The sequence below is a fragment of the Dendrobates tinctorius genome, unplaced genomic scaffold (assembly GCF_039654945.1).
Source record: "Dendrobates tinctorius isolate UK_male_01 unplaced genomic scaffold, ASM3965494v1 ptg000261l, whole genome shotgun sequence".
Lineage (NCBI taxonomy): Eukaryota > Metazoa > Chordata > Amphibia > Anura > Dendrobatidae > Dendrobates > Dendrobates tinctorius.
In genome coordinates, this window is record NW_027361928.1 from 1476483 (window position 1) to 1620661 (window position 144179).

The 144179-nt window shown below is 54.3% G+C and overlaps 2 protein-coding genes across 6 annotated transcripts; both read right to left on the reverse strand.

The window, feature by feature from the left end:
* Window positions 1-28160: 28160 nt before the first annotated feature.
* On the reverse strand, window positions 28161-104681 carry DAG1 (dystroglycan 1). 5 transcript variants are annotated; one of them, XM_073558910.1, is made up of 3 exons: window positions 104583-104681; window positions 57501-57829; window positions 28161-33229 (listed from the first exon to the last, which is right to left on the reverse strand). In XM_073558910.1, exons 2-3 carry the CDS (start codon window positions 57762-57764, stop codon window positions 30833-30835), a joined length of 2661 nt encoding a protein of 886 aa, XP_073415011.1. In that variant the 5' UTR covers window positions 57765-57829; window positions 104583-104681; the 3' UTR covers window positions 28161-30832. The 5 variants fall into 5 exon arrangements, with proteins under 5 accessions (XP_073415011.1, XP_073415008.1, XP_073415009.1 ...); XM_073558907.1 differs by lacking the exon at window positions 104583-104681 and adding an exon at window positions 104277-104433; XM_073558908.1 differs by lacking the exon at window positions 104583-104681 and adding an exon at window positions 99017-99057.
* LOC141069397 (uncharacterized) lies at window positions 69997-76424 on the reverse strand. The gene is made up of 2 exons (XM_073558905.1): window positions 75387-76424; window positions 69997-75356 (listed from the first exon to the last, which is right to left on the reverse strand). Exon 2 carries the CDS (start codon window positions 75304-75306, stop codon window positions 73459-73461), a length of 1848 nt encoding a protein of 615 aa, XP_073415006.1. The 5' UTR covers window positions 75307-75356; window positions 75387-76424; the 3' UTR covers window positions 69997-73458.
* Window positions 104682-144179: the final 39498 nt, after the last annotated feature.

Consider the following 144179-nt stretch of genomic DNA (forward strand, 5'->3'; position numbering starts at 1 on the left):
CAGCCCTGACCAAAATTACTAACGACCTACTTACAGCCAAAGCTAATGGACAATACTCTATACTCCTCCTTCTAGACCTGTCCTCTGCATTTGACACAGTTGACCACTGCCTCCTACTACAGATCCTCTCTGCCTTTGGCATCAAAGACCTTGCCCTATCCTGGATCTCCTCATACCTCTCCAACCGCACATTCAGCGTCTCCCACTCCTACACTACCTCCTCATCCCACCCTCTCTCTGTTGGAGTCCCCCAAGGCTCTGTTCTAGGACCCCTACTCTTCTCAATCTATACACATGGCCTGGGGGAAACGCATAAAGTCCCCTGGATTCCAGTACCACCTTTATGCCGATGATACTCAGATCTACATCTCTGAACCAGACGTCACCTCTCTGCTCTCCAGAATCCCAGAGTGTCTATCAGCCATATCCTCCTTCTTCTCCTCTTGCTTCCTCAAGCTCAATGTGGACAAATTTGAACTCATCATCTTTCCCCCATCTCACAGATCTTCCTTACCTGACCTATCTATCACAATTAATGACATCACGTGGGTCGCCCTCACACATCCAGGGCAGCGGGGTACTCGGTACCGGGTCGGTGTCAAGGCGGGAATGTGTCACAGCAGCGGTGACCCGGTCCGTGGCCCTGGGCGCCCAATATCAATGGCGGTGATGTTAATGGTATAATAGTTTATTTGGATAGTTCGTGACGCCACCCGTGGTGTTTGGCAAGTAAGATGTTGAGCCAACGCTGCCTGCAGATTTACTGGGACTGATGGTGTGTTGCAGCAAAGATGGTGTAGCTCCCGACAGGTGGAGCTGTAGTCCCAGGGCAGTGTAGGTGCAATGGATCAGGAGAGGCGCAGGATGGTATAGATGCTGGTACCCAGGTGTAGTGGTGCGGGAATAACTGGAGGACACCAGAGTATGCGGTTACAAAGCTTTACTCATTGTTTGCAGTTCACACAACTGCCTGCCTCCGTACCGTGTTCTCCAGGTCAGGGCTCCAGCCAACCTCCAGGCAGGATAGGATTCTCCCCTCCACACTCCGCCAACATGTACCTTACTGAACGACTCCTCCAATGCGCCTTTAGGTGCGAAGCACTCCAGTACTTAGTTTCCCAGGAATGCCTCTCTCTAGGTGTTCCTAGTCTCTACTTGTATGACAGACAGCTGTAGCCTGCTTCGGGGACTCCTCACCGCGTCCCGGCTCTCTATTCAGTTGCTGTTGTCCCAAGTCTATGATGGGAGCAAGGCGTTAGCGGCTCACTACTCCTCCGGTGTCTGTTGCCGGACATAAAGATCCAATCAACCTCGGGGACCGGGCCCCGGCCTTTGCACTCTCTGGACTGGAAGGGTTCTCTCTCTTTCTCAACCTGCTTCCCACCGTCCTTCTATTCTCCTTCGTTCCGATCTGTTCTATCTTTCTTATGGAAGGTTAGGTTATCAATCTTATCAGTCTCTTTCTCTGGTCTTTCTCTTGCCAGCAGCCCAGATCACTGGGACCTGCTGCAGCACGTCCCTCAGATACCCATCTTCTCTCTTCTCCAACTAACCACCAACCAACCTCTTCTAACTCCCACTCTCCCACTCTTTTATATCATCTCACTCCACCCGCCTCCCAGCAGATCTCGTGTTACGAAGCAGGGTTCCACGAGGGGTGCTCTGCTATCCCCCCAGCCTTAAGTTGTTAGGTGGCCCCACTGAACTATCCTGTGTGTGGAATGCAGGTGTGGAGCGTGGTCTGGAGTTCCCACCTTACCTGGATGGTGGGGCACTACACCTTAGGAGAAGGTGCAGTACCTCTGTGGCAACTGAAGCCTCAGGGGCGCCACATCACGCTTTCCCCAGTACCGGAAGTCCGCTGCCTCGGAGTAACCCTTTACTCTGCCCTGTCCTTCAAACCACACTTCCAAGCTCTTTCTACCTACTGTTGCCTCCAGCTCAAAAATATTTCCAGAATGCGTCCTTTCCTCAATCTACTAAAATGCTTGTGCATGTCCTCTTCATCTCCCGCCTCGACTACTGCAACATCCTTTTCTCTGGTCTCCCTGCTAACGCCCTCGCACCTCTCCAGTCCATCTTTTACTCTGCTGCCCGACTAATTCATCTCTCTCCTCACTACTCCTCCGCTTCTCCCCTCTGCAAATCTCTTCACTGGCTCCCACTCCCTCAGCGTATTCAGTTCAAGTGACTAATACTGACCTACAAGGCCATCTATAACCTGTCTCCCCCATTTGTCTCTGAACTAATCTCCCGATACCTTCCCTCATGTAATCTCCGGTCCTCCCAAGACCTCTTTCTTTCCTCCACATTTATTCGCTCATCACCCAACCGCCTCCAAGACTTCTCCCGAATAGCCCCCATCCTTTGGAATTCTTTCCCCCAACACGTCCGACTATCAACCACATTTGGATTCTTCAGACAGAGCCTGAAAACTCATCTCTTCAAGAAAGCCTACAGCCTGCAATGACCCCGCTACCTCCTCACCACTACCGGAGATATCACTTCAACCAACACCGAAACTGCTACAACCCCCCCAACCTACTGTCTCCTTCCCCACCATCCTGTAGCATGTAAGCCCGAAAGGGCAGGGTCCTCTCTCCCCTCTATATCAGTCTGTCATTGTTAGTTTGTTTACTGTGATATCAGTAATTTGTATGTGACCCCTTCTCATGTACAGCACCATGGAACCAATGGGGCTATAGAAATAATAATAATAATAATAATAATAATAATAATAATAATTATAATAATAATAATAATAATATACTGCCCTTACACTGCTCTGTATGGAGCCCTGACCCTATATTATTCCCCCCTATTTCTGTCCCTGTATAACACCTTGCATGCAGAGTAATGCTATGTGATTCTGTCTGCTGAGCTGCTTATCTAATATTGAGTGTTGCTGATATTTTGTCCGGTCATTCTGATTAGCGATGGTTTTCATATCTTTGCAGATAGCAGAGTTTGTTTCTAAGTCTTGATGCCCTTGGCTGTCTGGGGTGGAGGTTGGGTGGGGTGTGAATGGTGATGTCATTATCCTTCGTCTATTTCAGGGTTCATGCAAAAACTCTGACTGTTTCTCTTATTCATTCTCGTCTGGACTACTGTAAGTCTCTTCTAATCGGTCTCCCTCTTACCAAACTCTCCCCTCTCCAATCTGTCTTGAATGCTGCAGCCAGGATCATATTCCTCATCAATCGTTACACCGATGCCTCTACCTTGTGCCAGTCATTACACTGGCTACCCATCCACTCCAGAATTCAGTATAAACTTATTACCCTCACTCACAAAGCCCTCCATGGCTCAGCACCACCCTACATCTCCTCCCTTGTTTCAATATACCACCCTATCAGCACCCTCCGTTCTGCTGATGACCTGAGGTTAGCATCCTCAATAATCAGAACCTCCCACTCCCGTCTCCAAGACTTTACACGTGCTGCGCCAATTCTTTGGAATGCACTTCCCAGGTCAATACGATTAGTCTCCAATCCCCACAATTTTGGGTCAATACGATTAGTCTCCAGTCCCCACAATTTTAAGCGTGCCTTGAAAACGCATTTATTCAGACTGGCCTACCGCCTCAACACATTAACCTAATCTATCCCTGTGTGGCACAGCCAAAAGTTTTACCATAACCAGGTTCCCCGCATCATGTTCCCACATGCTTTATGCATCCATTAGCCCTCTGCGTCTGTACTGTTACACACTTAACACTATGGCTGGTCCATACAATCAGGGCAACTGTTACCACCCACCTCTCGTGTCTCCCCTTTTCCTCAGACTGTAAGCTTGCGAGCAGGGCCCTCATTCCTCTTGGTATCTGTTATGATCTATGAGATTATTGTTATGCTACAATCACTGACCTCAGGGAGACCAGTCAAAGAAAACACTGCTGCAGCCGTCAAAGGCGCTCAATCAGTGAGATCCTAGGTGCATTGCTCCCTGGGAAATACGAATATGCAAATAAAGTCAGTGGAGCCTCATTTAAGAGTCTCAAACACGGAACTAGCCAGATCTTCCTCCATGGAAGGACCGAGCCAAGGAGTGGCTCCTTTCGGAAATCACCATATTAAGTGGCCTGTTAAGTCAATATCCAGCTCTTTACAAGTTTAGATATGACAAGGGAAATACCAAGGCCAGGTATCCATCCACAGACCGCTGTTTCTGGGTGTTGCCCCTCATCAGTGTGGAGAAGGATTCTGGCTAGGTGGGAGCAATGCCTAGTAGACCAACATCACGAAACAATCACTGACCTCAGGGAGACCAGTCAAAGAAAACACTGCGGCAGCCGGCAAAGGCGCTCAATCACAGTGAAATCCTAGGTGCATTGCTCCCTGGGAAAAACGAATATGCAAATAAAGTCTGTGGAGGAAGATTTGGCTAGTCCCGTGTTTGAGACTCTTAAATGAGGCTCCACGGACTTTATTTGCATTATTGTTATGCTGTAATGTCTATCGTCTGTACAAGTCCCCTCTGAAATGTAAAGTGCTGCGGAATATGTCGGCGCTATAGAAATAAAATGTATTATTATCATGTCTCTTCCTATTGGAAATGCTTGTCAATTTGTGTCAGCTTTATAGGTAACTAGTGCAGAGGTCACATTACTCCTGGTCTCATCTTACTGACAATTGTCCCAAGCGAGGATCAGCGCCGGGCTTCTGAAGGACGAGACCTTCTTACTCCTGGCTGCCACCAGTAGATCAGGGTTACTGGGGTGAGGATCCTCCTAGCCACATGCAGCCCCTGGATGGACCCCATTAGGGCACCACACACCACCCCTAGACTTCCGGGATGGACCCCCATTAGGGTACTGCACACCACCCCTGGACCTCTGGGATGGACCCATATTAAGGTACTGCACAACATCCCTGGAACTCTGGGATGGACCCCCTTTAAGAAACCACACACCACTTGTGGATCTCCGGGAGGGACCCGGTTAGGGTACCACACACCACCCCTGGACCTCCAGGAGGGATCCCCCATTAGAGTACCACACAACACCACTGGATCTCCGGGAGGGACTCTCAGGGCACCACACACCACCCCTGGACCTCTGGGAGGGATCACGCATTAAAACACCACACACCACCCCATGACCTCTGGGAAGGAGCCCTATTAGGGCACCACACACCATCCTGAAACCTCGGAGGGATCCTCCATTAAGGCACCACACAATACCCAGGGACTTCTGTGAGGGACTTCCAGGGCGTCCCCATTAGGGCACCACCTCTGGATCTTCAGGAAAGACCTCAATCAGGGCACCAGACACCATCTCATGATTTCCAGGAGGACCCCCATCAGGGCAACACACAGCACCCCATGATTTAGGGGAGGGACCTCCAACAGGTCACCATACACCACCGCTAGACCTCCTGGAGGGACCCTCATTAGGGCCCTACGCAGCACTTCTGGACCTCCGGGAGAGACCCCCATTGAGGCACCACAAATCACCCCTGGACCTCCATTAGGGACACTCATTAGGGCACCACACACAACCCCTGGACCTCTGCGAAGGACCCCCATTAGTGCACCACACCCCAGCCCTGGACTTATATAAGGGACCCTCATTAGGGAAACCACATACCCACCCCTGGACCTCTGGGAGGGGTCCCCCTATTAGGACACCACATACCACCCATGGACCTCTGGGAGGGATCACCATTATGTCTCCACACACCACCCCTGGACCACTGGCTGGGACCACCCATTAGGGCACCACACATCTCCACGAGACCTCCGGGAGGAACCCTCATAAGGGCACCAAGCACAACCTCTGGATCTCCAGGAGGGACGCCCATTAGGGAACCACACCTGGACTTCTGGGAGGGACCTCCATTAGGCTGAAGCACACACCACCCCTAGTGGATATCCATGATACCACACACCACCCCTAGACCTCCGGGAGGGACCCACATTAGGGCACCACACACAACCCCTGAATCTCCAAGAGGGCCCCCCATTAGGGCACCATACACCACCCCTGGATTTTCATGAGGTATTCCCATTGGGGCACCACCCCTGGACCTTGGAAAGGGACCTCCATTAGGTCACCAGAAACCACCCCAGGTCCTTTGGGACAGCTCACTCTTTGGGGCACCACACACCACCCCTGGACTTCTGGGAAAGACCCCTATAAGGGCACCCCACACCACCCCGAAACCTCTGGGTGGGATCCACCATTAGGGGCACCACACACTACTCAGGGACCTGCGAGAGGGACCCATTAGGATACCATGCACACCACCCATAGACATCTGTGAGGAACCCCTATTAGGGCACCACACACCACTCCTGGACTTCCGGGAAGGATACCCATTAGGGTACCACACACCACCTTTGGATGTCAGGAAGAGAACCCCATTAGGGTACCACACATCACCCCTGGATCACAGGGAGGGATCCCCCATTACAGCACCACACAACAACCCTGGACCTTTAGGAGGGACCCCCATTAGGGCACCACACACCATCCTTAGACCTCCAGGAGGGATCCCTCATTAGGGCACCACACACCACCCCTGGACCTCTGAGAGAGATCATGCATTGGGGCAACAGACACCACCCCTGGACCTCTGGGAAGGACCTCTATAAGGGCACGACACACCATCCTGAAACATCAGGGAGGGATCTCCCATTAGTGAACCACACAATAGCCAGGGACCTCTGGAGGGACTTCCAGGGGCAGACCCCCATTAGGGCACCATCTCTGGATCCTTCTGGACCTTCCCTCAGGGCACCAGATACCACAGCTGGAACTCCTGGAGGGACCCCCATTAGGGCACCACACACCACCCCTGGACCTCTGAGGGGGATCATGCATTAGGGCAACACTCCACCCCCTGGACCTCTGGGAAGGATCCCTTTTAGGGCACCACACACCATCCCGAAACCTCAGGAAGGGATCTTCCATTAGGGAACTTCACTATACCAAGGGACTTCTGGGAGCGACTTCTGGGGAGGGGACCCCCATTAGGGAACCACCTCTGGATCTCCAGGAAAGACCTACATTAGGGCACCAGATACCACCGCTGGACCTCCTGGAGGGACCCCCATTAGGGCACCACACACCACCCCAGGACCTCTGAGAGGGATGATAATAATAATAATAAATTTTATTTCTATAGCGCCGACATATTCCGCAGCACTTTACATTTCAGAGGGGACTTGAACAGACAATAGACATTACAGCATAACAATTATCACATAGATCATAACAGATACCAAGAGGAGTGAGGGCCCTGCTCTCAAGCTTACAGTCTATGAGGAAAGAGGTAGACACGAAAGGTGGGTGGTAACAGTTGCCCTGATTGTATGGACCAGCCATAATGTTAAGTGTGTATCAGTACAGACACAGAGGGCTAATGGATGCATAAAGCATGTGGGAACATGATGCGGGGAACCTGGTTATGGTAAAACTTTTGGCTGTGCCACACAGGGATAGATTAGGTTAATGTGTTGAGGTGGTAGGCCAGTCTGAATAAATGCGTTTTCAGGGCACGCTTAAAATTGTGGGGATTGGGGACTAATCGTATTGACCTGGGAAGTGCATTCCAAAGAATTGGTGCAGCACGTGTAAAGTCTTGGAGACGGGAGTGGGAGGTTCTGATTATTGAGGATGCTAACCTCAGGTCATCAGCAGAACGGAGGGTGCGGGTAGGGTGGTATACTGAAACAAGGGAGGAGATGTAGGGTGGTGCTGAGCCATGGAGGGCTTTGTGGGTGAGGGTAATAAGTTTATACTGAATTCTGGAGTGGATGGGTAGCCAGTGTAAGGACTGGCACAAGGTAGAGGCATCGGTGTAACGATTGGTGAGGAATATGATCCTGGCTGCAGCATTCAAGACAGATTGGAGAGGGGAGAGTTTGGTAAGAGGGAGACCGATTAGAAGAGAGTTACAATAGTCGAGACGAGAATGAATAAGAGAAACAGTAAGAGTTTTTGCGGAGTCAAAAGTAAGAAAAGGTCGAATTCTAGAAATGTTTTTGAGGTGCAGATAACAAGAGCGAGCCAGTGATCGAATGTGGGGGGCAAAGGAAAGCTCGGAATCAAGTATGACCCCAAGACAGCGGGCATGTTGCTGGGGAGTAATAATGGAACCACACACGGAAATGGCAATGTCGGGTATAGGTACATTAGTAGAGGGAGGAAACACAAGGAGTTCAGTCTTTGACTGTCATGTCGGACGCTGTTCACACCACTGCGTCCGGCAGGCAGAGGTAGTTCCACCTCCAGCCACTATAGCCTCAGTGGCGCCGGCTTGATCTTCAGGCTCTCGGGGGTTAATCCTGCTGGAGACCAGGTAGGATGGTTAGTCACGCCCACGGTCTTTAAATAGTCATGCTGGCCTATGGGCGTCGCCGATTATAGCTTGTGTTTCATACCAAGTGGTTCCGGTCTGGAGTGGAAGTGTTGCAGAGAGAGAGATTCGTGTCTGGTGGCGTATGATCCGTTGTTATCCTTTCTCCTTCCCATATTTGTGTTTAGTTGTGCCCTGTTCACATTACTGTATATTCCTGTGTGTGTGCGGCGCAGTGCAGTTTAAGTTCCCCCTGTCTGTCATTATTTGTGTGGGGGCTTTGGTGTTGTGACTCCTCACTGGGTGGAGGGTGGAGGGTTGAGTGCAGGGCTGAGCAGGAGATAAGGAAAGGGTGGAGGCTCAGGCATTTGCACCATCAGCAAAAACCCTGGGTTGAGGGTCAGACAGGGTTTCTCCTAGTTAGAGGGACATCACAGGGGCCCCGGGAGTTACAGCCTTAGTTGAACTAAGCCCCCCGTGACATTATAATCGGCCCACATTTTTTCAAGAGTCCATGGATCCATTAGAGTCCATAACCTGCCAGTTGGCGGCGCTGTCCATACAGGTCTCCGAGTTGAAAGGGGCAGTTCAGCAGCAGGCCCTGGTAGTAGCGAAGGTGCAAACGGCATCTGCAGGCATCGGTGCAGAGCCGAAGTTTCCGCTGCCAGAACGATTTTCAGGGGATCGCAGCAAATTTGTCGTATTTCGGGAGGCCTGCAAGTTATACTTCCGCATGCGGCCAATCTCCTCAGGTAATGAGGCCCAGCGAGTAGGGCTGGTGTTGTCATTACTGAGTGGTGACCCCCAAGCATGGGCATTTTCCTTACCAGCTGACTCTGCTACATTTAATTCTGTTGATAATGTTTTTCTGCCCTCGGTCTCATTTACGATGATCCTGACCGACTGGCTCTAGCAGAATCTAAAATCCGCGCCCTCCGCCAGGGGGAGCGCTTGGCAGAGGACTATTGTTCGGAATTTCGCCGCTGGGCCGTAGACACACAGTGGAATGACCCAGCCCTGCGGAGCCAGTTTATTCATGGGGTATCGGAGGGTTAAACAAGCCCTCCTGATGTATGAGTCTCCAGCATCGTTGGAGTCTGCCATGAGTTTGGTGATACGTATTGATCGCCGTTTTCGTCAGGGGGCGCAGGAGACGCTGCCTCTGGGGGAAAACAGAGGTGCAAGTGTGGTTGAAGTTGATGAGTTCTCTGAACCTATGCAGATTGCTAGCGTGGCACAGGTTAAGCGTCGCGTTCCGGGATTCCGGAAGCCCGGAGCATGTTTCTACTGTGGTAAAACTGGTCATTATGTTAACGTTTGCCCGGTACTACCTAAGAGGGTCACACCGGCGGAAAACTGTTAAGCTCAGAGGGTATGGAGGAGGCCCAACTGAGCGTATGCATATCCTCCATGATGGTATCTCAATGTATGCTCCCTGCCAAGGTTATTATCGCGGGCAGAGAGCTACAAATATCAGTATTTGTGGATAGCGGTTCCGCCACCAATCTCATAGATGAGAAGTTTGCACACACCGCCGGGTTTAAGATCGAAAAACTTCCTCACCCCATACAGGTGGTGACCATTAATGCTGTTCCCCTCCCTCAATGGGAGATTACGGAGTTTGTGGCCGAGGTGAAACTCCACATTGGGGTCCTACATTCTGAGTCGGTTACATGTAGGGTCCTCTGTAATCTCCCAGCACAAATGGTCCTGGGTTTTCCATGGTTGTCCAGGCACAACCCGGTAATTGTTTGGAAAACTCAGGACATAGTACAATGGAGTGGTTTCTGCCAAGACAATTGCTTGGCCACATGTGTGTCTGCCGTGACGCCCAGCCTGCCGGAGGCTTTGCAGGATTTCGCGGATGTTTTCTCTGAGAAGGGTTGCTCAGAACTGCCTCCACAAAGAGCCTATGACTGTGCTATTAGGTTAAAACCCGGGGCCAAATTACCTAAGGCCAGGATGTTTAATATTTCTGGTCCTGAGAGACAAGCTCTGAAAGACTAGATCGCGGAGAGTCTGAGCAAAGGACACATCCGGCCTTCGTCCTCGCCTGTAGCCGCGGGGTTTTTCTTCATTAAGAAGAAAGATGGGGGGTTACGCCCGTGTCTGGATTTCCGAGAGTTAAACCAGATTACTATCCGTGATCCCTACCCAATGCCGTTGATCCCGGATTTGTTCAACCAGGTAGCGGGGGCAAAATGGTTTTCCAAGCTGGACCTCAGGGGGGCATATAACCTCATAAGGGTCCGTCAGGGGGATGAGTGGAAGACGGCGTTTAACACTCCTGAGGGTCATTTTGAGAGTCTGGTTATGCCGTTTGGGTTGACCACCGCGCCTGCCGTTTTCCAACATTTTATTAATGATGTATTTGCTCATGTCCTGGGGAGATTTGTGATTGTATACCTGGATGATATCCTCATTTATTCTAGCGATCGGGACACTCATTTGGAGCATGTCAGGCAGGTGTTACAGTTGCTCCGGGAGAACCAGCTCTATGCTAAGCTGGAAAAATGCTTATTTTTTGTCCAGGAGTTGCACTTTTTGGGATATATTGTGTCCGCAGCCGGGTTTAAAATGGACACCGCTAAGGTGCAACCGGTGCTGCAATGGGAGAGGCCGGAGAGTCTGAAAGCACTCCAGCGGTTCCTTGGGTTTGCCAATTATTATAGGAAATTTATAAGACACTTTTCGACTATCGCCAAACCGCTCACGGACATGACAAAAAAGGGTGCCGATCAAGCGAACTGGCCTGAGGTGGCTATACGTGCATTTGAGCGTCTGAAGAATAGTTTTGCTTCAGCCCCCATTCTGGTGCAACCAGACGTGTCTAAACCTTTCGTGGTGGAGGTTGATGCGTCGGAGGTGGGAGTGGGGGCAGTACTGTCTCAAGGCTCGTCCTTGAGCGAGATGCATCCATGCGCCTACTTCTCCAAGAAGCTGTCGCCGGCCGAACGGAATTATGATATCGGCAACAGGGAGTTGTTGGCCATCAAACTGGCTTTTGAGGAATGGCGACACTTCTTGGAGGGGGCGGCTCACCAGGTCACAGTCATCACCGACCATAAGAATCTGCTCTATCTGGAGTCGGCCAAGCGTCTGTCTCCTAGGCAGGCTCGCTGGGCATTATTTTTTACTCGTTTCAAATTTTCTTGTGACTTACCGTCCCGGGGCTAAAAACACCAAGGCGGATGCTTTGTCTAGGTGTTTTCCGGGGGGAGAACCTCGGGAAGAGCCGGTACCCATCCTCCAGAAAGGGGTAGTGGTCTCTGCTCTCACGACGGAGGTAGAGGCGGAGATTGCCGAGGCCCAGGAGGAGGTACCACCAGGACTTCCCGCCAACAAATCATTTGTACCCCTGCATCTTCGGCTTAAGCTGTTGAAGGAACACCACGACTCGGTACTGGCTGGTCATCCAGGGGTGAGTGGCACCTTAGAGCTGGTATCGTGTCGTTTCTGGTGGCCCAAAATCCGGCAGGACGTGGTCTCATACGTGGCAGCTTGCATCACGTGCGCTAGGGCTAAGTCACCTCAAACCCGTCCTGCTGGCACGCTACAGCCTCTGGGGGTACCCAATAGGCCATGGACAGAAATCTCCATGGATTTCATCACTGACTTGCCAGCCTCGGCGGGGAACACGGTCATCCTGGTGGTGGTTGACCGTTTTTCAAAGATGGCGCATTTTGTGGCGTTGTCTTCATTGCCCAATGCTAAGACATTGGCTCAGGTATTTGTGAAGGAGGTGGTCAGACTCCATGGAGTACCGTCGGACATAGTATCTGATAGGGGTACGCAATTTGTGGCGAAGTTTTGGAAAGCTTTTTGCTCACGTTTGGGGATCAAGTTGTCACATTCATCGGCGTTTCATCCACAGTCTAATGGACAAACTGAGCGCATGAACCAAAATCTAGAACAGTATTTACGATGCTTTGTGTCCGACAACCAGGAGGAGTGGTCTACTTTCCTTCCCCTGGCCGAATTCGCGCTAAATAATCACCGCCAAGAGTCATCAGGAGAGTCTCCATTCTTTTGTGTGTACGGTCAACATCCTCAGTTTTGTACCTTACGTCAGGGTGACTCAGGGGGTGTCCCGGAGGAGGATCAGCTAGGAGCCCAATTGTCATCAGTCTGGAGGCGGGTGAAACAGCGTTTGTTAAGCATGAGTGCCAGGTACAAACGGGTGGCTGACAGTAGACGTGTGCCAGGTCTGGACCTGTGTGTGGGTGAATGGGTGTGGTTAGCTACGAAGAACATAAAACTCAAAATTCCATCTTTAAAACCGGGTCCAAGGTTTATTGGGCCTTTTAGGATTTCTGCCATCATTAACCCAGTGGCTTATCGGTTGGAACTTCCCGCGGTGTACAAGATACACAACGTGTTTCACAGGGCTTTATTGAAAAAGGTGGTAGGCTCTGTGGACACAACGCCGATGCCACCTCTAGTCATGGTGGATGGCGATTTAGAGTTTGAGGTCGCCAAGGTAGTGGACTCTCGAGTAGTACGCCGTACTCTTCAGTATTTGGTGCACTGGCGGGGGTATGGTCCGGAGGAGAGGTCTTGGGTTCCAGCCTCAGACATACATGCGGATCGGCTGGTCAGTTCTTTTCACCGTCGTCATCCGGACAAGCCGGGTCCTATGAGTCTTGAGGGTCCGGAGGTCCCTCGTAGAAGACGGGGTACTGTCATGTCGGACGCTGTTCACACCACAGCGTCCGGCAGGCAGAGGTAGTTCCACCTCCAGCCACTATAGCCTCAGTGGCGCCGGCTTGATCTTCAGGCTCTCGGGGGTTAATCCTGCTGGAGACCAGGTTGGAAGGTTAGTCACGCCCACGGTCTTTAAATAGTCATACTGGCATATGGGCGTCGCCGATTATAGCTTGTGTTTCATACCAAGTGGTTCCGGTCTGGAGTGGAGGTGTTGCAGAGAGAGAGAGATTCGTGTCTGGTGGCGTATGATCCGTTGTTATCCTTTCTCCTTCCCATATTTGTGTTTAGTTGTGCCCTGTTCACATTACTGTATATTCCTCTGTGTGTGCGGCGCAGTGCAGTTTAAGTTCTCCCTGTCTGTCATATTTGTGTGGGAGCTTTGGTGGTGACTTCTCACTGGGTGGAGGGTGGAGGGTTAAGTGCAGGGCTGAGCAGGAGATAAGGAAAGGGTGGAGGCTCAGGCATTTGCACCTTCAGCAAAAACCCTGGGTTGAGGGTCAGACAGGGTTTCCCCTAGTTAGAGGGACATCACAGGGCCCCCGGGAGTTACAGCCTTAGTTGAACTAAGCCCCGTGACATTGACAGGTTCAGTTTCAGATATAGTGAGGACATGATATTAGACACAGCGTTTAGACAATCGCCGGTGTTTTCTAGAAAGGCTGGCGTGATGTCAGGAGAAGAAGCGTATAATTGGGTGTCATCAGCATAGAGATGGTACTGGAAACCAAATCTACTGATTGTTTGACCAATAGAGGCAGTGTACAAGGAGAAGAGGAGGGGACCTAGAACCGATCCTTGGGGGACCCCAACAGTAAGGGGAAGGTGAGAGGAGGAGGAACCGGCAAAAGATACAGTAAAGGAGCGGTCGGAGAGATAGGTGGAGAACCAGGAGAGAACGGTGTCCTTGAGGCCAATGGAACGGAGCATAGTGAGGAGGAGCTGATGATCCACAGTGTCGAATGCTGCAGAGAGATCCAAGAGAATTAGCATGGAGTAGTGACCATTAGATTTAGCTGTTAGTAGATCATTAGAATCTTTAATGAGGCAGTGAGGGATCACACATTAGGGCAACACACCACCCCCTGGACCTCTGGGAAGGACCCCTATTAGGGCAGCACACACCATCCTGAAACCTCAGGGAGGGATCTCCCATTAGGGAACCACACAATACCCAGGGACCTCTGGGAGAGACTTCTGGGGAGGGGATCCCCATTAGGGCACCACCTCTGGATTTCCAGGAAAAACCTCCATCAGGGCATCAGATACCACTGCTGGACCACCTGGAGGGACCCCCATTAGGGCACCACACACCACCCCTGGACCTCTGAGGGGGATCACGCATTAGGGCAACACTCCACCCCCTGGACCTCTGGGAAGGACTCCTATTAGGGCACCACACACCATCCCGAAAACTCAGGGAAAGACCTCCATCAGGTCACCATACACAACTGAACTATTGGGAGGGACCCCAATTAGGCCGCAGCATACACCACCCCAGGCCTTTAGGGGCCTCAGTCTTATACACATGGATAGTGAGCGTACGTATATACAATTTAGTGCATTCAGGTGTGAGAAGCGGTTTGAAAGGTTTACGCATCCAGTGAGATGAGGCTCGCAGGGGTCACCATTACTGCCCCCGGCTCGTGGCTTCCATCCGCCGGCCTGTGTACGCCCAGAATCTTTGTAGAAGCCTGGAGATGATGCCGAATAGCGCAGCAGAGGTGGCGCCACTTGGTTCCATCCACGCATCTTCGTGGCGACTCTGCCGCTGACAACATTTCCGCAGATCAATCTATTAATATTCGATTTATTCTTCTTGTTATATTCTACAGGTGATAATCCAAGGAGCTGCCCCTGGTCTCCGGCACGAGCGCCGCTTGGGCGGAGTCTACGACTGAGGCCGTCACGGCGGCTCCATGAGCGCTGTAATCCCCTCGCCCACGCTCAGCAGCTGGTCAGGGCGCGGCCGGGGAGAACAGAGACCATATTGTCCCAGGATCAGATCCCTCAGAACTTCTGCCTGATAATGTCACGCCCAAGACATCGCCACAAGTGGAAAATAAGCCGAGGACTGAATATGTAAGAGGATGGGATGGTGCAGATTGCTACAACTCATCATCCACGGAAAGCTGCTCACGCATCACAGGACCCGATCTATAGAGGCCGATCACTGAGAAAGCTGCCGACAACCAATATGGCCGGAATGACAGCATGTCGGGGGAGTTGTCACCAGAGCTTAGATATAAGGGGAGACCCCCAGCTGGGAGGGCACAGGTCTGTAGAAGAGAGGAGACCCCCTGCTGGGGGAGGGCACAGGTCTGGAGATGAGGGGAGACCCCCTGCTGGGGGGCACAGGTCTGGATGAGGGGAGACCCCCTGCTGGGGGGCACAGGTCTGTAGATGAGGAGACCCCCTGCTGGGAGGTGCACAGGTCTGGAGATGAGGGGAGACCCCCTGCTGGGAGGTGCACAGGTCTGGAGATGAGGGGAGACCCCCAGCTGGGAGGTGCACAGGTCTGGAGATGAGGGGAGACCCCCAGCTGGGAGGTGCACAGGTCTGGAGATGAGGAGACCCCCTGCTGGGAGGTGCACAGGTCTGGAGATGAGGGGAGACCCCCAGCTGGGAGGTGCACAGGTCTGGAGATGAGGGGAGACCCCCAGCTGGGAGGTGCACAGGTCTGGAGATGAGGGGAGACCCCCAGCTGGGAGGTGCACAGGTCTGGAGATGAGGAGACCCCCTGCTGGGAGGTGCACAGGTCTGGAGATGAGGGGAGACCCCCAGCTGGGAGGTGCACAGGTCTGGAGATGAGGGGAGACCCCCAGCTGGGAGGTGCACAGGTCTGGAGATGAGGGGAGACCCCCAGCTGGGAGGTGCACAGGTCTGTAGATGAGGAGACCCCCTGCTGGGAGGTGCACAGGTCTGGAGATGAGGGGAGACCCCCTGCTGGGAGGTGCACAGGTCTGTAGATGAGGAGACCCCCTGCTGGGAGGTGCACAGGTCTGGAGATGAGGGGAGACCCCCTGCTGGGAGGTGCACAGGTCTGGAGATGAGGGGAGACCCCCAGCTGGGAGGTGCACAGGTCTGTAGATGAGGAGACCCCCTGCTGGGAGGTGCACAGGTCTGGAGATGAGGGGAGACCCCCAGCTGGGAGGTGCACAGGTCTGGAGATGAGGGGAGACCCCCAGCTGGGAGGTGCACAGGTCTGGAGATGAGGGGAGACCCCCAGCTGGGAGGTGCACAGGTCTGGAGATGAGGAGACCCCCTGCTGGGAGGTGCACAGGTCTGGAGATGAGGGGAGACCCCCAGCTGGGAGGTGCACAGGTCTGGAGATGAGGGGAGACCCCCAGCTGGGAGGTGCACAGGTCTGGAGATGAGGGGAGACCCCCAGCTGGGAGGTGCACAGGTCTGTAGATGAGGAGACTCCCTGCTGGGAGGTGCACAGGTCTGGAGATGAGGGGAGACCCCCTGCTGGGAGGTGCACAGGTCTGTAGATGAGGAGACCCCCTGCTGGGAGGTGCACAGGTCTGGAGATGAGGGGAGACCCCCTGCTGGGAGGTGCACAGGTCTGGAGATGAGGGGAGACCCCCAGCTGGGAGGTGCACAGGTCTGTAGATGAGGAGACCCCCTGCTGGGAGGTGCACAGGTCTGGAGATGAGGGGAGACCCCCTGCTGGGAGGTGCACATGTCTGTAGATGAGGAGACCCCCTGCTGGGAGGTGCACAGGTCTGGAGATGAGGGGAGACCCCCTGCTGGGAGGTGCACAGGTCTGTAGATGAGGAGACCCCCTGCTGGGAGGTGCACAGGTCTGGAGATGACGGGGAGACCCCCTGCTGGGGGGCACAGGTCTGGAGATGACGGGGAGACCCCCTGCTGGGGGGCACAGGTCTGTAGATGAGGAGACCCCCTGCTGGGGTGCACAGGTCTGGAGATGAGGGGAGACCCCCTGCTGGGGTGCACAGGTCTGGAGATGAGGGGAGACCCCCTGCTGGGGTGCACAGGTCTGGAGATGAGGGGAGACCCCCTGCTGGGGTGCACAGGTCTGGAGATGAGGAGACCCCCTGCTGTGGGGCACAGGTCTGGAATGTAATGTACAGTGGGTACGGAAAGTATTCAGACCCCTTTACATTTTTCTCTCTGTTTCATTGCAGCCATTTGGTAAATTCAGAAAAGTTCATTTTTTTCTCATTAATGTGCACTCTGCCCCCACAGAGCACCAGAAGAGGTGAGAGAGGTCCGGCGCATGCGCACTGCAGTACTCTGCTCTGCCCTCTACAGGACAGATATGGTGCGCCACGATGGGAAGCAAAGAAGAGGACGTCACCACTAGAAGTTGGGAGGCGCCGGACCGGACCACCTCGGGTGAGTATAATCTAACTCGTATGCACACAGTGACTGCACCAGCAGAATAGTGAGTGCAGCTCTGCAGCTCTAGGGTATAATACAGGATGTAACTCAGGATCAGTAATGTAATGTATGTACACAGTGACTGCACCAGCAGAATAGTGAGTGCAGCTCTGGGGTATAATACAGGATGTAACTCAGGATCAGTAATGTAATGTGTGTACACAGTGACTGCACCAGCAGAATAGTGAGTGCAGCTCTGGGGTATAATACAGGATGTAACTCAGGATCAGTAATGTATGAACACAGCGACTGCACCAGCAGAATAGTGAGTGCAGCTCTGGAGTATAATACAGGATGTAACTCAGGATCAGTAATGTAATGTATGTACACAGTGACTGCACCAGCAGAATAGTGAGTGCAGCCCTGGAGTATAATACAGGATGTAACTCAGGATCAGTAATGTAATGTGTGTACACAGTGACTGCACCAGCAGAATAGTGAGTGCAGCTCTGGAGTATAATACAGGAAGAGCCGGAGCTTGCCGTGTGTGCTCTGTGTGTGTGCTGCGTAGAGAGAGCTCCTGGGAAGGGAGGTAAAGTTTTCTATCCAGGACTTTTTATCTGCCCCCCTTCCCAGGAAAGGGGTGGGAGGACTCCCAATCCGGCTAGGGTCAAAAGATCTGGCCAAGGATCAGGCAAGGGATCCAGCATGAGGACCCGTAGGACCCTTGAGGCCACGACCGCTCCTTCCCCCAGAGGTAGACAGAGTATGAGCAGGGGTGCTGCATCGGTTCCCCTTAATTGGGGCACCAAGGTGGCGAAAGAATCCGCTGTGGTGTATGGTTCCCTCATCCATGCGCACGTCTGCGAGTATGAGGAAGCCTCAAGGAAGCTAAGATCGCTCTGGGGGGAGTTGAGGGTAGCTAAGGAGAGGTCAGAGAGAGCCTCCAGCAATAAGAAGGCCGAGCTGTCCGCCACGGTCAGGAAGATAAAAAAATCCATACAAGACCTGGAAAGCCGGAGGTGTGAGATCTTGGCCGGCAGCGGACCCTTCCGTGAAAAGCTGGAGAACCACGACCATTTCAGAGCCATGACCGGTGGGGCTCCGAAGCTCCGGCCAGGTGGTGGAGGAAGATGAGGAGCAGGAATGCGAGGAGGAGGTCGTGCCCTGCCACCGCCTGGTGGCCTGGTAAGAGATCTCCAGGCGTCGCAAGGTGGGATAGCCCCCGAGCAAGTGGCTCTCCAGTCAGACTCTGGCCCTTCAGAGGGCAGCGGGAGCGAGGGGGAGGATGAGGATGGTGGTAGTAGCAGTGAGGGGGGCTGCCTCGTCATGCAGCAGATCCGGCAGATCGAGTCCCTGATCTGTTTTAACCAGCTGAGGTTCGGGGAGATCTGCGAAGACGAGGCAACCAGGAGGGGGACGAAAAGAAAGGCGAAGAAGAAAACATCTGTTGTGCAGAAATTTGTGTATGTCCCCCTCTCTGGGGCCTCCCGGTCCCACTGTGCGGCACCCGCTACCCACCCCGGCTCGGGCTCTGTTGTGGGTCCGCAGCAAGGGAGTGGGGCGATTGCAGGCCATGACACGCAGGGCGCTGCCTCTGTTTGTGGTAACGGAGGGGGCAGTGGCGTCTGATATGGAGCATGGTGCGCAGGGCGGCCCAGCGGGCAAGAGAGTGACAGCCGGGACCGCATCTCCGGCAGTGAGCGCGGGGGGTCTGGGTCGCCCACTTACTGATCCGTTAAAGCTGGATCGCTTCTGGGGACCTGCGGCTTCGGCAGAGCCGGCTCAGATAAAGAAAATGGTGGAGTCGGCTCCCCTGGCAGGGTCTGCTGTTTAGTCGGGGCTGGGGGCCCCGCCGCCAGTGGATGCTGAGGGGGAGTAGCCTAGCCTGGGGCTGGCCACTGGAGTTGCTGTGGCCAGGCTGTTTGTGGCCCAGGGTGTGATGGTGGGGGGCCTGTGCCCCGGGAGCCTAATACCGCCGGGGGGCCCCTGGGGTCGGGTCGGTTTCCGGGGGTCCTGGTGGGGCCGGTCTCGATGGGCGTGGCCTCCTCGGCACCCGCTGCCCATGTGGGTGTAGCTTTGGGTGGCTGTGCTGTGCAGCTGAAGGCTGGGGATGTGGCTTCCCAAGCAAAGGAAAAAAATGGTCTTAACTGTGGTCAGCAATGGAGCAGAGATGGCAGCAGACAGCAGCAAGGGCGCTTGCCTGGTGGGGTCCCCTGAGTCTGGCGGCTTACCTGAGGTGGGTGCATCGGCAACCACACAGGAAGGAGCTGGAGGCGGGACTGCTCCTGGCTTCCTCCCTGACAGTGATGGAGGAAGTTCTCTGCATTCTGTGGGTGCAGTGCTGCTTAACCCCTATGGCAGCATGACTGGGACAGCAGCACTGTGGGTGCAGAACCCCCCGGCAGGGAAGATGCCACCAGTAGGTGGTAGCAGTGCAGAAACGGCAAAACCTGGAAATACCCAAAAAGTGAGGCAAAATGATAGTGACCCCAGTGTGCATGTGAGTGAGAGTGGGGTGAGTCTGGGGAGTAAGGGACCAGGAGGCAGAGTCTGGGAAAGAGGACGTTAAAGAGTTTTGGAAGGGACCAGGAGGAGTCTAGGGTGGGAGGGGAAAGGAACAGGACCAGGAATTTTCTGGAGGGACTAGGAGGTACCTGTGAAGAAGGGACCAGGAGGAGTTTGGGGAAGGAGTGGACAGGACAAGGAGTTTTGGAAGGGACCAGGAGGAGAATCCTAAGGGAAGGGACTAGACCAGGAGGAGCCTGGGGAAGGAGGGAACAGGAGGAGCCTGTGTGTGTATGGGGGGCAACAGGATCAGGAGTCTGGGCGGAGGGACTATGAGTCAGGGGGTGGAAGGGACCAAAAGGCGGAGTCTGGGAGTTGGGGAAGGGACAAGGAGTTTTCTGGAGGGACTAGGAGGTGTCTATGAAGAAGGGACCAGGAGGAGGAAGTTGGGGAAGAGGGAAGGGACAGGACAAGGAGTCTGGGAAGGGACCAGGAGGAGGATCCTGAGGGAAGGGACTGGACCAGGAGGCTTGAAAGGGACCCGAAGGAATCTGGGAGTGGTGGTGTAGTGAAATGTGTAATTAACAACATCTGTCCTTAGACTGCAGCTCTTCACAAAGTTCCCAACATATGTTATCCTGAGAAAGGCAGTCTCCAGTCTTTCCAGGGGGTCTTGCTGAGAACACACATGTAGTGAAATCTATATATAGATGTATGACCAGCTGTAATTAACATCTGTCCTTAGACTGCAGGTCTCACAAAGGTCATGACCTTATGTTATCCTGAGAAGGCAGTCTCCTGTCTCTCCAGGGGGCCATGCTGAGAACACACAAAGTGGAAACATTTCACACCTTCTGACTCTTTTGAAGAGAGATGTCAATTACAGCCTGACACTATCTATCTATGAGAAAGATCACACAAATACTGTTCAGAGGAAAATAATGTATTCATGAGTAGAGTCGCCATGATCCAGTCACAAATCAAAAATTAGAATATTAACATGAGAGGCTGGTCTAGAAATCTGATCGCCAGAGAAAATCTATAAATTAGGCCTTTACATATAGAAAGCTGTTCACAATGAGGGACAGCCGAGCTCGTGTGATCCATTCCATATTTCTCCCTCAGGGACAGAATACCAGAATGCAAAGATCGATATTTCTGTAAGTTTCTCCCTTTTATTTTATAACTGTTTTGCATATTTGTATGTCACCTTTTATTTCCATATTCTTAGATCCTTTTTATTGTAAGCGCTGCACCTTTTCTATTAAAGCTTAAAACTTTAATAAGTCTGAGCCTTGTTCCTCTTAAGACTCCATATCCTTAGAGTGTGCGCTCCTGGTGATTGGCAGACAGTAGTAATATCTCCGGGACTCATCGCCCGTGTGATCGGGGAGTGGTGGCAGCGTGTATGAGCGGGGTGCGTGGTCTGTGTCGGGGTGTGATTTATGCTCCCACTGCAGCATAGGACAGAGGGTGAATGGTGGACTGAGGGAGAGGAGATAGGGTTGCACCTGCAGGGGTTAATCCAAGTCACGTGCTGAGAAGTGGGTACGTGACAACTGGTGGCAGCGGTGGGATAGAATGTATTTCTATTAGTGCATGGTGTAAGCAATTACTCCCTGTACTAAAGAATTGCGAGCAGTGCACCAGTCCTACAAGGTTCAGCTCGGTGCTTACTTACACATACTTGCAAACAGTTTCCCTTCCCGGTTTTTCTTTGTCTTTTCTTTGGCAAAGGCTGTTCATCGATATGGCAGCCCTGTACAAGAAGCAGAGCAGAGAGGCTCTGACCGACCTCTGTGAGCAGAGAGGAATAGAGACAGCCGACAAATCCAAGGAACTGCTGATACGCGCCTTGGCCGAGGAGGACAGAGCGAAATACTGAAGCACCTGGTCAAAGAGAGAGAGTCCACCTCAGAGAGACCCAGCAATGCCAGCTCTTGCACCGGAGATACCTGCTGGAGGTGCCAGTAATGTCAGTGCTGAGGAGACCATGGACTCTACTTTACTAATGGACTTACAACAGCTGGGAACAAATGATCCCAATCTGCGCCTGCAGCTTAATCTACAGACCGCCAGGCTGAGAGAGAGGCTGCAGACCGCCAGGCTGAGAGAGAGGCTGCAGAACGCCGGGAGGAGAGAGAGGCTGCAGAACGCCGGGAGGAGAGACTGCAGAACGCCGGGAGGAGAGAGAGGCTGCAGAACGCCGGGAGGAGAGAGAGGCTGCAGAACGCCGGGAGGAGAGAGAGGCTGCAGAACGCCGGGAGGAGAGAGAGGCTGCAGAAAGCCGGGAGGAGAGACTGCAGAACGCCGGAAGGAGAGAGAGGCTGCAGAACGCCGGGAGGAGAGAGAGGCTGCAGAACGCCGGGAGGAGAGAGAGGCTGCAGAACGCCGGGAGGAGAGAGAGGCTGCAGAACGCCGGAAGGAGAGAGAGGCTGCAGAACGCCGGGAGGAGAGAGAGGCTGCAGAACGCCGGGAGGAGAGAGAGGCTGCAGAAAGCCGGGAGGAGAGACTGCAGAACGCCGGAAGGAGAGAGAGGCTGCAGAACGCCGGGAGGAGAGAGAGGCTGCAGAACGCCGGAAGGAGAGAGAGGCTGCAGAACGCCGGGAGGAGAGAGAGGCTGCAGAACGCCGGGAAGAGATAGAGGCTGCAGAACGCCGGGAGGAGAGAGAGGCTGCAGAACGCTGGGAGGAGAGACTGCAGAACGCCGGGAAGAGAGGCTGCAGAACGCCAGGAGAGGCTGCAAAACACCAGGAGGAGAGAGGCTGCAGAACGCCGGGAGGAGAGAGAGACTGCAGAACGCCGGGAGGAGAGAGAGGCTGCAGAACGCCGGGAGGAGAGAGAGGCTGCAGAACACCGGGAGGAGAGAGAGACTGTAGAACGCCGGGAGGAGAGAGGCTGCAGAACGCCGGAGGAGAGAGAGACTGCAGAACGCCGGGAAGAGAGAGGCAGCAGAACGCCAGGAGGAGAGAGGCTGCAGAACGCCAGGAGGAGAGAGCTTTCAAGCTTCGGATGGCTCAAATAGAAAAGGAGTAACAGTCTGCAGCTGACCCCCTCCAGGACATAAATCCAAGGAGACCACGTCTGGAAAACTTCCCTGTGATGGAGGATACGGACTTAGATAATTTCCTTCGGGGGTTTGGAAAAACCTGCAGGCAATACCATCTACCCCCTGAGCAGTGAGAGGCAAAGCCCTGGAAGTTTTCACTGGCCTCCCGCCAGAGCTAGATGGGAACTATGAGGCCATAAAAGAGGCCCTGATCTGGAAACACAGCCTAACCCCAGAAGTGTATTTGAGAAAGTTCCGGAACCTACAATGTGGATCAACGGTCAGCTATGTGGATGTCGTGAGCACCTTGAGGACCACGTTCCACCAATGGATCAGGGGACTCTCTTAACAGTTTGGAAGACTTAACGGATCTTATGGTCAAGGATCAATTTCTTTACATGTGCCCCACGGATGTACGACAGGGTGTGTGATCGGGAGCCACAAACTGCGGATCAGGCTGTAATGATTGCTGACGGTTGTCTTTATTTATGAGCTTTGGCAATGTTTTTTAGATCTTTTTCAGTATTGATGTACTATTGCCACTTATGATCTGCACCTTACTAGATATTCCCTCCTACCCTTGGGTGTTTAGGTGCCTGCCCGCTCCCTGCTGTATCAGTCTGCCCTCCTCATTTTATCCTCTTCCTTGTGGAGGTACATACATGGTAATGTAGGGTATATTTTGGACTTTATATGTTTTTTCTCAATAAACGTACTTCGGTCGTTTACTTTTCTAGTGGTGTTTCTATACTCCCATTTGTTTGCTTTTTGGTTTATATACTTCAGGGAGTATTCAACTTTTTTTGTGGAATCCTATGTTGGGGACTGAGGTCCTTTATCCTCTCTAGGCCCCTGTGATAATACTGCTTTTTTGACTGTTCCAAGAAATTACAAGGGCAGCGCCTATCATCCCCAAACCAACGGACTCTGCGAGCGTTTCAACGGGACATTAAAACAGATGCTCAAAATGCTGGAGGAGATTGAAGGGAGAGACTGGGAGCGGTGCCTCCCTCATCTGTTGTGTGTACAGAGAGGTGCCCCAGGCGTCCACAGGGGAGAGACTGGGAGCGGTGCCTCCCTCATCTGTTGTCTGTGTACAGAGAGGTACCCCAGGCGTCCACAGGGGAGAGACTGTGAGCGGTGCCTCCCCCATCTGTTGTGTGTACAGAGAGGTGCCCCAGGCGTCCACAGGGGAGAGACTGGGAGCGGTGCCTCCCTCATCTGTTGTGTGTACAGAGAGGTGCCCCAGGCGTCCACAGGGGAGAGACTGGGAGCGGTGCCTCCCTCATCTGTTGTGTGTACAGAGAGGTGCCCCAGGCGTCCACAGGGGAGAGACTGGGAGCGGTGCCTCCCTCATCTGCTGTGTGTACAGAGAGGTGCCCCAGGCGTCCACAGGGGAGAGACTGGGAGCGGTGCCTCCCTCATCTGTTGTCTGTGTACAGAGAGGTACCCCAGGCGTCCACAGGGGAGAGACTGGGAGCGGTGCCTCCCTCATCTGCTGTGTGTACAGAGAGGTGCCCCAGGCGTCCACAGGGGAGAGACTGGGAGCGGTGCCTCCCTCATCTGTTGTCTGTGTACAGAGAGGTACCCCAGGCGTCCACAGGGGAGAGACTGGGAGCGGTGCCTCCCTCATCTGCTGTGTGTACAGAGAGGTGCCCCAGGCGTCCACAGGGGAGAGACTGGGAGCGGTGCCTCCCTCATCTGTTGTCTGTGTACAGAGAGGTACCCCAGGCGTCCACAGGGGAGACTGTGAGCGGTGCCTCCCTCATCTGTTGTCTGTGTACAGAGAGGTACCCCAGGCGTCCACAGGGGAGAGACTGGGAGCGGTGCCTCCCTCATCTGTTGTCTGTGTACAGAGAGGTACCCCAGGCGTCCACAGGGGAGAGACTGGGAGCGGTGCCTCCCTCATCTGTTGTCTGTGTACAGAGAGGTACCCCAGGCGTCCACAGGGGAGAGACTGGGAGCGGTGCCTCCCTCATCTGTTGTCTGTGTACAGAGAGGTACCCCAGGCGTCCACAGGGGAGACTGGGAGCAGTGTCGCCCTCATCTATTGTCTGTGTACAGAGAGGTACCCCAGGCATCCAGGGGAGAGACTTGGAGCGGTGCCTCCCTCATCTGTTGTCTGTGTACAGAGGTACCCCAGGCATCCAGGGGAGAGACTGGGAGCGGTGCCTCCCTCATCTGTTGTCTGTGTACAGAGAGGTACCCCAGGCGTCCACAGGGGAGAGACTGGGAGCGGTGCCTCCCTCATCTGTTGTCTGTGTACAGAGAGGTACCCCAGGCATCCACAGGGGAGACTGGGAGCAGTGCCGCCCTCATCTATTGTCTGTGTACAGAGAGGTACCCCAGGCATCCAGGGGAGAGACTTGGAGCGGTGCCTCCCTCATCTGTTGTCTGTGTACAGAGGTACCCCAGGCATCCAGGGGAGAGACTGGGAGCGGTGCCTCCCTCATCTGTTGTCTGTGTACAGAGAGGTACCCCAGGTGTCCACAGGGGAGAGACTGGGAGCGGTGCCTCCCTCATCTGTTGTCTGTGTACAGAGAGGTACCCCAGGCGTCCACAGGGGAGAGACTGGGAGCGGTGCCTCCCCCATGTATTGTCTGTGTACAGAGAGGTACCCCAGGCGTCCACAGGGGAGACTGGGAGCGGTGCCTCCCTCATCTGTTGTCTGTGTACAGAGAGGTACCCCAGGCGTCCACAGGGGAGAGACTGGGAGCGGTGCCTCCCTCATCTGTTGTCTGTGTACAGAGAGGTACCCCAGGCGTCCACAGGGGAGAGACTGGGAGCGGTGCCTCCCTCATCTGTTGTCTGTGTACAGAGAGGTACCCCAGGCGTCCACAGGGGAGACTGGGAGCGGTGCCTCCCTCATCTGTTGTCTGTGTACAGAGGTACCCCAGGCATCTACAGGGGAGAGACTGGGAGCGGTGCCTCCCTCATCTGTTGTCTGTGTACAGAGAGGTACCCCAGGCGTCTACAGGAAACTGGGAGCGGTGCCTCCCTCATCTGTTGTCTGTGTACAGAGGTACCCCAGGCATCTACAGGGGAGAGACTGGGAACAGTGCCTCCCTCATCTGTTGTGTGTACAGAGGTACCCCAGGCGTCCACAGGGGAGAGACTGGGAGCGGTGCCTCCCTCATCTGTTGTGTGTACAGAGAGGTACCCCAGGCGTCCACAGGGGAGAGACTGGGAGCGGTGCCTCCCTCATCTGTTGTCTGTGTACAGAGAGGTACCCCAGGCGTCCACAGGGGAGAGACTGGGAGCGGTGCCTCCCTCATCTGTTGTCTGTGTACAGAGGTACCCCAGGCATCCACAGGGGAGAGACTGGGAGCGGTGCCTCCCTCATCTGTTGTCTGTGTACAGAGGTACCCCAGGCATCTACAGGGGAGAGACTGGGAGCGGTGCCTCCCTCATCTGTTGTCTGTGTACAGAGGTACCCCAGGCATCTACAGGGGAGAGACTGGGAGCGGTGCCTCCCTCATCTGTTGTGTGTACAGAGAGGTACCCCAGGCGTCTACAGGAAACTGGGAGTGGTGCCTCCCTCATCTGTTGTCTGTGTACAGAGGTACCCCAGGCGTCTACATGAGACTGGGAGCGGTGCCTCCCACATCTGTTGTCTGTGTACAGAGAGGTACCCCAGGCGTCCACAGGGGAGAGACTGGGAGCGGTGCCTCCCCCATGTATTGTCTGTGTACAGAGGTACCCCAGGCGTCCACAGGGGAGAGACTGGGAGTGGTGCCTCCATCTGTTGTCTGTGTACAGAGGTACCCCAGGCATCTACAGGGGAGAGACTGGGAGCGGTGCCTCCCTCATCTGTTGTCTGTGTAGAGAGGTACCCCAGGCGTCCACAGGAGACTGGGAGCGGTGCCTCCCACATCTGTTGTCTGTACAGAGAGGTACCCCAGGCGTCCACAGGGGAGAGACTGGGAGCGGTGCCTCCCCCATCTGTTGTCTGTGTAGAGAGGTACCCCAAGCTTCTACAGGGGAGAGACTGGGAGCGGTGCCTTCCACATCTGTCTGTGTACAGAGAGGTACCCCAGGCGTCCACAGGAGACTGGGAGTGGTGCCTCCCTGAGCTGTTGAAATGCCCCTGCCACCTTCCAGAGGTTGGGTAATAACTTATTGGAAGGATTTGATGGTTTTGCAGTTGCTTATCTCGATATAGCCATTTTCAGTAATTCTCGGGAGGAACATCGTGTACATCTTTCTCAGGTGTTGGAAAGGCTTAACACCGCAGGTCTTACTGTGAAGCCGGGGAAGTGTCAGGTAGCCATGCGGGAAGTACAATACCTCAGACACCGGGCGGCTGGAGGCATGCTAATACCTGAGCCAGGGAAGGTAGAAGCCATTACAGCCTGGCCCACCCCAGAAACCAAGAAGCAGGCACTGTCCTTCCTGGGCACGGCTGGCTACTATAGGTTTATACCAAACTACAGCGCTCTGGCCAAGCCGCTATCTGATCTGACCAGCAGGAAGCTTCCCCAGATTGTTTCCTGGACTCCTCAGTGTGAGGAATCATTTTCTGCCCTAAAGTCAGCATTGGTTAGTTCACCCGTCCTTCAGGCCCCAGATTTCACTTGCCGGTTTGTAGTGCAGACAGATGCCAGCACCTATGGGCTAGGTGTGGTTCTCAGCCAGGTGAACCAGCAAGGTGAGGAGCACCCAATTCTCTACCTAAGCAGGAAACTTCTACCCAGAGAAGTGGCATATGCCACCATTGAAAAGGAACGTTTGGCAATTGTGTGGGCCCTGCAGAAACTGCAGCCATACCTCTATGGGCGCAACTTCACCGTGATAACAGATCATAACCCACTGAGTTGGCTCAACAGAGTAGTTGGGGACAACGGGAAATTGCTTAGATGGAGCCTGATATTACAGCAATATGATTTTACAATTCCACATAAAGGAATCGATCACGGCAATGCTGATGGCCTATCTCATCAAGGTGAGGTGGAACCAGATACGCGCTTGGGAGCTGACCTGTAAGTCAACCCCCATGCACATTCATAAGGAGGGAGGTGTAGTGAAATATGTATTTGTATGGATGTATGAACAGCAGTAATTAACATCTGTCCTTAGACTGCAGGTCTCACAAAGGTCATGACCTCATGTTATCCTGAGAAGGCAGTCTCCTGTCTCTCCAGGGGGCCATGCTGAGAACACACAAAGTGGAAACATTTCACACCTTCTGACTCTTGAAGAGAGATGCCAATTGCAGCCTGACACTATCTATGAGAAAGATCACACAAATACTGTTCAGAGGAAAATAATGTATTCATGGGTAGAGTCGGCATGATCCAGTCACAGAGCAGCAATTAGAATATTAACCTGAGCGGCAGGTCTGGAAATCTGATCCCCAGAGTAAATCTATAAATTAGGCCTTTACACAAAGAAAGCTGTTCACAGACGGAGGGACAGCCGAGCTGGTGTGATCCATTCCATATTCATCCCTCGGAGCAAAATACCAGACTGCAAAGTTTAGATATTTCTCTAAGTTTCTCCCTTTTATTTTATAACTGTTTTGCATATTTGTATGTCACCTTTTATTTCCATATTCTTATATCTTTTTATTGTAAGCGCTGCACCTTTTCTATTATAAAACTTTAATAAGTCTGAACCTTGTTGCTGTAAAGAATCCATATCCTTAGAGTGTGCGCTCCTGGTGATTGGCAGACAGTAGTAGTATCTCCGGGACTCATCGCCCGTGTGTTCAGTGAGTGGTGGCAGCGTGTATGAGCGGGGTTGTGTGGTCTGTGTCCGGGTGTGATTTATGCTCCCACTGCAGCATAGGACAGAGGGTGAATGCTGGACTGAGTGACAGGAGACAGATTAACCCTTGCAGGTGCAACCCCGTCACGTGCTGAGAAGCGGGTACGTGACAGGTGGGGGCATGGGACCAAGGAGACTGGGGAAGGAGGGAACAGGAGGAGTCAGGGGAATGGGAATACGAGTCCAGGGGCGAGGGAGGGGACAGGACCAGGAGGAGTTTGGGGTGGGAAGAGGGACAGGTCCAGGAGTTTGGGGGGGGGGGGGGAAGGGGATCAGGAGTCTCCACACAGAGCACATGCATGTCTGTGAGTTTAGGGGAAGGTGTGAGACAGTCAGCAGGGTCCAGATCGGAGGTCAGGCTGGAGGTCCGGCGCACACAGACGCGGCAGTAAAGTCACGGTGGTTTATTGTCTATACAATACAAGGATCTGTAAGATAACATACACACTATATGCTCCACACTGACCGAGCGGCCGCAGCAAACATCATCAATGGTGCACAGAAAAGGATTGTGGGAGAATTATGGACAAGTAATAAGGCAAATTGTTTAATGACCGTGTTGCCCGAGTGGTGAGGAGCCGTGGGGCCCAGGCAGCCCGAGCGAGTGGCGAGGAACCGTGGGGTCAGCGCCGCCGCTCATCATGTCTTATGTGCTTTAAAATGTATCCATCACTCGCCCAGCGGCGGCGGCCATTGTGGGGCGGAGCTACCGCTGGTGACCTTCTTCAGTTACAACACGGACCATAAAGTGAAAATGGCAGCTTCCACTGTGCGCTGATGACGGGTACATTTTAAGAGGAGCCGGCCTCAATGCTGCACCCATCAACTGCAAGGCTGATCAATGAAGCTCTGCTAGCAGAGAACGCAGCACCCCTGTACACTGCCACCATCCCTGGCACACCGCTGTCCTCAGGCCCCTCTCCAGACATGGAGCAATGAGGGTGGAGGCAATGGGCCTAATACTGACGGTCGGGATGATCTGCACCTCCGTGAAATCCAGTGTCATCACTACACAGCAGGACATTCAATATGGCTTTAGTGTATGGTGTCGTACTCAGCCCCACCGCCGCCCCCAAAGGCTCGAGACGTTATTGCAAATCACTTCCCTTCCTTTAATGCATAAGGATTATAAAGAAAGAAAAATCAAACAAAACCGTTTAGTCAGAAAAGCAAAACCGCAAAAAAAGCAAAAGGATGTGATAAATAATGGCAACGGGAGCGCGGGGACAGGACACACTGAAGCTGGAGTGGAGTCGCGGCCTCGAGTAACGCCTCTATGAGAGGGCCCCTCGCACCTCCCTTCACGAGGGCCCCTCGCACCGCCGGCTACAGCATCGCAACATTTCCTAATAAAACACTTTGAGGCTGTATCAAAACTTTGTTAAAAAAAACGAGTGATAAGTGGCCACCCGGGACAGCACCATAAGGGATCAGCGGATCCAGGGCGATGGACCTTCAGTGGTGGCAGAGACCATTCATCTGAGCCGTCAGGGGGAAATCAACCACAGAAAAATATTGCATCTTTACTTAAAACCTGCGCAGGACGCACCAGGGGAACCGGGGGGGGGGGGGGGGGGCTGGACACAGTGGTGCGCGGCTGGAGAGACCCCAGAAAACAGCTGCATGTGCTACAACCAGCGGGCAGAGCTACTAGAGCCTCCTGTAGAAAGGTGGCGCCATCTCCGCTGGTGATGTTTCCGGGCGTTAATTGTCCCCATTATAAACCGAGGATTACAAGTAAGAACATAAACCCAGCGAGGTCTCCGGACCGCGGCTCCGTTATGTCTGTTATGTCGTAGACACGTGGAGAGAAGAAATCAAAGACAGTTAGTGTTAAAGGCAAGAAGAGCAGAGGAGCGGCGCCCCCGGGAGCGGACTCGGGGACGTGCGGCCACTTCCTGCGCTCACCAGCGTCTCTGCCTGCAATCTAGACGTGGGCGCACATTTGTATCAACACAAACATGAGAATGGCGGCTGTCTGATGTCGGGGCTGTGAGGGAGCGGGGCCCAGGTCCCCCGAGTCTCTAGGAAATCTTCCAGGTCTTTGATTCTTTGCTTAGAACAGCAGAGTTTTCTGTCGCGGTGACAGTAGATTGCAGGCGACCAAGCTCTGAAGGGACCACAGCCCTAATCCGCCCCTCACAGAGGACACAGTTTATTAAGGGGGCACGTAAGGGGGTGGAGATCGATAGGGGGTCATGTTTTTTGGACGAGACCCTTTCCCTTCCATGGGTGCTGTGAAGGGTGGGGGAGGCTGGTAAGGGGGAGCATTAGGGTCCTCATCCCTAAGTGGGGCATACTCCCCTAACGTGTCGTGGTTTAGAGGGATGGTCTCTGGCACATTCTGGTTGGGGTACTCAGGCGGGGGCAGAGGAGCTTTCTCCTCCTTGAGGATCAATGGCATACTGGAGGAAGGTGGTGGCTTGGAGTCATCCAGTTCATCTGCAAATATGATGGGCACCCCCTTCTTGATAAAAGTGGCCTGGTCCTCGATTGTTAGCTTGCCTTTCCTCTTTTTCCGGTAACAGATCATTGCTATAATACCGGCAATTAACAAGATGGCGGCCACTACGACAGCCGGGATGACTGTGTGGAGGTAAACGTCATCTTCACTGCTCTTTTCAGGGTTTCTGTCTGCGGCTACAGTTGGGGCAACCGCCGTGACAACCTGTTCTTCAGGGGTTAGAGGGATCCCGAAAAGCCTGTGCCGATGCTGGCAGCTGCCAGTGAGGGATATCGCTACATCCTCAAGTCTAAACTCCGGCTCCATGGCAGAGATAAAGTGGTGTCTAGGCTTCCGCTGCTCATCATAGATCTTCCTCCCTATCGCCTCAATCTGATCCTTGGGGCACAGATCGACAGGCAGCGTGTTATTGGTCCACTCCACCACGATGGAGCCCCTGGTGATGTTCTGCAGAGTGATGGAGCTGCTGTTCCGGTCACCGAAGGCAAAGCTGAGCTTCTTCACCAGCTGGATCTTCTTGTTGACGTCATTGAGGACAGATTCATGGTCGCCCTGGAACCGAGCAGTAAATTTAACAGGTGATTGCTCTTTGAGGAAAAAGTTCCGGACTTGGATTTCAAGGGCATCTACGGCAGTGAGGCCACCCTTGTCCGTGGCTTTCAAGTAGTACTCATGGTCGCCCACTTGTCGGACATCGGGCATGCCGTACATGACTTGGCTGGTGCTGTTGAGGATCACCCACCTGTGGTCACGAGGGCTTGCACTTTTCCTGGGCTCCAGTGTGAGTCTCAGATTGTCTGTGGTGCCATCCTCCTTGTCATAGAATGTATCCGGTGGTATTTTAACTTCAAAGTAAGTCCCCACCCAGGCCACGACTTTATCCACATGGTTCTTTAGCTCAGGTTCAGTGTTATATGTGCGGGGGACACTGCTAGTAGAGCTTCGCGCGCGGCTGGGAGTGGTTGTCTCCATCTTGGTGGGTGGTGTCTTGGTATCTGGGGGTCTCGTTTTGGGAGGTTTGGTTCTCCGGGTCGGTTTTCTGGTTGAAGTCGTGGAGGAATCTGTACTGGGAGTTGTTGCTGGTTTCAGGGTAGACTTAGGCCTCTTTGTAGTCGCAGACGGTGGTGTTACAGTTGCCGAGGGCTCTATATATGAAGGCCTGGTCACCGTTGGAGTTACATGTCCAGGAACCATGCTGGTAGGTTCCAACTTTGTAGGATGGATGACAGTAAGAGTTGGGGTGTGCATGATCTGTCCCCTAGTCCTGAGAGTAATGGTTGGCTTCCCAGGAAGAGGGATGGGCTCTCGGACGGGAGGGACAGTTGTATCTGTCGGCCCAACTATAGCTGGTGATGTTGGGGTTGGGACAATCCTTACTGGTGGCTCGTGGGCAGCAGTGGTGGGAGGACCAACTGCTGTCACAGGGGTTGGCGTGGTGTAAATCTGCCTTCGAAGTCTTTTAGGTACGTGAGGCTTTTTGTTGGCAATATGCCACCCCACAACGGGGTAACCCAGGCGGGCAGACATTGCCCCTTCCTTTGCCGGGACCTCAACAGAGCTGATGTTTGGCACACTGTTTTGATCCATAGAGCAGCCAACCTTCCAGGACAGCAATGCCCCATTCTCTACAACTTTCTTAGCGTTTCCAGGCCCAGCCATAAAGGCGGACATATCAAAGAGTCTGTTATTGACCACAGGGACCAACTTCATGTGATGAAGCTGCACCTCTGAGAAATCTCTCATGCTCTTCAGCAACTCCACTCTCTGCTTTGGGCTCATTTTAGTCAAATCAGCATCTAGGATGACGGTGAGGATGGTGTCGGGCTCATCGGTGCCACACGGGAAGGGTGAAACGTCATTGGACTCCGCTCCAGCCAGTCGGATAGACGGCGGTTCACTATGGTCCTCAGGGTGAACTTCGATGGAAAAGACATCAGAGGCTTGTGGGACAAATGAACCGTTAGGAGCCAGGAGGAAGTTGGTGACAGAAATATCATACACCCCTCTATCACTGTCCAATGGAAGCCCCTCGAGTGAGTCATCTTCCCAATGCAGCCATGATGGAAGCGTCTCCTTCCCAACCTCAACGATCTGCAGAGGAAAGAAATAAAGAGATTCAGTGACAAGACGCGGTCGTACAGATCACACGTATAAACTGCATCCGACATAATGGGGGCACACGTAATTCTTAACAGGAATACCAACTGGTGACACCATGGAAGCATACAGTGAACTCCACCCAATGCCTGGCCCATACCACCTGCCGCTTGTGCCACACCGCACCCATACCGCCCGCCGCTGGTGCCACACCGCGCCCATACCACCCACCTCTTGTGCCACAACATGCCCATGCCACTGCGCCCGTACCGTCCGCTGCTTGTGCCACTGCGCCCATACCGTCCGCCGCTTGTTCCACACTGCGCCCATATTGCCCCTAGGATGACTGGGCTCGCTCTCTGTAAAAGGTCTGCACTACATGGAGACCACAGCTGCTGCCCAGGGGCATGTAGATGGTAGCAAACACGTGATAGTAAAAGGCCCCAGGCCACAAGTCGCCGCCCCTCCGCCCCAGGAGGGCAGCCATGAGTGCCCTCAAGACATGGAACGAGGAGAATTCTGGAAACTCTGACTTGTGTGCTGTAATAAGCAGCCATGCATCTAGTGGAGCCGCCGCTTGTCCCCCGCACGGTGGCAGCAGCACGTCATTATATGTACACACACACAGTAGTGACAGCTGATGGTCAGTTGCGGCCCAGGGCCATTGCCCTGCCCCACTCCACACAGGGATGGACACAAGGATGCTCCCTAAAATCAGAGAACCGACCCGAAAAGACCGGGAACCGCGACTAATGAGCACCAGCCGCTGTCCACCCTGCACAGGTGGAGGATGCAGCCGCGGCCATGTTGTCAGCTCTGTAATATGAGGATATACTGCCCTGCCTCCACACAGAAGCGGTCACCAACAAGGACGCAGGGTGGGAGTCACATGCCAGCTGCAGCCTTCCACATGAACAGTAAACCAGGCTCATTGTGCTCTAACCACCTCGCTAAATACTTTATGCGTATTGCCAGCTGCAGCCTTCATGATACAAAGGCTGTGTCCACCTTATACACACGCAATCCTAGGAAATTGGTAAAGACGATTTCTGACATGAAGGCTCGTGCCTGAGCTGAAACGTTGTTTGGAAACTACTTTTTTTTTGTACTAGATAAACTAATTAAAATTTTGAAAGCAAAAAGTTCTCTCTTCACTTTTTTGGAGCGTGCCGGGGTTTGGTAATTTATATTGTCATACTGTATACAGTGACCTCTGCCAACCCCCCACCATCTACTCACAAAGACCCCCCCGACAGTGCAGACCTGGCAGCAGAGAAGTGAGTGCTGCTCCTGATACCAGCTGATGCCACCTGGTATCAGCTAAAAAAAGACAACTGCTCCCACCCAGAAAGAATTGTGTCCTCCTAAGTGGGATTACGAACAGGCCCTTCCTTCACTCCTCCTCTCCAGGGGCTGGCCCATACTTCACTCCTCCTCCGCACAGCTCCCCGGGGGGCGGCCCTTCCTTCACTCCTCCTCCGCACAGCTCCCCGGGGGGGCAGCCCTTCCTTCCCTCCTCCTCCGCACAGCTCCCCGGGGGGCGGCCCTTCCATCACTCCTCCTCCACACAGCTCCCCGGGGGGAGGCCCTTCCTTCACTCCTCCTCCGCACAGCTCCCCGGGGGGGGGGGCGGCCCTTCCTTCACTCCTCCTCTCCAGGGGCTGGCCCTTCCTTCACTCCTCCTCCGCACAGCTCCCCGGGGGGTGGCCCTTCCTTCACACAGCTCCCCGGGGGGCGGCCCTTCCATCACTCCTCCTCCACACAGCTCCCCGGGGGGCGGCCCTTCCATCACTCCTCCTCCGCACAGCTCCCCGGGGGGTGGCCCTTCCTTCACACAGCTCCCCGGGGGGTGGCCCTTCCTTCACACAGCTCCCCGGGGGGCGGCCCTTCCATCACTCCTCCTCCACACAGCTCCCCGGGGGGCGGCCCTTCCTTCACTCCTCCTCCGCACAGCTCCCCCGGGGGGGCGGCCCTTCCTTCACTCCTCCTCTCCAGGGGCTGGCCCTTCCTTCACTCCTCCTCCGCACAGCTCCCCGGGGGGCGGCCCTTCCTTTATTCCTCCTCCGCACAGCTCCCCAGGGGGCGGCCCTCCTTCACTCCTCCTCCGCACAGCTCCCCGGGGGGCAGCCCTTCATTCATTCCTCCTCCGCCCAGCTCCCCCGGCTGTTATGAATGGGTCACCGAGGAGAAAAAAGCAAAACAAGCTAAGTCACAGAAAACCAGAGAGGTTGGTGACTATGCAGATTGCAGATTCCTGATCTTACCACACAACTAGCAGTAGCCGTGGAGCGTGCCTACGATGTTCCTAGACGCCTCGTCACAGCCCAAGGACTAAATAAGCCTAAAGCAAGAAAAGGGAAAACTAACTGCCCCAGAGCAGACCCCAAAGGAATAGATAGCCCCCACACATGTATTGACGGTGAAACAAGATGAAGGCACAAACACAGGCAGGAAAATAGGCTGAGCAAACGATGGGGCCCGAACTAACTAGACAGGAAAGGAAAGACACTGTCTGCAACCTGCAAAAACCCCTACAAAAATCATGTCCAACACTTCTGATAGCAAAATTAACCCTGAAGTCACTAGACTTCTCCCACTATATCAGCACTCTGAAATATTCTGAGACAGAGCAAAAAGACTGAACTAGTAAGGGACAAAAAGCCGATTGGAAAAATACTGATAAATAAGAGTGGAAATTCAGCACAGCCCCCAGCAGGGGCTGTCTGACCACACCAAAAAACTGAATAGACCAACAAAATCAAGTGTGAACATTAGCAGAAAAACTTAGCTTTAGATGACTGGAACAGAGCTGAAAACCAAGAGCTGACAAGCCAGAAGGAATCACCAGCAACTGAATAGGGCGTCGGCTGTCTTAAATCCAATCTGAGACTCCTGAGATCCAATCGTCATCCTCATTCTCAGGTGGCAGATCTCCACCGATCAAATCAGCCTCTCTACCTCCTGTTACCACCAGAGGAAGTCTGGAAGGAGAACTCACAACTGGTGAACCAGAGAATGAACTCACAACAGTACCCCCCCTTGAGGAGGGGTCACTAACCCTCATCCACACCACCAGGCCGATCAGGATGGGCCCGGTGAAAAGCACAAACCAATCTATTGGCATGAATATCGGAGGCAGAGACCCAAGAATTATCCTCCTGACCATAACCCTTCCATTTGACCAAATTCTGGAGTCTCCGTCTAACCAAACGAGAATACAATATTTTCTCTACCTCATATTCCACATTGCCTTCAACCAACACAGGGTCAGGAGGTGCTGCCATAGGAACCACTGGCTCAACAAACCTCTTCAACAGAGATTTGTGAAATACGTTATGGATCTTGAACGTAACTGGAAGAGCCAATCGAAAAGAAACAGGATTAAGAATTTCCAAAATCTTATAAGGACCAATAAATCTTGGCTTAAATTTAGGAGATGCAACCTTCATAGAAATATTCTTAGACGGCAACCAAACCATATCACCCACTTTAAACCGGGGACCAATGGTCCTATGTCGGTTGGAAAATCGCTGGGCCTTTTCCTGAGAGAGTGACAACTTATCCACCACTTGGTCCCATAACTGCTGCATTCTCTCAACAACAGTGTCCACACCTGGGCAGGACGAAGATTCCACTTGCCCTGAAGAGAATCGAGGATGAAACCCAAAATGACAGAAAAAGGGTGACATCAAAGTGGCAGAACTAGCTCTATTGTTCAGTGCGAATTTGGCCAAGGGCAAAAATGAGACCCAATCATCCTGATCAGCAGATATAAAACATCTCAAATAAGACTCCAAGGTCTGGTTTGTTTTCTCAGTCTGTCCATTGGTCTGGGGATGAAACGCGGAGAAGGATAACTGAATTCCCAGACTGGAACAAAAGGCTTTCCAGAATCTGGAAACAAACTGGACTCCTCTATCCGACACAATGTTCTCAGGAATCCCATGTAACCGAACCACTTGTTGTAAAAACAAGGGCACCAACTCAGCAGAAGATGGCAACTTTGGGAGTGGTACAAGATGGACCATCTTCGAAAATCTATCACAAATCACCCAGATAACAGTCAGTCATTCTCTGAGAGACAGGAAAATCAGAAATAAAATCCATTGAGATATGGGTCCATGGCCTCTTGGGCACCGGCAAGGGCATCAGCAACCCACTAGAACGAGAACAGGGTTTAGACCGAGAACAAGTCCCACAGGACTGTACAAAATTCCTGACGTCACAAGATAAGGCAGGCCACCAAAAGGACCGACTCACCAAATCTGTGGTACCAAAAATACCTGGATGACCAGCCAATGCGGAGCAATGAATTTCAGACATCACTCTCTTTCTCCACTGGTCAGGAACATACAATTTTCCCAAAAGGCAACGCTCAGGTTTATCCTCCTGAAATTTCTCCAGGGTGCATCTCAAATCGGGCGAAATGGCAGAAAGAACTACCCCCTCACCTAGGATGGTAGTAGGCTCGGTCACATTAAGAGAATCGGCAAAGAAACACCTAGAAAGGGCGTCTGCCTTAACATTCTTAGTGCCCGGAAGAAAAAAAAGAGACCACAAAATTAAAACGCGTGAAAAACAAGGCCCATCTAGCCTGTCTAGGATTCAAGCGTTTGGCCGACTCCAGATAAATCAGATTCTTGTGATCGGTGAGGACCACAACTTGATGTCTAGCTCCCTCCAACCAATGTCTCCACTCCTCAAATGCCCACTTCATGGCCAACAATTCCCGATTCCCCACGTCATAGTTGCGTTCAGATGGGGAGAACTTTCGAGAAAAGAAGGCACAGGGATTCATCTTAGATTTCACAGGGTCTTTTTGGGACAAAACAGCTCCTGCACCAATCTCAGAAGCATCTACCTCCACCTGAAATGGAAGTGAGACATCAGGTTGCCGTAAAACTGGAGCTGAAGTAATCTCTGCTTAAACTCCTGAAATGTCTGAGATAGCCTCAGGAGACCAATTCAGCACATCAGCGCCCTTCTTGGCCAGATCTGTCAGTGGTTTGACAATACCAGAAAAATTACCTATAAATTTACGATAGAAATTAGCAAAACCCAAAAACTTCTGGAGGGCCTTCAAAGAAGTAGGCTGCACCCAATCATAAATGGCCTGTACCTTGGCCGGGTCCATTTCAATAGTTGATGGAGACAAGATAAATCCCAAAAATGAAATCCTCTGTACACCAAAGAGGCATTTCGATCCCTTAAACAGGGAATTCTCCGTCAAAAGTCGGAACACAGTCCGGACATAATCCACATGGGAATCCCAATCACTAGAAAAGATCAAAATATCATCCAGATAGATGATCAAAAACTTATCCACAAAGTCTCGGAAAATATCATTCATGAAGCACTGGAAGACAGAAGGGGCATTAGAGAGCCCAAAAGGCATCACCAGGTACTCAAAATGTCCCTCCGGAGTATTAAACGCCGTCTTCCATTCATCCCCGTGCTTGATGCGAATAAGATTATACGCCCCCCTGAGGTCAAGCTTAGTAAACCAGCAGGCACTCTTAACTCTGGAGAATAAATCAGACATCAGAGGTAACGGGTACTGATATTTAACCACCATCTTGTTAAGGGAATGATAATCAATACACGGTCTTAATGAACCATCTTTCTTGGCCACAAAAAACCCCCCAGCACCTAAAGGTGACGAGGATGGTCTAATATGACCCTTCTCCAACGACTCCTTAATATAGGATCGCATAGCATCATGTTCGGGTACTGATAAGTTGAAAAGCCGACCCTTGCGAAATTTACATCCAGGCATCAACTCAATTGCACAGTCATAACTCCTATGAGGGGGGAAAGACGCAGACTTGCTCTCAATAAAAACATCAGAGAAATCAGCCAGATAATCAGGAATATCATGAGACTGAGGAGAGGTGGAGAGCACAGGAGCGTCCCTAAGAACACACTGACAACCCCAACTCACCACAGACACAGATTTCCAATCCAAAACTGGGTTATGAGATTGCAACCAAGGGAAACCCAGAACAATAGTATCATGCAAATTATGCAGCACCACAAATTTACAATTTTCTTGGTGGTCTGGGGCAACTCGCATTATCACCTGGGTCCAAAACTGAGGTTTATTCTCCGCCAAAGAAGTAGCATCAATACCACTCAAAGGAATAGGCGTCCGCAGAGGCGTCATGGAAAAACCACAACGTTTAGCAAAGTCCAAATCCATCAGATTCAACGCTGCTCCTGAATCCACAAAAGCCTTAGTGGAAAATGTGGACAAGGAGCAGATAAGAGTAATTGCCAAAAGGAACTTAGGTTGTACACTGCCCACAGCAAATGTGTGTGCAAAACGTTTCTCTCGTTTTGGGCAGACAGAAATAGTATGAGAGGCTTCTCCACAGAAAAAACACCGCTTATTACGCCTTCTAAACTCCAGACGTTGCGCCCTAGACAAAACCCCATCACATTGCATAGGTTCAGACGTTTGTTCCCGTGTAGTTTTACGTTCACGTAAACGCCGATCAACTTGAATGGCTAATGACATAGAATCATCCAGAGCAGAGGGAACAGGAAATCCCACCATAACATCTTTTACGGTCTCTGATAAACCCTTCCAAAAGAGAGCTGCCAATGCACTATCATTCCATGTAGTAAGGACCGCCCACTTTTGGAATTTTTGACAGTATAACATATAACTCTGCAGGATCCTGACCCTGGTTTAATGCCAACAGGGTTCTCTCAGCTTGATCAACAGCATTAGGTTCATCATACAACAACCCCAAGGCTTGAAAAAATATATACACATTAGTCAGAATAGGATTTTCAGGTGTCAGAGAAAACGCCCAATCCTGGGGATCGCCGTGCAGCAAGGAGATGACAATTTTAACCTGCTGCACAGAGCTCCCCGATGAGTTAGGCTTCAAGGCAAGAAATAATTTACAATTATTCTTAAAATTCAGAAATTTAGACCGATCCCCAGAAAACACATCAGGAGTAGGAATCTTTGGTTCAGCAGCATGTGACTGAATGAGGTAGGTGGAAATTCCCTGCACTTCAGCAGCAAGCTGCTCCACACGATCAGACAATTGCTTAATTTCCATTAAGAAAAAAAAATCCACCTACGGCCTCAGAGAAAAAAAAATATATATAAAAAAAAAAAAAAAAATTCTGACACTTTTTCTTTTTTTTTTTTAACAACTTTTTCCTGCTTTTGAGTACCCTAGAATCTGCGGTATGGCTGGTGATTCTGTTATGAATGGGTCACCGAGGAGAAATAAGCAAAACAACACAAGCTAAGTCACAGAAAACCAGAGAGGTTGATAACTATGCAGATTCCTGATCCTACCACACAACTAGCAGTAGCCGTGGAGCGTGCCTACGATGATCCTAGACACCTCGTCACAGCCGGAGGTCTAAAATAAGCCTAAAGCAAGAAAAGGGAAAACTGCCCCAGAGCAGACCCCAAAGAATAGACAGCCTCCGCACATGTATTGACGGTGAAACAAGATGAAGGCACAAACACAGGCAGGAAAATTGGCTGAGCAAACAATGGGGCCCAAACTAACTAGACAGGAAAGGAAAGACCCTGTCTGCAACCTGCAAAAAACCCTACAAAAATAATGTCCAACACTTCTGATAGCAAAATTAACCCTGAAGTCACTAGACTTCTCCCACTATATCAGCACTCTGGAATATTCTGAGACAGAGCAAAAAGAGACTGAACTAGTAAGGGACAAAAAGCAAATTGGAAAAATACTAATAAGAGTGGAAATTCAGCACAGCCCCCAGCCGGGGCTGGCTGACCACACCAAAAAACTGAATAGACCAACAAAATCAAGTGTGAACATTAGCAGAAAAACGTAGCTTTAGATGACTGGAACAGAGCTGAGAACCAAGAGCTGACAAGCCAGAAGGAATCACCAGCAACTGAATAGGGCGTCGGCTGTCAAATCCAATCTGAGATTCCTGAGATCCAATCGTCATCCTCATTCTCAGGTGGCAGATCTCCACCGATCAAATCAGCCTCTCTACCTCCTGTTACCACCAGAGGAAGTCTGGAAGGAGAACTCACAACTGGTGAACCAGAGAATGAACTCACAACACCCGGCCCTTCCTTCATCCCTCCTCCGCACAGCTCCCCCGGGGGGGCAGTCCTACATTCATTCCTCCTCCGCCCAGCTCCCCGACCCTTCCTTCATTACTCCGCACAGCTCCCAGGGGGTGGCCCTTCTTTCATTCTTCCTCCGCCCAGCTCGCCGGCCCTTCCTCCATTCATTCCTCCGCCAAGCTCCCCGGGGAGGGACGGCCCTTCCTTCATTCCTCCTCCGCACAGCTCCCCGGCAGTTCCTTCCTCCTCCGCCCAGCTCCAAGGCCCTTCCTTCATACCACCTCCTCCGCCCAGCTCCAAGGCCCTTCCTTCATACCTCCTCCGCCCAGCTCCCCGGCCGTTCCTTCCTCCTCTGCCCGGCTCCAAGGCCCTTAATTCATTCCTCCTCTGCCCGGCTCCAAGGTCCTTAATTCATTCCTCTTCTGCATGGCTACCGGGCCCGCCCTTCATTCATTCATTCCCCCTGTGCCCAGCTCCCCAGCCCTTCCTTCATTCCTCCTCCGCCAGGTTCCCCAGCCCATCCTTCATTCCTACTCCTCCTGCCTCCCCGACTCTTCCTTCATTCCTCCTCCGCCCAGTTACCCGGCCCTTCTTTAATTCCTCCTCTGCCCGAATTCCCGGCCCTTCCTTCATTCTTCCTCCCCAGGAGACGGCCCTTCTTTCATTCCTCCTCTGACCGTCTCCCTGGCCCTTCCTTCACTCCTCCTCCAAACAGCTCCCCGAAGGGACTGGTCCTTCCTTCATGCCTCCTACGCCCGACTCCCCAGCCCTTTCTTCTTTCCTCCATCCCAGGGGCCGACCCTTCCTTTAGTTCTACTCTGCCTGGCTCCCTGAAGGGCCGGCCTTCCTTCATTTCTACTCTGCCTGGCTCCCTGAAGGGCTGGCCTTCCTTCCAACTCTGCCCGGAAGTTACAGGAATTACATGAAATGGTAGATCATTAAAGAAATATGCTGGGACCGTATGAATAATAATGAAAGTCTTAGTCCTGGCGTGGGAAGGCGTCAGTCCGAGCAACACAGGAGGCTCTAAAGGCGCTCACTGTAAAAAAAAAAAAAAAACGGAGAGCAAGTAATTGGTGGAGTGAAAGGGACACATTCATCACTCCATAAAATTGTTATTTAACTCATTAAAACAACGGGTAGCAAGAGGCGGAACGCATGCAGAGGATGGCGGAACAAGCGCAAAGTACTGCAAAGCACACACGTGCACCCACACACAGGAGGGATCCTATACACACACAGGAGCCTGTACGGGAGGGATCCTATACACACAGGAGCCTGTACGGGTGGGATCCTATACACACACAGGAGCCTGTACGGGTGGGATCCTATACACACACAGGAGCCTGTACGGGTGGGATCCTATACACACACACACAGGAGTCTGTATGGGGGGGATCCTAAACACACACACACAGGAGCCTGTACGGCGGGGATCCTATACACACACAGAGGAGCCTGTACAGGAGGGATCCTATACACACATACAGGAGCCTGTACGGGGGGGATCCTATACACACATACAGGAGCCTGTACTGGAGGGATCCTATACACACACACACACACACACACACACACACATCCCATACACAGACACAGGAGCCTGTACGGGTGGGATCCTATACACACACAGGAGCCTGTACGGGAGGGATCCTATACACACACACAGGAGCCTGTAAGGGGGGGGATCCTATACACACACACAGGAGCCTGTACGGGAGGGGTCGCATACACACATACAGGAGCCTGTACGGGGGGGATCCTATACACACATACAGGAGCCTGTACTGGAGGGATCCTATACACACACACACACACACAGGAGCCTGTACGGGAGGGATCCTATACACACACACAGGAGCCTGCACGGGAGGGATCCTAAACACACACAGGAGCCTGCACGGGGTGGATCCTATATACACACACAGGAGCCTGTACGGGTGGGATCCTAAACACACACAGGAGCCTGTACGGGAGGGATCCTATACACGCACAGGAGCCTGTACGGGAAGGATCCTATACACACACACAGGAGCCTGTATGGGAGGGATCCTATACACACACACAGGAGCCTGTACGGGGGGATCCTTTACACACACAGGAGCCTGTACGGGAGGGATCCTATACACACACAGGAGCCTGTACGGGGGGGATCCGATACACATACAGGAGCCTGTACGGGGGGGATCCTATACACACATACAGGAGCCTGTACTGGAGGGATCCAATACACACACAGGAGCCTGTACGGGGGGATCCTATACACACATACAGGAGCCTGTACGGGAGGGATCCTATACACACACACACACACAGGAGCCTGTACGGGAGGGATCCTATACACACACACAGGAGCCTGTACTGGAGGGATCCTATACACACACAGGAGCCTGTACGGGGGGGATCCTATATACACACACAGGAGCCTGTACGGGTGGGATCCTAAACACACACACACACACACAGGAGCCTGTACGGGAGGGATCCTATACACACACACACACAGGAGCCTGTACGGGAGGGATCCTATACACACACACACACACAGGAGCCTGTACGGGAGGGATCCTATACACACACACAGGAGCCTGTGCGGCAGGGATCCTATACACACACAGGAGCCTGTATGGGAGGCATCCTACACTCACTGGCCACTTTATTAGGTACACCATGCTAGTAACGGGTTGGACCCCCTTTTGCCTTCAGAACTGCCTCAATTCTTCGTGGCAGAGATTCAACAAGGTGCTGGAAGCATTCCTCAGAGATTTTGGACCATATTGACATGATGGCATCACACAGTTGGCGCAGATTTGTCGGCTGCACATCCCTGATGCGAATCTCCCGTTCCACCACATCCCAAAGATGCTCTATTGGATTGAGATCTGGTGACTGAGGAGGCCATTTGAGTACAGTGAACTCATTGTCATGTTCAAGAAACCAATCTGAGATGATTCGAGCTTTATGACATGGCGCATTATCCTGCTGAAAGTAGCCATCAGATGTTGGGTACATTGTGGTCATAAAGGGATGGACATGGTCAGCAACAATACTCAGGTAGGCTGTGGCGTTGCAACGATGCTCAATTGGTACCAAGGGGCCCAAAGAGTGCCCAGAAAAAATTCCCCACACCATGACACCACCACCACCAGCCTGAACCGTTGATACAAGGCTGGATGGATCCATGCTTTCATGTTGTTTACGCCAAATTCTGACCCTACCATCCGAATGTCGCAGCAGAAATCGAGACTCATCAGACCAGGCAACGTTTTTCCAATCTTCTACTGTCCAATTTCGATGAGCTTGTGCAAATTGTAGGCTCAGTTTCCTGTTCTTAGCTGAGAGGAGTGGTACCCAGTGTGGTCTTCTGCTGCTGTAGCCCATCTGCCTCAAAGTTCGACGCACTGTGCGTTCAGAGATGCTCTTCTGCCTACCTTGGTTGTAACGGGTGGCAATTTGAGTCACTGTTGCCTTTCTATCAGCTCGAACCAGTATGCCCATTCTCCTCTGACCTCTGGCATCAACAAGGCATTTCCGGCCACAGAACTGCCGCTCACTGGATTTTTTTTCTTTTTCGGACCATTCTCTGTAAACCCTAGAGATGGTTGTGCGTGAAAATCCCAGTAGATCAGCAGTTTCTGAAATACTCAGACCAGCCCTTCTGGCACCAACAATCATGCCACGTTCAAAGGCACTCAAATCACCTTTCTTCCCCATACTGATGCTCGGTTTGAACTGCAGGAGATTGTCTTGACCATGTCTACATGCCTAAATGCACTGAGTTGCCGCCATGTGATTGGCTGATTAGAAATTAAGTCTTAACACACAGTTGGACAGGTGTACCTAATAAAGTGGCCAGTGAGTGTATACACACACACACAGGAGCCTGTATGGGAGGGATCCTATACACACACACAGGAGCGATCCTATACACACACACAGGAGCCTGTATGGGAGGGATCCTATACACACACACACAGGAGCCTGTACGGGAGGGATCCTATACACACAGGAGCCTGTACGGGAGGGATCCTATACACACACACAGGAGTCTGTACGGGAGGGATCCTATACACACACACAGGAGCCTGTACGGGAGGGATCCTATACACACACAGGAGCCTGTACTGGAGGGATCCTATACACACACAGGAGCCTGTACGGGAGGGATCCTATACACACACAGGAGCCTGTACGGGAGGGATCCTATAAACACATACAGGAGCCTGTACGGGTGGGATCCTATACACACACACACACACACACAGGAGCCTGTACGGGGGGATCCTATACACACACAGGAGCCTGTACGGGGGGATCCTATACACACACAGGAGCCTGTACGGGAGGGATCCTATACACACACAGGAGCCTGTACGGGAGGGATCCTATACACACACAGGAGCCTGTACGGGAGGGATCCTATACACACACAGGAGCCTGTACGGGAGGGATCCTATACACACACAGGAGCCTGTACGGGAGGGATCCTATACACACACACAGGAGCCTGTACGGGAGGGATCCTATACACAGACACAGGAGCCTGTACGGGAGTGATCCTATACACACACACACACACAGGAGCCTGTACGGGAGGGATCCAATACACACACACAGAGGAGCCTGTACGGGAGGGATCCTATACACACACAGGAGCCTGTACGGGAGGGATCCTATACACACACACAGGAGCCTGTACGAGAGGGATCCTATACACACACACACAGGAGCCTGTACGAGAGGGATCCTATACACACACACACAGGAGCCTGTACGAGAGGGATCCTATACACACACACAGGAGCCTGTACGGGAGGGATCCTATACACACACACACAGGAGCCTGTACGGGAGGGATCCTATACACACACACACAGGAGCCTGTACGGGAGGGATCCTATACACACACACACAGGAGCCTGTACGGGAGGGATCCTATACACACACACACAGGAGCCTGTACGGGAGGGATCCTATATACACACACACAGGAGCCTGTACGGGAGGGATCCTATACACACACAGGAGCCTGTACGGGAGGGATCCTATACACACACACACACACAGGAGCCTGTACGGGAGGGATCCTATACACACACACACAGGAGCCTGTACGGGAGGGATCCTATACACACACACACAGGAGCCTGTACGAGAGGGATCCTATACACACACACAGGAGCCTGTACGGGAGGGATCCTATACACACACACACAGGAGCCTGTACGGGAGGGATCCTATACACACACACACACACACACACACACACACAGGAGCCTGTACGGGAGGGATCCTATACACACACACACAGGAGCCTGTACGGGAGGGATCCTATACACACACACACACACACACACACACACAGGAGCCTGTACGGGAGGGATCCTATACACACACACACAGGAGCCTGTACGGGAGGGATCCTATACACACACACACACACACACACACAGGAGCCTGTACGGGAGGGATCCTATACACACACACACACAGGAGCCTGTACGGGAGGGATCCTATACACACACACACAGGAGCCTGTACGGGAGGGATCCTATACACACACACACACAGGAGCCTGTACGGGAGGGATCCTATACACACACACACACAGGAGCCTGTACGGGAGGGATCCTATACACACACACACACAGGAGCCTGTACGGGAGGGATCCTATACACACACACACACAGGAGCCTGTATGGGAGGGATCCTAAACACACACACAGGAGCCTGTACGGGAGGGATCCTATACACACACACACACACACACACAGGAGCCTGTACGGGAGGGATCCTATACACACACACACACACACACAGGAGCCTGTACGGGAGGGATCCTATACACACACACAGGAGCCTGTACGGGAGGGATCCTATACACACACACAGGAGCCTGTACGAGAGGGATCCTATACACACACACAGGAGCCTGTACGAGAGGGATCCTATACACACACACACACAGGAGCCTGTACGGGAGGGATCCTATACACACACACACACAGGAGCCTGTACGGGAGGGATCCTATACACACACACACACACAGGAGCCTGTACGGGAGGGATCCTATACACACACACACACAGGAGCCTGTACGGGAGGGATCCTATACACACACACACACACACACACACACAGGAGCCTGTACGGGAGGGATCCTATACACACACACACACAGGAGCCTGTACGGGAGGGATCCTATACACACAGGAGCCTGTACGGGAGGGATCCTATACACACACACACACAGGAGCCTGTACGGGAGGGATCCTATACACACACACACACAGGAGCCTGTACGGGAGGGATCTTATACACACACACACACAGGAGCCTGTACGGGAGGGATCCTATACACACACACACACACACACACACACACACAGGAGCCTGTACGGGAGGGATCCTATACACACACACACAGGAGCCTGTACGGGAGGGATCCTATACACACACACACAGGAGCCTGTACGGGAGGGATCCTATACACACACACACAGGAGCCTGTACGGGAGGGATCCTATACACACACACGACCCTGTACGGGAGGGATCCTATACACACACAGGAGCCTGTACGGGAGGGATCCTATATATACACACACACACACAGGAGCCTGTACGGGAGGGATCCTATACACACACAGGAGCCTGTACGGGAGGGATCCTATACACACACACACAGGAGCCTGTATGGGAGGGATCCTATACACACACAGGAGCCTGTACGGGAGGGATCCTATATACACACACACAGGAGCCTGTACGGGAGGGATCCTATACACACACAGGAGCCTGTACGGGAGGGATCCTATACACACACACATACAGGAGCCTGTACGGGAGGGATCCTATACACACACACACATACAGGAGCCTGTATGGGAGGGATCCTATACACACACACATACATACAGGAGCCTGTACGGGAGGGATCCTATACACACACACACAGGAGCCTGTACGGGAGGTATCCTATACACACACACACAGGAGCCTGTACGGGAGGTATCCTATACACACACACACAGGAGCCTGTACGGGAGGTATCCTATACACACACACACAGGAGCCTGTACGGGAGGGATCCTATACACACACACACACAGGAGCCTGTACGGGAGGGATCCTATACACACACACACACACAGGAGCCTGTACGGGAGGGATCCTATACACACACACACAGGAGCCTGTACGGGAGGGATCCTATACACACACACATACAGGAGCCTGTACGGGAGGGATCCTATACACACACACAGGAGCCTGTACGGGAGGGATCCTATACACATACACACACACACAGGAGCCTGCACGGGAGGGATCCTATACACACACACACACAGGAGCCTGTACGGGAGGGATCCTATACACACACACACAGGAGCCTGTACGAGAGGGATCCTATACACACACACACACACACAGGAGCCTGTACGAGAGGGATCCTATACACACACACACACACACACACACACACAGGAGCCTGTACGGGAGGGATCCTATACACACACACACACAGGAGCCTGTACGGGAGGGATCCTATACACATACACACACACACAGGAGCCGGTACGGGAGGGATCCTATACACACACACACACACACACACACAGGAGCCTGTACGGGAGGGATCCTATACACACACACACACACACACACACAGGAGCCTGTACGGGAGGGATCCTATATATACACACACACACAGGAGCCTGTACGGGAGGGATCCTATACACACACACACACACACACACAGGAGCCTGTACGGGAGGGATCCTATATACACACACACACACACGAGCCTGTACGGGAGGGATCCTATACACACACAGGAGCCTGTACGGGGGGATCCTATACACACACACACACACACACACAGGAGCCTGTACGGGAGGGATCCTATACACACACACACACACACACACACACACACACAGGAGCCTGTACGGGAGGGATCCTATACACACACACACAGGAGCCTGTACGGGAGGGATCCTATACACACACACAGGAGCCTGTACGGGAGGGATCCTATACACACACACAGGAGCCTGTACGGGAGGGATCCTATACACACACAGTAGCCTGTACAGGAGGGATCCTATACACACACACACACACACAGGAGCCTGTACGGGAGGGATCCTATACACACACACACACACACACACAGGAGCCTGTACGGGAGGGATCCTATACACACACACACACACACACACACACAGGAGCCGGTACGGGAGGGATCCTATACACACACACAGGAGCCTGTACGGGAGGGATCCTATACACACACACAGGAGCCTGTACGGGAGGGATCCTATACACACACACACAGGAGCCTGTACGGGAGGGATCCTATACACACACAGGAGCCTGTACGGGGGGGATCCTATACACACACACACACACACACACACACACAGGAGCCTGTACGGGAGGGATCCTATACACACACACAGGAGCCTGTACGGGAGGGATCCTATACACACACACACACAGGAGCCTGTACGGGAGGGATCCTATACACACACAGGAGCCTGTACGGGGGGATCCTATATACACACACACACACACACACAGGAGCCTGTACGGGAGGGATCCTATACACACACACACACAGGAGCCTGTACGGGAGGGATCCTATACACACACACACACACACAGGAGCCTGTACGGGAGGGATCCTATATACACACACACACACACACAGGAGCCTGTACGGGAGGGATCCTATACACACACACAGGAGCCTGTACGGGAGGGATCCTATACACACACACACAGGAGCCTGTACGGGAGGGATCCTATACACACACACAGGAGCCTGTACGGGAGGGATCCTATACACACACACAGGAGCCTGTACGGGAGGGATCCTATACACACACAGTAGCCTGTACAGGAGGGATCCTATACACACACACACAGGAGCCTGTACGGGAGGGATCCTATACACACACACACACACACAGGAGCCTGTACGGGAGGGATCCTATACACACACAGGAGCCTGTACAGGAGGGATCCTATACACACACACACAGGAGCCTGTACGGGAGGGATCCTATACACACACACACACAGGAGCCTGTACGGGAGGGATCCTATACACACACACACAGGAGCCTGTACGGGAGGGATCCTATACACACACACACACACACAGGAGCCTGTACGGGAGGGATCCTATACACACACACACACACACACACACACAGGACCTGTACGGGAGGGATCCTATACACACACACACAGGAGCCTGTACGGGAGGGATCCTATACACACACACACACGAGCCTGTACGGGAGGGATCCTATACACACACAGGAGCCTGTACGGGAGGGATCCTATACACACACAGGAGCCTGTACGGGAGGGATCCTATACACACACAGGAGCCTGTATGGGAGGGATCCTATACACACACAGAAGCCTGTACGGGAGGGATCCTATACACACACAGGAGCCTGTACGGGAGGGATCCTATACACACACAGGAGCCTGTACGGGAGGGATCTGTTTGTATGGAGGGTGAGCATTACCAGAGAACTTGTGGCTTTGGGATTTTGAAGGTTTTGGTGACCAGGAATCCGGTCTTTACTTAATTCCTAAAGTCTATAAAGTCTAAAACGAGCTCAAAATCTGGGAAAAGCGAAGAGTTCACTTCATGAAGGCAAGAAACAGAAGCCCAAGAAGTTCTTGTGACCGGGAGCAGATAAACATCCGGGAAAGTAACATCAGATTTCAGGAAAGGATTGTTCAAAAAGAGAATTATCCGGAAACGTGGCCGCAACAGCAGCGCACCCCTGGGGGTCCCACTGCCCTTATACAGGGGGCTGCAGCTTATGGCCAGATGGTCAGGGGTCTCTCAAGGTGAGAGATTTTATGTCCTGTAGGACTGGCTTACATGGTCTGCGGCATCTCTGATCTCTGTAGTTCTTTTATATTGGCCCTTAGTTATTTCAGGGAACATCTGAGAGACATAATTACAGGTGGAGGTTACAGAGCACAGGGGCGGAGGCCACGAGAAAGGCTCCGGAGGTTACAGAGCACGGAGGCGGAGGCCACGAGAAAGGCTCTGGAGGTTACAGTGCACGGAGGCGGAGGCCACGAGAAAGGCTCCGGAGGTTACAGTGCACGGAGGCCACGAGAAAGGCTCCGGAGGTTACAGTGCACGGGGGCGAAGGCCACGAGAAAGGCTCAGGAGGTTACAGAGCACGGTGGCAGAGGCCACGAGAAAGGCTCAGGAGGTTACAGAGCACGGGGGCGGAGGCCACGAGAAAGGCTCAGGAGGTTACAGTGCACGGGGGCGGAGGCCACGAGAAAGGCTCAGGAGGTTACAGTGCACGGGGGCGGAGGCCACGAGAAAGGCTCAGGAGGTTACAGTGCACGGAGGCGGAGGCCACGAGAAAGGCTCCGGAGGTCACAGAGGCCACGAGAAAGGCTCAGGAGGTCACAGAGGCCACGAGAAAGGCTCAGGAGGTTACAGAGCACGGGGGCGGAGGCCACGAGAAAGGCTCAGGAAGTTACAGAACACAGGGGCGGAGGCCACGAGAAAGGCTCAGGTTACAGAGCACGGGGGCGGAGGCCACGATAAAAGCTCAGGAGGTTACAGAGCACGGGGGCGGAGGCCACAGAGCAAGGGAGCGGAGGCCGCGAGAAAGGCTCAGGAGGTTACAGAGCACAAGAGCGGAGGCCGCGTGAAAGGCTCAGGAGGTTACAGAGCACGGGGGCGGAGGCCACGAGAAAGGCTCAGGAGGTTACAGTGCACGGGGGCGGAGGCCACGAGAAAGGCTCAGGAGGTTACAGTGCACGGGGGCGGAGGCCACGAGAAAGGCTCAGGAGGTTACAGTGCACGGGGGCGGAGGCCACGAGAAAGGCTCAGGAGGTCACAGAGGCCACGAGAAAGGCTCAGGAGGTCACAGAGGCCACGAGAAAGGCTCAGGAGGTTACAGAGCACGGGGGCGGAGGCCACGAGAAAGGCTCAGGAAGTTACAGAACACAGGGGCGGAGGCCACGAGAAAGGCTCAGGTTACAGAGCACGGGGGCGGAGGCCACGATAAAAGCTCAGGAGGTTACAGAGCACGGGGGCGGAGGCCACAGAGCAAGGGAGCGGAGGCCGCGAGAAAGGCTCAGGAGGTTACAGAGCACAAGAGCGGAGGCCGCGTGAAAGGCTCAAGAGGTTACAGAGAACGGGGTGGAGGCTGCGAGAAAGGCTCCGGAGGTTACAGAGCACGGGAGCGGAGGCCGCGAGAAAGGCTCAGGAGGTTACAGAGCACAAGAGCGGAGGCCGCGTGAAAGGCTCAAGAGGTTACAGAGAACGGGGTGGAGGCCGCGTGAAAGGCTCCGGAGGTTACAGAGCACGGGAGCGGAGGCCGCGAGAAAGGCTCAGGAGGTTACAGAGCACGGGAGCGGAGGCCGCGAGAAAGGCTCAGGAGGTCACATAGCACGGGGGGTGAGAGGCGTGAGAAAGGCTCACGAGGTTACAGAGCACGGGGGGTGAGAGAAAGGCTCCAGGAGGTTACAGAGCACGGGGGGCGGAGGCCACGAGAAAGGCTCAGAAGGTTAGAGAGCACGGGGGGGGGGGGGGAGGCGTGAGAAAGGCTCAGGAGGTTACAGAGCACGGGGGCGGAGGCCACGAGAAAGGCTCAGAAGGTTAGAGAGCACGGGGGCAGAGGTCACGAGAAAGGCTCCGGTGGTTACAGAGCACGGGGCGGAGGCTGCGAGAAAGGCTCAGGTTACAGAACACCGGGTGGGGGGGCGTGAGAAAGGCTCAGGAGGTAACAGAACACGGGGGGGGGAGGGGTGTGAGAAAGGCTCAGGAGGTTACAGAGCACGGGGGCGGAGGCCACAAGAAAGGCTCAGGAGGTTACAGAGCACGGGGCGGAGGCCACAAGAAAAGCTCAGGAGGTTACAGAGCATGGGGGCGGAGGCCACAGAGCATGGGGGCGGAAGTCGCGAGAAAGACTCAGGAGGTTACAGAGCACAAGAGTGGAAGCCGCGTGAAAGGCTCAAGAGGTTACCGAGCACGGGGTGGAGGCCGCGAGAAAGGCTCAGGAGGTTACAGAGCACGGGAGCGGAGGCCGCGAGAAAGGCTCAGGAGGTTACAGAGCACGGGGGGGGGGAGAGGCGTGAGAAAGGCTCAGAAGGTTACAGAGCACGGGGGGGTGAGAAAGGCTCAAGGAGGTTACAGAGCACGGGGGGGGTGAGAAAGGCTCAAGGAGGTTACAGAGCACGGGGGGGCGGAGGCCATGAGAAAGGCTCAGAAGGTTAGAGAGCACGGGGGCGGAGGCCACGAGAAAGGCTCAGAAGGTTAGAGAGCACGGGGCAGAGGCCGCGAGAAAGGCTCAGGAGGTTACAGAGCATGGGGGCGGAGGCCACGAGAAAGGCTCAGGAGGTTACAGAGCACGGGGGTGTGTGAGAAAGGCTCAAGGAGGTTACAGAGCACGGGAGGCGGAGGCCACGGGAAAGGCTCAGAAGGTTAGAGAGCACGGGGCAGAGGCCGCGAGAAAGGCTCAGAAGGTTACAGAGCACGGGGGCAGAGGCAACGAGAAAGGCTCAGAAGGTTACAGAACACGGGGGGGGGCGTGAGAAAGGCTCAGGAGGTTACAGAACACGGGGCGGAGGCCGCAAGAAAGGCTCAGGAGGTTACAGAGCATGGGGGGGGGCGTGAGAAAGGCTCAGGAGGTTACAGAGGACGGGGGAGCCGCAAGAAAGGCCCAGGCGACCCTCAGCAATGATATGAAATGTTCATCTCACCCGAGCTGCGCATTTCCAATAGTACCAATAGAGGGCACCGCTCCTCCACAGGTCACTGGCCACAACACACCCAAATGGTTTCACTGATAATCCGGCTTCATCAGGGGCACAGGATGTTCCCAAACTCCTATTCATGTAGGACCACCGCTCTTAGGTGGTCGGGATGAGACGCAGCGTGCCCGATTATAAATTCCAGCACTGGCTGACAGGAGAGTCGACAGCACAAGTACGAAGCTCCCTGCATGTCCATGACCTTTACCAGGGGGGTGGGGGAGGGGAACAGATGCCATAATCGGCTCCGTGTGAAATCCTTCACATTCCAGGACATAAGACAGATAATTACAGGTTTACAGAGCGGGAGCAGCTGAACGACCCCCACTGGTGTATGGCATCCACTGCGGTATCCCACCAGCCTGCAACTCACCAGCGTTGTGTACCGGGCCGTGCCCCCCCACACACACCGTGTGTACCGGGCCGTGCCCCCCCACACACACCGTGTGTACCGGGCCGTGCCCCCCCACACACACCGTGTGTACCGGGCCGTGCCCCCCCACACACACCGTGTGTACCGGGCCGTGCCCCCCCACACACACCGTGTGTACCGGGCCGTGCCCCCCCACACACACCGTGTGTACCGGGCCGTGCCCCCCCACACACACCGTGTGTACCGGGCCGTGCCCCCCCACACACACCGTGTGTACCGGGCCGTGCCCCCCCACACACACCGTGTGTACCGGGCCGTGCCCCCCCACACACACCGTGTGTACCGGGCCGTGCCCCCCCACACACACCGTGTGTACCGGGCCGTGCCCCCCCCCCACACACCGTGTGTACCGGGCCGTGCCCCCCCCCACACACCGTGTGTACCGGGCCGTGCCCCCCCCCACACACCGTGTGTACCGGGCCGTGCCCCCCCCCCACACCGTGTGTACCGGGCCGTGCCCCCCCCCCACACCGTGTGTACCGGGCCGTGCCCCCCCCCCACACCGTGTGTACCGGGCCGTGCCCCCCCCCACACCGTGTGTACCGGGCCGTGCCCCCCCCCCACACCGTGTGTACCGGGCCGTGCCCCCCCCCCACACCGTGTGTACCGGGCCGTGCCCCCCCCCCACACCGTGTGTACCGGGCCGTGCCCCCCCCCCACACCGTGTGTACCGGGCCGTGCCCCCCCCCACACCGTGTATACCGGGCCGTGCCCCCCCCCACACCGTGTGTACCGGGCCGTGCCCCCCCCCCACACCGTGTGTACCGGGCCGTGCCCCCCCCCACACCGTGTGTACCGGGCTGTGCCCCCTCCCACACCGTGTGTACCGGGCCGTGCCCCCTCCCTTCCTCAGCGGTTTGTACAGAGCCATGCCCCCCCACGGAATGTAACGACCCGTGCCTCCCTACAGCGGTGTGTACCGGGCCGTGCCCCCCCCAGCGGTGTGTACCGGACCTAGCCCTCCCCCTTACTTAGCAGGGTGTACTGGGCAGTCCCCTCCAGTTCTCCCCTTCCTCAGTGGTGTGTACTGGGCCGTCCTCTCCGGCTCTCCCCTTCCTCAGCGGTGTGGACCGGGTTGTGCCCTCCTTCTCCCCCCTTCCTCAGCGGTGTGTACCGGGCCGTGCCCTCCATCTCCCCCCTTCCTCAGCGGTGTGTACCGGGCCGTGCCCTCCATCTCCCCCCTTCCTCAGCGGTGTGTACCGGGCCGTGCCCTCCATCTCCCCCCTTCCTCAGCGATGTGTACAGGGCCGTGCCCTCCATCTCCCCCCTTCCTCAGCGGTGTGTACCGGGCCGTGCCCTCCATCTCCCCCCTTCCTCAGCGATGTGTACAGGGCCGTGCCCTCCATCTCCCCCCTTCCTCAGCGATGTGTACAGGGCCGTGCCCTCCATCTCCCCCCTTCCTCAGCGATGTGTACAGGGCCGTGCCCTCCATCTCCCCCTTCTTCAGTGGTGTGTATCAGGCCGTGCCCTCCATCTCCCCCTTCCTCAGTGGTGTGTATCAGGCCGTGCCCTCCATCTCCCCCCTTCCTCTGCGGTGTGTACCGGGCCGTGCCCTCCATCTCCCCCCTTCCTCAGCGGTGTGTACTGGGCCGTGCCCTCCATCTCCCCCCTTCCTCAGCGGTGTGTACTGGGCCGTGCCCTCCATCTCCCCCCTTCCTCAGCGGTGTGTACCGGGCCGTGCCCTCCATCTCCCCCCTTCCTCAGCGGTGTGTACCGGGCCGTGCCCTCCATCTCCCCCCTTCCTCAGCGGTGTGTACTGGGCCGTGCCCTCCATCTCCCCCTTCCTCAGCGGTGTGTACCGGGCCGTCCTCTCAGGCTCCCCCCTTCCTTAGTAGTGTGTACCGGGCCGTTCCCTCTGGCTCTCCCCTCCCTCAGCGGTGTGGACCGGGGCCATTATGTCCGGCTCCCCCTCCCTCAGCGGTGTGTACCGGGCCGTTCCCTCCGGCTCCCCCCTTCCTCAGCGGTGTGTACCGGGCCGTGCCCTCCGGCTCCCCCCTTCCTCAGCGGTGTGTACCGGGCCGTGCCCTCCAGCTCCCCCCTTCCTCAGTGGTGTGTACCGGCCGTGCCCTCCGGCTCCCCCCTTCCTCAGCGGTGTGTACCGGGCCGTGCCCTCCAGCTCCCCCCTTCCTCAGTGGTGTGTACCGGCCGTGCCCTCCGGCTCCCCCCTTCCTCAGCGGTGTGTACCGGGCCGTGCCCTCCGGCTACCCCCTTCTTCAGCGGTGTGTACCGGGCCGTTCCCTCCGGCTCTCCCCTTCCTCAGTGGTGTGGACCGGGGCCATTGTGTCCGGCTCCCCCTCCCTCAGCGGTGTGTACCGGGCCGTGCCCTCCGGCTACCCCCTTCCTCAGCGGTGTGTACCGGGCCGTTCCCTCCGGCTCCCCCCTTCCTCAGCGGTGTGTACCGGGCCGTGCCCTCCAGCTCCCCCCTTCCTCAGCGGTGTGTACTGGCCGTGCCCTCCGGCTCCCCCCTTCCTCAGTGGTGTGTACCGGCCGTGCCCTCCGGCTCCCCCCTTCCTCAGCGGTGTGTACCGGGCCGTGCCCTCCAGCTCCCCCCTTCCTCAGCGGTGTGTACTGGCCGTGCCCTCCGGCTACCCCCTTCCTCAGCGGTGTGTACCGGGCCGTGCCCTCCGGCTACCCCCTTCCTCAGTGGTGTGTACTGGCCGTGCCCTCCGGCTACCCCCTTCCTCAGCGGTGTGTACCGGGCCGTGCCCTCCGGCTACCCCCTTCCTCAGCGGTGTGTACCGGGCCGTTCCCTCCGGCTCTCCCCTTCCTCAGTGGTGTGGACCGGGGCCATTGTGTCCGGCTCCCCCTCCCTCAGCGGTGTGTACCGGGCCGTGCCCTCCGGCTGCCCCCTCCAACATTAGGTCTCTCTCGGAGCACACCACTGCGGTGGGTGAGCTGTTTACAGATCGGTGGTTTCTGCCCCCACATCTCTCACCTGGATGGACTCTTCCTCGGCCGGCAGCAGATGGGTGGGCACGGTTACCCTGAACGCTCGGCCCACCATGGTGGAGCTGTCAGGGATTCTGCTCATTGGCACCACTGTCTCTTTAACATCTGGGAAAAGGGAATGCATGGAGGCCTCGAGCCGAGGGTCCCAGTCGTGGCCCTGTCCCACAGCATCATTCGGCCAGTCCGCCCACGCTGAGGAGGCCAAGACCAGCACCAGGAGGGTCCGGGGGGCATTCATCTCGGTCGTCATCCTCACGGTGGTGTTTGGCAGGATATGGGGGGTCTCACTGGACACTATCCCTTCATTGCCAACATCTAAGGAAAAAAATTAAGATGTGGTCAGTGCCGCCAAGCTCACCATACTTGACACTGCAGGCACAGAGCAGGACCACATTCCAGGTTGTGAGCCCCCCACCCCTGTCCTCCGCTCCCGGGTGTAAATCTGGGGTCCCCATTACCAGACATCACAGGGGTCTCGTCAGTCTCCCGCACCAATACTGCCGGAGGGGGTCATCAGCCGCTGCGGTCAGAGCACGGGGGGGCCGCGGTGCCAGCCTGCAGGAGACGAGGGGGCGGCAGTGCCAGGAATAGCCGCGGCAGGAGAGTATTTATACCCCGCGGCACACAGCGGCATTAGGTTACCAGGACTCCTCCAGTCACAGTCAGAGCTGCGGAGACGAGTCATGTGACTGCTATACCCCCACAGAGCATCTGGGGGGATGGACACAGCTCTGGGCGCGAGCGGAGCAGACCTCATCACACAGCTGAGGTGCTGGTACACTGTATGAGCAGCAGACCTGGGCTGTCTGCACCAGCCCACTGTACCGAACTCCGAGACCCCTCAACAGCACGGAAACGAGGGTCCCCAGTGCTCGCCGGAGGGATTGCACAGGACGCAGGGGAGGAGGGAGGTGACCGGGCCGAAAACGGGTCTTCCAGTATACAACACTATCCACCCATCAAGATGTAATCCCACTGCTGCAGAGCCCACACACAAGAGTCCAGGAGGTGGGGCGTAGCACATTCTATATAATGAGGGTCCAGGAGGCGGGGTACAATACATATTCTATAGACAGGAGTCCAGGCGTAACCATGCATATTATATAACCTGAGGAGTCAAGGAGGCGGGGCGTAACATGCATATTCTATAACCAGAAGTCCAGGAGGCGGAGTGTAACACATTCTATAATAAAGAGGAGGGTCCAGGAATAACCACGTATATTATATACACAGGTGAGAGTCCAGGAGGCGAGATATCATCCGCGCACACCCGGCACTATTACCTCAGTCCTCCACACACACACACCCGGCACTACTGCCCCCGTCCTCCACACAGACACACACCGGACACTACTGCCCCCGTCCTCCACACACACACACTGCGGACACTACTGCCCCCGTCCTCCACACACACAGCGGACACTACTGCCCTCGTCCTCCACACACACACACACAGCGGACACTACTGCCCCCGTCCTCCACACACACACAGCGGACACTACTGCCCCCGTCCTCCACACACACACAGCGGACACTACTGCCCCCGTCCTCCACACACACACACACCCGGCACTACTGCCCCCGTCCTCCACACAGACACACACCGGACACTACTGCCCCCGTCCTCCACACACACACAGCGGACACTACTGCCCCCGTCCTCCACACACACACAGCGGACACTACTGCCCCCGTCCTCCACACACACACAGCGGACACTACTGCCCCCGTCCTCCACACACACACACACCCGGCACTACTGCCCCCGTCCTCCACACAGACACACACCGGACACTACTGCCCCCGTCCTCCACACACACACAGCGGACACTACTGCCCCCGTCCTCCACACACACACAGCGGACACTACTGCCCCCGTCCTCCACACACACACACACCCGGCACTACTGCCCCCGTCCTCCACACAGACACACACCGGACACTACTGCCCCCGTCCTCCACACAGACACACACCGGACACTACTGCCCCCGTCCTCCACACACACACAGCGGACACTACTGCCCCCGTCCTCCACACACACACACACCCGGCACTACTGCCCCCGTCCTCCACACAGACACACACCGGACACTACTGCCCCCGTCCTCCACACACACACCCGGCACTACTGCCCCCGTCCTCCACACAGACACACACCGGACACTACTGCCCCCGTCCTCCACACACACACCCGGCACTACTGCCCCCGTCCTCCACACAGACACACACCGGACACTACTGCCCCCGTCCTCCACACACACACACAGCGGACACTACTGCCCCCGTCCTCCACACACACACACACCCGGCACTACTGCCCCCGTCCTCCACACAGACACACACCGGACACTACTGCCCCCGTCCTCCACACAGACACACACCGGACACTACTGCCCCCGTCCTCCACACACACACAGCGGACACTACTGCCCCCGTCCTCCACACACACACACACCCGGCACTACTGCCCCCGTCCTCCACACAGACACACACCGGACACTACTGCCCCCGTCCTCCACACACACACCCGGCACTACTGCCCCCGTCCTCCACACAGACACACACCGGACACTACTGCCCCCGTCCTCCACACACACACCCGGCACTACTGCCCCCGTCCTCCACACAGACACACACCGGACACTACTGCCCCCGTCCTCCACACACACACACTGCGGACACTACTGCCCCCGTCCTCCACACACACACACAGCGGACACTACTGCCCCCGTCCTCCACACACACACACACCCGGCACTACTGCCCCCGTCCTCCACACACACACACACCCGGCACTACTGCCCCCGTCCTCCACACACACACACACCGGACACTACTGCCCCCGTCCTCCACACACACACAGCGGACACTACTGCCCCCGTCCTCCACACACACACACACACAACGGACACTACTGCCCCCGTCCTCCACACACAGCGGACACTACTGCCCCCGTCCTCCACACACAGCGGACACTACTGCCCCCGTCCTCCACACACAGCGGACACTACTGCCCCCGTCCTCCACACACAGCGGACACTACTGCCCCCGTCCTCCACACACAGCGGACACTACTGCCCCCGTCCTCCACACACACACAGCGGACACTACTGCCCCCGTCCTCCACACACACACACACCCGGCACTACTGCCCCCGTCCTCCACACACACACACACCCGGCACTACTGCCCCCGTCCTCCACACAGACACACACCGGACACTACTGCCCCCGTCCTCCACACAGACACACACCGGACACTACTGCCCCCGTCCTCCACACAGACACACACCGGACACTACTGCCCCCGTCCTCCACACACACACAGCGGACACTACTGCCCCCGTCCTCCACACACACACACACCGGACACTACTGCCCCCGTCCTCCACACACACACAGCGGACACTACTGCCCCCGTCCTCCACACACACACACACACACACACCGGACACTACTGCCCCCGTCCTCCACACACAGCGGACACTACTGCCCCCGTCCTCCACACACACACACACACACACACACACACACACCGGACACTACTGCCCCCGTCCTCCACACACAGCGGACACTACTGCCCCCGTCCTCCACACACACACACACACACACACAGCGGACACTACTGCCCCCGTCCTCCACACACACAGCGGACACTACTGCCCCCGTCCTCCACACACACACACACACACACACACAGCGGACACTACTGCCCCCGTCCTCCACACACACAGCGGACACTACTGCCCCCGTCCTCCACACACACACACAGCGGACACTACTGCCCCCGTCCTCCACACACACACACACACACACACACACAGCGGACACTACTGCCCCCGTCCTCCACACACACACACACTGGACACTACTGCCCCCGTCCTCCACACACAGCGGACACTACTGCCCCCGTCCTCCACACACAGCGGACACTACTGCCCCCGTCCTCCACACACACACACACAGCGGACACTACTGCCCCCGTCCTCCACACACACACAGCGGACACTACTGCCCCCGTCCTCCACACACACACACACACACACACACCGGACACTACTGCCCCCGTCCTCCACACACAGCGGACACTACTGCCCCCGTCCTCCACACACACACACACACACACACACACACACACAGCGGACACTACTGCCCCCGTCCTCCACACACAGCGGACACTACTGCCCCCGTCCTCCACACACACAGCGGACACTACTGCCCCCGTCCTCCACACACACAGCGGACACTACTGCCCCCGTCCTCCACACACACAGCGGACACTACTGCCCCCGTCCTCCACACACACACAGCGGACACTACTGCCCCCGTCCTCCACACACACACAGCGGACACTACTGCCCCCGTCCTCCACACACACACAGCGGACACTACTGCCCCCGTCCTCCACACACACACAGCGGACACTACTGCCCCCGTCCTCCACACACACACACCGGACACTACTGCCCCCGTCCTCCACACACAGCGGACACTACTGCCCCCGTCCTCCACACACACACACACACACACACAGCGGACACTACTGCCCCCGTCCTCCACACACACAGCGGACACTACTGCCCCCGTCCTCCACACAGACACACACCGGACACTACTGCCCCCGTCCTCCACACACACAGCGGACACTACTGCCCCCGTCCTCCACACACACACCGGACACTACTGCCCCCGTCCTCCACACACACAGCGGACACTACTGCCCCCGTCCTCCACACACACAGCGGACACTACTGCCCCCGTCCTCCACACTCTGCCGTGTCGCACGCACCGGTCGGTCTCCGTTCCGTGTCCCGGGGTGAGGCCTCTCGGCCGCCGCTGTGACACAGGCCTCCTCCGCCGCCGAAGTCGTAGCGTCCACCCCTATTCTGAATCCGCTCGTCCAGTCCTCCCCTGTCGGTTTGGTTCGCTCCGCCCAGTAGTTTCTGACCCCTCACGGCTACATAAGCCACCAATTAAGAGTGAAGGAGGGGCAGGTGGTGGGCGTGTCATAAAGAAGCGTCATCACCGGGTCCTAAAGACCGACAGACAGCACTACAGCGACGGCAGAAGACTGATCCCCCCGCGTATAACAGCGGAACCCCCTATACAACACCCACCAGCCCTATATACCGCCTCCCACCCCTATATACCGCCTCCCACCCCTATATAACACCCACCAGCCCTATATACCGCCTCCCACCCCTATATACCGCCTCCCACCCCTATATAACACCCACCACCCCTATATACCGCCTCCCACCCCTATATAACACCCACCACCCCTATATACCGCCTCCCACCCCTATATAACACCCACCAGCCCTATATACCGCCTCCCACCCCTATATACCGCCTCCCACCCCTATATACCGCCTCCCACCCCTATATACCGCCTCCCACCCCTATATAACACCCATCAGCCTCTTGTCATCTGCACCTCAAAAACATTTCTAGAATTCGACCTTTTCTTACTTTTGACTCTGCAAAAACTCTTACTGTTTCTCTTATTCATTCTCGTCTCGACTATTGTAACTCTCTTCTAATCGGTCTCCCTCTTACCAAACTCTCCCGTCTCCAATCTGTCTTGAATGCTGCAGCCAGGATCATATTCCTCACCAATCGTTACACCGATGCCTCTACCTTGTGCCAGTCATTACACTGGTTACCCATCCACTCCAGAATTCAGTATAAACTTATTACCCTCACCCACAAAGCACTCCATGGCTCAGCACCACCCTACATCTCCTCCTCATCTCTACCACCTACCCGTCCTCTCCACAGTGCGGCACCCCCCTACATCTCATCTCTACCACCTACCCGTCCTCTCCACAGTGCGGCACCCCCCTACATCTCATCTCTACCACCTACCCGTCCTCTCCACAGTGCGGCACCCCCCTACATCTCATCTCTACCACCTATCCGTTCTCTCCACAGTGCGGCACCCCCCTACATCTCCTCCTCATCTCCACCACCTACCCGTCCTCTCCACAGTGCGGCCCCCCCTACATCTCCTCCTCATCTCCACCACCTACCCGTCCTCTCCACAGTGCGGTACCCCCCTACATCTCATCTCTACCACCTACCCGTCCTCTCCACAGTGCGGCACCCCCCTACATCTCATCTCTACCACCTACCCGTCCTCTCCACAGTGCGGCACCCCCCTACATCTCCTCCTCATCTCTACCACCTACCCGTCCTCTCCACAGTGCGGCACCCCCCTACATCTCCTCATCTCTACCACCTACCCGTCCTCTCCACAGTGCGGCACCACCCTACATCTCCTCATCTCTACCACCTACCCGTCCTCTCCACAGTGCGGCACCACCCTACATCTCCTCATCTCTACCACCTACCCGTCCTCTCCACAGTGCGGCACCACCCTACATCTCCTCATCTCTACCACCTACCCGTCCTCTCCACAGTGCGGCACCCCCCTACATCTCCTCCTCATCTCTACCACCTACCCGTCCTCTCCACAGTGCGGCACCCCCCTACATCTCCTCCTCATCTCCACCACCTACCCGTCCTCTCCACAGTGCGGCACCCCCCTACATCTCCTCATCTCTACCACCTACCCGTCCTCTCCACAGTGCGGCCCTACATCTCCTCCTCATCTCTACCACCTACCCGTCCTCTCCACAGTGCGGCACCCCCCTACATCTCCTCCTCATCTCCACCACCTACCCGTCCTCTCCACAGTGCGGCACCCCCCTACATCTCCTCATCTCTACCACCTACCCGTCCTCTCCACAGTGCGGCACCCCCCTACATCTCCTCCTCATCTCTACCACCTACCCGTCCTCTCCACAGTGCGGCCCCCCTACATCTCATCTGTACCACCTACCCGTCCTCTCCACGGAGCGGCACCCCCCTACATCTCCTCCTCATCTCTACCACCTACCCGTCCTCTCCACAGTGCGGCACCCCCCTACATCTCCTCCTCATCTCCACCACCTACCCGTCCTCTCCACAGTGCGGCACCCCCCTACATCTCCTCATCTCTACCACCTACCCGTCCTCTCCACAGTGCGGCACCCCCCTACATCTCCTCCTCATCTCTACCACCTACCCGTCCTATCCACAGTGCGGCCCCCCTACATCTCCTCCTCATCTCTACCACCTACCCGTCCTCTCCACAGTGCGGCCCCCCTACATCTCATCTCTACCACCTACCCGTCCTCTCCACGGAGCGGCACCCCCCTACATCTCCTCCTCATCTCTACCACCTACCCGTCCTCTCCACGGTGCGGCACCCTCCTACATCTCCTCATCTCTACCACCTACCTGTCCTCGGAGCGGCGCCCCCCTACATCTCCTCATCTCTACCACCTACCCGTCCTCTCCACAGTGCGGCACCCCCCTACATCTCCACCTCATCTCTACCACCTACCCGTCCTATCCACAGTGCGGCCCCCCTACATCTCCTCCTCATCTCTACCACCTACCCGTCCTCTCCACAGTGCGGCCCCCCTACATCTCATCTCTACCACCTACCCGTCCTCTCCACGGAGCGGCACCCCCCTACATCTCCTCCTCATCTCTACCACCTACCCGTCCTCTCCACAGTGCGGCACCCTCCTACATCTCCTCCTCATCTCTACCACCTACCCGTCCTCTCCACAGTGCGGCACCCCCCTACATCTCCTCATCTCTACCACCTACCCGTCCTCTCCACAGTGCGGCACCCCCCTACATCTCCTCCTCATCTCTACCACCTACCCGTCCTATCCACAGTGCGGCCCCCCTACATCTCCTCCTCATCTCTACCACCTACCCGTCCTCTCCACAGTGCGGCCCCCCTACATCTCATCTCTACCACCTACCCGTCCTCTCCACGGAGCGGCACCCCCCTACATCTCCTCCTCATCTCTACCACCTACCCGTCCTCTCCACGGTGCGGCACCCTCCTACATCTCCTCCTCATCTCTACCACCTACCCGTCCTCTCCTCGGAGCGGCGCCCCCCTACATCTCCTCATCTCTACCACCTACCCGTCCTCTCCACGGTGCGGCACCCCCCTACATCTCCTCCTCATCTCTACCACCTACCCGTCCTCTCCTCGGAGCGGCGCCCCCCTACATCTCCTCATCTCTACCACCTACCCGTCCTCTACACGGAGCGGCACCCCCCTACATCTCCTCCTCATCTCTACCACCTACCCGTCCTCTCCACGGTGCGGCACCTCCCTACATCTCCTCCTCATGTGTCTACCACCTACCCGTCCTCTCCACGGTGCGGCACTCCTCTACATCTCCTCCTCATCTCTACCACCTACCCGTCCTCTCCACAGTGCGGCCCCCCTACATCTCCTCCTCATCTCTACCACCTACCCGTCCTCTCCACAGTGCGGCACCCCCCTACATCTCCTCCTCATCTCTACCACCTACCCGTCCTCTCCACAGTGCGGCACCCCCCTACATCTCCTCCTCATCTCTACCACCTACCCGTCCTCTCCACGGAGTGGCACCCCCCTACATCTCCTCCTCATCTCTACCACCTACCCGTCCTCTCCACAGTGCGGCACCCCCCTACATCTCCTCCTCATCTCTACCACCTACCCGTCCTCTCCACAGTGCGGCACCCCCCTACATCTCCTCCTCATCTCTACCACCTACCCGTCCTCTCCACAGTGCGGCACCCCCCTACATCTCCTCCTCATCTCTACCCCCTACCCGTCCTCTCCACAGTGCGGCACCCCCCTACATCTCCTCCTCATCTCTACCCCCTACCCGTCCTCTCCACAGTGCGGCACCCCCCTACATCTCCTCCTCATCTCTACCACCTACCCGTCCTCTCCACAGTGCGGCCCCCCTACATCTCCTCCTCATCTCTACCACCTACCCGTCCTCTCCACAGTGCGGCACCCCTCTACATCTCCTCCTCATCTCTACCACCTACCCGGCCTCTCCACAGTGCGGCACCCCTCTACATCTCCTCCTCATCTCTACCACCTACCCGTCCTCTCCACAGTGCGGCCCCCCTACATCTCTTCCTCATCTCTACCACCTACCCGTCCTATCCACAGTGCGGCCCCCCTACATCTCCTCATCTCTACCACCTACCCGTCCTCTCCACAGTGCGTCCCCCCTACATCTCCTCATCTCTACCACCTACCCGTCCTCTCCACAGTGCGTCCCCCCTACATCTCATCTCTACCACCTACCCGTCCTCTCCACGGAGGGGCACCCCCCTACATCATCTCCTCCTCATCTCTACCACCTACCCGTCCTCTCCACGGTGCGGCGCCCCCCTACATCTCCTCCTCATCTCTACCACCTACCTGTCCTCGGAGCGGCGCCCCCCTACATCTCCTCCTCATCTCTACCACCTACCCGTCCTCTCCACGGAGCGGCACCCCCCTACATCTCCTCCTCATCTCTACCACCTACCCGTCCTCTCCACGGTGCGGCACCCCCCTACATCTCCTCCTCATGTGTCTACCACCTACCTGTCCTCTGCACGGTGCGGCACCCCCCTACATCTCATCTCTACCACCTACCCGTCCTCTCCACAGTGCGGCGCCCCTACATCTCCTCCTCATCTCTACCACCTACCCGTCGTCTCCACGGAGCGGCACCCCCTACATTTCCTCCTCATCTCTACCACCTACCCGTCTTCTCCACAGTGCGGCACCCCCCTACATCTCCTCCTCATCTCTACCACCTACCCGTCCTCTCCACGGAGTGGCACCCCCCTACATCTCCTCCTCATCTCTACCACCTACCCGTCCTCTCCACAGTGCGGCACCCCCCTACATTTCCTCCTCATCTCTACCACCTACCCGTCCTCTCCACGGTGCGGAACCCCCCTACATCTCCTCCCTCATTTCTGTCTATCGGCCTAACCGACCGCTGCGCTCTGTAAAAGACTTTCGAGTAATGTCCGCACCTCCTACTCCCGACTCCAAGACTTCTCCCGCGCTGCGCCAACCCTCTGGAATGCTCTACCCCAAGAAATATGGACTGTCAACAATTTGCATAGTTTCAGGCGCTCCCTCATCTGTTCAGAGCGGCCTATCACGGTCACTAATCACAATCATTCTATGTTTAAGTGTGCGCGTGGCCCATTCCCTATCTCCATCCCTCACCCCCTCAGGACGGCCGGACCATCACTGTACGTACACCATTGTATATACGCCCCCGTATCTCCCCCACCTCACTGTAGAGGGTCAGCTCTCACCAGCAGGGGCGGCTGATTGGGCTGTAACTATTGTATTGTTAACGTTCTTATGACTTGTGTCTGGAAACTGTAAAGCGCTGCGGAATATGTTGGCGCTATATAAAGATTATTATTATAACACCGTCACCCCTACATAATACCCATCTTACCGTATTGTAGTCCAGCACTGGACCTGGGGAGGGGAGAAAATTTATATTTTTTCACACAATCCGGAGTTGGAGGACGGAGAGTCTCTCAATCTGGACAACACTGTGAACATTTTTGTTTTTGTTTACAGCTTGTTGCCTAGGAGACCGACCTCCACTGCTTCCTAGCTTGTAAGCGCTGCGCTGAACGTCTCGGGAATTAGGAGGCACCAGCGACTCTAGACACCACACTGCCCAATGGATAGACCAGGTGAGAACATTCCGGTGTCGAGCAGCGGTGGATGGTCTCCAAAGCAACGAGATGTCAAAAGGAAAGGGTTAATATCGCAAGAATCACAAATTGCCAAATGGAGATCACCGAACGATAGACCTGGGGTCTAGTAATTACCAACACCGACGGCGGAACTGGTACTACTGATATCTCTAGAATAACGAGTCAGGAGCGTAATAACGAGTCAGGAGCGTAATAACGAGTCAGGAGCGCAATAACGAGTCAGGAGCGCAATAACGAGTCAGGAGCGCAATAACGAGTCAGGAGCGCAATAACGAGTCAGGAGCGCAATAACGAGTCAGGAGCGCAATAACGAGTCAGGAGCGCAATAACGAGTCAGGAGCGCAATAACGAGTCAGGAGCGCAATAACGAGTCAGGAGCGCAATAACGAGTCAGGAGCGCAATAACGAGTCAGGAGCGCAATAACGAGTCAGGAGCGCAATAACGAGTCAGGAGCGCAATAACGAGTCAGGAGCGGAATAACGTGTAAGGAGCGGAATAACGTGTAAGGAGCGTAATAACGTGTAAGGAGAGTAATAACGTGTAAGGAGCGGAATAACGAGTAAGGAGCGGAATAACGAGTAAGGAGAGTAATAACGAGTCAGGAGCGTAATAACGAGTCAGGAGCGTAATAACGAGTCAGGAGCGGAATAACGAGTAAGGAGCGGAATAACGTGTAAGGAGCGTAATAACGAGTAAGGAGAGTAATAACGTGTAAGGAGAGTAATAACGTGTAAGGAGCGGAATAACGAGTAAGGAGCGGAATAACGAGTAAGGAGCGGAATAACGAGTAAGCAGCGGAATAACGAGTAAGGAGCGGAATAACGAGTAAGGAGCGGAATAACGAGTAAGGAGCGGAATAACGAGTAAGGAGAGTAATAACGAGTAAGGAGCATAATAACGTGTAAGGAGAGTAATAACGTGTAAGGAGCGGAATAACGAGTAAGGAGCGGAATAACGAGTAAGGAGCGGAATAACGAGCAAGGAGCGGAATAACGAGCAAGGAGCGGAATAACGAGCAAGGAGAGTAATAACGAGCAAGGAGCGGAATAACGAGCAAGGAGCGGAATAACGAGCAAGGAGCGGAATAACGAGCAAGGAGCGGAATAACGAGTAAGGAGCGGAATAACGAGTAAGGAGCGGAATAACGAGTAAGGAGAGGAAAAAAGAGTAAGGAGAGTAATAAGGAGAGTAATTGTAGGGAAGGTGACCTGACGGACATGTCAGAACAGAGAAAGGAAGGTTTGCACAGTTTAGACAGGTGTCTGTTACTACAGTGGGGAAACAGCTAGAAAAGTGTAGCGGACGTGCAGTACCTTGGGTTGACCATTAGAGGGCAGGGAGGAGTGTGAGCAAAGGACTTGACATCAGCTTAAGGCTTAAAGGGAAACTGTCACCCTTCTTTTGGCCTTGCAGCTGCCGGCACCGCCATCAGGGGCTTATCTCCAGCACTCTGTAATGCATTCTGTAATGCTGCAGATAAGCCCCCGATGTAACCCGAGAAATAAGAAAAACCCGTTATATTATACTCACCAGGGGGGGGCGGTCCGGTTGGTGTCGCTGTCCGGCGCCTCCCTTCTTCATGCGATGTCATCCTCTTCTTCCCTTCCTGTTGTGGCTCCGGCGCAGGCGTACTGCTCTGCCCTCAACAGCACAGAGCAGTGCGCCTGCGCCGGAGCCATTACGGGACGGGAGAAGAGGCCGTCATTGCATGAAGAAGGGAGGCGCCGGACGGGACGGCGACACCCACCGGACTGCCCCCCCCCCCCCCCCCGGTGAGTATAATATAACTCGTTTTTCTTATCTCTCAGGTTACATCGGGGGCTTATCTGCAGCATTACAGAATGCATTACAGAGTGCTGGAGATAAGCCCCTGACGGCGGTGCCGGCAGCTAATAGGGGATAAAAAGGGTGACATTCCCTTTAAGAAACCTTTGGTCATGGGGGCGGAGTTACAGGGAACCGGGAAAGATATAAATGACAGGAGTGTTCCAGAAAGTTCCAGTCCCCAGGGGAGCTCCAGTGACGAGGACACTGTGACAGTTGCCGCACTGTGAGGAAAACCCAACCAGGGGGACTGAGGAGAAAGGAAGTCAGGGGGGTGGTCCTGACACCAGAGTACTGCCGCACAGACGAGGCCCCGGGGAAACACATACCGAGTCGAAGACGATACCTGACCAGAAACATTACTGTTGGTGTACGGGCCTAAGGCGGCCACAGTGACCGAGCTGCCAGGAACGCCGATAAGCAGGAAGGGACGGTACGTGTATTTACGCCCCTGGTGATAAGTACGGTGTGTGTGTAACGGGGCCTGGACACAGAGGGCCGTGAAGAGAATTGGCGGTGTATTGTGAGGGCCGTCAGTCGGACGGCGGGAAATAAACTTGGACCTGTTGTACCCGACACTTGCCTCCATCGTGTCTGTACGTCTCTGTGCGGTAAGAGAGGGACCACCCCCCAGCCCGGCCCACCGACCCTACACTTGGCGTAGTCGGCAGGATCAACGCCGCTAATACGCTATCTTCTGCGGCAGGCCTGCCTCTGAGGAGTGGGAACGGACTTGGGACTGCACTGTGTGGATTACAAACACCCGTGGATTATAAATTGGGAGCGCTGTGGCGGACCTGCGTTGCCAGCAGAGGATCCGGGACGGTACCAGGTCCGGAGCAAGATGGCGGTGCTGCTTCAGCGCAGAGGAGAGGTCCGGGTGTTTGCAGTTGTTCTGAATGGACTGGGACCCCCACTAACGTACCCCAGGGGGAAGCGGTGTGTACCCGGAGGCCGACGCTCCCACATACTGGACCCTGGCAGATGGGTGGAGAGGCCTGCCACCGCCCCACCCAGCAGAGGGAGTGGCACAGGGGAAATGCTTGGCTGCGGCTGCTTGGCGCCATTCGACTGCTGCCCAACGGACTGTATGAGACGCTGCGGGTGTCGAGGCATCGGGCGCCTGGAGTGGCGATGGTGGCGGGAGGTTGAGCTTCGTCAGAAAACGTCCCCCTCAGAGCCACGGGCAGGCAGCTGGTTGTTGATTGGAGAAGCGGAGCCTGTGCGGAACCAGCGGGAACGGCCGCCGAAGTTACCAGAGGAGAGCCTCCCTGCGGAGCCCCTGAGCCTGGAGGCTAGCCCCGCCGGATGAAGAGCGGAGACTGCAGGAAGAGCCGAGTGATGACGTGACGGAGGCCACGGCGCCGGGAAGGTGAGAGTTCCCCCGGCCCCGACAGTGGCTCCGCAAGCGGCCCCACCATTCAGCCGCAGCATGCAGCATCTTGTACCCCCGAGAGCCCGACCAAGGAGGGCCCTACCATATACGCAGAACTGAGCAGGGCCTCCGCTCCTGGTCCCGAACCACTCCACCCGGTGCCGCCGGTGCGGAGTCTGACCGTAGAAGACACTGTTGCATTCCCTCTGCCGCTACTGACTGCATCTTCAAAGGCGGCCACTGCCCCGGCTCCGGATGAAATTGCTGGTGCGGCCTACCCTGCGGCCGCGGCTGCTGTGCCGGCTGCGGCCTGTGTGACAGGCCTTGTGGCCCAATCTTCCGGGAACACGGCTGCTCCCACCCACCACCCGGCCCCAGCGGCTGCTAGGCTGCTGACATCATCGGCCGCCTCTGCCCCGCCCACCGGACTCCAGAGCCTGCGCTGTACCCTCCGTCTGGGTCACGGAGGTTATTAAGAAAAAGAAGGCCCGGGAGCAGGAGATATGGAACCTGCTCCATGAAAAGGGAGAGGCAGGTATGGCGGCTAAGAGACCTATGGGACGGCTGGTGTATACCAACATCGCCAAAGGATACGGCTTTATTCGGGATGAGACCGGCCAGAAGGTTTATCTTAATGTGGCCTCTATTCGTCACGGCCGGGCTCTGCACGAGGGGGACTTGGTGACGTACTACAAAGTTCTGTCCCCGCGGCTACTGCGCGGTAGCTGTGATTGCTGAGTCTGAAGGTCACGAGCCCCCGTAGGAAGAACTCACAGGCCACTCCTTACATCCCGGGAGCTCCACGGCTGTGGGGCCCCTCGCTGCCGGCCACTAGGAGGTAGCTTGAACTTTCGAAATTTCGTTGCACTGTTGTGCAAATCACAAGGACAGCTTGGGTCCAAGTTAATGAAAAAAGTTTAATATAAAAATTGAAGTTTTTGTGTGTTAAGCCTGACAAAAGCGGGGATGTAAGGAGAGAGGGAGTGTCCATGTTAAAGGAAGGGGGAGAAGGAGAAAATCTGCTATGTTTATGTTTTATTATATGTTGGTTTTAAAGCACTAGTAAAAAGAAAAAATAATGTAAAAATGGGGAACTTGTGATATTGTAAAGTCGTTTTGTTGTATAATATGCACAAGAAAATGCAACAGGTCCGAGTAAGAGAAGGTCTGAGCGACCGAAGGGAAGTGTGAGATCCAAAGGGGTCTATGTGTGGAGAAGGTCTGGGAGACCGAGACGCCAACCATGACGTACAACCAAAAGAAAGGCAAAGAGATGGAAGACGCGAGAAAGACAGTCGTCCTAGGTCAGGTCCCTGCCACCACGGACACCCCAGAAGGAAGAAAGGCGGACACCGAAAATGATCTGGTAGGTGCAAGGCCTCGATCATGGCGTACCGGAGAGTGGAAGGTGACAGAAGGGCAGAGTAGCGGAAGGTACACGCCGGAAAGAGAATCCAGGTGTACCTAGCCCAATTTGAAAGACGTTGTCATGTGGCGTGCGCGCTGGTGAGTAGCAGTAGGCTGCTCATAGCATGGTGCTCCCGGTTTGGTTCGGTCCCCGCGGGTAGTGGGTTTGGCCCAACAGCTGGTCCGACAACAGAAGGTAGGGTAAGCTTCAGAACGACGAAGGCAGGGATTACGATTGTCGAGGACGACAATAGACAAAGGAAGGGGGAGTGGGAAGGTGACCTGACGGACGGACTTGTCAGAATAGAGAAAGGAAGGTTTGCACAGTTTAGACAGGTGTCAGTTAGTACAGTGGGGAAACAGCTAGGAAAGTGTAGTGGATGTGCAGTACCTTGGGTTGACCATTAGAGGGCAGGGAGGAGTGTGAGCATAGGACTTGACATCAGCTTAGGGCTTAAGAAACCGTTGGTCATGGGGGCGGAGTTAGAGGGAACCGGGAAAGATATAAATTTGACAGGAGTGTTCCAGAAAGTTCCAGTCCCCAGGGGGAGCTCCAGTGATGAGGACACTGTGACAGTTGCCGCACTGTGAGGAAAACCAAACCAGGGGGACTGAGGAGAAAGGAAGTCAGAGGGGTGGTCCTGACACAAAGTACCGCAGTACAGACGAGGCCCCGGGGAAACACATACCGAGTTGAAGACGATACCTGACCAGAAAAATTACTGTTGGTGTACGGGTCTAAGGCGGCCACAGTAACCCAGCTGCCAGGAACGTCGATAAGCAGAAAGGGACGGTACATGTATTTACGTCCCTGGTGATAAGTACGGTGTGTGTGTGTAACAGGGCCTGGACACGGAGGGCCGTGAAGAGAATTGGCGGTGTATTGTGAGGGCCGTCAGTCGGACGGCGGGAAATAAACTTGGACCTGCTGCACCCGAAATCTTGCCTCCAGCTTATGTCTGTACGTCTCTGTGCGGTATCCAGAGGGACCACCCCCCGGCCCACCGACCCTACATAATAACGAGTAAGGAGAGTAATAACGAGTAAAGAGAGTAATAAAAAGTAAGGAGCGTAATAAAAAGTAAGGAGCGTAATAAAAAGTACGGAGCGTAATAACGAGTACGGAGCGTAATAACGAGTACGGAGCGTAATAACGAGTACGGAGCGTGATAACGAGTACGGAGCGTGATAACGAGTACGGAGCGTGATAACGAGTACGGAGCGTGATAACGAGTACGGAGCGTGATAACGAGTACGGAGCGTGATAACGAGTACGGAGCGTGATAACGAGTACGGAGCGTGATAACGAGTACGGAGCGTAATAACGAGTACGGAGCGTAATAAAGAGTAAGGAGAGTAATAAAGAGTAAGGAGAGTAATAAAGAATAAGGAGAGCAATAAAGCGTAAGGGAGTAATAACGAGTAAGGAAAGGAGTAAGGTGCGTAATAACGAGTAAGGAGCGCAATAACGAGTAAGGAGCGTAATAAAAAGTAAGGAGAGTAATAAAGAGTAAGGAGAGTAATAAAGAGTAAGGAGAGTAATAAGGAGAGTAATAAAGAGTAAGGAGAGTAATAACGAGTAAGGAGCGTAATAAAAAGTAAGGAGAGTAATAAAGAGTAAGGAGAGTAATAAGGAGAGTAATAAAGAGTAAGGAGAGTAATAACGAGTAAGGCGAGTAATAAAGAGTAAGAGTAATAAAGAGTAAGGAGAGAAATAACGAGTAAGGAGAGAAATAACGAGTAAGGAGAGAAATAACGAGTAAGGAGAGTAATAACGAGTAAGGAGAGTAATAACGAGTAAGGAGAGTAATAACGAGTAAGGAGAGTAATAAAGAGTAAGGAGCGTAATAAAGAGTAAGGAGAGTAATAAAGAGTAAGGAGAGTAATAACGTGTAAGGAGAGTAATACGGAGAGCAATAAAAAGTAAGGAGAGTAATAAAGAGTAAGGAGAGAAATAACGAGTAAGGAGAGAAATAACGAGTAAGGAGAGAAATAACGAGGAAGGAGCGTAATAATGAGTAAGGAGCGTAATAACGAGTAAGGAGAGTAATAACGAGTAAGGAGAGTAATAACGAGTAAGGAGAGTAATAACGAGTAAGGAGAGTAATAACGAGTAAGGAGAGTAATAACGAGTAAGGAGAGTAATAACGAGTAAGGAGCGTAATAAAGAGTAAGGAGAGTAATAAAGAGTAAGGAGAGTAATAACGAGTAAGGAGAGTAATACGGAGAGCAATAAAAAGTAAGGAGAGTAATAAAGAGTAAGGAGAGAAATAACGAGTAAGGAGAGAAATAACGAGTAAGGAGAGAAATAACGAGGAAGGAGCGTAATAACGAGTAAGGAGCGTAATAACGAGTAAGGAGAGTAATAACGAGTAAGGAGAGTAATAACGAGTAAGGAGCGTAATAAAGAGTAAGGAGAGTAATAAAGAGTAAGGAGAGTAATAACGAGTAAGGAGAGTAATAACGAGTAAGGAGAGTAATACGGAGAGCAATAAAAAGTAAGGAGAGTAATAAAGAGTAAGGAGAGAAATAAGGAGAGTAACAAGCAGTACAACTGTTATCAGCAGTATTATGAAGATGCCACATGGAGTGGACTCATACATGTCTTTGGGAGCGTTGTGGCTGGGCTCTGTGACCTTTTTAGACGTTGTGCTGGGCTCTGTGACCTTTTTAGACGTTGTGCAGAAAGAGCAGAAGGTGAGCTGTGACATCACTTCTATAGGAGAGTGGGAGATGATGCACCCTCGCTCGTCATACTGGGGGATAATGAGCCCTCGCTCGTCATACTGGGGGTTGAGGCGCCCCCGGTCATCGTACTGGTGGATGATATGCCCCCGCTCGTCGTACTGGGGGTTGAGGCGCCGCTGGTCATCATACTGGGGGTTGAGGCGCCACCGGTTATCATACTGGGGGATAATGAGCCCCCGCTAGTCATACTGGGGGTTGAGGAGCCCCCGTTTGTCGTACTGGTGGATAATACGCCCCCAGTCGTCGTACTGGGGGTTGAGGCGCCCCCGGTCATCGTACTGGGGGTTGAGGCACCCCCCAGTCATCGTACTGGGGGATAATCAGCCCCCGGCCGCTAGTCTTACTGGGGGTTGAGGAGCCCCCGCTCGATGTACTGGTGGATAATACGCCCTAGCTCGTCATACTGGTGGATAATACGTCCCTGGTCGTCGTACTGGGGGTTGAGGAGCCCCCACTCATCGTGCTGGGGGGTTGAGGCGCCCCCGCTCGTCGTACTTGGGGTTGAGGCGCCCACGCTCGTCGTACTGGGGGTTGAGGCGCCCCCGCTCGTCGTACTGGGGGTTGAGGCACCCCTCGCTCGTCGTACTGGGGGTTGAGGCGCCCCCCGCTCGTCGTACTGGGGGTTGAGGCGCCCCCCCGCTCGTCGTACTGGGGGTTGAGACGACCCCGCTCGTCGTACTGGGGGTTGAGACGACCCCGCTCGTCGTACTGGGGGTTGAGATGACCGCGCTCGTCGTACTGGGGGTTGAGGCGCCCCGACTCATCACACTGGGGGTTGAGGCGCCACCGCTCGTCGCACTGGGGGTTGAGGCGCCCCCTCTCGTCGTACTGGGGGTTAAGGCTCCCCCGCTCGTCGTACAGAGGGGTTGAGGCTCCCCCGCTCGTCGTACTGGGGGTTGAGGCGCCCCCCCACGTCGTACTGGGGGTTGAGGCGCCCCCCCACGTCGTACTGGGGGTTGAGGCGCCCCCCCACGTCGTACTGGGGGTTGAGGCGCCCCCCCACGTCGTACTGGGGGTTGAGGCGCCCCCCCACGTCGTACTGGGGGTTGAGGCGCCCCCCACGTCGTACTGGGGGTTGAGGCGCCCCCCAACGTCGTACTGGGGGTTGAGGCGCCCCCCCACGTCGTACTGGGGGTTGAGGCGCCCCCCCACGTCGTACTGGGGGTTGAGGCGCCCCCCCACGTCGTACTGGGGGTTGAGGCGCCCCCCCACGTCGTACTGGGGGTTGAGGCGCCCCCCCACGTCGTACTGGGGGTTGAGGCGCCCCCCCCACGTCGTACTGGGGGTTGAGGCGCCCCCCCACGTCGTACTGGGGGTTGAGGCGCCCCCCCACGTCGTACTGGGGGTTGAGGCGCCCCCCCACGTCGTACTGGGGGTTGAGGCGCCCCCCCCACGTCGTACTGGGGGTTGAGGCGCCCCCCCACGTCGTACTGGGGGTTGAGGCGCCCCCCCACGTCGTACTGGGGGTTGATGAACCCACGCACTTGTTGTGCTGGAAGACTTTAAGGAAACTTTAGGAAAATTTCTGCTTGGGAATGTTTCCATCTGAGTGAAGCTTATAAGGCCAGTGCTTCACAGAGGGGGAGGGTAAAGATGAGAGCACATTCCTCGCACTCTATAGCTCCCCTGTCACAGACACCATCTCCTAGCAGCCATGTTCGTGTGTGCAGGACAAACAGACACAGAGGACGACCCTGAACGATACCAGTTACCTGTCTGTTCCTTTTATTCTCACTGATGCCAATTCCCTTTTCCCCATAGATACCAAGAAAAGGTGGTCAGCGCCAACCTTGCTCCTAGGTCAGTGGTGCCTTAGGCCTCAGAGGGGGGTCACAAATTATTGCTGGCAGGGTCAGTCCTGCTGTTGCTAGTTTAGTTTAAGGAAGCCAGGGTCTTGTGAAAACCAATGCCCCATATCCGACAGACATAAAGACACAGGGGCGCCATAGATGTGAAGACCAGCACCATGGGAGCCATAGATGTGAAGACCAGCACCATGGGAGCCATAGATGTGAAGACCAGCACCATGGGAGCCATAGATGTGAAGACCAGCACCATGGGAGCCATAGATGTGAAGACCAGCACCATGGGAGCCATAGATGTGAAGACCAGCACCATGGGAGCCATAGATGTGAAGACCAGCACCATGGGAGCCATACATGTGAAGACCAGCACCATGGGAGCCATAGATGTGAAGACCAGCACCATGGGCGCCATACATGTGAAGACCAGCACCATGGGCGCCATACATGTGAAGACCAGCACCATGGGAGCCATACATGTGAAGACCAGCACCATGGGAGCCATACATGTGAAGACCAGCACCATGGGAGCCATACATGTGAAGACCAGCACCATGGGAGCAATACATGTGAAGACCAGCACCATGGGAGCAATACATGTGAAGACCAGCACCATGGGAGCCGTACATGTGAAGACCAGCACCATGGGAGCCATACATGTGAAGACCAGGACCATGGGAGCCATACATGTGAAGACCAGCACCATGGGAGCCATACATGTGAAGACCAGCAACATGGGAGACATAGATGTGAAGACCAGCACTATGGGAGCCATAGACATGACACAGTGGTCATGGGAGATTTCGACTATCCAGACATTTGTTGGGAATTTCTCTCAGGCAAAACTAACAGGTCAAGGAAATTCCTATCCTCTCTTGCTGACAACTTTATCTTCCAAAAGGTAAGGGAGAAAACAAGGGGAACTGCTACCTTGGATCTAATCCTTATAAACAGGGAGGAAATGGTTGAGGAGGTAAGAGTGGCTGGGACCCTAGGAGGTAGCGACCATGCTATTTTAGAATTTTGGATAACTAGAGGAGGAAGACCTGTGAAGACTCAGACGTCAAGGTTAGATTTCAGAAAGACTATCCAATAGTTTGGGCAAAAATACCAAGTTTCCCAACCAATAATTAAATTATCCTACAAAAAAATTAGAAAACTATTAAAAAACTAGCTGAAGAGACCGGCGCTGCCCGGGCATAGTAACTAACTGTGGTTAGTTATAGCAAATTATAATTATCCTCCATCCCATAGTTCCGTGCCCATATACCCATCATACATATCCACGATCCCATAGGCCCGTGCCCATATACCCATCATACATATCCTCCATCCCATAGGCCCGTGCCCATATACCCATCATACATATCCTCCATCCCATAGTCGAGTGCCCATATACCCATCACACATCCTCCATCCCATAGTCCCATACCCATATACCCATCATACATATTCTCCATCCCATAGTCCCATGCCCATATACCCATCATACATATCCTCCATCCCATAGTCGAGTGCCCATATACCCGTCATACATATCCGCCATCCCATAGTCCCATGCCCATATACCCATCATACATATCCTCCATCCCATAGTCGAGTGCCCATATACCCGTCATACATATCCTCCATCCCATAGTCCCATTCCCATATACCCATCATACATATTCTCCATCCCATAGTCGAGTGCCCATATACCCATCACACATCCTCCATCCCATAGTCCCGTGCCCATATACCCATCATACATATCCTCCATCCCATAGTCCCGTGCCCATATACCCATCACACATCCTCCATCCCATAGTCCCATGCCCATACACCCATCATACATATTCTCCATCCCATAGTCCCGTGCCCATATACCCATCATACATATTCTCCATGCCATAGTCCCATGCCCATATATACCCATCATACACATCCTCCATCACATAGTCCCATGCCCATATACCCATCATACATATCCTCCATCCCATAGTCCCGTGCCCATATACCCATCATACATATCCTCCATCACATAGTCCCATGCCCATATACCCATCATACATATTCGCCATCCCATAGTCGAGTGCCCATAAACCCATCACACATCCTTCATCCCATAGTCCCATGCCCATATACCCATCACACATCCTCCATCCCATAGTCCCATGCCCATATACCCATCATACATATTCTCCATCCCATAGTCCCATGCCCATATATACCCATCATACATATCCTCCATCCCATAGTCCCATGCCCATATACCCATCATACATATCCTCCATCCCATAGTCCCATGCCCATATATACCCATCATACATATTCTCCATCCCATAGTCCCATGCCCATATATACCCATCATACACATCCTCCATCCCATAGTCCCATGCCCATATACCCATCACACATATTCTCCATCCCATAGTCCCATGCCCATATACCCATCATACATATCCTCCATCCCATAGTCCCATGCCCATATACCCATCATACATATCCTCCATCCCATAGTCCCATGCCCATATATACCCATCATACATATTCTCCATCCCATAGTCCCGTGCCTATATACCCATCATACATATCCTCCATCCCATAGTCCCATGCTCATATACCCATCATACATATCCTCCATCCCATAGTCCCGTGCCCATATACCCATCATACATATCCTCCATCCCATAGTCCCATGCTCATATACCCATCATACATATCCTCCATCCCATAGTCCCGTGCACATATACCCATCATACATATTCTCCATCCCATAGTCCCGTGCCCATATACCCATCATACATATCCTCCATCACATAGTCCCATGCCCATATACCCATCATACATATCCTCCATCCCATAGTCCCATGCCCATATACCCATCATACATATCCTCCATCCCATAGTCCCATGCCCATATATACCCATCATACATATTCTCCATCCCATAGTCCCGTGCCTATATACCCATCATACATATCCTCCATCCCATAGTCCCATGCCCATATACCCATCATACATATCCTCCATCACATAGTCCCGTGCCCATATACCCATCTTACATATCCTCCATCCCATAGTCCCGTCCCCATATACCCATCACACATATCCTCCATCCCATAGTCCCATGCCCATATACCCATCATACATATCCTCCATCCCATAGTCCCGTGCCCATATACCCATCACACATATTCTCCATCCCATAGTCCCGTGCACATATACCCATCATACATATTCTCCATCCCATAGTCCCGTGCCCATATACCCATCATACATATTCTCCATCCCATAGTCCCGTGCACATATACCCATCATACATATTCTCCATCCCATAGTCCCGTGCCCATATACCCATCATACATATCCTCCATCCCATAGTCCCATGCTCATATACCCATCATACATATCCTCCATCCCATAGTCCCGTGCACATATACCCATCATACATATTCTCCATCCCATAGTCCCGTGCCCATATACCCATCATACATATTCTCCATCCCATAGTCCCGTGCACATATACCCATCATACATATCCTCCATCACATAGTCCCATGCCCATATACCCATCATACATATTCTCCATCCCATAGTCCCATGCCCATATACCCATCATACATATTCGCCATCCCATAGTCGAGTGCCCATAAACCCATCACACATCCTTCATCCCTTGATACGCACACACTGTTTGCCCAGTATGTAGACAGGGGCAAATTTGTTTGGTGAATTGGAACGCGCGGGGTTAAAATTTCGCCTCACAACAGGACGCTCTTGGGGTCCAGACGTGTGACTGTGCCAAATTTTGCGGCTGTAGCTGCGACGGTGCGGATGCCTATCCTGGACATACACACACACATACACACTTTGCGCTTTATATATTAGAGAGACAGTTCTTTATATGATATAATGACACATAAGACATGCACATTAAAAATGGTACATGATTAGACAACACGTGGTACAGTCTTTTAAAACGTGGTATCAATTATGAAGTGATTAAACAGAGTCAGCATGGATTTGTAACTAATAAGTAATGTCAGACTAACTTAATTTCCTTCTATGATGGAATCACTGACTGGGTGGATGAGGGAAATGCTGTAGATATAGTATATCTTGACTTCAGCAAAGCATCAAGGGAGCCATAGATGAGAAGACCAGCACCAAGGGAGCCATAGGTGAGAAGACCAGCACCAAGGGAGCCACACATGAGAAGACCAGCACCAAGGGAGCCACACATGAGAAGACCAGCACCAAGGGAGCCACACATGAGAAGACCAGCACCAAGGGAGCCACAGATGAGAAGACCAGCACCAAGGGAGCCATAGATGTGAAGACCAGCACCAAAGAAGCCACAGATGAGAAGACCAGCACCAAGGGAGCCATAGGTGAGAAGACCAGCACCAAGGGAGCCACAGATGAGAAGACCAGCACCAAGGGAGCCACAGATGAGAAGACCAGCACCAAGGGAGCCATAGATGTGAAGACCAGCACCAAGGAAGCCACAGATGAGAAGACCAGCACCAAGGGAGCCATAGATGTGAAGACCAGCACCAAGGAAGCCACAGATGAGAAGACCAGCACCAAGTGAGCCATAGATGTGAAGACCAGCACCAAGGAAGCCACAGATGAGGAGACCAGCACCAAGGGAGCCATAGATGTGAAGACCAGCACCAAGGAAGCTACAGATGTGAAGACCAGCACCAAGGGAGCCATAGGAGTGAAGACCAGCACCAAGGGAGCCATAGATGTGGAGACCAGCACAAAGGGAGCCATAGATGAGAAGACCAGAACCAAGGAAGCCATAGTTGTGAAGACCAGCACCACATGGAAGCCATAGACGTGGAAATCAGTGCCGCCCATCCTGGGATTAGCACATTTGAGGATTATTCTAAAAATATTTGAAGACGTTTTTCATCTGGACTCAACATGTCAGTGTGAATGCTCCCGAACAGATTCATCTCTGCAGTACGGGACTGGTGTGAGCATGTGTCAGGTCGAGGTCCCTCTTGGTACATTCGGTGTCCACAATGACCTTCGTCCCCAAGAGCTCAGGGATTGTCTCGCATGATTCCTGTTCCCATGGAAACATGATGGGAGCATTTTTCATGGTGTTGGAATTTGCAGAGCGTTGTCCGCTGCACCAAGACCCCAACACATGCATCTCACAAACGGAGAACTACAAGCACCAGCAGAACCTGGAGATCTCTGCGCCGTCCTGCCTGGCTTATCTCCTCAATGTGGGGAATGAGCAGTGATGGCCGCCAGTGATCACTAATCTAAGCCAAAACTGCGTGGTCAGGGAAACCCCCGGTCCTGCTCACACAGCCGATGGCGTGGTGGTACAATGTATTATATCGGGGTACCGTGCAGGGTGTGAGGGTACAACGTATTATATCGGGGTACAGTGCAGGGTGTGAGGGTACAACGTATTATATCGGGGTACAGTGCAGGGTGTGAGGGTACAACGTATTATATGGGGGTACAGTGCAGGGTGTGAGGGTACAACGTATTATATGGGGGTACACTGCAACCCCCGACTGTCCTGTGTGCTGAGGGTTGCAAGACTGTCCAACTGCAGGCACCATGGCCCAGCGAGCTACAGGAAAACATTGTCATGTGACAAGGGGAGCACACCCTGCTGCAATCTATTACTCCCCGTTATCAGCCATTACTGGGGAGGAGACTGTAGGACAGGAGACTACAATCTATTACTCCCTGTTATCAGCCATTACTGTGGAGGAGACTGTAGGACAGGAGACTACAATCTATTACTTCCCGTTATCAGCCATTACTGTGGAGGAGACTGTAGGACAGGAGACTACAATCTATTACTCCCCGTTATCAGTCATTACTGTGGAGGAGACTGTAGGACAGGAGACTACAATCTATTACTCCCTGTTATCAGCCATTACTGGGGGAGGAGACTGTAGGACAGGAGACTACAATCTATTACTCCCTGTTATCAGCCATTACTGGGGGAGGAGACTGTAGGGCAGGAGACTACAATCTATTACTCCCCGTTATCAGCCATTACTGGGGGAGGAGACTGTAGGACAGGAGACTACAATCTATTACTCCCCGTTATCAGCCATTACTGGGGGAGGAGACTGTAGGACAGGAGACTACAATCTATTACTCCCTGTTATCAGCCATTACTGGGGAGGAGACTGTAGGACAGGAGACTACAATCTATTACTCCCTGTTATCAGCCATTACTGGGGAGGAGACTGTAGGACAGGAGAGTACAATCTATTACTCCCCGTTATCAGCCATTACTGGGGGGGAGACTGTAGGACAGGAGACTACAATCTATTACTCCCCGTTATCAGCCATTACTGTGGAGGAGACTGTAGGACAGGAGACTACAATCTATTACTCCCTGTTATCAGCCATTACTGGGGAGGAGACTGTAGGACAGGAGACTACAATCTATTACTCCCCGTTATCAGTCATTACTGGGGAGGAGACTGTAGGACAGGAGACTACAATCTATTACTCCCTGTTATCAGCCATTACTGGGGAGGAGACTGTAGGACAGGAGACTACAATCTATTACTCCCCGTTATCAGTCATTACTGGGGAGGAGACTGTAGGACAGGAGAATACAATCTATTACTCCCTGTTATCAGCCATTACTGGGGGAGGAGACTGTAGGACAGGAGACTACAATCTATTACTCCCTGTTATCAGCCATTACTGGGGAGGAGACTGTAGGACAGGAGAATACAATCTATTACTCCCTGTTATCAGCCATTACTGGGGGAGGAGACTGTAGGACAGGAGACTACAATCTATTACTCCCTGTTATCAGCCATTACTGGGGGAGGAGACTGTAGGACAGGAGACTACAATCTATTACTCCCTGTTATCAGCCATTACTGGGGAGGAGACTGTAGGACAGGAGACTACAATCTATTACTCCCCGTTATCAGCCATTACTGGGGAGGAGACTGTAGGACAGGAGACTACAATCTATTACTCCCTGTTATCAGCCATTACTGGGGGAGGAGACTGTAGGACAGGAGACTACAATCTATTACTCCCCGTTATCAGTCATTACTGGGGAGGAGACTGTAGGACAGGAGACTACAATCTATTACTCCCCGTTATCAGTCATTACTGGGGAGGAGACTGTAGGACAGGAGACTACAATCTATTACTCCCCGTTATCAGTCATTACTGTGGAGGAGACTGTAGGACAGGAGACTACAATCTATTACTCCCTGTTATCAGCCATGACTGGGGAGGAGACTGTAGGACAGGAGACTACAATCTATTACTCCCTGTTATCAGCCATTACTGGGGGAGGAGACTGTAGGACAGGAGACTACAATCTATTACTCCCTGTTATCAGCCATTACTGGGGGAGGAGACTGTAGGACAGGAGACTACAATCTATTACTCCCCGTTATCAGTCATTACTGGGGAGGAGACTGTAGGACAGGAGACTACAATCTATTACTCCCTGTTATCAGTCATTACTGTGGAGGAGACTGTAGGACAGGAGACTACAATCTATTACTCCCTGTTATCAGCCATTACTGGGGAGGAGACTGTAGGACAGGAGACTACAATCTATTACTCCCTGTTATCAGTCATTACTGGGGAGGAGACTGTAGGACAGGAGACTACAATCTATTACTCCCCGTTATCAGTCATTACTGGGGAGGAGACTGTAGGACAGGAGACTACAATCTATTACTCCCTGTTATCAGCCATTACTGGGGAGGAGACTGTAGGACAGGAGACTACAATCTATTACTCCCCGTTATCAGCCATTACTGGGGGAGGAGACTGTAGGACAGGAGAATACAATCTATTACTCCCTGTTATCAGCCATTACTGGGGGAGGAGACTGTAGGACAGGAGACTACAATCTATTACTCCCTGTTATCAGCCATTACTGTGGAGGAGACTGTAGGACAGGAGACTACAATCTATTACTCCCTGTTATCAGCCATTACTGTGGAGGAGACTGTAGGACAGGAGACTACAATCTATTACTCCCTGTTATCAGCCATTACTGGGGGAGGAGACTGTAGGACAGGAGACTACAATCTATTACTCCCCGTTATCAGTCATTACTGTGGAGGAGACTGTAGGACAGGAGACTACAATCTATTACTCCCTGTTATCAGCCATTACTGGGGAGGAGACTGTAGGACAGGAGACTACAATCTATTACTCCCCGTTATCAGTCATTACTGGGGAGGAGACTGTAGGACAGGAGACTACAATCTATTACTCCCCGTTATCAGTCATTACTGTGGAGGAGACTGTAGGACAGGAGACTACAATCTATTACTCCCTGTTATCAGCCATTACTGGGGAGGAGACTGTAGGACAGGAGACTACAATCTATTACTCCCCGTTATCAGTCATTACTGGGGAGGAGACTGTAGGACAGGAGACTACAATCTATTACTCCCCGTTATCAGTCATTACTGGGGAGGAGACTGTAGGACAGGAGACTACAATCTATTACTCCCCGTTATCAGTCATTACTGTGGAGGAGACTGTAGGACAGGAGACTACAATCTATTACTCCCCGTTATCAGTCATTACTGGGGAGGAGACTGTAGGACAGGAGACTACAATCTATTACTCCCCGTTATCAGTCATTACTGGGGAGGAGACTGTAGGACAGGAGACTACAATCTATTACTCCCCGTTATCAGTCATTACTGTGGAGGAGACTGTAGGACAGGAGACTACAATCTATTACTCCCCGTTATCAGTCATTACTGTGGAGGAGACTGTAGGACAGGAGACTACAATCTATTACTCCCTGTTATCAGCCATTACTGGGGGAGGAGACTGTAGGACAGGAGACTACAATCTATTACTCCCCGTTATCAGTCATTACTGTGGAGGAGACTGTAGGACAGGAGACTACAATCTATTACTCCCCGTTATCAGTCATTACTGGGGAGGAGACTGTAGGACAGGAGACTACAATCTATTACTCCCCGTTATCAGCCATTACTGGGGAGGAGACTGTAGGACAGGAGACTACAATCTATTACTCCCCGTTATCGGCCATTACTGGGGAGGAGACTGTAGGACAGGAGACTACAATCTATTACTCCCCGTTATCAGCCATTACTGGGGGAGGAGACTGTAGGACAGGAGAATACAATCTATTACTCCCCGTTATCAGTCATTACTGGGGAGGAGACTGTAGGACAGGAGACTACAATCTATTACTCCCCGTTATCGGCCATTACTGGGGAGGAGACTGTAGGACAGGAGACTACAATCTATTACTCCCCGTTATCAGCCATTACTGGGGGAGGAGACTGTAGGACAGGAGAATACAATCTATTACTCCCTGTTATCAGCCATTACTGGGGAGGAGACTGTAGGACAGGAGACTACAATCTATTACTCCCCGTTATCAGCCATTACTGGGGGAGGAGACTGTAGGACAGGAGACTACAATCTATTACTCCCCGTTATCAGTCATTACTGGGGAGGAGACTGTAGGACAGGAGACTACAATCTATTACTCCCCGTTATCGGCCATTACTGGGGAGGAGACTGTAGGACAGGAGACTACAATCTATTACTCCCCGTTATCAGCCATTACTGGGGGAGGAGACTGTAGGACAGGAGAATACAATCTATTACTCCCTGTTATCAGCCATTACTGGGGGAGGAGACTGTAGGACAAGAGACTACAATCTATTACTCCCTGTTATCAGCCATTACTGTGGAGGAGACTGTAGGACAGGAGACTACAATCTATTACTCCCTGTTATCAGCCATTACTGTGGAGGAGACTGTAGGACAGGAGACTACAATCTATTACTCCCTGTTATCAGCCATTACTGGGGGAGGAGACTGTAGGACAGGAGACTACAATCTATTACTCCCCGTTATCAGTCATTACTGTGGAGGAGACTGTAGGACAGGAGACTACAATCTATTACTCCCTGTTATCAGCCATTACTGGGGAGGAGACTGTAGGACAGGAGACTACAATCTATTACTCCCCGTTATCAGTCATTACTGGGGAGGAGACTGTAGGACAGGAGACTACAATCTATTACTCCCTGTTATCAGCCATTACTGGGGAGGAGACTGTAGGACAGGAGACTACAATCTATTACTCCCCGTTATCAGCCATTACTGGGGGAGGAGACTGTAGGACAGGAGAATACAATCTATTACTCCCTGTTATCAGCCATTACTGGGGGAGGAGACTGTAGGACAGGAGACTACAATCTATTACTCCCTGTTATCAGCCATTACTGTGGAGGAGACTGTAGGACAGGAGACTACAATCTATTACTCCCTGTTATCAGCCATTACTGTGGAGGAGACTGTAGGACAGGAGACTACAATCTATTACTCCCCGTTATCAGTCATTACTGGGGAGGAGACTGTAGGACAGGAGACTACAATCTATTACTCCCTGTTATCAGCCATTACTGTGGAGGAGACTGTAGGACAGGAGACTACAATCTATTACTCCCCGTTATCAGCCATTACTGGGGGAGGAGACTGTAGGACAGGAGACTACAATCTATTACTCCCCGTTATCAGTCATTACTGAGGAGGAGACTGTAGGACAGGAGACTACAATCTATTACTCCCTGTTATCAGCCATTACTGGGGGAGGAGACTGTAGGACAGGAGACTACAATCTATTACTCCCCGTTATCAGTCATTACTGGGGAGGAGACTGTAGGACAGGAGACTACAATCTATTACTCCCCGTTATCAGCCATTACTGGGGAGGAGACTGTAGGACAGGAGACTACAATCTATTACTCTCCGTTATCGGCCATTACTGGGGAGGAGACTGTAGGACAGGAGACTACAATCTATTACTCCCCGTTATCGGCCATTACTGGGGAGGAGACTGTAGGACAGGAGACTACAATCTATTACTCCCTGTTATCAGCCATTACTGGGGGAGGAGACTGTAGGACAGGAGACTACAATCTATTACTCCCTGTTATCAGCCATTACTGTGGAGGAGACTGTAGGACAGGAGACTACAATCTATTACTCCCCGTTATCAGCCATTACTGTGGAGGAGACTGTAGGACAGGAGAATACAATCTATTACTCCCCGTTATTAGCCATTACTGGGGGAGGAGACTGGAGGACAGGAGACTACAATCTATTACTCCCTGTTATCAGCCATTACTGTGGAGGAGACTGTAGGACAGGAGACTACAATCTATTACTCCCCGTTATCAGCCATTACTGTGGAGGAGACTGTAGGACAGGAGACTACAATCTATTACTCCCTGTTATCAGCCATTACTGGGGGAGGAGACTGTAGGACAGGAGACTACAATCTATTACTCCCCGTTATTAGCCATTACTGGGGGAGGAGACTGTAGGACAGGAGACTACAATCTATTACTCCCTGTTATCAGCCATTACTGTGGAGGAGACTGTAGGACAGGAGACTACAATCTATTACTCCCCGTTATCAGCCATTACTGTGGAGGAGACTGTAGGACAGGAGAATACAATCTATTACTCCCCGTTATTAGCCATTACTGGGGAGGAGACTGTAGGACAGGAGACTACAATCTATTACTCCCCGTTATTAGCCATTACTGGGGGAGGAGACTGTAGGACAGGAGAATACAATCTATTACTCCCTGTTATCAGCCATTACTGTGGAGGAGACTGTAGGACAGGAGACTACAATCTATTACTCTCCGTTATCAGCCATTACTGTGGAGGAGACTGTAGGACAGGAGACTACAATCTATTACTCCCCGTTATCAGCCATTACTGTGGAGGAGACTGTAGGACAGGAGAATACAATCTATTACTCCCCGTTATTAGCCATTACTGGGGAGGAGACTGTAGGACAGGAGAATACAATCTATTACTCCCCGTTATCAGCCATTACTGGGGAGGAGACTGTAGGACAGGAGACTACAATCTATTACTCCCCGTTATCAGCCATTACTGGGGAGGAGACTGTAGGACAGGAGAATACAATCTATTACTCCCCGTTATCAGCCATTACTGGGGAGGAGACTGTAGGACAGGAGACTACAATCTATTACTCCCCGTTATCAGCCATTACTGTGGAGGAGACTGTAGGACAGGAGAATACAATCTATTACTCCCTGTTATCAGCCATTACTGGAGAGGAGACTGTAGGACAGGAGACTACAATCTATTACTCCCTGTTATCAGCCATTACTGGGGAGGAGACTGTAGGACAGGAGACTACAATCTATTACTCCCCGTTATCGGCCATTACTGGGGGAGGAGACTGTAGGACAGGAGACTACAATCTATTACTCCCCGTTATCAGCCATTACTGGGGGAGGAGACTGTAGGACAGGTGCCCACAATCAGTCACACCCTGCTGAGAGCAGCACCTGTCTTGTGAGCTCCAGGACTTCCAGGAGGAGGCCCAGAGTCTGCCTCTCTTCTCCCCAGGGAGAGGCAGGCTTCCTGGGAGCCAGGCATGGCTTCCCAGGCTTCTGTTCCCCGGTCTGTGCCGGCGGGGGACAGAGAGCAGCAGCAACCGGCCCAGGAGGGCGTGAGGAGATCTGGTCGGATGAGAAAGACCGTACCCACCTACTCCAACCCCGAGACGGCTCATCGTCCGCCCAGAGAGGGAGACAGAGGCACCCCAGGCCCCAGGAAGAAGAGCCCAGCAACATCATGGGGCGAGATGACCTCCAGCGAGTCCACGAGCTCCTTCTCCTCCCGAGTGGTCGCCATGTTGCGAGAGTACGAGGACGCCGGCAAAGCACTGACCGGGCTGAAGGAGCAGCTGCGGGAGGCACGGATCCTGAACACCCGTGCCTCTAACAAGGAAAGACCCGCGACCTCCCAGAGGTTTAAAGCCCTCAGAGATGAGGTGGTCCGGTTAGTGCTCCTCCGGGAGGGGATTGAGAAAAGCACAGGTCCCTTCCTGGAGAGGTTTAAGAACCAGCGGCGGTTCTCTGAAATGAAGGGGTTAAATACCTCGGGAGAACTGCCAGCCGGCGTCCTAAGCGAGGAGGAGGAGGACGATGAAGTCGTGGCTGGAGTCTCTCGTGCTGGAACAAGCCGGGAGAAAGAGTCGCAGAGCCAGCAAGGAAGCGGCCTCCCGGCACGGCAGAGGACTCCGACAACCCATGCTGGAGTGTCAGCGGAGGAAGAGGAGGAGTGCGGTCTGTTGAGGGAGATCAGAGAGCTGGAGTCTCCTGTGGACCTGACCACATTCTCCTTCGGGGAGGACGAGCCAGCGGAGGAGACCAAAAAGAGGAGGAAGAAAAAAAAGATGACACAGGAGGTGGTGAGTTACAAATATGTACCAATGTCTGATGTTACACCTACCACCTCCTGTGTAAACCCCACCAAACCTAAAAGCACGGGCTCTGCAGTGGGTCCGGGGCATAGGCAAGGTGGGGAGAGGAGGAGGACGTCCGGCAATGCTGCCGTCTGTGCGGGGAACAGTGCAGGGGGTGAGGCTGTGGAGGTACTCACGGCGCCGGACATAGGGGACCCCGTGGAGTTTCCCTCCCTGCCTGCTGCGGCTAAGCCAGTTATCACCGGGGCCGAGGAGAGCGGGGGGGATGTCCACGCCGTTGCGAAAGGGGGACGGTGTGGGCAGACTACATCCCTGCTCACTGCAGCTGCGCCGGCCGACGCCGGGGCTGTGGGGGGCAGGGCCGAGGAGCATGGTGCGGCGAAAGGGGGGCGCACTGTTGTGAGAGGGGCGCAGTGCGCCTCAACAGAGGAGAGGAGGCGCGCAGCTGAGACAGAGCCACGGGAAAAAAAAAAAAAAAATACACAGCAAAAGCAGGGAACATCATCAGCAAGGAACACTGTGCGCTCTGCTGTGACGGGGGGACAGCATGCCCCAAAAGGACAGCATGCCCCAAAATGTGATACTAGCACCCCGAAGTCTGTGGCTACAGGGCAGGCAGCCCAGAACAATAAGGGGCACAGTGCTCCAAAAGAACTGCACAATGTCAGCACTGAGCTAATTAAAACGGGTGTGGTGCTGCACCGCTCCCCCGACCCAGCAGGTGTGAGTGCAGAGACTGCAGACACAAGGGAGGAGGGAATGGAGGTGACTGTGGAAGGTGCAGAGAACAGTGGTAATGGGGTGAATGATGGGAGTAGTAGTGGAGTGAATAATGGGAGTTGTGGTGCCGCAAACGTTGGGAGTATTGGTGGAGTGAATGATGTGAGTACTGCTGGAGTGAATGGTGGGAATAGTGGTGGAGTGAATGATGGGCGTTGTGGTGCCGCAAATGATGGGAGTATTGGTGGAGTGAATGAGGAGAGCAGCACTGGTGTTGGTGGAGGGGAAGTAGGTAGTGGTCCCACTGCCCCCCCAGCGGTGGCGAGGGCTTCAGCCCCTAGCTATTCGGGGGCTGTCACTGCTGGGGGTAGTAGTGCGCCCTTGTCTGGTGGCCCCGAGGACGGTGACTTGCAGCAGCGCTTCCTGGACGCCCTGAAGAAAGGGGAGAGTTCCATCAATGTAGAGGGGAGGGAGGTTGATCTGTCTTTCTGGATAGAGAGACACGGTCTTTCCGCCTTCCGAGATAGAGGGGCAGAGACTGTCTGGTCTCTGCCGACACCGGGGCAGAGGAGTAACCGTAGGAACGTGGCCCGTCTCCAGTGGGTAAGCAAGGATGCCTGTCCTGATCGGTCAAAGGTTGCTGAGCTCCTGCTGGGGATGGGCTTCGCGGCATACGACATCTTTGCCTTGATCCATCCCTATGGGACCTCCTACTTCGATGTCAGCTTCGTGAGACCGGAGGGCCTTGAGCTTTTTTGGTCTCGCCATGAGCTGGCTCGGGGTCGCCCCGAATGGCAAGGTTTCGTCCCTGTCGCAATATCCCGCCAGAACTCGGTCAGGAAGGTGACCGTATTGACCAGTAACGAGTCACTTTCCTGCATGGACATCTCCACCTGGATTGGTCGATATGGCGACATCGTCGGCATTCCTGAGAAGACCCGCGACGACCATGGTATCTGGTCAGGGGCCTGGACCTTCATGGTGAAATTGAAGGTTTCAGGAAACACTGTTACCCATATACCTTCCTCTACATTTTTGGGGAGGGACCGGATCCTGATTTTCTACCAGGGGCAGCCTAAGGTCTGTCACAGGTGCGGCAGCCCCACACACTTCAGTGCGCAGTGTACCACCCAGAAGTGCGCACTGTGTGGGGACCTTGGCCATCTCGCTGCTACCTGTGGCAGGATTAGGTGTAACTTGTGTGGTGACCTCGGTCATCCATTCAGTCGCTGTCCGCGTTCCTTTGCCAATGCAGTCCTGAAAGCGGCGAGTGCGGGACAGGCGAAAGCCGGGACTAATCTTGCCGGTGAAGGGACCAGTAGGGGCGGAGGAGGCAGGGAACCGGTGAGGAGCAAGCTGCCGCCATCCAACATCAGGCGGCAGGAGCAACGCCATGGGAACAGGGGGCAGGGAGTAATGACCCTAAACCCTGACCCAGGTACTTCACTTGCAGCTGAGGATCCTAAAGACAGCGAATTGAGTGAGGAAGTCAGGAGACTTGAAAGGGAGGAGCAGGCAGACGCCATGTCCTCCCAGGAACCCTCATCCGGTGACAGTTTGGATGAGGGAGAGGGGGAATGGTCACAACAAAGGAAAAAGGGTAACCGGAAAACAACCAAGGGTAGGAGTGGGTCCGGGTCTCGAGCCTCCGCTCTGGAGTGCGACCCCTCTGATTCTCTGGCCCTGATCCAGGTGCCATTGGAAGGTCCAGCCGCCCCCCCTCTGGTGGATCTCTCCAACCGGTTCGGGGCCCTCCAGGACTCCCCTGCAGAGGGGGAGGACAGGGGCCCGGAGCCGGAGGTAGCGGACGGGGATGTTGGGGCTCAGGGGGTCGCTGAGTCTTCTTCTCAGGGAGCAATTAAAGGGCCCTCTGGGGGGGGGACTACCTCGGGACCACCAGACAAGGGCCAGAGTGTATGTAAGGAGAGAATGGATGAGTCTGTGTGTCTTAAGCGCACTAAAAGCTCATCGTTGTCTGAGGAAGAGGGTGAAGCTGTTGGGGGTGGGAAGAAAAAGGCTATCTAATCCAATCAATCATGATGGCGGCACCCACACCGTTGACGCTGGCAACCATTAATGTTGCCAGCATAAAGTCAGAAGCGGCAAGGTACACGGCCTTTCATTTTCTCGGCCAACTTGATGCCGACATTTTGTTTTTGCAGGAGACCAGGTTGACTGACCTATCAACCATGCATAAAGCAAGGAGGGAGTGGAGGCATGGGCCCTCCTACTGGTCTCTTGCGGCCGAGCCGTATAGCGGAGTGGCGGTCCTTTTTAAGACCGCAGCGGTTGAATGCAGACGATTAATTGAATTAGAAATGGGGAGATGCTTGATCCTAGATGTCTCCATGGGGGGACAGGAGCTTCGGCTCATTAACATCTACGGTCCCCAATCCAAGTGGGACCGCAAATGTCTCTTCTTGAAGATCAAACCTTTCTTATTTTCAAGTCGGCAGGTGGTCTTTGGAGGGGATTTCAACAACGTCACGAGACCCTGTGATAGAGGAGGTTCTGGGGACCGGCTGACTTATGATTGCGTCGCGCTAAACAGGATAGTAAGTGAGGCACGCCTAGTGGATGTCCACATCCGGCACAACACAGGCAGCACGGGATTCACCTTTTTTAGAGGTAGTCAGTGCAGGTCTAGGATAGATAGGTTTTATTTGAAGGAGGAAGCCGTCTCCTCGCCGTTGTCGGTTGTGGAGTTCTCCGACCACTGTTTGATTATGTTTTCTCTGAACGTTACAGAGACTCCTAGGATGGGAAGAGGTTATTGGAAGCTGAATTCATCACTCCTTGAGGAAGAAGCTGTGAGACGGTCTTTTGAGGATTTTCTTCAGAGCCAGGTACCGCTGCTGGGCCTAAGTAACACTAAGTCAGAGTGGTGGGAGATGTTCAAACATCGGGTGGCGAAATTCTTCCGGCAACTCTCGAACCTCAGAAGCCTGAACAGGGATCGCCTGTATCAGAGCCTGAGGAGGAGACTCGAGCATCTTGTCTCGACTGGAGGTAGCCGCGAGGAGATCTCCGGTGTGAAGTCCTTGCTGAAGAGGTGTCAGTACGATAGGCACGCATCTTTGGTTTTTGAGAGGGACTACGGGAAGTACTACTCGCCCGACCCTTACAGAAGCTGCAAGATGTCAGTGAATAGTAAGATAGTGACGGGGCTGATGGACAGTACGGGATCCTTGAAGAGGTCCAGATCAGGGATCTTGGAGGTCGTCAGTTCATACTACTCACACCTCTTGGGAAGGAGGGAACTGGATCGTGACAGGATGTCGGCTTTCCTGGCTGAAGCTGTTCCGGAGCCAGGGGCTGACCTCTCGCTGGACGTTTTGGCAGAAGCGATCAAAGAAGAGGAAGTGAGACTGGCGATCGATGGGCTCAGGCCCAAAAAATCACCAGGTCCGGATGGCTTAACATCCGAGTTCTTTAGGACCTTTAGGGACTCCTTGGTTCCCCTCTTGACTCAGGTGTTTAATGAGTGTCTCTCCTCGGGCACCCTGCCGAGATCATTAAGGAGGTCAGCTTTGATCATTTTGTCAAAGGGTAAGGATCCGTCACGCATTGAGAATTGGCGTCCCATAGCACTTCTCAATGTGGACAGGAAGGTTTTGGCTAAGATACTTTTCAACAGGCTGGTGAAGTTTGCGCCGCGGCTGCTTTCAGAGGCTCAGAACTGTTGCGTTCCTGGCCGTAGCACTTTCAGTGCTGTTCTGGGTGTCCGAGAGGCCGTGGAGCAAGGCAGGGCGGGCCTTTGGAAGGGGTTCCTGCTGACCCTGGATCAGGCAAAGGCTTTTGACCGGGTTGACCACGAGTACCTCTGGTCCACTCTTTTGAGGTACGGTCTGCCTGGGGGGTTTGTGGACTGGCTTAAGACCTTATACGCTGGGGCTGAGACTTTCCCTCTGGTAAATGGGTGGATTGGACAACCTTTCGGGGTAGGATCTGGTGTCCGTCAGGGCTGCCCTCTTAGCCCATTGCTGTACGCGTTTGCGATCGATCCCTTCCTCAGAAGGATCGAGTGTGGACCGTTGGCGGGGGTGGGGATGGGCGGGGTGGCGCCAGAGGCTATCCTGAGGGTAGTGGCCTACGCGGACGATGTCACCGTTTTTGTTTCTTCGCGAGAGGAGGCGATGGTGGTGATGTCAGAAGTGGAGAGCTACTCGGAGGCTTCCGGGTCCAAGGTCAACCAGGACAAGTGTGAGAGTCTCTGGCTGGGAGGCGGGGATCCCGGGTTTGATCTTCCGGACACCCTCCCCGAACCCCAAGAACACGCCAAAGTCCTAGGCATCGAATTTGGTCAGGGTGATTACCCCACGAAAAACTGGGAAGGCAGAATCAAAGGTGTCGCTCAAAAAGTGGACCAATGGAAGGGTTGGTCTTTGACCCTGAGGGAAAGGGTTGGCCTGTGCAAAGCTTTCCTGCTCCCCTTACTACTCTACCTGGGCAGCGTCTGTGTCTTGCCAGAGCCTCTCTGGACTCGGGTCTACAGTCTGTTCTTTCAGATGTTATGGGGGAATAGACTGAACCTAGTCAAGCGGGAGGTCACTTACCGCACGAGGAGACTAGGGGGGTTGAATATGGTGAACCCCGTGGTGTTCCTAGTGAACACCTTTTTGAAGGTCAACGTGGCAAACCTCTGGAAAGAGAGGGCTCCTCCGTGGGTATTCTCCTGCAAGGGATGGTTTCAGCCTTTCTTCCAGGAATGGGAGACAGGGGGAAGATTGAAGGATCTTCGCACACCGCATGGGCATCTCCCGGCTTATGTTACCCCGGTTCTGAAGATGATGCGCCGGTGGGGTCTGGGAATGTGGGAGGTGAGGTCCCTCCCGAGGAAACTCCTCGACATGCGGGTCTTGCTTTCGCATTTTCAGAGTCCATTGGTCCTCAAGGACTGCCCAAGTCGGGATCTAGAGGTTGGGTTGAGTTTGTTAAATTCTAATAGGATCCCCAAGAAGTACTGGGACTTGACTTGGCGCTGCTTCCAAGGTAAGTTGTATGTGAGGGACAATCTGAAGTACAGGAGCTCCGAGGACAGGAATTGCCCCCGTGAGGCTTGTGCTAACATGCTGGAAAGCATGGAGCACTTCCTGCTTCATTGTCCCTTTAATACAGAGGTGTACAACAGGGTGGGAGCTTCCATTGGTTGGCCGCGGCTGGCTACTCTGTCCTATGCCGAGTGGGCCTATGGAGCGTTCGGAGACCTCGGGAGAAGGGACAGAGTCACTTTATTTATAGTCAGCGCAGTGGTCAGGTACTTCACGTGGAACGCACGAGTTTTAGTTTCGACGCAGAGTAAAATCCTCCGTGTAGACGAAGTTTATAGCAGCATCCTAGGTGCCCTGGTGAAGGTCCGTTCTCTGGAGTATGAAAGACTGGGTGCCCGGAGGGCGGCCCATCTCTGGAGGGGTTTCTCCTTCGGGGTGCCTTAGTCCATTAGTACTCCTATATCCTGGTGGTGGGCTGATGCCTTTTCACTCTAGAGTTTTGTTTTGAATTTCAGTCTCCTGAATAGAAGGTTTGCAAGCATCGAACTTGAGCCTTAAGTGGTGAGTACGTAGGTTATGTTCTGTAACGTTGGTTTATGTATATATTGTATATAGCGTAATGTATGTATTGTATATATTGTGTATAATAGAGGGTCTTAGTTAGGTTGGGTGGGGGGATTGGGGGGATGGGGGGTTTTCAACAGCGGTGATAAGAGACTGATCTGGCCTGGTCCAGGCCCCGCCTGGGGAAAAACTTTGGGGCCTGATCCTAGCTCGGAGAAATCCTGAACTTTGTGGCCAGAGCTGGATCAGGGGTGGTGGGATAGTTAGAGTAGATGTGTGTTTTATATATAGTGTCAAAAAAAAAAAAAAAAAAAAAAATCCCAAAAAAAGGAAAAAATAAAAAAAAATAAATAAATAAAAGGAAAAAAAAGGAAAAAATATATAAATATTGTTAATTTTGTATACTATGTTTGTAATTAGGTTTGTCGTAAGTGTGAATGTGGCGGTGTAAGGGGGAGGCTGTGAGGTAAGGCAGTGGGACCAGAGGGTATTAGGTGTGTCTTGTACAATATTCGGACTGGTGTCATATGTTTATATTGTATATAGTGTATATAGTATTGTATATAGGACGGTGTAAATGTAGTTCAGGGTTGTATATAATAGTGTGAATGGAGCTGGGTCGGGGGTTTTACATGATTTTATTTATTTATTATTTTAAGGGGGTGCTGGTGTAATTATTGTAATTTTGTTCCTTTTTCGTGTTTTTTTTTTTTAGTTTTTAATTTCTTGTTTCTTTAATTTAATTTTCTTTTCCCGTTTTGTAGGTCGAGAATTTCCCTTATTGTTTCCATTTCTTGTTTATTTCTTTGTGTTTGTGTCTGATTTTGTCATATTGTTTCTGATTGGAGTTTTTGTTCTATGTTTGTTCTGTGGTGTTCTATTTTGTAACGTCGTGAAGGATTTTATAATAATAAAAAAGACCTACAATCTATTACTCCCCGTTATCAGCCATTACTGGGGGAGGAGACTGTAGGGCAGGAGACTACAATCTATTACTCCCCGTTATCAGCCATTACTGGGGAGGAGACTGTAGGACAGGAGACTACAATCTATTACTCCCTGTTATCAGCCATTACTGGGGGAGGAGACTGTAGGACAGGAGACTACAATCTATTACTCCCTGTTATCGGCCATGATTAGGGGGCTCAGTCATGATTAGGGGGCTCAGCCATGATTAGGGGGCTCAGCCATGATTAGGGGGCTCAGTCATGGTGGGGGGCTCAGTCATGGTGGGGGCTCAGCCATGGTGGGGGGCTCAGTCATGGTGGGGGGCTCAGTCATGGTGGGGGGCTCAGTCATGGTGGGGGGGCTCAGCCATGGTGGGGGGGCTCAGCCATGGTGGGGGGGCTCAGCCATGGTGGGGGGCTCAGCCATGGTGGGGGGGCTCAGCCATGGTGGGGGGGTTCAGCCATGGTGGGGGGCTCAGCCATGGTGGGGGGCTCAGCCATGGTGGGGGGGGCTCAGCCATGGTGGGGGGGGCTCAGCCATGGTGGGGGGCTCAGTCATGGTGGGGGGCTCAGTCATGGTGGGGGGCTCAGCCATGGTGGGGGGCTCAGCCATGGTGGGGGCTCAGTACCTCTCCCGCTCGCAGCCTCACTCCTGGGGAGCAGCCATGGTGGGGGCTCAGCCATGATTAGGGGGCTCAGTCATGGTGGGGGGCTTAGTCATGGTGGGGGGCTCAGCCATGATTAGGGGGCTCAGTTATGGTGGGGGCTCAGCCATGATTAGGGGGCTCAGCCATGGTGGGGGGCTCAGCCATGATTAGGGGGCTCAGCCATGATTAGGGGGCTCAGTCATGGTGGGGGGCTCAGTCATGGTGGGGGGCTCAGCCATGGTGGGGGGCTCAGCCATGATTAGGGGGCTCAGCCATGATTAGGGGGCTCAGCCATGATTAGGGGGCTCAGCCATGATTAGGGGGCTCAGCCATGATTAGGGGGCTCAGCCATGGTGGGGGGCTCAGCCATGGTGGGGGGCTCAGCCATGATTAGGGGGCTCAGTCATGGTGGGGGGCTCAGCCATGGCAGGGGGCTCAGCCATGATTGGGGGGCTCAGCCATGGCGGGGGGCTCAGTCATGGTGGGGGGCTCAGCCATGGTGGGGGGCTCAGCCATGGTGGGGGGCTCAGCCATGGTGGGGGGCTCAGCCATGGTGGGGGGCTCAGCCATGGTGGGGGGCTCAGCCATGGTGGGGGCTCAGTACCTCTCCCGCTCGCAGCCTCACTCCCGGGGAGCAGCCATGGTGGGGGGGCTCAGTCATGGTGGGGGGCTCAGTCATGGTGGGGGGCTCAGTCATGGTGGGGGGCTCAGCCATGGCGGGGGGGCTCAGCCATGGTGGGGGGGCTCAGCCATGGTGGGGGGGCTCAGCCATGGTGGGGGGGCTCAGCCATGATTGGGGGGCTCAGCCATGATTGGGGGGCTCAGCCATGGTGGGGGGCTCAGCCATGATTAGGGGGCTCAGCCATGGTGGGGGGCTCAGCCATGGTGGGGGGCTCAGCCATGGTGGGGGGGCTCAGCCATGGTGGGGGGGCTCAGCCATGGTGGGGGGGCTCAGCCATGATTAGGGGGCTCAGTCATGGTGGGGGGCTCAGCCATGGTGGGGGGCTCAGCCATGGTGGGGGGGCTCAGCCATGATTAGGGGGCTCAGTCATGGTGGGGGGCTCAGCCATGGTGGGGGGCTCAGCCATGGTGGGGGGGCTCAGCCATGATTAGGGGGCTCAGCCATGGTGGGGGGCTCAGCCATGGTGGGGGGCTCAGCCATGGTGGGGGGCTCAGCCATGGTGGGGGCTCAGTACCTCTCCCGCTCGCAGCCTCACTCCCGGGGAGCAGCCATGGTGGGGGGCTCAGTCATGGTGGGGGGCTCAGTCATGGTGGGGGGCTCAGTCATGGTGGGGGGGCTCAGCCATGGTGGGGGGGCTCAGCCATGATTAGGGGGCTCAGCCATGGTGGGGGGCTCAGCCATGGTGGGGGGGCTCAGCCATGATTAGGGGGCTCAGTCATGGTGGGGGGCTCAGCCATGGTGGGGGGCTCAGCCATGGTGGGGGGGCTCAGCCATGATTAGGGGGCTCAGTCATGATTAGGGGGCTCAGCCATGATTAGGGGGCTCAGTCATGGTGGGGGGCTCAGCCATGGTGGGGGGCTCAGCCATGGTGGGGGCCTCAGCCATGGTGGGGGGGCTCAGCCATGGTGGGGGGGCTCAGCCATGGTGGGGGGGCTCAGCCATGATTAGGGGGCTCAGCCATGGTGGGGGGGCTCAGCCATGATTAGGGGGCTCAGTCATGGTGGGGGGCTCAGCCATGGTGGGGGGCTCAGTCATGGTGGGGGGCTCAGCCATGATTAGGGGGCTCAGTCATGGTGGGGGGCTCAGCCATGATTAGGGGGCTCAGTCATGGTGGGGGGCTCAGCCATGGTGGGGGGCTCAGTCATGGTGGGGGGCTCAGCCATGATTAGGGGGCTCAGCCATGATTAGGGGGCTCAGTCATGGTGGGGGGCTCAGCCATGGTGGGGGGCTCAGCCATGGTGGGGGCTCAGTACCTCTCCCGCTCGCAGCCTCACTCCCGGGGAGCAGCCATGGTGGGGGGCTCAGTCATGGTGGGGGGCTCAGCCATGGTGGGGGGCTCAGCCATGGTGGGGGGCTCAGCCATGATTAGGGGGCTCAGTCATGGTGGGGGGCTCAGCCATGATTAGGGGGCTCAGTCATGGTGGGGGGCTCAGCCATGGTGGGGGGCTCAGCCATGGTGGGGGCTCAGTACCTCTCCCGCTCGCAGCCTCACTCCCGGGGAGCAGCCATGGTGGGGGGCTCAGTCATGGTGGGGGGCTCAGTCATGGTGGGGGGCTCAGTCATGGTGGGGGGGCTCAGCCATGGTGGGGGGGCTCAGCCATGGTGGGGGCTCAGCCATGGTGGGGGGGCTCAGCCATGATTAGGGGGCTCAGTCATGGTGGGGGGCTCAGCCATGGTGGGGGGGGCTCAGCCATGATTAGGGGGCTCAGTCATGGTGGGGGGCTCAGCCATGGTGGGGGGGCTCAGCCATGATTAGGGGGCTCAGTCATGGTGGGGGGCTCAGCCATGGTGGGGGGCTCAGCCATGGTGGGGGGCTCAGCCATGGTGGGGGTTCAGCCATGGTGGGGGGCTCAGCCATGGTGGGGGGCTCAGCCATGGTGGGGGGCTCAGCCATGGTGGGGGCTCAGTACCTCTCCCGCTCGCAGCCTCACTCCCGGGGAGCAGCCATGGTGGCGGGCTCAGTCATGGTGGGGGGCTCAGTCATGGTGGGGGGCTCAGTCATGGTGGGGGGCTCAGCCATGGCGGGGGGGCTCAGCCATGGTGGGGGGGCTCAGCCATGGCGGGGGGGCTCAGCCATGATTAGGGGGCTCAGCCATGGTGGGGGGCTCAGCCATGGTGGGGGGCTCAGCCATGATTAGGGGGCTCAGCCATGGTGGGGGGCTCAGCCATGGTGGGGGGGCTCAGCCATGGTGGGGGGGCTCAGCCATGGTGGGGGGGCTCAGCCATGATTAGGGGGCTCAGTCATGGTGGGGGGCTCAGCCATGGTGGGGGGGCTCAGCCATGATTAGGGGGCTCAGCCATGGTGGGGGGCTCAGCCATGGTGGGGGGCTCAGCCATGGTGGGGGGGCTCAGCCATGATTAGGGGGCTCAGTCATGGTGGGGGGCTCAGCCATGGTGGGGGGCTCAGCCATGGTGGGGGGCTCAGCCATGGTGGGGGCTCAGCCATGGTGGGGGGCTCAGCCATGGTGGGGGCTCAGTACCTCTCCCGCTCGCAGCCTCACTCCCGGGGAGCAGCCATGGTGGGGGGCTCAGTCATGGTGGGGGGCTCAGTCATGGTGGGGGGCTCAGTCATGGTGGGGGGCTCAGCCATGGCGGGGGGGCTCAGCCATGGCGGGGGGCTCAGCCATGGTGGGGGGGCTCAGCCATGATTAGGGGGCTCAGCCATGATTGGGGGGCTCAGCCATGGTGGGGGGCTCAGCCATGGTGGGGGGCTCAGCCATGATTAGGGGGCTCAGCCATGGTGGGGGGCTCAGCCATGGTGGGGGGGCTCAGCCATGGTGGGGGGGCTCAGCCATGGTGGGGGGGCTCAGCCATGATTAGGGGGCTCAGTCATGGTGGGGGGCTCAGCCATGGTGGGGGGGCTCAGCCATGATTAGGGGGCTCAGTCATGGTGGGGGGCTCAGCCATGGTGGGGGGGCTCAGCCATGATTAGGGGGCTCAGCCATGGTGGGGGGCTCAGCCATGATTAGGGGGCTCAGCCATGGTGGGGGGCTCAGCCATGGTGGGGGGCTCAGCCATGGTGGGGGGCTCAGCCATGGTGGGGGGCTCAGCCATGGTGGGGGCTCAGTACCTCTCCCGCTCGCAGCCTCACTCCCGGGGAGCAGTCATGGTGGGGGGCTCAGTCATGGTGGGGGGCTCAGTCATGGTGGGGGGCTCAGTCATGGTGGGGGGGCTCAGCCATGGTGGGGGGGCTCAGCCATGGTGGGGGGGCTCAGCCATGATTAGGGGGCTCAGCCATGGTGGGGGGCTCAGCCATGGTGGGGGCTCAGCCATGATTAGGGGGCTCAGTCATGGTGGGGGGCTCAGCCATGGTGGGGGGGCTCAGCCATGGTGGGGGGGCTCAGCCATGATTAGGGGGCTCAGTCATGGTGGGGGGCTCAGCCATGGTGGGGGGGCTCAGCCATGATTAGGGGGCTCAGTCATGGTGGGGGGCTCAGCCATGGTGGGGGTTCAGCCATGGTGGGGGGCTCAGCCATGGTGGGGAGCTCAGCCATGGTGGGGGGCTCAGCCATGGTGGGGGGGCTCAGCCATGATTAGGGGGCTCAGCCATGGTGGGGGGGCTCAGCCATGATTAGGGGGCTCAGTCATGGTGGGGGGCTCAGCCATGGTGGGGGGCTCAGTCATGGTGGGGGGCTCAGCCATGATTAGGGGGCTCAGTCATGGTGGGGGGCTCAGCCATGATTAGGGGGCTCAGTCATGGTGGGGGGCTCAGTCATGGTGGGGGGCTCAGCCATGATTAGGGGGCTCAGCCATGATTAGGGGGCTCAGTCATGGTGGGGGGCTCAGTCATGGTGGGGGGCTCAGCCATGATTAGGGGGCTCAGTCATGGTGGGGGGCTCAGCCATGATTAGGGGGCTCAGTCATGGTGGGGGGCTCAGCCATGGTGGGGGGCTCAGCCATGGTGGGGGGCTCAGCCATGATTAGGGGGCTCAGTCATGGTGGGGGGCTCAGCCATGGTGGGGGCTCAGTACCTCTCCCGCTCGCAGCCTCACTCCCGGGGAGCAGCCATGGTGGGGGGCTCAGTCATGGTGGGGGGCTCAGCCATGATTAGGGGGCTCAGTCATGGTGGGGGGCTCAGCCATGATTAGGGGGCTCAGCCATGGTGGGGGGCTCAGCCATGGTGGGGGCTCAGTACCTCTCCCGCTCGCAGCCTCACTCCCGGGGAGCAGCCATGGTGGGGGGCTCAGTCATGGTGGGGGGCTCAGTCATGGTGGGGGGCTCAGTCATGGTGGGGGGCTCAGTCATGGTGGGGGGGCTCAGCCATGGTGGGGGGGCTCAGCCATGGTGGGGGCTCAGCCATGGTGGGGGGGCTCAGCCATGGTGGGGGGGCTCAGCCATGATTAGGGGGCTCAGTCATGGTGGGGGGCTCAGCCATGGTGGGGGGCTCAGCCATGATTAGGGGGCTCAGTCATGGTGGGGGGCTCAGCCATGGTGGGGGGCTCAGCCATGGTGGGGGGGCTCAGCCATGATTAGGGGGCTCAGTCATGGTGGGGGGCTCAGCCATGGTGGGGGTTCAGCCATGGTGGGGGGCTCAGCCATGGTGGGGGGCTCAGCCATGGTGGGGGGGCTCAGCCATGATTAGGGGGCTCAGCCATGGTGGGGGGGCTCAGCCATGATTAGGGGGCTCAGTTATGGTGGGGGGGCTCAGCCATGATTAGGGGGCTCAGTCATGGTGGGGGGCTCAGCCATGATTAGGGGGCTCAGTCATGGTGGGGGGCTCAGCCATGGTGGGGGGCTCAGTCATGGTGGGGGGCTCAGTCATGGTGGGGGGCTCAGCCATGATTAGGGGGCTCAGCCATGGTGGGGGGCTCAGTCATGGTGGGGGGCTCAGCCATGATTAGGGGGCTCAGTCATGGTGGGGGGCTCAGCCATGATTAGGGGGCTCAGTCATGGTGGGGGGCTCAGCCATGATTAGGGGGCTCAGTCATGGTGGGGGGCTCAGTCATGGTGGGGGGCTCAGTCATGGTGGGGGGCTCAGCCATGGTGGGGGGCTCAGCCATGATTAGGGGGCTCAGTCATGGTGGGGGGCTCAGCCATGATTAGGGGGCTCAGTCATGGTGGGGGGCTCAGCCATGGTGGGGGGCTCAGCCATGGTGGGGGGGCTCAGCCATGGTGGGGGGGCTCAGCCATGGTGGGGGGCTCAGCCATGGTGGGGGGCTCAGCCATGGTGGGGGCTCAGTACCTCTCCCGCTCGCAGCCTCACTCCCGGGGAGCAGCCATGGTGTCCGGTGCTCGCAGCGCGGCCTCCGGTCTGAGGAGAAGGTGCTCGTCCTGCAAGAAGCCAAACAGCCGCCGCGGCCAGCAGCAGAGAGAGGCGGCCGGTGATTGGCTGCAGCTCCTCCAATAGTGACGGGCGGCACTGCCACACCAATGGCGCCGTCCTCTCAGCACCGAGGCCGGGACGGAAGAGGCAGAGACCGGAGAACAAGCGCGGCGCTCACTGAGCCTGACACACTGCACCGAGTGCTCAGCAGTGAGGGACACTCACCTCAGGAGACTCTCACATCTCTCCCCCGATGTCCGCTCCATGAAGGAGGAAGAGAAAACATACATCCTGCTGGAAGAGAGAGCAGAGAGAGAGCGCGGGGGAGAGAGAGCAGAGAGAGCAGGAGAGAGCGGGGGAGAGAGCGCAGAGAGAGAGCAGGAGAGAGAGCGCGGGGGAGAGAGAGCAGAGAGAGCAGGAGAGAGCGGGGGAGAGAGCGCAGAGAGAGAGCAGGAGAGAGAGCGCGGGGGAGAGAGAGCAGAGAGAGCAGGAGAGAGCGGGGGAGAGAGCGCAGAGAGAGAGCAGAGAGAGAGAGCGGGGGGAGAGAGCGCGGGGGAGAGAGAGAGAGAGAGAGCAGAGAGAGCGCGAGGGAGAGAGAGCAGAGAGAGAGCGGGGGAGAGAGAGCGGGGGAGAGAGAGCGGGGGAGAGAGAGCGGGGGAGAGAGCAGGAGAGAGAGCAGAGAGAGAGAGCGGGGGGGAGAGAGAGAGAGAGAGAGCAGAGAGAGCGCGAGGGAGAGAGAGCAGAGAGAGAGCGGGGGAGAGAGAGCGGGGGAGAGAGAGCGGGGGAGAGAGAGCAGAGAGAGAGCAGAGAGAGAGAGCGGGGGGAGAGAGCGGGGGAGAGAGAGCGCGGGGGAGAGAGAGAGAGAGAGCAGAGAGAGCGCGGGGGAGAGAGAGAGAGAGAGAGAGGGAGAGAGAGCAGAGAGAGAGCAGAGAGAGAGAGCGGGGGAGAGAGCGGGGGAGAGAGAGCAGAGAGAGAGCAGGAGAGCGGGGGGGAGAGAGCAGAGAGAGAGCGGGGGGGAGAGAGAGCGTGGGGGAGAGAGCAGAGAGAGAGCGGGGGGGAGAGAGAGCGTGGGGGAGAGAGCAGAGAGAGAGCGGGGGGGAGAGAGAGCGTGGGGGAGAGAGCAGAGAGAGAGCGGGGGAGAGAGCAGAGAGAGAGCGGAGAGAGGGAGAGGGAGAGAGAGCGGGGGAGAGAGAGCAGAGAGAGAGCGGAGAGAGGGAGAGGGAGCGGGGGAGAGAGAGCAGAGAGAGAGCGGAGAGAGGGAGAGAGAGCGGGGGAGAGAGCAGAGAGAGAGCGGAGAGGGAGAGAGAGAGGGAGAGAGAGCGGGGGGAGAGAGAGCGCGGGGGAGAGAGAGCAGAGAGAGAGCGGAGAGGGAGAGAGAGCGAGGGAGAGAGAGAGAGCGGGGGGAGAGAGAGAGGGAGAGAGCGCGGGGGAGAGAGAGAGGGAGAGAGAGCGCGGGGGAGAGAGCGGGGGAGAGAGAGCAGAGAGAGAGCGGAGAGGGAGAGAGAGAGGGAGAGAGAGCGGGGGAGAGAGAGAGGGAGAGAGAGCGGGGGGAGAGAGAGCAGGAGAGAGAGGGAGAGAGAGAGCGGGGGAGAGAGAGAGAGAGAGCGGGGGAGAGAGAGAGGGAGAGAGAGAGCGGGGGGAGAGAGAGCAGAGAGAGAGCGGGGGGAGAGAGAGCAGGAGAGAGAGGGAGAGAGAGAGAGGGAGAGAGAGAGAGGGGAGAGAGAGAGCGGGGGGAGAGAGAGCAGGAGAGAGAGCGGGGGGAGAGAGCAGGAGAGAGAGGGAGAGAGAGCGGGGGGAGAGAGAGAGGGAGAGAGAGCGGGGGGAGAGAGAGGGAGAGAGAGCGGGGGGAGAGAGAGAGGGAGAGAGAGCGGGGGGAGAGAGAGCGGGGGGAGAGAGCGGGGGGAGAGAGAGCGGGGGGAGAGAGAGCGCGGGGGAGAGAGAGCGCGGGGGAGAGAGAGCAGAGAGAGCGGGGGGAGAGAGAGCGGGGGGAGAGAGCGGGGGGGAGAGAGGGAGAGAGAGAGCGGGGGAGAGAGAGCGGGGGAGAGAGAGAGGGAGAGAGAGCGCGGGGGAGAGAGAGCGCGGGGGAGAGAGCGGGGGGAGAGAGAGAGCGGGGGGAGAGAGAGAGCGGGGGGAGAGAGAGAGCGGGGGGAGAGAGAGAGAGAGCAGGAGAGAGCGGGGGAGAGAGCGCGGGGGAGAGAGCGCGGGGGAGAGAGAGCGGGGGAGAGAGAGAGAGAGAGCAGGAGAGAGCGGGGGAGAGAGAGCAGAGAGAGAGCGGGGGAGAGAGAGCGGGGGGAGAGAGAGCGCGGGGGAGAGAGAGCAGAGAGAGAGCGGGGGGAGAGAGAGCGCGGGGGAGAGAGAGCAGAGAGAGAGCGCGGGGGAGAGAGAGCAGAGAGAGAGCGGGGGAGAGAGAGAGCGGGGGAGAGAGAGAGCGGGGGAGAGAGCGGGGGAGAGGGAGAGCGGGGTAGAGAGAGCAGGAGAGAGCGCGGGGGAGAGAGAGGGGGAGAGAGAGCAGAGAGAGAGCGGGGGAGAGAGCGCGGGGGAGAGAGAGCAGAGAGAGAGCGGGGGAGAGAGGGGGAGAGAGCGCGCGGGGGAGAGAGAGGGGGAAAGAGAGAGCGCGGGGGAGAGAGAGCAGGAGAGAGCGCGGGGGGGAGAGAGCGTGGGGGAGAGAGCGTGGGGGAGAGAGCGCGGGGGAGAGAGAGCGCGGGGGAGAGAGAGCGCGGGGGAGAGAGAGCGCGGGGGAGAGAGAGCGCGGGGGAGAGAGAGCGCGGGGGAGAGAGAGCGCGGGGGGGAGAGAGCGCGGGGGGGAGAGAGCGCGGGGGAGAGAGAGCAGGAGAGAGAGCGGGGGAGAGAGAGCGCGGGGGAGAGAGAGCGCGGCGTATGAGAGAGCGCGGGGGAGAGAGCGCGGCATGTGAGAGCGCGGCGTGTGAGCGCGCAGGGGAGAGAGAGCGCGCAGGGGAGAGAGAGCGCGTAGGAGAGAGAGAGCGCAGGGGAGAGAGAGCGCAGGGGAGAGAGCGCGCAGGGGAGAGAGCGCGCAGGGGAGAGAGCGGCGTGTGAGAGAGCGCGGGGGAGAGCGGCGTGTGAGAGCGCAGGGGAGAGAGCGCAGGGGAGAGAGCAGCGTGTGAGCGCAGGGGAGAGAGCGCAGGGGAGAGAGAGCGCGGGGGAGAGAGAGAGCGCGGGGGAGAGAGAGAGCGCGGGGGAGAGAGAGAGCGCGGGGGAGAGAGAGAGCGCGGGGGAGAGAGAGAGCGCGGGGGAGAGAGAGAGCGCGGGGGAGAGAGAGAGCGCAGGGGAGAGCGGCGTGTGAGAGCGGCGTGTGAGCGCAGGGGAGAGAGCGGCGTGTGAGCGCGGGAGAGAGAGCGCGGGGGAGAGAGCCGCGTGTGAGCGCGGGGGAGAGAGCGCGGGAGAGAGCGGCGTGTGAGCGCAGGGGAGAGAGAGCGCGGGGGAGAGAGCGGTGTGTGAGAGCGCGGGGGAGAGAGCGGCGTGTGAGAGAGAGCGCGGGGGAGAGAGCGGCGTGAGAGCGCGGGGGAGAGAGCGGCGTGTGAGAGCACGGGGGGGAGAGAGCGCGGGGGAGAGAGCGGCGTGTGAGCGCGGGGGGGGGGGGAGCCCGGGGGAGAGAGCGGCGTGTGAGAGCGCGGGGGAGAGAGCGGCGTGTGAGAGCGCGGGGGAGAGCGGCGTGTGAGAGCGCGGGGGAGAGAGTGGCGGGGGAGAGCGGCGTGTGAGCGCGGGGGAGAGAGTGGCGGGGGAGAGCGGCGTGTGAGAGAGCGGCGCAGCGTGAGAGCGCGGGGGAGAGAGCGGCGCAGCGTGAGAGCGCGGGGGAGAGAGCGGCGCAGCGTGAGAGCGCGGGGGAGAGAGCGACGCAGCGTGAGAGCGCGGGGAGAGAGCGGCGCAGTGGGGTAGAGCGGCGCAGCGGGGGAGAGCGGCGCAGCGTGAGAGTGCGCGGGAGAGAGCAGCCCAGCGGGGGAGCGAGCGGCGCAACGTGAGTGCAGAGAGCGGCGCAGCGTGAGAGCGCGGGGGGAGAGAGCGGCGCAGCGTGTGAGCGCGGGGAGAGCAGCAGGGAGCCGCGTATATCAGGCGAGACTCCCCAATGTAAGTCAGTGGGGGTGAGAAAATAAATGGCCGGCACTCGGACCATGCGAGAGTAGTGCGTCCGACATTTCATCTGCCACGTACAGTAAAATCACAACGTGACCCGACAGGATAGATGTGTAGATGTCAGTGACATGCAATTAGTACAGTGCGAGTGCAGCTTACTGCACATGGATTTAAGGATTATTTTTCAGAAAAAAATGTGGGCTCCAGAGTAAATTTTCCTAACCAGTAAAAGGTAAAGTCGATGGCTGGGGGCCGATGTTTATAGCCTGAGAAGGGGATAATACCCATGGAGCTTTCCAGGCTATTAATAGCAGCTCACAGCTTTACACTTAGCCTTTCCTGGTTATTAAAATGGGGGACCTCCCCAAAAAATAATGTAGGGTCCCCCTATAATTAGTAACCAGCAAAGGCTAGGCAGACAGCTGATATTAATAGCCTAGGAAGAGGCCATGGATATTGCCCCCCTTCCTCCAAACTACCAAAATGAGCTCTCTGCCGCCCCTGAAATGGTGCATCCATAAGATGCACCAAACCCTGCCTTTAGCCTCCCTGTTCCCACTTGACCTGGTGCGGTGGCAAGTGCAGTGATATTATTGGGTTTGAAGTGACATTTATATTCTCAGGTGACATCTATAAGATGCCCCTCCATTACTAAACCCATAGTCAAATTGTAAAAAAGAATAACATCGACAATAAAGTCCTTTATTTGAATAAATGACACAGACGCTTTTATTGACTCTAAATTAACTAAAGACAGTTACCCTTACTTTACGTCCAATCCACTGAAGCCAATGCCCACCGTAAAAGACTTAAAATGATACACAACCATATTCCTCACCTGTCCGTCAAGAAGGTAAAGTAGTCACTTCCCACCCCTTCTCCCCCCCCCCCTGCTTTTTTACTGATTTATTCCCATCTGATCTTCCGTCACTCTCTCCCTGCCAGTGTCATGTCTGCCTCCCCTCCAGGTCTCGTCCGGCAGCTACTTGACCCTGGACAGGACGACCTCCCGTGACTCACCCACCACACCTGCCCCCCCCCGTCCCAGCATTCCTTCCCCTTGCCGAATAAAGGACAGTCTTTGGATATAAATGGCCACAGCAGCCAATTTTATTATTAATTAAAGACACTTGGTGGGGCCCTCGAAGCTACCATTGTCCTGGTCTGGTGATGGTTTCGTTGGCATTGCCCCTTCCCTCCCAACCTTACTTCCAGCCGCGTCTTTTTCCTGCTTGGAAGCACCATGAATCGAGGGAAAAGGTTGCCTCCACAATGTTAACCTGTACCCGACTTCCGTCGTCGAGTACCCACATCTTTACAGCGCACCTGACTTCCATCGTCGGGTGCCCCCCATAATGTGACTTCCTCGCCGGGTATCACCCAAATCTCACCAGACCACCACTAGCACCTAACCATCCAATGGAGGGGATCCCCGCAATGCAGGAATCCCCGATTCCATCATTTTTATCAGCTTTGAGGACCCACCTACGCCACACCGAGAGCATCTTGACGCCTTTCAAGTGCTCGAGACCCCACCAACCAGCAATGCTGTGGCCATTCGTATACCTCCCGATCCAGAAAATCCGTCCCCATGCATTCAAGTGCACCACGTCTGCCGATCAGTAATCTTTTTCTGTGGAATCCAACCCAGCATGGTGTACCGCCAATTCCCCGTTCCATACCACAAATTTGGATATCTCCTTGTTGACCTTAATACGGGCCTTGTTAATCTTCTGCCCTGATCGCGCCCCCCGCCAGTTATTTCTAGGTACGATGTCGGACTCTACCACTCCCATATTTGGGCATGTCCACCCCAGCTGCCTTAAATAGGTACAATGTCAGACCACACTACTTTCAAGGCCGGGAACCCCACCCATAGTTGCCTCTGGTCTTTTTTGATGTCGATAACCAATCCTTTCCCAGAGACTTCCAGCTCATTACCCCCACATGCAAAACTAAAATATCTGGAGCTCTATGGCGAAGAACCGCTCGATGAAACTCGTGAATTACCCGAACCCCCTGTTAACCCCTAAACCCAATCCGCTTAATTAACGCCACATTCCTTTTGAAACCCATTTGTCGTCCGTCCGTCTGTCTGCTCGCAGCGCTCCCCAGTGAACAGAAGAATGGCCTCGGATCCAGATTAGCAGTGGAACCTGCCCTGTAATGAAACAAACATAAGTTAGTAAAATCTTTTAGTTACCAGAAAGATTAGCCCCCTCACATCTGTGAGGTCGTACGCACGTACCGTTGCGATTCCCACCAGCCAATACTCATTACAATTTCCGAACTTAAACCTCCAACCGCTGCTTCTGTTGCACCCCAATGCGGAAGGAATGACCTCCATAGCTGTGCGGCTCCTTCCAAGCACTTCCGAAACACCTTAATAAACTGATATTTTGGTAAACAGGACTCGTCCTCATTACATAACAAGGGTTCCTGGCCTAGAAACCATGAATATTCGAAAACATCGTAACGGGCACACAACCAAATCCTTCACCTTTCCCAACATTACCTTCTTCCCTTTTTCCCCCTAGTTCGTTTTTGACTTCCTGATCCGAAATTCTAGCCCTTTTTGGGTGGCCATGATGTCTCCGGCTAAATGCCCCTTGCCCTGGATTTCTCCGGTGCTATTAATTCCAGTCTCCATTTGGCCTTTTTTTCTTGTTAATACAGAATGCATACCTGTCTAATGACATGTGCCATGCTTCAAAACTATTACGCTGCATGTATTGTAGCCAGCTCTACAATATCTGGCCAGTAATCATTTTATAAATTTACCTACTACTATTCCCGCAAAGTGATGGGTATATATAAAGGGGAAGATATCATAAATATAGAGTAAAAGCTGTACCCAATGTAACATCAACCTTCTATCCGACTATTAAATAGCCTTCATAATGCCTGGACATAGGTCGGGTAAGGAAGATCTGTGAGATGGAGGAAAGATCATGAGTTCGGATTTGTCCACATTGAGCTTGAGGAAGCGAGAGGAGAAGGAGGATATGGCTGATAGACACTCCGGGATTCTGGAGAGCAGAGAGGTGACGTCTGGGCCAGAGAGGTAGATCTGAGTATCATCGGCATAAAGGTGGTACTGGAATCCGTGGGACTTTATGAGTTGCCCCAGACCAAGTGTATAGATTGAGAAGAGTAGGGGTCCTAACACAGAGCCTTGGGGGACTCCAACAGAAAGAGGATGGGATGAGGAGGCGGTGTGGGAGTGGGAGACGCTGAATGTGCGGTTGGAGAGGTATGAGGAGATCCAGGATAGGGCAAGGTCCTTGATGCCTAAGGAGGAGAGGATCTGTAGTAGGAAGCAGTGGTCAACTGTGTCGAATGCAGAGGACAGGTCTAGAAGGAGGAGTATGGAGTATTGTGCGTTAGCTTTGGCTGTGAGTACAGTAGGTCGTTAGAGATTTTGGTCAGGGCTGTCTCAGTGGAATGGTGGGGATAACTTTCTATCTGTGTCTATATAATCTATATGTATAGAGCGAGAGAATGCTTTCTTGGAAAACGATTTGTAAATGACAGAGAATTATTTTGTGTAAAAGCTCATCTTAAGATGGCATTCCCATGTAAGGCTGGAGTGACACTGGAGATTTTAACATCGGTCCCATTTTGTTCCTGCAAAGTCGGACAAGTGTCGCATTTTTCATGAGTACTATCCGATTTTTCACATCTAGTGTCCGATTTACATCCGAATGCAATGCGATTTTAATATGAGCTTTTACATAAGTCATTTACATATCATGTTCAAAGGAAATATTCTTCAAACCACACAAATATATATATATATATATATTAGAATAAAAGCCAGCAATTCAGCATCAGCCGACAGAAGAGAATAGATGGGTTACACACAGTGTATACACATAGAATAGATGGGTTACACACAGTGTATATACACATAGAATAGATGGGTTACACACAGTGTATATACACATAGAATAGATGGGTTACACACAGTGTATATACACATAGAATAGAAGGGTTACACACAGTGTATATACACATAGAATAGATGGGTTACACACAGTGTATATACACATAGAATAGATGGGTTACACACAGTGTATATACATAGAATAGATGGGTTACACACAGTGTATATACACATAGAATAGATGGGTCACACACAGTGTATATACACATAGAATAGATGGGTTACACACAGTGTATACACATAGAATAGATGGGTTACACACAGTGTATATACACATAGAATAGATGGGTTACACACAGTGTATATACACATAGAATAGATGGGTTACACACAGTGTATATACACATAGAATAGATGGGTTACACACAGTGTATATACACATAGAATAGATGGGTTACACACAGTGTATATACACATAGAATAGATGGGTTACACACAGTGTATATACACATAGAATAGATGGGTTACACACAGTGTATACACATAGAATAGATGGGTTACACACAGTGTATATACACATAGAATAGATGGGTTACACACAGTGTATATACACATAGAATAGATGGGTTACACACAGCGTATATACACATAGAATAGATGGGTTACACACAGTGTATACACATAGAATAGATGGGTTACACACAGTGTATATACACATAGAATAGATGGGTTACACACAGTGTATACACATAGAATAGATGGGTTACACACAGTGTATATACACATAGAATAGATGGGTTACACACAGTGTATATACACATAGAATAGATGGGTTACACACAGTGTATATACACATAGAATAGATGGGTTACACACAGTGTATATACACATAGAATAGATGGGTTACACACAGTGTATATACACATAGAATAGATGGGTTACACACAGTGTATATACACATAGAATAGAAGGGTTACACACAGTGTATATACACATAGAATAGATGGGTTACACACAGTGTATATACACATAGAATAGATGGGTTACACACAGTGTATATACACATAGAATAGATGGGTTACACACAGTGTATATACACATAGAATAGATGGGTTACACACAGTGTATATACACATAGAATAGATGGGTTACACACAGTGTATATACACATAGAATAGATGGGTTACACACAGCGTATATACACATAGAATAGATGGGTTACACACAGCGTATATACACATAGAATAGATGGGTTACACACAGCGTATATACACATAGAATAGATGGGTTACACACAGTGTATATACACAGAATAGATGGGTTACACACAATGTATATACACATAGAATAGATGGGTTACACACAGTGTATATACACATAGAATAGATGGGTTACACACAGTGTATATACACATAGAATAGATGGGTTACACACAGTGTATATACACATAGAATAGATGGGTTACACACAGTGTATATACACATAGAATAGATGGGTTACACACAGTGTATATACACATAGAATAGATGGGTTACACACAGTGTATATACACATAGAATAGATGGGTTACACACAGTGTATATACACATAGAATAGATGGGTTACACACAGCGTATATACACATAGAATAGATGGGTTACACACAGTGTATATACACATAGAATAGATGGGTTACACACAGTGTATATACACATAGAATAGATGGGTTACACACAGCGTATATACACATAGAATAGATGGGTTACACACAGTGTATATACACATAGAATAGATGGGTTACACACAGTGTATATACACATAGAATAGATGGGTTACACACAGCGTATATACACATAGAATAGATGGGTTACACACAGTGTATATACACAGAATAGATGGGTTACACACAATGTATATACACATAGAATAGATGGGTTACACACAGTGTATATACACATAGAATAGATGGGTTACACACAGTGTATATACACATAGAATAGATGGGTTACACACAGTATATATACACATAGAATAGATGGGTTACACACAGTGTATATACACATAGAATAGATGGGTTACACACAGTGTATATACACATAGAATAGATGGGTTACACACAGTGTATATACACATAGAATAGATGGGTTACACACAGTGTATATACACATAGAATAGATGGGTTACACACAGTGTATATACACATAGAATAGATGGGTTACACACAGCGTATATACACATAGAATAGATGGGTTACACACAGTGTATATACACATAGAATAGATGGGTTACACACAGTGTATATACACATAGAATAGATGGGTTACACACAGCGTATATACACATAGAATAGATGGGTTACACACAGTGTATATACACATAGAATAGAAGGGTTACACACAGTGTATATACACATAGAATAGATGGGTTACACACAGTGTATATACACATAGAATAGATGGGTTACACACAGCGTATATACACATAGAATAGATGGGTTACACACAGTGTATATACACATAGAATAGATGGGTTACACACAGTGTATATACACATAGAATAGATGGGTTACACACAGTGTATATACACATAGAATAGATGGGTTACACACAGCTTCGTGGAGAAAAATTGCATTGTATACGCATGAAAATAACATGACACTCGTCTCACTTTTCAGGACCGATATCGGACAGTTTTGTTTTTTTACCGTAATGGGTATGAGTCCTTAGAGTTCATATTGGCAGACTCCCAAGCTGACATTTTTTAATCTATTAAAACAATGAAAAAAATTGGCGTGGCCTCCTACATAATTTTCATAACCATCAGAGGGAAAGCTGATGGCTGATAAATAATAATAATCTTTATTTTTATATAGCGCTAACATATTCCGCAGCACTTTACAGTTTGCACACATTTTTCATCACTGTCCCCGATGGGGCTCACAATCTAAATTCCCTATCAGTATGTCTTTGGAGTGTGGGAGGAAACCGGAGAACCTGGAGGAAACCCACGCAAACACGGGGAGAACATACAAACTCCTTGCAGATGTTGTCCTTGGTGGGATTCGAACCACTGAGCCACTGTGCTGCCCTATGTGAATATTTTGGGAAGGGGCCAATATCCAAGGTTCCCAGGCTATTTATATCAGCTCACAACTGTTTGCTTAGCCATTACTGGCTAGTTTACAGGCTGACCCCGGAAAAAGATTGACGTAGGGTCCCCATATAATTTGTAACCAGCAAAGGCTAAACAGACAGCTGATATTAATAGCCTAGGAACGGGCCATGGTTATTGGCCCTCTCCCTGACTAAAAACAACCGACCCCAGAAATGGCACATCAATAAGACGCACCAAATCTGGTTGCAGGATTTGGGAATGTTTAGCTGCAGAGGAGAAGACTGAGAGGAGACTTAATAGCTGTCTACAAATATCTCAAGGGCTGTCACATTGTAGAAGGATCAACTTTATTCTCATTTGCACAAGAAAAGACTAGAAGCAATGGGATGAAAGTGAATGGGAGGAGACACAGATTAGATATTAGAAGGCTGACAGTGAGGGTGATCAATGAGTGGAACAGACTGCCACGAGAGGTGGCGAGTTCTCCTTCAATAGAAGTCTTCACACAGAGGCTGGACAGATATTTGTGTGAGACTTAGTGAAACCTGCTTTGAGCAGAGGGATGGACATGAGGATCCCTTCCAACTCTACCATACCGCGAGTGTCTGGGTGACACATGGAGTAAAGTGAGGTGTTCAGGACCCGCCGTCTTTCGGTCCTGGCCTGTAGCCGTCTGACGACATCATAGAGCCTTGGCCCCGCTCGCTGTCAGGGCCGCGGCTGCTGACGACGCGCCCGATAACGGCTGAGCCTGTGAACAAACACTTGACTAGCTGATGTCCTCTGCTCCCTGGAGACGTCTGGAGATAAGGGGCCCGCTGCTGCCTCCTCAGTCACCTTGGGATTCCTTTTTGCAGAGATATTCCCATATGACATCAGAGCTCCCCCTTCCCGGCTGCAGCCTTCACCCCTGGACGCATTCCCGTCTGCACCTTCCACTTATCCGGTGAGGTTTTGTGGTGTTTCGTAGATCCGTGGTCGCAGTCACGTTCCTGCCCTCGTGTTTCCTCCACCTAATGTACAGTATGTGCGCAGCTCGTCTGCTGCTCCCTGTGTGTCCATCTCTACCTGTGGATCGTGCGCTCAGAAGACCTGGGGCCGTCACTCACGAGTGCACCCGTATAGGCCATAGCGGAACACGGGCGGCATTCCCCACATGTATTCAGGCTGTCCAGCCGCCACAAATCATGCAGCTGAGGGGACACAAACTAAATCTCCGAGCACGCCAAAATACTCGGTGGACACTCGAGCAATGAGTATACTCGCTCATCACTAGTTTTAGCCTGACCTTCCTCACGATCAGGGATACCCCACGAGGTGAGATTGTGCATAGCTCCCCAGATCGATGTGGATTGACAGTCATTTTGTATTTCTTCCATTTTCTTACTATTGCACCAACAGTCGTCTCCTCACCCAGTGTCTTACTTATGGTTCTGTAGCCCATTCCAGGTTTGTGCAGGTCTATGATCTTGTCCCTGACATCCTTAGAAAGCTCTTTGGTCTTGCCCATGTTGTAGAGGTTAGAGTCTGACTGATGAATTGAGTCTGTGGACGGGAGTCTTTTATAAAGGTGACAATGGAAAACAGCTGTCTATAATGCAGGTGACGCGTTGATTAGGAGCGTCTAACTGGTGTGCAGGAGCCAGAACTCTTAATGATTGGTAGGGGATCAAATACTTATTTCTCACTGCAAAATGCAAATAAATTGATGTAATTTATACAATGTGATTTCCTGGGTTATATTTTTGATATTCTCTCTCTCAATGTTAAAATTAATCTCCCCTTTAAATTATAGACTGCTCATGTCTTTGTCAGTGAGGAAACTTGCAAAATCCGCAAGGGAGCAAATACTTATTTCCCCCCCACTGTATACCTGCAGCTCTGTGTTCAAGGTATGACTCCTATCATTCCTGACCCCAAGGGCCGACATTCGCAGTGACTGAACCTGAGGAGACTCAGGAGGAACAGATGCGGCTCCCTGTGTATGGATGTGGCCCCGGGAGCCCCGCTCCCCGTGTATGGATGTGGCCCCTGGAGCCCCGCTCCCCATGTATGGATGTGGCCCCGCGTATGGATGTGGTCCCGGGAGCCCCGCGTATGGATGTGGCCCCGGGAGCCCCGCTCCCCGTGTATGGATGTGGTCCCGGGAGCCCCGCTCCCCATGTATGGATGTGGCCCCGGGAGCCCCGCGCCCCGCGTATGGATGTGGTCCCGGGAGCCCCGCGCCCCGCGTATGGATGTGGTCCCGGGAGCCCCGCGCCCCGTGTATGGATGTGGCCCCGGGAGCCCCGCTCCCCATGTATGGATGTGGTCCCGGGAGCCCCGCTCCCCATGTATGGATGTGGCCCCGGGAGCCCCGCGTATGGATGTGGCCCCGGGAGCCCCGCTCCCCGTGTATGGATGTGGCCCCCGGAGCCCCGCTCCCCGTGTATGGATGTGGTCACGGGAGCCCCGCTCCCCGTGTATGGATGTGGTCACGGGAGCCCCGCTCCCCGTGTATGGATGTGGTCCCGGGAGCCCCGCTCCCCGTGTATGGATGTGGTCCCGGGAGCCCCGCTCCCCGTGTATGGATGTGGTCCCGGGAGCCCCGCTCCCCGTGTATGGATGTGGCCCCGGGAGCCCCGCTCCCCGTGTATGGATGTGGTCCCGGGAGCCCCGCTCCCCGTGTATGAATGTGGTCCCGGGAGCCCCGCTCCCCGTGTATGGATGTGGCCCCGAGAGCCCCGCTCCCCCTGTATGGATGTGGCCCCGGGAGCCCCGCTCCCCGTGTATGGATGTGGCCCCGGGAGCCCCGCTCCCCGTGTATGGATGTGGCCCCGGGAGCCCCGCTCCCCGTGTATGGATGTGGTCCCGGGAGCCCCGCTCCCCGTGTATGGATGTGGTCCCGGGAGCCCCGCTCCCCGTGTATGGATGTGGCCCCGGGAGCCCCGCTCCCCGTGTATGGATGTGGTCCCGGGAGCCCCGCTCCCCGTGTATGAATGTGGTCCCGGGAGCCCCGCTCCCCGTGTATGGATGTGGCCCCGAGAGCCCCGCTCCCCCTGTATGGATGTGGCCCCGGGAGCCCCGCTCCCCGTGTATGGATGTGGCCCCGGGAGCCCCGCTCCCCGTGTATGGATGTGGCCCCGGGAGCCCCGCTCCCCGTGTATGGATGTGGCCCCGGGAGCCCCGCTCCCCGTGTATGGATGTGGCCCCGGGTGCCCCGCTCCCCGTGTATGGATGTGGCCCCTGGAGCCCCGCTCCCCGTGTATGGATGTGGCCCCGGGAGCCCCGCTCCCCGTGTATGGATGTGGTCCCGGGAGCCCCGCTCCCCGTGTATGAATGTGGTCCCGGGAGCCCCGCTCCCCGTGTATGGATGTGGCCCCGAGAGCCCCGCTCCCCCTGTATGGATGTGGCCCCGGGAGCCCCGCTCCCCGTGTATGGATGTGGCCCCGGGAGCCCCGCTCCCCGTGTATGGATGTGGCCCCGGGAGCCCCGCTCCCCGTGTATGGATGTGGCCCCGGGAGCCCCGCTCCCCGTGTATGGATGTGGCCCCGGGTGCCCCGCTCCCCGTGTATGGATGTGGCCCCTGGAGCCCCGCTCCCCGTGTATGGATGTGGCCCCGGGAGCCCCGCTCCCCGTGTATGGATGTGGTCCCGGGAGCCCCGCTCCCCGTGTATGGATGTGGCCCCTGGAGCCCCGCTCCCCCTGTATGGATGTGGCCCCGGGAGCCCCGCTCCCCGTGTATGGATGTGGCCCCGGGAGCCCCGCTCCCCGTGTATGGATGTGGCCCCGGGTGCCCCGCTCCCCGTGTATGGATGTGGCCCCTGGAGCCCCGCTCCCCGTGTATGGATGTGGCCCCGGGAGCCCCGCTCCCCGTGTATGGATGTGGCCCCTGGAGCCCCGCTCCCCGTGTATGGATGTGGCCCCGGGAGCCCCGCTCCCCGTGTATGGATGTGGTCCCGGGAGCCCCGCTCCCCGTGTATGGATGTGGCCCCTGGAGCCCCGCTCCCCGTGTATGGATGTGGCCCCGGGAGCCCCGCTCCCCGTGTATGGATGTGGCCCCTGGAGCCCCGCTCCCCGTGTATGGATGTGGCCCCGGGAGCCCCGCTCCCCGTGTATGGATGTGGTCCCGGGAGCCCCGCTCCCCGTGTATGGATGTGGCCCCTGGAGCCCCGCTCCCCGTGTATGGATGTGGCCCCGGGAGCCCCGCTCCCCGTGTATGGATGTGGCCCCGGGAGCCCCGCTCCCCGTGTATGGATGTGGCCCCGGGTGCCCCGCTCCCCGTGTATGGATGTGGCCCCTGGAGCCCCGCTCCCCGTGTATGGATGTGGCCCCGGGAGCCCCGCTCCCCGTGTATGGATGTGGTCCCGGGAGCCCCGCTCCCCGTGTATGAATGTGGTCCCGGGAGCCCCGCTCCCCGTGTATGGATGTGGCCCCGAGAGCCCCGCTCCCCCTGTATGGATGTGGCCCCGGGAGCCCCGCTCCCCGTGTATGGATGTGGCCCCGGGAGCCCCGCTCCCCGTGTATGGATGTGGCCCCGGGAGCCCCGCTCCCCGTGTATGGATGTGGCCCCGGGAGCCCCGCTCCCCGTGTATGGATGTGGCCCCGGGAGCCCCGCTCCCCGTGTATGGATGTGGCCCCGGGAGCCCCGCTCCCCGTGTATGGATGTGGTCCCGGGAGCCCCGCTCCCCGTGTATGGATGTGGCCCCGGGAGCCCCGCTCCCCATGTATGGATGTGGCCCCGGGAGCCCCGCTCGGTCCCTGATTTCATCTTGCAGTATGTTCAGCGTTGGCGCTGTCCTCTGCACCCCTCTTGCCAGTCCTGGATGCAGAGAACAAAGGCGTAGACTTTATTTCTGTGCAGATACGCAGAGCTGTGGGTTTGGTGGCAGGGGTGATGATCTGCTCATCTCCATGAATGGCCTCTTTCTGCTGAGGAATGTGCGGAATGCGCTGTGGCTGCGTCATGTCGCCACACGTCTCATAGGTAAGATGCCAGGAAGCCATTATCTGTGTAATCAGAACCCGAGAGGTTAGCAAAACGGGCTGGAGAACAAGGGGTTAAACCAGACTATGAGGGCACAGGGACCCAGAGAACGAGGGGTTAAACCAGACTATGAGGGCACAGGGACCCAGAGAACATGAGATTGAACATGGAGGCGACGGCCATCACCCTGAGACCCTGCATGCTCTTTAGGGAGCGTTCACATGAGGCGGAAGGGGAAAGGACATTGGATTTAGAGGGGGATCTGCGCCTGATGGCCGTGCGCTTCCTGCAGATTTTTGGCGCTGTTGGCTGTGACCACCACAACATGTTCCATAATGGTCGCTGTGTTCCTGCCCCTCATAAAACAGGGGTCAGATCTGGGAACAGGTCCCTAGTCACAGACTAATCTGCCAGGAGACGGCTGATACAACTGGACTCAGACTCCAAGGTCGTGAGAAAAGATATCAGCGTTTCCTCCACACAAGTATCCCCCGAGGACAATCCCTGGCTCAAGGGGATCAGACTCCCATGTTCTTGACACGTGATCCACAGCCTGGGGGACACATCCTTCTGTACACCCCCTGCAGCTACTGGGGTCCGCGATGTCGTATTAATGTGCACCCACCTGCCACAACATCACTACCCCCTGCCTGGGATTGTTCCCCTCAAGTCTTTGACGCCTGGGCACTAAAAGATCTTTTCAGGCTTCCGATGGTAATTGGCAGAAGACACACTGTGTTCGTACCGGACACCCTCCACAAGCCCCTCTGTGTGCGTACCGGAAACCCTCCACAAGCCCCTACGTATACCTACCAGGAACCCTCTACATGCCCCGCCATATACGTACCTGGAACCCTCTACATGCCCTGCCATATACATACCGGGAACCCTCTACATGCCCCGCCATATACATACCGGGAACCTTCTACATGCCCTGCCATATACGTACCGGGAACCCTCTACATGCCCCGCCATATACGTACCCGGAACCGTCTACATGCCCCGCCATATACATACCGGGAACCCTCTACAAGCCCCGCCATATACGTACCGGGAACCTTCTACATGCCCTGCCATATACATACCGGGAACCCTCTACAAGCCCCACCATATACATACCGGGAACCTTCTACATGCCCTGCCATATACATACCGGGAACCCTCTACAAGCCCCACCATATACATACCGGGAACCTTCTACATGCCCTGCCATATACATACCGGAAACCCTCCACAAGCCCCTACGTATACCTACCAGGAACCCTCTACATGCCCCGCCATATACGTACCTGGAACCCTCTACATGGCCCTGCCATATACATACCGGGAACCTTCTACATGGCCCTGCCATATACATACCGGGAACCCTCTACAAGCCCCTACGTACAGTGGGGAAAAAAAGTATTTAGTCAGTCAGCAATAGTGCAAGTTCCACCACTTAAAAAGATGAGAGGCGTCTGTAATTTACATCATAGGTAGACCTCAACTATGGGAGACAAACTGAGAAAAAAAATCCAGAAAATCACATTGTCTGTTTTTTTTCCTTTTATTTGCATATTATGGTGGAAAATAAGTATTTGGTCAGAAACAAGCAATCAAGATTTCTGGCTCTCACAGACCTGTAACTTCTTCTTTAAGAGTCTCCTCTTTCCTCCACTCATTACCTGTAGTAATGGCACCTGTTTAAACTTGTTATCAGTATAAAAAGACACCTGTGCACACCCTCAAACAGTCTGACTCCAAACTCCACTATGGTGAAGACCAAAGAGCTGTCAAAGGACACCAGAAACAAAATTGTAGCCCTGCACCAGGCTGGGAAGACTGAATCTGCAATAGCCAACCAGCTTGGAGTGAAGAAATCAACTGTGGGAGCAATAATTAGAAAATGGAAGACATACAAGACCACTGATAATCTCCCTCGATCTGGTGCTCCACGCAAAATCCCACCCCGTGGGGTCAGAATGATCACAAGAACGGTGAGCAAAAATCCCAGAACCACGCGGGGGGACCTAGTGAATGAACTGCAGGGAGCTGGGACCAATGTAACAAGGCCTACCATAAGTAACACACTACGCCACCATAGACTCAGATCCTGCAGTGCCAGACGTGTCCCACTGCTTAAGCCTGTACATGTCCGGGCCCGTCTGAAGTTTGCTAGAGAGCATTTGGATGATCCAGAGGAGTTTTGGGAGAATGTCCTATGGTCTGATGAAACCAAACTGGAACTGTTTGGTAGAAACACAACTTGTCGTGTTTGGAGGAAAAAGAATACTGAGTTGCATCCATCAAACACCATACCTACTGTAAAGCATGGTGGTGGAAACATCATGCTTTGGGGCTGTTTCTCTGCAAAGGGGCCAGGACGACTGATCCGGGTACATGAAAGAATGAATGGGGCCATGTATCGTGAGATTTTGAGTGCAAACCTCCTTCCATCAGCAAGGGCATTGAAGACGAAACGTGGCTGGGTCTTTCAACATGACAATGATCCAAAGCACACCGCCAGGGCAGCGAAGGAGTGGCTTCGTAAGAAGCATTTCAAGGTCCTGGAGTGGCCTAGCCAGTCTCCAGATCTCAACCCTATAGAAAACCTTTGGAGGGAGTTGAAAGTCCGTGTTGCCAAGCGAAAAGCCAAAAACATCACTGCTCTAGAGGAGATCTGCATGGAGGAATGGGCCAACATACCAACAACAGTGTGTGGCAACCTTGTGAAGACTTACAGAAAACGTTTGACCTCTGTCATTGCCAACAAAGGATATATCACAAAGTATTGAGATGAAATTTTGTTTCTGACCAAATACTTATTTTCCACCATAATATGCAAATAAAATGAAAAAAAAACAGACAATGTGATTTTCTAGATTTTTTTTTCTCAGTTTGTCTCCCATAGTTGAGGTCTACCTATGATGTAAATTACAGACGCCTCTCATCTTTTTAAGTGGTGGAACTTGCACTATTGCTGACTGACTAAATACTTTTTTTCCCCACTGTATACATACCGGGAACCCTCTACAAGCCCCTACGTATAGGTACCCGGAACCCTCTACAAGCCCCGCCATATACATACCCGGAACCCTCTACAAGCCCCTACGTATACGTACCGGGAACCCTCTACATGCCTCGCCATATACATACCGGGAACCCTCTACAAGCCCCGTCATATACATACCGGGAACCCTCTACATGCCTCGCCATATACATACCGGGAACCCTCTACAAGCCCCTACGTATAGGTACCCGGAACCCTCTACAAGCCCCGCCATATACATACCGGGAACCCTCTACATGCCCCGCCATATACGTACCGGGAACCTTCTACAAGCCCTGTCATATACATACCGGAAACCCTCTACAAGCCCCGCCATATGCATACCGTAAACCCTCTACAAGCCCCGCCATATACATACCGGGAACCCTCTACACGGCCCTTCCCATATACATACCGGGAATCCTCTACAAGCCCCGCCATATACATACCGGGAACCCTCTACATGGCCCTTCCCATATGCATACCGGGAACCCTCTACAAGCCCCACCATATATATACCGGGAACCCTCTACATGAGGAGGAGGGGATGACTGCTCAGGACCAACTATGCAGCACCTGGAGTAACAGGATGGAGGAGCAGGGCAGGTGTGAGCAGGAGAGGACTTCTCAGGACCAACCATGCAGCACCTGGAGTAACAGGATGGAGGAGCAGGGCAGGTGTGAGGAGGAGGGGATGACTGCTCAGGACCAACCATGCAGCACCTGGAGTAACAGGATGGAGGAGCAGGGCAGGTATGAGGAGGGAATGACTGCTCAGGACCAACTATGCAGCACTTGGAGTAACCGGATGGAGGTGCAGGGCAGGTGTGAGGAAGAGGGGATGACTGCTCAGGACCAACCATGCAGCACCTGAGTAACAGGATGGAGGAGCAGGGCAGATGTGAGGAGGAGGGGATGACTGCTCAGGACCAACCATGCAGCACCTGGAGTAACAGGATGGAGGAGCAGGGCAGGTGTGAGGAGGGGATGACTGCTCAGGACCAACCATGCAGCACCTGAGTAACAGGATGGAGGAGCAGGGCAGGTGTGAGGAGGAGGGGATGACTGCTCAGGACCAACCATGCAGCACCTGGAGTAACCGGATGGAGGAGCAGGGCAGGTGTGAGGAGGAGGGGATGACTGCTCAGGACCAACCATGCAGCACCTGGAGTAACCGGATGGAGGCGCAGGGCAGGTGCGAGGAGGAGGGAATGACTGCTCAGGAAGGAGGAGGAGTGAGGTATGTCATCCGCTCTCGCTGATCTCCGTCTCTCTCCTCGCACTGATAAATCCGTTCATTGCTTATTTCCATCGGTTAGATGATGGAGATACTCTTTGGACATCAGCACATTATTGCAATGAGCTTTTCATATGGCGCGTCCTATCATCTGGTGTGAGGCTGTGACCTAGGCAGTCGCCTACCGCTTTTTCCGGTCCTGAGCTTTTGAATCTGAGCTCAAATAAAGACTCATCCTTTATCTTTGCTTCACTCAACCTTAGCAATATATCAGACACTTGATGCTTTTCCATTTTATCCATATACAAAGTTCTAAGCCCAACCTGATCTGCAGTGGTGATAAGAAAATCTTATGTACCGTATATACTCGTGTATAAGCCGACCCGAGAATAAGCTGGACACCCTAATTTTGCCACAAAAAACTGGGAAAATTTATTGACTCGTGAATAAGCCTAGGGTGGAAAATGCAGCAGCTACTGGTAAATTTCAAAAATAAAAACAGATACCAATAAAAGTAAAATTAATTGAGCCATCAGTAGGATAAATGTTTTTGACTATCCATATAGAATCAGGAGCCCCATATAATGCTCCATACAGTTCATGATGGCCCGTTAAGATGCTCCATACAAAATACACCCCATCTAATGCTGCACAAAGGTTAATAATGGCCCCATAAGATGCTCCATAGAATAATATGCCCCATAAAAGGTTATGGCCCCATAAGATGTTCCATGGATTATGCCCCCATAAGATGCTCCATAGAATAATATGCCCCATATGCTGCCCCGTAAATGTTACGGCCCCATAAGATGCTCTATACATTATGCCCCATAAGATACTCCATAGAATATGCCCCATATGCTGCTCCATAAAAGGTATGGCCCCATAATATGCTCCATAGATTATGCCCCATGGAATAATATGCCCGATATGCTGCTCCATAAAGGTATGGGCCCCATATGATGCTCCATAAAGGTTATGGCCCCATAAGATGTTCCATGGATTATGCCCCCATAAGATGCTCCATAGAATAATATGCCCCATATGCTGCCCCGTAAATGTTACGGCCCCATAAGATGCTCTATACATTATGCCCCATAAGATACTCCATAGAATATGCCCCATATGCTGCTCCATAAAAGGTATGGCCCCATAATATGCTCCATAGATTATGCCCCATGGAATAATATGCCCGATATGCTGCTCCATAAAGGTATGGGCCCCATATGATGCTCCATAAAGGTTATGGCCCCGTAAGATGCTCCATACATTATTCCCCAAATGCTGCTGCTGCAAATAAAAAAAAATGACATACTCACCTCTCGTCACTGGGAGCCAGGTGTCGGGTCCTGAGCAGGCTGGGACACCGGCGCGCTATGGGGGCCAGGTGCTGGTATCACTGCTGGCTCAGGGCCCCGACACCTGCGATATTCACCTGTCCCCGATTCACCGCTGTGCGCCGCTCTGTCTTCCAGGTCCTCTGTCAGTGACTGTTCAGACAGAGGGCGCGGCGCACACTAACTATGTCATCGCGCCCTCTGACCTGAACTTCATAGCCAAAGGACGCAGAGGACAGAGAGGCGCGCGGTGGTGGAACGGAGACGGGTGAATATCGCAGGTGCCGGGGCCCTGAGCCAGCAGTGACACCAGCACCTGGCCCCCATAGCGCACCGGTATGAGGAGGAGGGGATGACTGCTCAGAACCAACTATACAACACCTGGAGTAACAGGATGGAGGAGCAGGGCAGGTGTGAGGAGGAGAGGACTTCTCAGGACCAACCATGCAGCACGTGGAGTAACCGGATGGAGTAGCAGGGCAGGCGTGAGGAGGAGGGGATGACTGCTCCGGACTAACCATGCAGCACATGCAGTAACAGGATGGAGGAGCAGGGCAGGTGTGAGGAGGGGATGACTGCTCTGGACCAACCATGCAGCACCTGGAGTAACAGGATGGAGGAGCAGGGCAGGTGTGAGGAGGGGATGACTGCTCTGGACCAACCATGCAGCACCTGGGAGTAACAGGATGGAGGAGCAGGGCAGGTGTGAGGAAGAGGGGATGACTGCTCCGGACTAACCATGCAGCACATGCAGTAACAGGATGGAGGAGCAGGGCAGGTGTGAGGAGGAGCGGATGACTGCTCAGGACCAACCATGCAGCACCTGAGTAACAGGATGGAGCAGGGCAGGTGTGAGGAGGAGGGGATGACTGCTCAGGACCAACCATGCAGCACCTGGAGTAACAGGATGGAGGAGCAGGGCAGGTGTGAGGAGGAGAGGACTTCTCAGGACCAACCATGCAGCACCTGGAGTAACAGGATGGAGGAGCAGGGCAGGTGTGAGGAGGAGAGGACTTCTCAGGACCAACCATGCAGCACCTGGAGTAACCAGATGGAGGAGCAGGGCAAGTGTGAGGAGGAGGGGATGACTGCTCAGGACCAACCATGCAGCACCTGGAGTAACAGGATGGAGGAGCAGGGCAGGTGTGAGGAGGAGGGGATGACTGCTCAGGACCAACCATGCAGCACCTGGAGTAACCAGATGGAGGAGCAGGGCAAGTGTGAGGAGGAGGGGATGACTGCTCTGAACTAACCATGCAGCACATGCAGTAACAGGATGGAGGAGCAGGGCAGGTGTGAGGAGGAGGGGATGACTGCTCAGGACCAACCATGCAGCACCTGGAGTAACAGGATGGAGGAGCAGGGCAGGTGTGAGGAGGAGGGGATGACTGCTCAGGACCAACCATGCAGCACCTGGAGTAACAGGATGGAGGAGCAGGGCAGGTGTGAGGAGGAGATGACTTCTCAGGACCAACCATGCAGCACCTGGAGTAACCGGATGGAGGAGCAGGGCAGGTGTGAGGAGGAGGGGATGACTGCTCAGGAAGGAGGAGGAGTGAGGTATGTCATCCGCTCTCGCTGATCTCTGTCTCTCTCCTCACACTGATAAATCCGCTCATTGCTTGTTTCCATCGGTCAGATGATGGAGATACTCTTTGGACATCAGCACATCAGAGGGGCGTGCGGCGGTGGAACGGAGACAGGTGAATATCGCATGGCTCCCTCCATCATACCCCCTCCTGGCACGTCTCTGCAGCCCCTGCTTCTCTCATGGTCTCCATCACCGCAGCTCTTCCAGTGTTCAGTGGTCACGTGGTACCGCTCATTAAAGTCATGAATATGTGCATATTCATGACTTTAATGAGCGGTACCACGTGACCACTGAACACAGGTGCCGGAGACCATGGGAGAAACGGGCTGCAGAGACCGTGCCAGGAGGGGGTAAGTATGATCTGACACCCGCGCTCCCCCTCCCCTGCTGACCCCCGGTATATGACTCAAGTATTAACCGAGAGGGGCACCTTTCAGCCTTTAAAAATGGGCTGAAAATCTCGGCTTATACAGCAGTTCTGCAAGTTCTAGATAGGCATCTTTACTGTTTCCTGACTGACGTGAATGCTGTAGAGGCCGGCCTCTTTTATTGTAGTGATATTCTCCTGCACAACTATCCCACTCATGCAGAAAGCAGCGGTACCTTGTATCCACCCTGGAGACCAATTAAAAAGGCAACCGCCTGTACGTCATCACCACTGAGGGGCCACACGTGTTGGTCATAGTTAAGGCCCCTCCACAGCTGTTTAATCTTGTCATAGGTTTCTTTCATGTGGACGGCAGAACCAGCTAGAATTGAAGGGAGAGTATCTCAATTATGAAGCAAGATGGCTTTTAGCCTTGTTTTCGATGAATCGATGAAGAGCCTCCATTTTTCTGGGACTGGAGTCATAAGACAACTTCAGAGCTTCCATTAAACTGTTAATGTTGTAGCATGCCACCAGATCGCCCTCTATGATAAAGTATTGGACAAGATCTTTATCACGGTTGCAGAATAAATAAATCCAAACATGGCCGGCTAAGAGATTCCACTGGTGTAGCCGGGAACCTAAGACCTCAGCCTTACTGCTGTAGCCCGGAACCTGAGCGCTCGGCCTAACTGCTGTAGCCAGGAAACTAAGAGCGCAACCTTACTGCTTTAACTGGGAACCTGAGAGCTCAGCCTTAGGCTGGGTTCACACGTAGCAGAACTCTCGCGGAAATTACCGTGAGAGTACCGGAATTCCATTCCGCGGGAAAATCGCATTTTAAATTCCCGCGATTTTCCCGCGGAAAAACTAGCATTTTGCAAGCGTAATTAGCTTGCAAAATGCTAGCGTTTTCCAAGCGATCTGTAGCATCACTTGGAGAACTGATTGACAGGTTGGTCACACTCGTCAAACATAGTGTTTGACAAGTGTGACCAACTTTTTACTACTGAGGCCGCCTATGCTGCTTCAGTAGTAAAAGATAAAATGTAAAAAATAATAAAAAAAATTAAAAATGGCATTATTCTTACCTTCCAACGTCCCGCGCAGCCTTCCCGCCTCTCTCCATGCTCCCGTTCCCAGTAATCCTTTGCGAAAATGCCCGCGATGACAAACGCTCTTGCGGGATCGCGACGTCTCGAGGTAATTCGCGATGACGTCGCGCAAATGACCGTGAGACTTTGCGATACCGCGAGAACAGATGTCATCGCGGGCATTTTCGCAAAGGATTACTTGGAACAGGAGCGTGGAGAGAGGCGGGAAGGCTGCGCGGGACATCGGAAGGTAAGAATAACGCCATTTTTTATTTTTTTTAATTATTTTTTACATTTTATCTTTTACTACTGATGCTGCATAGGCGGCAGGTGAGAATAACAATATTTTTTATTTTAAATTCTATTTTTTACAGGGATATGGTACCCAAAGCCCGGAGGACAGTCTCCTCTCCTCCGGACCGTGGGTACCATCCGCAAATGTTCTGCTTACTTTTCGCATGGTGTGCACAGCCACATGCGGGAAGTAAGCGGAACAATGCATTCCTATGGGTGCGGGATCGCCGCGATTCCACAAAATTAATGAGCATGCTGCGCTTTTTACCGCAAAGCGATTCCGCCGCGGTAAAAACCGCAGCATTAGCGCAGCATTGCGGAATCCCATAGGAATGCATGGGATGCTTATTTTTCGCGTTTTCGCGGCAAAATCGCGTGGTTAAAACCGCCGCAAAAACGCCACGTGTGAACTCAGCCTTACTGCTGTAGTTGGGAACATAAGAGCTCAGCCTTACTGCTGTATCCGCGAACCAAAGAACTCAGCCTTACTGCTGTATCCGCGAACCAAAGAACTCAGCCTTACTGCTGTAGCCAGGAACCTAAGAACTCAGCCTTACTGCTGTAGCCAGGAACCTAAGAACTCAGTCGTACCCTGTAGCCGGGAACCTAAGAACCCAGCTTTACTGCTGTAGCTGGGAATCTAAGAGCTCAGCCTTACTGCTGTAGCTGGGAACCTAAGAGCTCAGCCTTACTGCTGTAACCGGGAACCTAAGAGCTCAGGCTTATTGCTGTAGCCGGGAACCTAAGAGCTTTACCTTACTGCTGTAAACTAGAATCTAAGAGCATGGCCTTACTGCTGTAGCTGAGAACCTAAGAACGCAGTCTTACTGCTGTAAGCTGGAATTCAAGAGCTCAGCCTTACTGCTGTAGACGGGAACCTAAGAACTCAGACTTACTGCTGTAGACGGGAACTTAAGAACTCAGTCTTACCCTGTAGCCGGGAACCTAAGAGCTCAGTCTTACTTCTGTAGCCGGGAACCTAAGAACTCAGTCTTACCCTGTAGCCGAGAACCTAAGAGCTCAGACTTACTGCTGTAGCCGGGAACCTAAGAGCTCAGACTTACTGCTGTAGACGGGAACTTAAGAACTCAGTCTTACCCTGTAGCCGGGAACCTAAGAGCTCAGTCTTACTTCTGTAGCCGGGAACCTAAGAGCTCAGCCTCACTGCTGTAACCGGGAATCTAAGAGCTCTTCTTTACTCTTGTGCAGATCCAAATCCCTCCCAAAATCATTCAGTTCACTTTGTGTTATAAGGTTCAATTGGGATTGCTGAGAGAAATTCTGGGTTGTAAGAGGAAGAAGTTCTGCGACACCAAGTGCAGTGCCCTCTTCTGTATTTGTCAGTCGAGTCAATGTTTCTGGTGCTTTTGGAACCGGCAGTTCTGTATGTGGTACTGGGCGTATTGCAGATGGAAGGTTTGGATACTGTAAAGTCCACTTCTTCCTTGAAATGATTTTCCTAATGGGGGGCACTATGCAGAAATAGCAATTGGTAGTGTGATTGGTTTGCTCTCTCCAGATCATTGGCACTGCAAAAGGCATAGATTGCCTCTTCCCATGCGACCACTGTGTAAGATATGACGCACGGAAAGTATTCAGACCCCTGTAGTGAAATATGTATATGTATGGATGTATGACCAGCAATAACTTAGCATCTGTTCTAGGCTGCAGCTCTTCACAAATGTTATCCTGAGAAAAACATAGTTTTCCTGGTCTCAACCCCATGGGGCTTTCCTGAGGACAAACAAAGTGGAAACATTTCACACCTTCTGGTGCCTCTGCAGTGAGATGCCAAATGGCAACCTGACATTTTCATTCACTATGAGAAAGAAAGGTCATACAAAACACGTGTAGAGAAAAAATAATGTATTCATGAGTAGAGTCGCCATGATCCAGTGACAAACCAGCAAATAGAATATTAACATGAGAGGCTGGTCTAGAAATCTGATCTGCAGGTTAAATCTATAAATTAGGCCTTTACACAAAGAAAAATGTCCACAGACTGAGGGACAGCCAAGCTGGTGTGAGCCTTTCCATATTCATCCCTCAGGGAGCAGAATACCAGACTGCAAAGTTTAGATATTTCTGTAAGTTTCTCCCTTTTATTTTTATAACTGTTTTGCATATTTGTATGTCACTTTTTATTTCCATATTCTTATATCTTTTTATTGTAAGCAATGCACCTTTTCTATTAAAGCTTAAAACTTTAATAAATCTGAGCCTTGTTGCTCTTAAGAATCCATATCCTTAGAGTGTGCGCTCCTGGTGATTGGCAGACAGTAGTAATATTTCCTGGACTCATCGCCTGTGTGTTCGGTGAGTGGTGGCAGCGTGTATGAGCGGGGTGCGTGGTCTGTCGGGGTGTGATTTATGCTCCCACTGCAGCATAGGACCGAGGGTGAATGCTGGACTGAGTGAGAGGAGACAGATTAACCCTTGCAGGTGCAACCCCAAGTCATATGCTGAGAAGCGAGTACGTGACACCCCCTTTAAATTTTAGAATCAATTAGGTTCATGGATGACCCACAGTCCACAAAGGCCATAGTGGGAGTGAAGCAGTTCTCAATACCAAGTTCCACTTTTAGTAGTACTTTAAGGAATGAAGAAAAAGGTACCTGTGAGTCTGGACAACCTCCTAGATAGTTACCCAGACTTAGGCGTTTTCCCGACACTTTGGGAGTAGGAGGACAGGAGGGACAGTCCTTCCAATGTCCTGGAGCACCGCAGTAAAAACAAAGTTTGCCTTCCCGTTGTCGTTTCCTCTCCCTTTCATTGAAGTTAATGGCCCCAACTTCCATGGGCTCAACAGGTTGTGAGGGTTCCGGTTTAACTGGATGGAAAGGAGCCTCCTCTCTCTCTTGTAACCATGTGAACGGCCTGAGTCATGGCCTCTTCCAGACTTACTGTCAGGGAGTCCCCCGGGGTATCTTGACTGTCTCAGTGATCACCCTCTGCACCTGTTTCTGAGAAGTAACCAAGGCCCTGTGCTCCACAGATAACTCCTGCATCGTCTGAGTAAGGTTGGCCACTTGATCCACCAGAGTATGGAAGCGGATCCATACCAGAGAAAGAAAAAAGTGCAAAATCCCCTTTAAATGTAGTGATCAGTGATAATGTAATGCAACTGCAGAGCAGTTGCGCGCAACCTCCACCTGGGAGTGCTGGTAAGGGAAACAGAGTTGCACTCACCGTGTAGCACCACAGTGCAGACGTGCAGGCCGCCACTAGGAGGCGGCAGAGTAGTCTGACAGGCCGGGTCAGCAACAAACAGGAAGAAGTAGTATCAGAGGTCAAAGCAGTGCATGTAGTCAGGGACAAGCCAGAAGTCAGAGCCAGACGGGAACGCGGTATCCAAGACATGAGACGGAAAGGGGAGTCAGGGTACAAGCCAGTGAGTCATAAGCCGGTCGGTAACGTGGTATCAGAGACAGAAAAACAGAAAGCGTGGTTCAGAGTTCAAGCCGAGTCATACACTGTAGGGAAACCACCAAACGTACACAACGTCAGGGAACGAATCAGACACTAATATGGGAAGTCAGAGGCAGAAGGATCACTAGGGTATCCTGGTATAATTGGTCCCACCCTTTCCTTACCTGGTTTGCATGGCCCCATCAGAAAAGATTAAAAAAAACCAAACCATTACATTTACCTTCCCGGCGCTCCCTCGCAGCATCCTGCTCCGTTGCCAGCAGCTGCTTTATGCTTGTAAGCAGCACATGGCAGGGATGTCATGCGCTACTTGCAAGCTGAAGGGCAGCTGCCAGAGTACTCACTGCTCTCTGCAAGCCGGGACTGTTCATCGCAGAGAGCAGTGAGTATTCATTGCTCTTCAGTAGGGCGCAGTGTCAGCTGGAGCCTTCCTGCTGCGACCGGCGGTCCCGTATGCCGATAATTAAATGAATATTCAGAATATTCATTTCTCTTAAGTATCGGCACACGGGACCGCTGGTAGTAGGAAGGCTCCAGCTGACACTAGGGGTAGGGCCCATCGACATTACCCTGCGTGAGCTGCTAGTGACTGGACTCCGGGACCCGCTAATCAAGCAGGCATTGCGGGAACAGGTCCGAGTGAACCCACGTTTAGCCTTTTCCGAAGTGGGGAGTCAGGCCCGGGTGCGAGAGCAAGAGCAGAGGATGACGGCTCCTGTGGGGAAGGCCTGGAGCATGGAGTCCTCCGTAAGCGTTGTCGAAGAACCTCAATGGATTGAGGAAATGAGACAAGAACTGAAGAGTATCCGAGGCGAGCTGGCCGAAGTGAAGAAAAGAACGGAGCCTGCGCCCGGCCGACCTGGCTACAATTCCGGGCCCTGGGGGCCTCGCAGTACCCGGGGTGGCCGAGCCTCACCGCCCCGGTGCTATGAGTGTGGAGAACTTCGCACAGGAGTGTCCGCGGCGTGGGAGATACCCACCCCGGCGGGCATTAAACTAGAGGGCTCCGGGCATGGGGGACGCCGCTCGGAGCCAGAAGCCACAACGAGGGGTGGTGGAAGTCCCGAAGAACTGGTCGCTAAGTGCCCAATAGTATGGGCCGAAGTTGAGGGTCGTGCTGTGTGGTGTCTAGTGGATACGGGGGTCGCAGGTGACGACCATGCTGGCAACCTACTTCCGGCAGCATTTCCCAGAACCAGCAAGGCCCCAGTGGGGACCCATGATACGACTAGTGGCAGCAAACCAACTGCCGGTACCTGTCGCCGGGGTGGTGTGACTTCAGATGACACTGTGTGGTAAATCCCTCGGTCACCGGGGAGTGGTCCTGACCCAAGGAGAGACTATCGATCGTCATCCGATCATCTTGGGCATGAATGTACTGCGGGAGTTCGGCAATCTACTCCTCAACGATTCCACGCAGGAGACCCTAAGCCAGTGGGGTTCTCGCACGGCCCAGGGGCAGGTCTTCCAGCAGTTGGTGCGGGAGGCACGAGTGCTCCAGGAGTGTCAGGAGGGTGAGGCGCTGGGCAAGGTCATCGCGCCGGAGGCCCCCAGCTTGTGCTTCATCCGGGGCAGACGGTGGTGGCTCTGCCGATCCGCGCCCCAATACCACTGGAGGTGGAGGTGCAGGTGGAACCATGTTACGCAGAGCGCCTGCACCCTGGCATCCTGGTGGCCCGCTCCCTGGCACAGTGCGGAGGGGACCGTCTTGGTACGTTGTGTCAACCTGGAAGATCAGGATATCACCCTGAAGCCCCGGGCCGAAATGGCCAAACTTGTAAGGCCATTGGAGGAGCTGCTGCCGGACCCCGCAGTCCAGTTGCGGGTGCAACCCGAAGATCCCTGGGCAGTAACGGTACGAACCCAACAGGCTGCCGTGTCCACGGCCCAAGAAAAAGGTCGAGTCATTCTGGAGAGAATGCGGGCTGAACTTTCCGGCCTAGCGCCAGCCCAGCTTCTCCAAGTAGAGACACTCCTTGGGCAATATTACAGTGTCTTCGCCAGCCATGAAGACGACATCGGATGTACCACGGCCATCACGCATGGGATCCCCATGGCAGGAGCGGCCCCCATCCGGGAGCGGTATCGGCAAATACCACCGCAGCTATATCAGGAAGTGAAAACTCTATTAGCCCAAATGCTCCAGAAAGGGGTCATACGAGAAAGCCAAAGCCCTTGGGCAGCCTGTCATGAACTCATTTTCTGCTCCACCAGTTGAGAGTTCCCCTTTCGTTCTCCCTCTGGTGGTGACAGGAGGTAGTGCTGTTTGTTGTGAGTTCATTTTCCCCTTCACCATTGAGGTCTGATGAACTCCCCCTTCTGGTGAAGGAAGGTAGTGAGGCTGATTACCAAGAATCTGGGCAGGATGATGATGACTGGGTGACGGGAATTGCTGACTGGATATAAGGCAGCCGACGCCCTTCTGCCTTGCTGGTGATCTCTCTCAGGGATTCTAGGAGACCAGTCTGATTCCTGCTCCTCAAAAGCTAAGTTTTCTGCTCTGTTTTTTGCATTTGTGTTTTGGTTTTGTTTTTCCTTGTTTTTCTGGATTTCTGCCATTCCCTGCTGGGGTGTGCTGGATTCCTTTTTGCTCTGTCTTCAGAGGATACCTGAGTGCTGATATAGTCTTTTTGAAGCCTAGCGTCTTCAGGGCTTTTTTCCCTATCAGCTGTTGGCTCTTGTTTTGATAGGGTTTTGGCGGATTACAGACAGCAGCTTTTCTATCCTGTCCTATGTAGTTAGCTTGGGCCCCATCATTTGCTCAGCCTATCTTTCTATCTGTGTGAGTGTTTTCATCTTGCTTCACCATCATTATATGTTGGGGGCTGCCTATTGCTTTGGGGTCTGCTCTGGGGCAGTTTAGATTTCCCTTTCTGTCTTTAGGCTATGTAGTTCTCCGGCTGTGATCGAGGGGTCTAGGACACCGTAGGAACCCCCCACGGCTACTGCTAGTTGTTGTTGATAGGTTCAGGGGTCTGTAATCCGATAGCTGCCAACTTCTCTGGTTTTCTGGACTTAGCTAGTATTTCTGTTTTTGCCTCCTACGGTGGTAACAGCTGTTGGTTTAAGTGGTAGTGATCTGCCACCTGATGAGGAAGATAACGATTGGATCTCTGGAGTATCAGACTGGATATAAGACAGCCGACGCCCTATCCGGGTGCTGGTGATTCAGTCTGCTTCTCAGGTCCTGGACTTCAGCTCTCTTCCAGTCTTCTCAAGTTAAGTTTGTTTTTTGCTAATGCTCACACTGGCGCTTGTTGGTCAATTCAGTTTGTTGTGTAATCAGCTTGCCCCTGCTGGGGCTATGCTGAATTTCCACTCCTATTAATCAGTATTTGCCAATCTGCTTTTTGTTCCTTATTAGTTTGGCCTCTTTTTTGCTCTGTCTCAGAATATTTCAGAGTGCTGATATAGGTCTAGAAGTCTAGTGACTTCAGGGTTAATTTTGCTATCAGACGTGTTGGACAATATTTTTGTAGGTTGTTTTTGGCAGATTGCAGACAGTGTCTTTCCTTTTCTGTCCTTTTTAGTTAGCCGGGCCCCATCGTTTGCTCAGCCTGTTTTCCTGCCTTTGTTTGTATTTTCATCTTTTCACCGACAATACATGTGGGGGCTGTCTTTCCTTTGGGGTCTGCTCTGGGGCAGTTAGTTTTCCTCTTTTCCTGCTTTAGGCTTACGTAGTTCTGCGGTTGTGACGAGGCGTCTAGAACCAACGTAGGAACGCTCCACGACTGCTTCTAGTTGCGTGGTAAGATCAGGGATCTGCAATCTGCATAGTTACCAACTTCTCTGGTTTTCTGAGACTTAGCTTGTTGTCTTGTTTTTCCTCCTCGGTTTCCAATTCATAACAGTGGCCCCTATTGTCCTGGTTCGGAAGAAAGATGGCACTCTCCGTTTTTCGCTTGCTTTACCGGAAGTTGAAAGCCTGCACCATCGAGGATTCGTATCCATTGCCCCACATAGAAGAGTCTCTGTCCGCCCTGGGGAACGCAACGTACTTTTCGACCCATGACATGGCCAGCGGGTACTGGCAAGTGCCGATGTTGGAGGAAGACAGAGCCAAGATGGCATTCATCCTTCCCATGGGACTGTTCGAGTTCAATCGGATGCCGTTTGGGCTGGCCAACGCCCCCGGAACTTTTCAGCGGTTGATGGAGCGGTATCTAGGAGACCTCAACTTTGAAGCCACATTGATATACCTGGACGATATCATTATCTATTCCGCCACGTTCGAGGACCACCTGAGGCGGTTGGGGCAGGTGCTCGGCCAGCTGCAGAAGTACGGGTTAAAGGTAAAGCCCCAGAAATGCCACCTGTTCCACAACCAGATCGAGTACCTGGGGCATACCGTCTCGGCAGAGGGCGTTCGACCATCCCTGGAAAAGGTCGCTGCCATCCAGGGGTGGCCTACCCCCGAGACGGTGAAGGACGTGCGGGCCTTCTTGGGGTTGGCCGGCTACTACCGTCAGTTCGTGAAGAATTTTGCACGCCGAGCCCTGCAGGACCTGCTGAAGGGGGCTCCCACCGGGGCGAATGGACGGAAGATCCAGTAGCTGCAACCGCAAGAGGATGCGTTTCAAGACCTCAAAGCTGCTCTCTCGGACGCCCCGGTACTGGCATATGCGGATTTTTCGCAACCGCTCATCCTGCATACCGATTGGAGCCTCCAGGGACTAGGAGCTGTGTTGTCACAGGTGCAGGATGGCCGGGAGAAAGTGATCGCCTATGGTAGCCGGTCGCTGCACGACTCAGAACACAACCCGGACAATTACAGCTCCTTTAAGCTTGAGCTCTGGCGGGATCCGAAGTAGTAATGCGGACCGATAACAACCCGTTAGTCCATTTGGAGAATGCCAAACTGGGGGCCCTCGAGCAGCGGTGGGTGGCTCGGATGGCCAAATTCAATTATAAAATCATCTACAAACGGGGAGGTGAAAACGTGCACGTCGACGCGCTCTCCAGAATCCGACACACCACCCCAGGGAAGAACCAAGACGACGAATTAGAAGCAGATGAGACGCCGTTCGCCTTCACCACCGCCGCACTTACAGTCAACACGCAAGAAGTGCCTCATCCGGGACAACCCCGCGACAACTGGATCCAGCAGCAACAAGAAAATACAGAAATTGGACTCCTGCGCTGATGGGTGGCCACCGGTAAATTGCCCACGGGCTCGCAGAGACAGAATTTGACCCAGGATATGTTGCTGATGCTGCGCCAGTGGGAAAAACTAGTCATCAAAAAGGGACTTTTATATCGAAAAGCCATGTCACGAACCACGTCAGCTACGATATGGCTGGTGACCGTGCCCGGAGCCCATCTCAACCAACTGGCCCGGAAAGCCCATGAAAAAGGGGCTCACTTTGGTGCTCAAAAGACTTTACAATGGTTGCAGCAGATGGTGTACCACCCATGCTTGCACGCTGCCATAGAAGAAGCTTGTCGAACCTGCCGCCCGTGCAAGCTCGCTAAACCCCCCGCGCAATGAGCCCCGGTGCAAACTATTGTAACATCAGCCCCATCTGGAGCTTCTTACAGTGGATTATCTGACCTTAGGTCCTGCCTATCAGGGGTATGAACATTGTCTCATTACGGTGGACCATTTCACCAAGTTCGGCGTGGTCACCCCCAGTCGAGACCAAACAGCGGAGTCGGCCGCTTATGCGATTTGTAAGAACTTTATTCAGGTGTACGGCTGTCCACAACGAATACATTCGGATCAAGGAGCGTGCTTTCTCGGAAAAGTCATGGAAGAGCTACACCATCTTTACGGTATAGGTAAATCGCGGACTACACCATACCTCCCGCAGGGGAACGGAGCCTTCGAGCGATTCAATCGTACACTAATCCAAATGCTGCGCACCCTGGAGAGCGACCGCAAGGCCCGCTGGCCTGAATATGTCCCAGAGCTAGTGCGGGTATATAACAATCGGGTGCATCGAGTGACTGGTTACACCTCCTACTCATTGTTGTACGGACCAGAAGGCAAAGGAATTACGGAGGTGGAATTGAACCCGGAGGAACCACAACCCTGGACCGGGGTATCCTCGTGGGTCCGAAACCACCGACATCGGCTGCAGACCCTCTACCGTATCATCCACACGAAGCTCCAAGATCTAGAACACCAAGGGGGAGCACTGCCTTACCCAATGACTTTCAAGCTGGGGATCGGGTACTCGTACTTGATCAACGCCCCCAAAACAAGTTAGAACCCCAGTGGGAGGCGAACCCATACCGAGTGTTGCGCCGAATAAGCCGTGTACGAAATACAATCTGAAGGAAACGACGCGCCTCTCACTCGGGTTGTGCACCGTAACATGTTGCGACCATGTACGTCTACCGATCCCCTACGGTCCAAACCAACCCCCAGGTCCCTGACCCCCTGCCTACGGTCTGGGACCTGGATGACGAAGAGGACTTTCCCGTCACATATGCGGGGCGCCCCAGTAGTGGCACTACAGTAGACCCGGAAATCCCACCAGAACCAACTAGTCGACCACCCTCCACCACCCCAGAAGACTCCACTACACCCAAGCTTCGATGCTCCGAGCGGTCAACAGCTGGCAAACCCCCTGAAAGTTACGAACAGGACCAGTTCGTATGGCAACTAGGACTGTCGTCTCAAAAGACTAACCCAAGTCTACAAAAACCCCCACACCAGGACTGGCGAGCATACAGGGCGGAGGAGTGTGGGAGGAACGGCCCCCTTCGAGTCTCCGGGCCGGAACCAAAGGAGCCGTCATCTGGGTTCCGGGGGAAACTGTCCCCGGGGGGGACAGAATTCGGGGACGGACCGTTCTGACAGACAGATGGGCTGGGGGAGGGACCAATTTAAAGGAGGCGGGGAATTTCCCGGACGAAGAGTCAGCAGACCGGGACAGAGACTGCAGGAGAGCGTGGGAGCGACTGGAAGCTAGAGCGACCCACCAGTGCCAGAGAGGACGCTCACCGAGGACTCCAGAGGGATGGTGCCAAGGCGACCGACCGAGACTTGCTGCCCCGCTCCAACCCGCGGCCACTGCGGCCTCAGTTCAACCCGCGGCCGCTGCCGCTTCTTCTCAGCCCGCGGCTGTAGCCTACCCGCGGCCGCCGCCTCCCCTCAGCCTGCGGCTGTGGCCTGTTCCCTGCCACCCGCCGCCGCCCCACTCTCGCCTGTGGCCGCGGCAAGTACCGTGCCGTCGGCGACCACCACTGTCCCGCACCCATCCAGGGACTCCGCTGGGGCCTGTGGGGCTCCAGTGTCACCAGCGTGCCAGAGGGCGCGAAGACTCAGTCAACGCCTCAGCAACTGGGCCCTGCAACTACTACGCCGAAAGACCACCAACCCGAACGGCGAGGGACGTCTGGACAGCTAAGTTGGCTTTACAATTAAGGACCCGTAGTCGGCCATACCGCGGCCCTATAGTGACCGGCTATTGCCGGAAGTAGTCGTGTTCTACCTATTTGTGTTTCCTTGTCTATAGCCCCTGCGAGGGCAACCCGTGTTACCCCTGTTGGCGATCAGGCCGAGACTGAGGAGAGTTCCCTCCAGTCTTATAAACGTTATTTTAGAAAGCACCAAATTGTCTCGCGACTCGTCACGGCATCCTGCGTACCTGTAAATACCACATCACCACAATCAGAGCCTCTGCCTCACTAGCACCAAAGCAGCTGCCTCACCACCGGAGCTGTCGCTTAACCACAATCAGAGCCTCAGCCTCACAACCACCAGAGCAGCTGCTTCACCACCACCGGAGCTGTCGCTTCACCACAATCAGAGCCTCTGCCTCACTACCACCAAAGCAGCTGCCTCACCACCACAATCGGAGCCTCTGCCTCACAACCACCAGGGCAGCTGCTTCACCATCACTGGGGCCACTGCCTCATCACCACCGGAGCCGTTTCTTCACCAGAGCTGGCGCCTCACCACCACCACTGTAGCCGCTGCTTCACCATCACTGGAGCCTCCGCCTCACCACCACCGGAGCCTCTGCCTCACCATCATCGGAGCCACTGCTTCACCACTACCGAATCCTCTGCCTGACCACCACCAGAGCCTCTGCCTCCCCACCACCAGAGCAGATGCTTCACCACCAGAGCTGCCGCCTCACCACCACCGGAGCCACTGCTTTACCATAAGTGGAGACTCCACCTCACCACCACTGGAGCTGCCGCTTCACCATAATCAGAGCCTCTGCCTGATCACAATTGCAACCTTTGCCTCACCACCACTGGATCTGCCGCTTCACCACAATCAGAGCCTCTGCCTCACCACCACCAGAGTGTCATGATCCAGCATGGATCTGAAAGTTTAAATGGATAAGTGAACTTTTTTTCCTTTGGCTAGGTGCCAAAGTGATGTGATTGCCCCCGGTGGCCATTAGAATTATTACACGTGGTGTCGTTCATTCTAAGTTGCCCCAGTGGTGGTGAGCGGTAGTGCACTTTAGTTTCTTTGGTTTAGTGCACGTAATTATAAATCAGGTGTGAGGCTCTATAAAAGAGAGCCAGGTGTGTTCAATCACTGTTGGGGATATTGTGTTCGTCATTTGGGAAGCAAGCCTGGGTGAGGAAGGAGCTGAACATGAGTCCTGCGCAGCCCAGCCAGAGGGGACGAGTGGCAGCTATGTGGTCTGCAATAAGGGCTGGCATGGCGTGGTGGAGTCACAGTTTATGGTGTCGGCAGGAAGTGCTTGCATGGCTTGGTGGAGTGCCGACTATGGAGAGAGTTGCACTCAGCATGCGGGACTTGGTTGCTGAGAGCTGGACTCAAGCATGCTTGGGCAGGAGCTGAACTCATCTTTGGGACTCTGTTACTGGACTTCTGCAATTGGTGGTGGACTCTGCTCCAAGGCTGCACTATGGTGAAGGATCCAGTTATGGTGATGGATCCGGGTGGAGGAGAAGATGCACACAGGTGGAGGGCTCTGTTGCTAGAAGCATACGCAACAGAGCAAAGCTAAGTGGTGTTTCCCCTTGTAGGGTTGAGCAGGTTCGCAGGATGCAGTGACGAGACACTAGACGAATGGTGGTTTGCGGAATAACTTTTATCTAACTGTAGCCACTGGGCTTGGCTGAACAAACATAAAATTAGAGGACAAAAACAAACAGTCCACGCAGGGACTCAACAATCTTAACAAAATTATAATGCCACTTAGCCTTCCAGGGACTGCTGGTTTCGTGAGCGTGGTCGCGTAGAGGTCGCTGAGGCGCCTGTCCTGAAGTCTCGCTACTCCGGGAAGGAATGGGGCTCAACAGGCCCTGAAGAAAGCGATGCCGTTGGGGCGCAACAGGCCCTGAAGAAAGCAATGATGGTGGCGTGTGGTGATGACGCAGTTCCCCAGATGACCTGTAGCCGTCCTTTATCAAGGAATCTCTCCCAAAGCCGGGGTAGCGGGCCTTTTATCTCGCCTGTGACGAGGTGGCGTATCTTCAGGCCGGTGACGGCCGGGTCGGCGTGATGGGGAAGGCTGGGGGGGAAGTGTCCAAGCCTCTGTGACCTCGTTACGTGTACTCACGGCCACAACCCGAGGTAAAGTCCCCCTCTCACCAAGGCGGGGGGCAGCGGGGATGATTCTCTCAGAACGGGGGCGGGGAGCAGTCCCTGGTAACAGTCTCTCACTTCTCTCTTGTCGGTCACTGCGCAGCTTTCTCCTCTCAGGCTCCTCTCCGTGCCTCAGCCAGTCACCCAGCCTCCTGCCTTCTCCCTCGCTCTCTCCCAACTGCCACCGCAGCGCGCCCCCTGCTCCTCTTACCCTAGCCCCGCCCCCTGTTGCCCTGACAACTTCAGTCGCATGTCTCCCTTTGTAATCCTCCTGATGTGGTTCCTTCAATAACACTGATCGCGGTCCCCTTGGTTCCGGCCCAATCACTATATGGGGTCCTTTCTCCCCACATTGTCATTTTCCCTCGTGTGTTTAGTGCAGTGATGGGATTAGTTTCCGCACCGACCAATTCCCTAGTGAGGGTTTTAAGGTATGTGTGCGGCGCCCGGTGCGGAACTGGCATAGGGAACGTTAGGAGTGCAGGGACACTGGCTCAGGGGAGTACAGGAGGTCTCCACTTCCCTATTCCCTATCGCAGGGCCCTCCATTGTTAATGTTACCCAGGTTCCCCTTTTATTATTTAAATTCGCCTTACTGGAGGCGGGGTTTCCAGATTTACGTGTAATACCTAAATTTGCCTGTTGGAGGCGGCGTATCCAGCTGCATGTCTTATTTAAATTCGCCCCACTGGAGGCGGTGTATCCAGGGTCACGTGTGTCATATGGGTTCGCCTTGCGGTACTCGCTGCGTCCAGACACACGTGACCATGACACAGAGCAGCTGCTTCACCACCACTGGAGCCTCTGTCTCACCACCATCAGAGCTGCCGCTTCACCACAATCAGAGCATCTGCCTCACTACCACTACAGCAGCTGCTTCACCACCACCACTGGAGCTACCGCTTCACCACAATCAGAGCCTCTGCCTCACTACCACCAAAGCAGCTGCTTCACCACCACCGGAGCTGTCGCTTCCTCACAATCGGAGCCTCTGCTTCACCACCACCGGAGCCATTGCTTCACCACCACTGAAGCCTCTTCTTCACCACCACCAGAGCAGAGCACCTTCACTGGAGCCACTGCGTCACCACCACCGGAACCGTTTCTTCACCAGAGCTGCTGCCGCCTCACCACCACCACCGTAGCCGCTGTTTCACCATCACTGGAGCGTCCGCCTTACCATGACCGGAGCTGCCACTTCACCGCAATTGGAGACTATGTCTCATCACAACTGGAGTCACTGCCTCAACCCCCAACTACTGACTCCTTCCCCATCACCCTGTAGGTTGTAGGCCAGCAGGGGCAGGGACCTAACTTTGCACCTGTCTGTCAGTGTTAGTCTCTTCATTTTCGCATCCCTGTATTTTATTGATCTCCCTGTCACATGTGCAGCAGCCGGAATCAGTGGTGCTGAAAAATGAAGTAGTAAGTGATTGTGATGATCATATCTGACGAATTGTAAGAATTGTGTACAGGCAGCGTCCGTGCCAAGAACCACGCAGAAGTGACCGGCAGCGTCCGTGCGAAGAACCGCGCAGAAGTGACCGGCAGCATCCGTGCGAAGAACCGCGCAGAAGTGACCGGCAGCATCCGTGCGAAGAACCGCGCAGAAGTGACCGGCAGCATCCGTGCCAAGAACCACGCAGAAGTGACCGGCAGCATCCGTGCGAAGAACCGCGCAGAAGTGACCGGCAGCATCCGTGCGAAGAACCGCGCAGAAGTGACCGGCAGCATCCGTGCGAAGAACCGCGCAGAAGTGACCGGCAGCATCCGTGCAAAGAACCGCGCAGAAGTGACCAGCAGCGTCTGTGCCAAGAACCGCACAGAAGTGACCGGCAGCGTCCGTGCCAAGAACCACGCAGAAGTGACCGGCAGCATCCGTGCGAAG

Excerpts from the sequence above, each read along its gene's own strand:
- DAG1 (XM_073558910.1), bottom strand. The coding sequence starts at position 57,764 with ATGACGACCGAGATGAATGCCCCCCGGACCCTCCTGGTGCTGGTCTTG. Across the intron at positions 33,230-57,500 it reads CCGAGGAAGAGTCCATCCAG|ATCGTTGAGGTTGGGAAGGA; the intron begins GTGAGAGATGTG and ends TTTCCTCTGCAG.
- LOC141069397 (XM_073558905.1), bottom strand. The coding sequence starts at position 75,306 with ATGTGGCATCTTCATAATACTGCTGATAACAGTTGTACTGCTTGTTAC.